This window comes from Eutrigla gurnardus (assembly GCF_963514095.1).
Source record: "Eutrigla gurnardus genome assembly, chromosome: 24".
Lineage (NCBI taxonomy): Eukaryota > Metazoa > Chordata > Actinopteri > Perciformes > Triglidae > Eutrigla > Eutrigla gurnardus.
The window spans coordinates 12,540,847-12,685,025 of record NC_139935.1 but is presented as its reverse complement, the minus strand read 5'-3'; the positions used below and the strand labels follow the sequence as shown (position 1 = coordinate 12,685,025).

The 144,179-nt window shown below is 43.0% G+C and overlaps 2 protein-coding genes and 1 long non-coding RNA gene across 3 annotated transcripts in view; 2 read left to right on the top strand and 1 right to left on the bottom strand.

Annotated features, from left to right (window-relative positions):
* Positions 1–5,266, top strand: part of LOC311010071 (uncharacterized protein) — a gene marked incomplete at both ends in the record, with an annotated part of 443,514 nt that extends 438,248 nt beyond the window's left edge. The window contains 3 exons of the mRNA XM_084004552.1: positions 2,586–2,820; positions 3,613–3,938; positions 5,201–5,266. Coding sequence (XP_083860678.1) covers positions 2,586–2,820; positions 3,613–3,938; positions 5,201–5,266 — 627 coding nt within the window. The remainder of the gene's footprint in view (positions 1–2,585; positions 2,821–3,612; positions 3,939–5,200) is intronic.
* An 11,706-nt stretch (positions 5,267–16,972) lies between these two features.
* LOC311009683 lies at positions 16,973–18,068 on the bottom strand. Its single transcript, XR_014596678.1, has 3 exons — positions 17,682–18,068; positions 17,376–17,467; positions 16,973–17,055 (listed from the first exon to the last, which is right to left on the bottom strand). It is a non-coding gene; the product is annotated as an uncharacterized lncRNA (long non-coding RNA).
* A 44,206-nt stretch (positions 18,069–62,274) lies between these two features.
* LOC311010070 (scavenger receptor cysteine-rich type 1 protein M130-like) lies at positions 62,275–134,005 on the top strand (the record flags this gene model as incomplete). Its single annotated transcript, XM_084004551.1, has 10 exons — positions 62,275–62,419; positions 68,689–69,003; positions 119,011–119,301; positions 120,599–120,913; positions 121,007–121,297; positions 126,124–126,438; positions 126,532–126,819; positions 131,055–131,369; positions 131,463–131,620; positions 133,940–134,005. 10 exons carry the CDS (start codon positions 62,275–62,277, stop codon positions 134,003–134,005), a joined length of 2,499 nt encoding a protein of 832 aa, XP_083860677.1.
* Between the last annotated feature and the right edge of the window lie 10,174 nt (positions 134,006–144,179).

Below are 144,179 nucleotides of genomic sequence, written 5' to 3'. Positions count from 1 at the left end.
TGGAAACAATGGTGGTCAGAATGTTGAGATGTTTTTCAGGACGGCAGTGGAGCCTGGAAATGTTCCTTATACAGTGTCTCCCCTAGAATTTTTTTCAGGCCCGGTGGTACCCACCGAAAAAACCCTACACGGACGAGACGCGTGGGATGGTGTATTGGTGCATTTGGATTAAGTGGTACAGCAAGCAGTCTGCAATTCTGCAATTATTATATTTGCATTCAAATTTATGTTCAACCCGAGTGTATTGAAGATCACAAGGAGAGAGTGACTTATTAAGGTGCATTTATTGCATACAGTACAAATGGAACATGCTACATGTGCACTTCAACCACACAGTGTGCATCGTTCTCTGCTGCACTTGATTTTTCTGGGTTTTGTGAAGAACTTCACCAAGGCCTTGTCATAGGGGAACTTGGCCACAAGTTTTTTATTCATTTTATTATAACAGAGTTACATACATTTGACAATGCCTGGGAAAACTAGCCTATTGTCTGTGTTATTTTCATCATTATTGCTTACCAAAAAAGAGAGAGAGAGAGAGAAGCTTGTTTGTTTTCATCTCTCTACTGTTTAGATACACAAATATGATCGCATTTGTCAATCGCTGTATTTTATTTTGAAAATTGCTTTTATTTTGCAAATTGACCGGATTGTCTCGTGTTTCTTTGTGTGACTTTCTGCCATAATTGACGCGATCACTCGCGGCTCGCGCACATAATACACCCGAAATAGACGGCGAAACGATCGCTACACGGCGCGTAGGATCGCGGCGTGTAGCGTCTGGTCTGAACTACACTATTGGTTAACAAGGGTGCCGAGAGGAAGCGGGCTCCGTTCCGTGGCTATTTGCGGTGCTTCGGCAGCCGGTGTGAACCCGGTGTGAACCGTGCAACGGTCCTCGACCAGCCCCCCTCTCCACTGCAATCTGCTCCCCTTTCTTCCGTCTCACCTGCACCTGTCTTTTTTTCTGGAGTTGCCTCCGGCGGCGCCAGTTGGTTAGCTAACAAACCCTAAACATCCCAGAATGTATGCCCGCGCTCTCAGCAGCGGTACTCGCATCGCTAGGCACGAAGCAGTTTGACTCGCGTCGCGATGCACAGAGGCGCTCCTAATGTAAATGATTATTGATTTATGAATTAATTGATAAGTGGCTTATTTTTTTATTTTTTTTGGCCTGGCGGCAGGTCTCCTTGGTACAATGGTAGGGGAAACACTGCTTATATCCACATTTCAGGTTTGTCCTATTTCTTTAGTTGACCCTGAATGTTTCCTCTACTAGAATGTTCTGTTTGTCCAGTGAACTGAACACTAAACTGAATACTATCCACATGCTGATTTCATCAGTACAAGTTTCTTTTACAGTATTACACACTGCACTCACGTTTCCATGGAAACGGTTACAGTTGCCCTGTTCATGATGTACCTGAGCAGGTTCCTCCATGTTCAGACATTGTGGTTATTCTGTTGTAGTCCAGCTCTATAAATATGTTTGGTAACAGCCGTACTCATGAATAGCACCTGTCAGCTGACTGGAGATGACGTGTGATTGGTTGATGTAAGATGGGACAAACTCCTCATTGGTTAGTGAAGTTCAAGTTTCTCCTGACAGACAATTTACCAGTTTAGTGGACGTTAGAAAATACTCCATAGTACATAATGATATTCATGGTATATATGCTGACACATTTAGACAGTTGAACGGACTATTGTACATGTGATGACTCACACCATGAAAGAATTCATACATGTTTTGAAGAGAACAACTATTCAACTGAGAAACAACATAATCAGTTTTGATCAGCAAGATATGTTCAATCATTAATTGTAGATAATTGTACTCATTTGCATATATGTGCTAAAATATTTGCAATTTGTCTAAAAGAATGAGAAATGATAATGTGTTGTGAAGCAGTGGCCAGTGGTTTGGAGGTTTACACATGTTGTTTAGAAAATATTCATTATGTTTTGAGAATTGTGGCAAAGCAATTGAGAAAAACTGTTCATGATGAACTGATGGTGGAATTGTTTTGAGTCCAGTTTGAATCACTGAATAGTTTCATGACATCTTTTTCTCTGGTGTCTGGTGTCTTTTCTCTCTCTCTATTTGATCTTCTATCATCTCTCCAGACTCTGTCAGGCTGCTGAATGGGACTAGTCTGTGCTCAGGCAGACTGGAGGTGAAGTCCAACCAGTCCAACCAGTGGTGGTCCTCAGTGTGTGAAGCTGACTTTGACCAGCAGGATGCAGAGGTGGTCTGTAGGGAGCTTGGCTGTGGGGCTCCTTCAGTCCTCCAGGGGGCGCTCTATGGAGACGTGGGGGCTCCAACGTGGACCAAAGAGTTCCAGTGTGGAGGCCATGAGTCTGCTCTCCTGGACTGTAGAAGCTCAGGCTCAGATAGAAACACCTGCTCACCTGGCAAAGCTGTTGGACTCACCTGCTCAGGTAGAAGAGGAGCTGCAGCTTTGATCTGGTTCATTTCTGTTCTCATCAAACTCACTTTGCTCTTTGACTGACGACTCTCTTCTTTCTGTTCAGAGCCTGTCAGGTTGGTGGGAGGAGCCAGTCGCTGTGCTGGAACACTGGAGGTGAGACATCAGGGAGACTGGAGACCAGTGGATGACTATGACTGGACCCTGAAGGAAGCAGCTGTTGCCTGCAGAGAGCTGGACTGTGGCTCTGCTGTTTCTGTAGGAGAGAGAGAGGAGTCCTCAAAAAGACCTGTGTGGAGGATCAGGTCTGACTGTGTTCATTCTGGATCCACTCTGAGGGAGTGTGCAAGATCAGATTCCTCTTCCTCCATCCAGAATCTCACCTGCTCAGGTAAGCCCCTCAGTGACATCATCTATGACATCATCTATGACAGCAGTGTTCCCAGTATGTTCCTTCCTCTGTCCCAGTGACAGTCAGTGGTTTCCACTGGACTGAACTGTAAAGTTCTCCAGGACAATGACGTCCTAGAATGTAGAGAAGTGGGCTGGTTTCTGGAAGCTTCAGACCCTCCATAGACTGCTGAGCTTCACCTGGCAGGACACACCTGTCTGTCTGTCTGTCTGTCTGTCTGTCTGTCAGACCTGTGACATCACTTCCTGTTTCCACAGTGTATCTTGATCTCATTCTAATATTTAACGCTAGATCGTGGGCTTTAAGTCTCATGTTGTGTCATAAAAGTTTTCAAACATATCTTTTTTGTTTGATAATAATAATAACCATAATTATAACGACAATAATAAAGGTTATTTATAGCACTTATCAAAACAAGTAGTTACATCATTCTTTACGAGGCAGACATCAAAAGAGGAAAGGAGAGAATAAAATGCAACATACACACATTTCCAGATATTTATGAACAAATATGAATAAATCCAAATGAATTCTTAAAAAATATATCAATCTGAACGTGTTCACAAACTACAGGTAGCATCTAACAGGATGGAACTGTTTCTATGACTTCCTGTGACGTCTATGAAGGCTGCTGGAAAGTGTTGGACTGGACGGCAGCTTTTAGGCTCCGCCTCCTGCTGCTGCCGCCTGATCTCGTCTACTTTCCAGGCGAGGAGCAGTTCCTCTCCAACGAGCCTCATGTGACCGTTCATCATCTCTCTGTCTTTACAGACCTGCTGCTGCAGCCAAACATCTCCGTGTCCTCCTCCATGGACGGGGTCTCCGAGGCCCAGCAGCAGGGGTTTCAGGCGTTCAGGGGCTCCAACTTCATCGTCTTCTGCTCCGTCCAGCCACAGTACCCAGGAGGCTCCTTCCAGCTCACCTTCACCTCCTCCAACTCAGCACACAACTACACCCAGCCAGCTGTCAATCACACTGCCCACTTCCTGTTTCCTGCTGCAGAGCCCGCCCACCAGGGACGCTACAGCTGTGTTTATCACGTCCATGTTCTTTCTCATAACCTCTCCTATGAGAGCCGTCTGCTCTCTGTCACTGTCGTAGGTAAGCTGACTGTTCAATTCCTGATTAGCATGACTGGAAGAAGTGAAATGTAATAATATTCTTTTAGATTTAGGTTTAATCCCACAGACACAAAAAGAATGTGGCTGCAGCTGAAAATGAAGCAGAAGAATATTGTGCAAACAGGCAGCCTAAGACATATGGTTTTAATCTGATGCCAGATTGCCAGTCTGCCCATGCTCGGCAATAAACTCCTTTCTGATTCTGATTCTGAACATCGTGTCCCGACGTCAGGCTGCTCCAATCAATGTGCTTCCATATCTATTAGGTGGAAGTTTAGGTTCACTGTCTTTGTGGAACAGAGGACCCAGAGTGTCCCTCTTCTCAGGCTTAACAAACTCAGAGTTTGAACTAAACCTGCTTTCTGGAATCCAGCCCTGATCTAGTGAACAAAGTGAAACCAGGTCTGTAAATGGTGACAGCAAACAATGGACTGGAGGACCGAATGCCAGGTCCCTAGTTTGTGTTGAATGGCAGCTGTTGGAGTCATGATGAGTCATGTGATGACTGTCCATGTGTTTGATCATCAGATCTGAGACCTGTCATCATCAGATTGGTCACCGTGCCGCTGATTCTGCTGTCGGCGCAGGTCGGCCTTTACTTCTACTGTAAGGTACTGACACATGTCTGTTGTTGAGAGCACTGACTCAGTCTGTGTTCATTGACCTGGAGAGAGGAGCCATGCAGGAAGTCACATGTCTGTGTGCTGTCACGTCTCTCCAGGCCAGCAGGGGGCAGAAGCCGGGCAGACGGGAGGACGTGGAGCCGGATTACTACAACCTGGGCGTTGGTGCAGCTGAAGGAGGGCCGACTGAACAGGAAGGAGCTCGGGGAGCAGAGTAGCACCTCCAAGGAGCTCCTCTCACATCCACATGGGTTTCTAACACACCGACACCAGCTCATGTTCATACGCATGTTCCTCTGGAAATATGACTCATCACATTTCTACTATATTGTTATTACTCTGGACATGAAAAGATGTCCATGTTGAAGTGGGGGGTTTGGAGCTAGGTGCTATCTCTGAAGCGTGAGGATCTGCTGGTGATGCTTCTGTACCTCTTCCCTGATGGTAAAAGAGTGAACAGGTGATGTGCTGGGTGGGAGGGGTCAGTGGGGATGTTTCTAGCCTTCCTGATGATTCTGGTGTCATAGTGTGAGGCGATGGTAGGCAGACTGCAGCCAATGACCTTGGAGGCTCTGTGCACTACTTTCTCTCTGTTGCTAACCCAAATGTCCTCAGCTGATGGAGGAAGTGGAGTCTCTGCTGGGCTTTGCTGACAATGACACTGATGTTCAGGTCCCATGAGAGGGACTGGTGTATGGTGGGACCTAAGAAGCAGAAGGAGGAGACCCTCTCAACAAGATGGCCATAGATGGAGAGGGGGAGGTGTTGGGCTGCCTTCTTTCTGAGGTCAACCATCAGCTCTTTGCTTGTAGATGTATTGAGGATGAGGTTGTTGTCTTGGCACCACCTCACCAGCTGTTCTACTTCACCCTGGTAAGCACCCTGCCGCTTTCCTGATGTTTTGATGGTGGAGCAGCCTTCTGACATCATGCTCTGAGATTGAAAAGGGGGGGGACCAGCCAACCTAGGGTGGGGAGACTGAGAGAGCTGGTCTGAGCTTCACTGGACTCCAATCTACAGTAGAAATGACACAATTATAATCCCATCTCCACATTAATAACCTGTTTGAGCCCCTCCAGTCTGGTGTTCGCCCCCTCCACAGCACTGAAACAGCCCTCGTCAAAGTACTCAATGACCTCCTCACCTCTGCTGACACAGGTTCCCTCAATATCCTCACCCTCCTCGATCTGAGCGCAGCCGTCGATACCGTGAGCCCTAACATTCTGCTCTCCAGGCTCCAAGACCTCGGTATGGAAGGTACCGCACTCAGCTGGCTCCAGTCATACCTCTCCAACAGATCCCACTTTATTTCCCTCCATAACCACACCTCTTCCTCAGCCACAGTCACACAGGGTGTTCCCCAGGGATCTGTACTCGGCCCCCTCCTCTTCATCATCTCCATCCTCATTCATGCCTTCATTTCCTCCCGTCTGGATGACTGTAACTCATTCCTCCACGGCATCAACTCCAGCTCCACAAACCGACTCCAACTGGTCCAGAACGCAGCCGCCCGTCTCATCAGCCCAGTCCTAAAGAATATCCACTGGCTTCCCATCTCCCACCGCATCACCTCCAAAATCCTGGTCTCACCTAGAAGGCACTCCACCATCTGGCCCCCCCTCATCTCCCTGACCTCATCCCCCCCTACCAACCCTCGCGGGCCCTCAGATCCACATCAGCCGGGCTCCTCTCCATCCACAAATCCAACCTCCACATCTTCGGGGCCAGAGCCTCCTCCAGGGCAGCTCCCAGGCTCTGGGACTCCCTTCCCCAAACCATCGGTGATTCTGAGTCCCTCACCATATTCCAGTCCCTCCTCCAAACCCATCTTCTTTCTTTCATTGTTTTGTCTGATGGTCTGTTTATCTCTTGTCTGTAAAGCGTCTTTGGGTTCAGAAAAGCGTGATATAAATTGAATGTGTTATTATTATTATTAGAAATCCTTCAGCCTCTCAGGAAGGGGGGCTCACATGATGCTTGGTCTTGTAGTTAGTGATTGTGTGCCGGCCCTGCCAAACCCCTTAAAGTCATGGACTTGGAGCTTGTTTTCAGGTGTGACTCTAGAAGTGGCTTCAGCTGTTTGAGCTGCCTTTTGAAGTTGCCATTTAAGGAGTTTGTATTGGTCTTTGTCGCCACATTGAAATGCAGCATTTGTCTCACTGCATAGGCGCCTTACTTCCTTGTTGAAGCGAGGCTTGTTGTTGCTATGGTAACAGGTTTCTTCATAGAGACGTGGTTGAAATCTCCCAGCACCAGGACTGCAGAGTCCTGTTGGAGGTCCCAGAGACTGTTTTCACACCGACTTCATTTGTTGGTCACATGTCATGACTTCACGTCAGCGCCCCCTTGTGGTTCACATGGCTCATTGTTGTTGTAGGTCAATTTGGGAAGCAGGACACATTTAGCTGAAGAGAATCACAATGAACAGCTTATTTTTGTGATGAACCAATTTTCATATTTCATAAGAATTCTGCTTCATTTTGTACATAAAGTGTTGACTTAATGTTGTACTTTATAAACAAGTATTTGATTTTGTATTTCAGGATTTTACTCTTATTAATCATTTTGCTCATTTCATAACAATTGTACTTGATTTTGCTATTTTTCATAAGTTTTGAGGTCATTTGACTTAGTTTAAGGAATGTTGTTGTTTATCGTGACTTTTTATCAATTTAATTTAGTCAATCAGTCAGTCTCTCTGTCTGTCTGTCTGTCTGTCTGTCTGTCTGTCTGTGTGTATGTGCGTGTGCGCGCGCGTGCATGTGTGTGTGCGTGCGTGCGTGCATAGCGGTTTAAATGAACGACAACAATAAACAAATGCTGAGAGATGATCAAGACTTTAGAGCAATTTAAGGTCGTGATTCTTGTCCCAAATATGGCAGGCTTCATTCAGTGATTGAAACAAATATTAACATTATCCATCCATCCATCCATTTTCTACCGCTTATCCTGTATTTTAGGGTCACGGTGGGGCTGGAGCCAATCCCAGCTGTCATTGGGTGAAGGCAGGGTACACCCTGGACAGGTTGCCAGTCTATCGCAGGGCCGACATGTAGAGACAGACAACCATTCACACTCACATTCACACCTACGGGCAATTTAGAGTCACCAATTATCCCCATCCTGCATGTCTTTGGACTGTGGGAGGAAGCCGGAGAACCCGGAGAGAACCCACGCTTAGACGGGGAGAACATGCAAACTCCACACAGAAGGAACCCAGGCCGACCCGGGAATCGAACCCAGGACCCTCTTGCTGTGAGGCGAGAGTGCTACCCACTACACCACCGTGCAGCCCAATATTAACATTAATTGAATTTTTTTTTTGTTTTTTTTGTTTTTTTACATATGATTCGAATATTAATTTTCACATTCAAAATTCTGTTTTTAACAACTATTTGAATATATATTCGAATTTAGAATATTTGTTGACAGCCCTGTTGTCTGCAGGCCCTGCCAAACCCCCTTAAAGTCATGGACTTGGAGCTTGTTTTCAGGTGTGACTCTAGAAGTGACTTCAGCTGTTTGAGCTGCCTTTTGAAGTTGCTATTTAAGGAGTTTGTATTGGTCTATGTCGCCACATTGAAATGCAGCATTTGTCTCACTGCATAGGCGCCTTACTTCCTTGTTGAAGCGAGGCTTGTTGTTGCTATGGTAACAGGTTTGGTGGGATACACACAGACTCACACACATTGATAGAGGACATTGCAGTGTCAGTGAAAATGTGGATATCATCATGTTGATCAGGTTTATAAACACCATCTTTGTCCTTGGTTTAGATGTTTGGAGTCTCTGAAGGTAATTAGGAAGGAGGAATACAGTGTTGTGATCAGACTCACTGATCAGTTGTATCTGGGAAGAGCTTTCTTCATGGAGACGTGGTTGAAATCTCCCAGCACCAGGACTGCAGAGTCCTGTTGGAGGTCTCAGAGACCGTTTTCACACCGACATCATCTGTTAGTCACATATGTCATGACTTCACGTCAGCGCCCCCTTGTGGTTCACATGGCTCATTGTTGTTCTGATGTTGATTTGGGCAGCAGGACACATTTAGCTGAAGAGAATCACAATGAACAGCTTAATTTGTGATGAACCAATGTTTATATTTCATAAGAATTCTGCTTCTTTTTATACATAAGTGTTGACTTAATGTTGTTCTTTATAAAAAAGTATATGATTTTGTATTTCAGGATTTTACTCTTATTAATCATTTTGCTCATATCATCAACAGTTGTATTTGATTTTGCTATTTTTTATAAGTTTTAAGCTCATTTGACTTAGTTTAAGGAATGTTGTTGTTTATCGTGACTTTTTATTCATGACAATGTTTTATATGATGAGAAGAGAAAGCAAAAAGCAAAATGAAACAAAAATACCAAAAACTAACAAATATGAGGCCATGGGATGATCAGTAAATCAAAGCAAATTTCAAAATAAAAGTCTGTATATAGAATAATGATTAAGCATCTGTCTCAATGAGTTTGCTCATTTTTGTACTGAACAGATTTTGATGAGAAATATGGTCATAACTAAGCAAACAATCTGAATAAACATAAGAAACATATGCAGCAGGTCGATGCAGTTGAAGTAGAACACTGAAATCTTGACTTTGTATATTTGTTTTGGAATTACAATCGACCACAAATCTCTCAGTTCATGTTTTATGTTACATTTTATGCCTATATTTGATTCCTAGACTATTTCATGTCGTACGTTGTCATTTTGAACTGCTGTGATTTTGTTTTGGACACATTTAATGAGCTTTGTTGGAGGAGCCTGAGATCCAACGACTGCTCCTCTGGAATCCTTGTGCAAAAGAAAATAAATACATATATAATACATAATTTGATGTATCGCTCTGTTTTTTCACATGACACACTTTCACATGTCAAATGAACGACTACATTTTGCCACATTTAGCTCTTAACGTTTAAAAAAGTGGTGTGAATATTTTAAAGTCACTTTTTGCCACATTTACAGCAATATTTGTGAACTTTGTCATATTTACTTTTCTTGTAAAAATATATTCAATCTAAATGTTTGATATGAAATATAAATCCGTTTGTTAAAGGTCCCATATTATGAAAAACAGGTTTTCTCTGGTCTCTCCACCTATAAACTGGTCCTCCCTGAGCCTGTCAACTCCCAGGATGAGGAAAACAAGTGACTCCTGCATGGTCTCTGCAGCCCCCCCACTGGTACAACAGGGCTCCAGTGTTGTTGGACCTCCGACGGCTGTGTGGAATTGATGAAAAACATTATAATATGGGACCTTTAAAATCCCTGACCTGTTAAGGGCCAACCTTCAATTTTGTAAATTCCAGGTTTATTCCCATTAATTCCCGTTAATTACCATAGACATTTTGCAACTCTGAAAATTCCCGGAATTTTGCAACCCTATTGAAAAAATATCTAATTTATTAGGCAAGGCAAGGCAACTTTATTTGTATAGCACATTTCATACACAAGGCAGACTCAAAGTGCTTCACATCATACAACAAAGTGAAAAAAAATAGAAGAATTAAAAGAAAATAAAGGCAAAAAATTAAAAATGCATTACAGAAAGAAAAGGAGAATAAAAACATATTTGCAATAATTAAAAACAGTGCAGACATTAAAAGATTTAGCAGAAAGCTATGGTGAACATAAAAGTTTTCAGTCTAGTTTTAAAAGTGGTCAGAGTTGGGGCAAGTCTTACATCTTCAGGAAGTTTATTCCAGCTATTTGTTGCATAGTGACTAAATGATGCTTTCCCGTGATTGTTGTTTACTCTGGGAATCTCTAACAGATTGGTCTCAGAAGATCTTAGTGGTCTAGAAGGATTATGTAGTGGGAGCATATCAGTGATATACTTCGGTCCTAGACCATGTAGTGATTTATATGTGAGCAGGAGGATTTTGAAATCAATCCTCTGACATACAGGGAGCCAATGTAAGGATTTAAGAATTGGTGTAATGTGCTCACATTTTTTGGTCTTTGTAAGAACTCTAGCAGCAGCGTTCTGAACAAGACAGTTTTTTTCGGACGACCTGCAAGGAGACCATTACAGTAGTCTAGCCTACTAGTAATAAAGGCATGTACAAGTTTTTCTAAGTCTTGAGCTGACATGAGCCCTCTAAGTCTTGCTACATTTTTTAGGTGATAGTAGGCTGATTTTGTTACTGATTTAATGTGACTGTCGAAATGTAAATCAGAATCCATAATAACCCCAAGATTTCTGGCTTTGTTTGAGGTTTTCAGGGACAGAGAGTGAAGGTGTTGAATTACTTTAAACCTTTCTTTTTTAGCACCAAAAACAATTATCTCAGTTTTGTCCTCATTTAGTTGTAGGAAGTTTTGGCACATCCAGTCTTTGACTTGCTCAATGCACTGGCACAGAAGATCTATGGGGCGATAGTCGTTTGGTGATAGTGCTACATAGATTTGGGTGTCATCGGCATAGCAATGGTGGTCAATGTTATTATTTTGCATGATTTGTCCTAGTGGGAGCATGTAGATGTTGAATAAAGTTGGCCCCAAGATTGAACCTTGGGGGACTCCACACGTTACATTGGTAGGTTCTGATACAAAGTCGCCAATGGAAACAAAATAGTTCCTATCTTGTAGATATGACTTGAACCAGTTTAAGACTGTGACTGAGAGCCCCACCCAGTTTTCCAACCTGTCCAAGAGTATTGAGTGGTCGACAGTGTCAAATGCAGCACCGAGGTCTAATAGCATTAATATTGAAGTTTTGCCAGAGTCTGTGTTAAGACGGATGTCATTTACAACTTTAATAAGGGCCGTCTCAGTGCTATGAAAAGGTCGAAATCCTGACTGGAAGTTGTTGTGGTAGCCAGTTGAAGCCAGGAAGTGATTTAAATGTTGGAGGACAACTTTCTCAATTATTTTACTTATGAAGGGTAGATTTGAAATTGGTCTGTAGTTGTTGATAATAGAGGCATCTAGGCTCCGCTTTTTTAGAAGAGGTTTAATGACTGCAGTTTTGAAGGCCTTTGGGAAATTGCCTGATTGAATGGAGTTATTAACTATTTGCAATACGTCTATTGATAGGCAGTCAAAAACATTCTTAAAAAAGTTGGTAGGTAAAGCATCAAGGCAGCAGGTGGATGATTTTAGATTTGTCACCGTTTCCACTAGAGTTTTAGAGTCTATGGCATTAAAGCTTGCCATGATTGCTGTGTTACTTTTGCCTGAACAGGGTGGTGATCCAACTTTTTTGTTTGAGATATTGATGGCGCGTCTGATGCCTTCAATTTTATTAGTATAAAAGAATGCAAACTCATTGCATTTCTGCGTGGAGTGGAGTTTAGCTGGTATTTGTGTTGGGGGGTTGGTCAGTCTGTCAACAGTTGCAAATAGGGTTTTCGCCTTATTAGTGTTGTTGTTTATGATATTGGAGAAGTATGTTTCTCTCGCACTTTTTAAGACTAAATTGTAGGCCCGGAGGCTCTCTTTATAGATGTCATGGTGAATATGAAGTTTAGTACTCCGCCAGATTCGTTCAGCCTTCCTGCACTCTCTTCTCTGGGCTGTCACAACAAACATTTCCCAATGTTTACTCTCTTAGTAGTCACAACAGGAATGCAGAAGGTGCCATGTTTTGATGTAGGCGACCTTGGGTCCAGCTGATAATGCGGTCTACTACTGAACCCTTTTCTGTCTCAGTAATATTCAGGGCTGCTGTCAGGGTGGGGAGGGGGTGGCCAAAAGGGAAGAGGTGGCCATAAGGGAAGGGTCTTGGAGGAGGGGTCTTGGATTTTAGTGACTTAGTTGCAGCTTTGGAAGAGGGGGTCTTGGGTTTTAGTGACTTAGTTGCAGCTTTGGAAGAGGGGGTCTTGGATTTTGGTGACTTCGTTGCAGCCTTGGAAGAGGGGGTCTTGAGTTTTGGTGACTTAGTTGCAGCCTTGGGAGAGGGGGTCTGAGTAGGGCGGGGGGTAGGTGGGGGTAGCTCCTGGAATTCCAAGGGGGAGGAGGGGAGAGAAAGGTTTATTGGAGGGAGGGAGAATGACGAAGACCTGGATTGGGATTTGGGAGGGGTGGGGGAGGGATCCACAATCAGTCCTCCTTCGACGTTGTTGATAATCTGAGAAGGGCGGGGGGTAGGTGGGGGTAGCTCTTGGAACTCCAAGGGGGAGGAGGGGAGAGAAAGGTTTATTGGAGGGAGGGAGAATGACGAAGACCTGGATTGGGATTTGGGAGGGGTGGGGGAGGGATCCACATTCAGTCCTCCTTCGACGTTGTTGATAATCTGAGAAGGGCGGGGGGTAGGTGGGGGTAGCTCTTGGAACTCCAAGGGGGAGGAGGGGAGAGAAAGGTTTATTGGAGGGAGGGAGAATGACGAAGACCTGGATGGAGATTTGGGGGGGGGGTGGGGGAGGGATCCACTGATCCAGCAGTGGGGTTGAGGAGGCGCTGTGCCTGGATGGAGATGGTAACGCAGGCCAGCCGGTCAGATCACAGATATCGGGGCGCTGGGTCCTGCCAGATATCCGTTCTCCCATGTCACGGGGAAATGGTCTTCTCTTTGGCTTCGCACCAAGTGTGTTCCAGGGAGGATTATCGCTGGTAGATTTATTACCGTGTACAGGATCCTCCCGTTTCTTCATAGCTTCATTATTGCTACTTAGCTGGGTTCTAGCATGCTCCTGTCCACTGTTTTGAGTCAGTGCTAGAGTGGTGTTGTTCCCACAAAGTCCATTCACTTCTACATTTACTTCTAACCGATTCATTTTTGTTTCCAGCAGTAAAATCTTCTGTAGGAGTTTATGGTAATCTTCCGTAGAGAAGGGAGGCATCTTCTGCTAATTACCTTTAGCAGGCTCAGGCTTATCTTGTTTGGTAGGCCTCCTCGCGTAGCGTTGAGGAAGTCGTAAAAATATTGAAAAATGCCCGTTTTATCTCAAAGAAAATATAATCCCACTGGTTTTGTAAATATCCAGGAGCTGCTGCTCTTTGTTTCTTATTGAGGAGAAGCAGATAGCAAAAAAATAGCAGAAAATCGCAGGCAGGGGTGAGAGCAAAGAGAAAAAGCGTCTGCACTGTAGCAAAGCCGGAAGTAAGGGGTAAGACATTAATGTGACTATTCTCACTCTCCTCCTCCTGTCGTTTTTGTAGTTGCCAGGTAAAGGCGTTTGTGGCAGGTCTCAGCTGAACGCAGCAAAGGAGACAACAAGCAAGAGGGCTCGTTCCAGCCTTGATGAGCAAGTATGTTGTCTAGAGCTTGCCCTTTTCACAATATTAACTTTTGTGGTAGTGCATTGTATTCCACCCTTTGCTTACACTCTAACCCCTGTGAATTTCCCCGTTGTGGGACTAATAAAGGAATATCTTATCTTATCTATAATGATAGGAAAATAGTTAATGGGAAATTCTTTATTTGCCAAATACAACATTTTAAGATAAGATAAGATAATATTTCCTTTATTGTCCCACAATGAGGGAAATTCACATTAACCCATCCTTACTATTTAGAAGCAGTGGGCAGCCATGGTCCAGGGACCAAATGCCTTTGTCCTCATCAAGGGAAATGGCAGTTGCAACTGTTAACGAGCATGCATAGTTGGACGAGCTGGTAGACTTGTGCAATTAATAGTTAATATGATGTGATGTAACTGTTTTGGGCTGCGTCCACACTGGAGGTTTTCCAAACAAAATGATTTGCTTTTTCATATGGAGAAAAGTAGCAGTAATAACATTTAAATACGCATACAGAATTGAAGCAAAGGCCGAATTATTGTTAAATTAAAATAAATTTAATTTAATTTAATTTTTAATTCTTCCCCAGGGTCTAGAAGTAGCAGTGTGCCATCACGGCAATATCCTTCGGGCCCTGAATATGTACAGGCAAGTATAAAAACATTCTTCGTATTTTCACGACAGTTCCATTTATTTCAAATGCTCATGAAGTGACACTTAATTAATGCAATGCTGTCATACAATCCCACAGGGGTGAGATCTTTGCATATCAAATGTTCCTGCAGAAGGAAATCCCAGCCAGTCCACCAGCCTTCTTCTGCATGGACGTAATATGCAAGTACTGGCCTTACATCCAGAGAATTGCTGAAGCCTGCCCAGAGTACAGTCCCCTCACCACCATGAAGCCTCTGTTGTCTGTGCTCCATGCGAAAGCACATGGCATCAAGTGTGAGGTAGTTTTTACTCATCCCTTGTGTTTCGATGCCAGTCATTTTTCCATGTCAAATCCAATCTGCTTGATTACAGAGCCAAAACAACAATCCATGTTTCCCTGAACTCAGATTAATAGATGGCACTGTATATTCCTAAAATGTCCGATAAAATGGGGAGGAGGCAATCAGGATGGAGCGGGTTCTACCCTGGGAGAGGAGGTGGAAATGGTTAACTCCTTCCTGTCCAGGACCGCCATAATCACAAAGTTCATGGGCAAAGGAGTTTGGTTATAGGGTTTGATATTTAATGAAATATCAAATATTTTTCATATTTGATATTTTATGTCCAGAATCATCATATAGATAGCATGACTTGACAGCATAGAGTTCCACTAGTGGAGCCTTTTAACAGCATTGTTGTTGACTGGAGCTGCTAGGCAAACATCATTTTTGTCTTCTTTTTTGGTCGGTAACAGCACGCACAGACATGCTAACTGTCCAGATTATGGACCGGAATAAGAGAAAGATGGAGAACATGTGTAAAACCTTGTGCACAAGATTTCGTAAGGTAACCTTCTCTTTGCAGAAAAGCGGCCACATTGCAATATGAGTGACAAATGTCACTCTTAAAGTTTCATTTCCTCCATCCCTCCTTTTCCTACAGACACAGCAGAATCTTGAGTGGGAGAGGCAGAGCCTAGAGACCCTCAAGGGAGAGATGTCTGCACATGATGGGACTGTGGAACAGTGGGTCAGAGATGTCCGGGACTGGGCTGAACATGGTAGGTATCATTAATCAACTTGTATAATATCGAACATTTCCGCATTACAATTGAAACAAGCATTTTTGCCGTTTCTGCAGAAAGCCAAATGTTCGGTCAATGTTTTTATCTGTTATGAACCATGGCAATGTCAATTATGAGCATGTTCTTTCTTTGAGTTGGTGTTGTCTGTTATGTGATTTCCTTGTATAATTTGTTGATTTGCAGTACACTGTAACTTCAGGGTGTCCATGTAAAAGAGAGCAGTCTATTAAGGGCCTTCTCTGATTAAATAAGTCAGTACAATGTTCTTGCATAACTCAACATTGCTTTGTGTTGTAAAGAACCCCCTGCAGCCAGTAATGATTCTCTGCTACAAGTGAGATCCAGAGTTGAGGAGACTGGGCCTAAGGCAGCGTAGGGCACGGCTTTATAGCCAAACAGGTACAAAGTTTGTGAAAGACATCAGATGTTTTCAGAAAGTTTTTCACATTTGATTATTAGGGTTTTTTCATGGATCGGAATGTGTCTTCTCTGATGTCTCCCAGACAGCAACTCAGGATGCTCTGTGATCCGCAACCGCATGTGGAGGGAGCAGAAACAGCTTGAGATCTATGTGGCTCAACATGATGCAATGGTCCAACCCCAAGAGCAAATCGGCCCTGTCAGTAACACTGTACAAGCTGGCTACATATTTCCTTGGCAGTTACCCCCCAATGGTATGTTACACATTGCATTTTTTGAACCTTCTAATTGGTATCACCGAATAGCCTCAACTTTTTATGAATGAGTTTAGAGAAGGGTCTGGATGACAAAAGAGGTCATGGCCTAATTAATTATTCTTGGCAACATTATTTCTTCTCATGTAAAAAATGTATTGAATTGGGAGACTGGTCGCCAACTGTTATACATTAATTTATGTTTTAGCTTATTAGTCTTTTTGTTCTGGCTTAATTTTTCTTTTCTTCTTTTTTTTACATTTCCAGATGGTGTGGATTTCCTTGCCAAAAAAAAGATTTTTGACAAGGTAATGCACATAAGAAGACTTGAGGAGGAGGTGATGATACTTGCTTTGGAAGTAAGGCAACACTGGGAGTTCCTCAAGAGAAGGGAGCAGACATTGAGTGGTCTATCCATCAGCACTGAGGGTAAGCCATTACCTATGAGAGGCCGTTTAGGAAATAATTCATATTTGCTCTCACATGTTATATCATACTGTCTTACAAACACTACTATAGTCACGCACATATACTACTATAGTTACACACACTTACTATCATACTCTCTCACAAACACTACTATAGTTACACACACTTACTATCATACTCTCTCACACACACTACTATAGTCACACACACATACTATCATACTCTCTCACATACACTACTATAGTCACACACACATACTATCATACTCTCTCACACACACTACTATAGTCACACACACTTACTATCATACTCTCTCACACACTACTATAGTCACACACAGATACTACTATAGTCACACACACTTACTATCATACTCTCTCACAAACACTACTATAGTCACACACACTTACTGTCATACTCTCTCACAAACACTACTATAGTCACACACAGATACTACTATAGTCACACACACTTACTATCATACTCTCTCACACACTACTATAGTCACACACAGATACTACTATAGTCACACACACTTACTGTCATACTCTCTCACAAACACTACTATAGTCACACACAGATACTACTATAGTCACACACACTTACTATCATACTCTCTCACACACTACTATAGTCACACACAGATACTACTATAGTCACACACACTTACTATCATACTCTCTCACAAACACTACTATAGTCACACACAGATACTACTATAGTCACACACACTTACTATCATACTCTCTCACACACTACTATAGTCACACACACTTACTATCATACTCTCTCACAAACACTACTATAGTCACACACACTTACTGTCATACTCTCTCACAAACACTACTATAGTCACACACAGATACTACTATAGTCACACACACATACTATCATACTCTCTCACACACTACTATAGTCACACACAGATACTACTATAGTCACACACACTTACTATCATACTCTCTCACAAACACTACTATAGTCACAAACACATACTATCATACTCTCTCACAAACACTACTATAGTCACACACACTTACTATCATACTCTCTCACAAACACTACTATAGTCACACACACTTACTGTCATACTCTCTCACAAACACTACTATAGTCACACACACTTACTATCATACTCTCTCACAAACACTACTATAGTCACACACACTTACTATCATACTCTCTCACATACACTACTATAGTCACACACACTTACTATCATACTCTCTTACATACACTACTATAGTCACACACACTTACTATCATACTCTCTCACATACACTACTATAGTCACACACACTTACTATCATACTCTCTTACATACACTACTATAGTCACACACACTTACTACTATAGTCACACACACATACTATCATACTCTCTCACAAACAATACTATAGTCACACACACTTACTACTATAGTTACACACACTTACTATCATACTCTCTCACATACACTATTATACTCAAAATTACTAAAACAGGAAGTTAGTTTGTTTAAACAGGAAATAGTATAAAGCCTCATTCCTTGATTGGTGCACAGCTCTGGGAGCTTACTGCTTTGTTCTTTAGCCAGCAGTTTGAAGGAGGTGTCGATCAAGAGAGCTTTGTAACACTGGAGGCCCTACATTTATGTTTTTGTTCCATCATAAATTAATTTCAAAACTCAAGATCACTGCAAATGAGCCAAAGGGAAATGTTGACTTCAAGAGGCCCACCAACAGGGCTGGACTGGGACCAAAAATTGTCCTGGGCATTTTCAACCGAGACTGGCCCACCAGGTATCGATGGAAAGACAATGAAGCCTATGAACAAACTTTTTTGTGACAATGCTTGTACACTGTCGGGCATCGCCCCTCGGCTGTAATTGGTCCAGCCCAGAATCAATCATGACTAAGGGGCCGATCTACCAGTTTTGTGTACCAATAGCAGTGTTTCCCACAGGATTCTATCGTGGGGTGTCTTGCGATCTTCTAGGGGGTCCGGGGGCATGACCCCCCCCCCCCCCCGGGAGAAAATGGGGTTGAGGAGTTGAAGCATTCAAGAAAAGATGAAAACAAAAATGACTTAAACACAGTGCTGAGCCTTCCAGGGTTCCCTAATTAGTTTTCACTGAGGGCCAAATTATGTCCAGGTTGCCAAGTCGAGGGCCAAATTGTCTGTTATTTTTCATTGGATCACTAAACATTGTTTTATGTGCAAATGTTATTATTGTTGCTGCTATTATTTGAAGTATTATTATTGTAATGATTAGTACTACCAGTGGTAGTTGGTTGTAGTAGCAGATAGTAGTAGTAGTCATAGCCTGTGTTGAGGGACAGATAAAAATGTACACTTGAAAGAAAATAAGTCCAATATCAACGATTTATTTATTTGAATGCCCTGGAGAATATTTTGATCAACAACAAAAAACAACAGCACTACAGCAAGTGGGGCACAAGAGAAAAAAATATTGTATAACAGTGGAGTTAATATTTTTGTTTGCAGCGTTACTTTTGTCTTGTAATTTGCAGACGGTCCCTACGCACTCGCCCGGCTGCCGGCTGCGCAGTTCTCCGTCCAGACCGGACGGCTTATTTATATAAAAAATCTGTGTTTTGGTCCTTGTAGCTCGTAGTCTATGATATTACGGTGGGGAAGAGGCATCATTTGTGTTTGAAAACGTTTCTCTTCAGATTTATTGATCCCGAATCTGTGAATATATTTCCAACTTTACAGAACTCTTTATTTCAGCAGGTTATTGCATAGTGTCACTGGGTCCGCACGCGCCGGACACTTTGCTCTTTATTATTATTATTATTATTATTATTATTATTATTATTATTATTAATATAAGTGGGTGACTATTCCTCAGCCTTCCTTGGTGTTTTGGTTTTGACATACGCGCACGCACTGTCAAACTCGCGCAGCTAAGGGGGGTCGGCGCGGGGGACGCCTTGCCATGGCGACGGGGGAAAACAGAACGTTGATGAACCAAACCAGCCGCGAGGATTTCCCCTTATAATAAACGCTGCTGCCCTCCTGTTTAGGCCTATCATTAGAGCCGCTAGTTAAGTCCATTCAGTCCGCCGCATTTCCACATCGACCGCGCTACGTGAGGGCTGTTGATTACGGTTCGAAATTTCCGACATTGTGGTTATCACATCGGAACGGGTTAAAATGTTATTTAAAAGTCAAATTGCCTCATTGACACGGTCCCGGTCGACCATTTTCACATGTTAACATCATAGACTGTATACATCCATGCAAATTGGTCATCTTAGAGGAGGCGGGACATTGTCCTTGAGATCCCGCTGGAGAGACACACATTTACATTTACATTTAGGTCATTTAGCAGACGCTTTTGTCCAAAGCGACTTACAATAAGTACATTTGTCAAAAGAAGGAAACAAAGAAACCACGACGTATCATTGCAGATGCAGTAAGAGCTAAAAATAGAACAAGTGCTAGGTCCTCATCTGAGTAAAGTAGTACTTCAAGAGTAACAGTGCTACGATCCGAGTTTTTTTTTTTTTTTTTTTTTTGCGGGGGGGGGGGGGTCGAGGGAGGGTGTTAGTGGGTCATGCTATGTAGAGTCGAGGTGAAGTCTGAACAGGTGAGTCTTGAGCCTTTTTCGGAAGATGGCAAATGACTCTGCTGTCCTGACATTGGTCGGGAGTTCGTTCCACCACTGAGGCGCCAGAACAGAGAAGAGTCTGGACTTTGCTGAGCGACATTTGTTTGATTTCAGCGATGGTGGTACCAGCCGGCCAGCTGAAGTAGAGGAGCGGAGTGCTCGCTTCGGGGCATGAGGTTTGACCAGTGTTTGAAGGTAGGCAGGTGCCGTTCCATTGATGGCCCTGAAGGCCAGTGTCATCGTCTTGAATTGGATGCGTGCTGCAACAGGGAGCCAGTGGAGGTCACGGAGGAGGGGGGTCACGTGGGAGAATTTGGGTAGATTGAAGATAAGGCGTGCTGCAGCGTTCTGGATACGCTGCAATGGTTTAATCGCATAGGCCGGGAGTCCGGCCAGGAGAGAGTTGCAGTAGTCAAGGCGGGAGATGACCAGTGCTTGGACCAAGAGCTGCGTTGCATCCTTTGTGAGGAAGGTCCGAATCCTGCGGATATTGTAGAGGGCAAATCTGCAGGATCGGGCCACAGCAGTGATGTTGGGGGTGCAGGATAGTTGGTCATCGAGGATTACACCCAGGTTCCTCGCAGTTGAGGAAGGAAATACTGTGATGCCCTCAACAGTGACCGACAGGTCCATGTGAGGGCAGTCTTTCCCTGGGATGAAGAGGAGTTCGGTTTTATTCAGGTTAAGCTTGAGGTGATGTGCAGTTGTCCAGACAGAGATGTCAGCCAGACAGTCCGAGATGCGAGTTGCAATGTGAGCCTCAGAGGACGGGGGAAAAGAGAGGAACAGCTGGGTGTCATCAGCGTAGCAATGGTAGGAGAATCCATGCGATGTGATAACAGAACCTAGTGATCTGGTGTATAGTGAGAACAGAAGCGGTCCTAATACTGAGCCTTGAGGGACACCCGTGTCCAGAGAGCAGGGTTTGGACATAGAGCCATTCCATGTGACCTGAAAGGTGCGGTTTGTCAGGTATGATGTAAACCAGGTGAGAGCAGAGTCGGTTATGCCAAGTTCAGCCAGAGTGGAGAGGAGAATTTGGTGGTTGACTGTGTCGAATGCAGCAGATAGGTCAAGGAGAATGAGAACAGAGGAGTTGGATGATGTTTTGGCGTCTCGCAGGGACTCGGTCACAGTGAGGAGGGCCGTCTCAGTGGAGTGGGCAGTCCTGAATCCTGATTGGTTACGGTCTAGGAGGTTCTTCCGCAAGAGATAGGATGACAGTTGGTTGTAGGCAGCACGTTCCAAGGTTTTAGAGAGGAATGAAAGAAGAGATACAGGTCTGTAGCTTTGGATGTCAGTAGCGTCAAGGGTGGGTTTTTTCAGGAGAGGCTTCACGATAGCGGTCTTAAAATCCGCTGGAATGACACCTGAGGTGAGGGAGGAGTTGATCAGGGTGGTGAGGAATGGCAAGATGTCGTGTGAGATGTCCTGGAGAAGAGAGGAGGGAATCGGGTCAAGGGAGCAGGTGGTGGCACGGTTAGATGTAACAAGTGCGTGAACGTCTTCAGAGGTGAGGGGGCTAAAGCTGGTAAGACCATCCGAGTTGAGAGTTGGGGGAGATGTCTTCTGGGAGGGAATAGGCGTGAATGATGAGCTGATGTCATTTACTTTCTTGGTAAAGTAAGTTGCAAAGTCATCGGCAGTAAGGAAGGAAGGGGGCGGAGGGGTAGGAGGGGTGAGGAGGGAAGAGAACATGGAGAAGAGTTTCCTGGGGTTGGAGGCAGAAGAGTTGATCTTTGCCAGGTAGAAGGCAGATTTAGCTGCCGAAACAGTTGAGGTGAAGTCAGAGAGGAGGAGGTGGTAGTGAGCAAGGTCCTCGTGCTGTCCCGATTTCTTCCATTTTCTCTCTGACGCTCGCAACAATGATCTGTTGGTTCGCAGAGGTTCAGACAGCCAGGGAGGGGGGGGAGACGATCGCGCCGGTCGTGCGATTGGGGGACAGAGAGTGTCCAAAGAAGAGGCGAGTGAGGACATCAGGATAGAGGAGGCTTCCTCAGTAGGCATTAAGGAGAACTGTTCCGAGGATGGGAGCGAGGAGATAACAGTTGAGGAGAGAGCGGAGGGAGTGAGGGATTTCAGGTTGCGGCGGCTGGTGACCATTCGAGGCGTAGAGGGGAGGGATGTGGTGGGCTTCATGGGGAGGGAGAAAGTCACAAAGTGGTGGTCGGACACGGTGAGCGGGGTAACAGAGATTGCCGAGATGCCACAGGATCTTGTGAAGACAAGGTCAAGTTGGTTCCCGGCCCGGTGAGTTGGTGGAGAGGGGGAGAGCGTAAGGTCAAATGCGGAAAAGAAGTCGATGAATTCAGATGAGTGTAGCTTTCCCGAGTGGATGTTGAAGTCACCGAGGACGACGAGCGGTGTGCCATCATCAGGGGAGCAGCTCAGGAGGGCATCCATCTCATCCAAAAAGTCACCAAGAGGACCGGGTGGGCGATAGATCACTATGATGTTGAGTTTGAAAGGAATGGTGACAGCGACGGCGTGAAATTCAAGCGTAGATTGGGGTAGGTGGTCGAGAGGAAGGACCTGGTAGGACCATGTGGGTGAGATGAGGAGCCCAGTTCCTCCTCCTCGCCCTGTTAGTCTTGGGGAGTGTGAAAATGAGTAGGCAGTTGAAAGGGCAGCTGGAGTGGCAGTGTTTTCTGGGGTGATCCAGGTCTCTGTGAGGGCCAGGAAGTGGAGAGACTGCAGGGAGGCATAGGCTGAGATGGTGTCCGCCTTCTTGACTGCAGACTGGCAGTTCCACAGCCCCCCTAGTACTTCAAGTTCCTTACCGGTGGAGATTGGTGGGTAGCAGAGATTGGATGGGTTACAGCCTCGAATGAAGGGACTTCGGTAAAATCTTCTCCAGTGCGATGTCCTGACTGGGATAAGACACATGGCTGCGAGGGGGGGGGGGGGGGGGGGGTTGAGATGTTATACCTACCTCAATGGGCTTCCTCGATGGACTCCCACAGATAGACTCCCTGTGTCTTTGTTCAGCTGTCTTCGTTCTGATGGCCCGACGCTGCAGCTGACGCTGTAGTGACAGCCTTTTAAGTGCTCAATTTACCGCAAGTACTGACTGTGGCTCCTCCTTCCCTCTAATCAAGTCTATTCACTACAGGTGAGCTGGCTCAAACAAGCTGATTGCTCACTTACCATAGACAGCTTCACAAGAAGTTCAACAACAAGCTATCAATACTAGACTAAATGTTACCACTAGCTTTACACACACAATGCCTAAACCCAAATCTACAATTAGTTTCTGACTTACCAACAAGAGACAAAGCAGCTTCCTTCCTTTCTCCAGACCAAATGTGGTTTGAAGAGAACTACTGCTGTCCTTTAAGTTCTGACTGGGGCTCCTCCTTCCCTCTAATCAAGTCTATTCACTACAGGTGAGCTGGCTCAAACAAGCTGATTGCTCACTTACCATAGACAGCTTCACAAGAAGTTCAACAACAAGCTATCAATACTAGACTAAATGTTACCACTAGCTTTACACACACAATGCCTAAACCCAAATCTACAATTAGTTTCTGACTTACCAACAAGAGACAAAGCAGCTTCCTTCCTTTCTCCAGACCAAATATGCAGACACATCCGGTACCTCGTGATGAGCCAATCAGATAACTGGAAATTCAAGTTGACTTCCGTTTCAGTCAAACTCTCTCACACATACTACTATACTCACACACATCACATATTATTCTCTCATACATTCACTATTATGTTGTTCCATCCATAATAGCGTGTAAGAGAGTATGATAGTAAGTGTGTGTGACTATAGTAGTGTATGTGAGAGAGTATGATAGTAAGTGTGTGTGACTATAGTAGTGTATGTGAGAGAGTATGATAGTATGTGTGTGTGACTATAGTAGTATATGTGCGTGACTATAGTAGTGTTTGTAAGAGAGAATGATGTAACATATGAGAGCAAATATGAATTATTTCCTAAACGGCCTCTCATAATTACCCATTACAATAAAAACATCAACAGATCACACTCATCTACCCATAGCTGTATTTTTCTTCCATACAAAGATTTAAGTGTCTGTTTTGCTGATTTTTTTAATGGCGTTTTCAGGACTCAAACACATCTCACATGCATCTCACTGGAAGATGGTATGTGATTTATGTATGTGTGTAACATACAGGAAACTTACCAGTATTTCAAAGAAGAAAAATATAAATGTCATTTTGACTTTTTGAATATTTTGTTAATCACTATGAAGGTAGCCACTGCAGCCTCTCTGAAGAAGGACTCCGAGGTCTTCAGGCAGAGTTCAAGAGAAGAAGGTCTCAGCTGCAGTCTCACCTTATCACTGTGAAAAATAAATACTTGCAAGTGGTAAAGGCAGGACTTGATGGGTCTGCACTGGACCTTGAAGAGGGAGAAGAGCAGTTTGAGGAGCAAGATGTAGCAAGTGATGTGGAGAGCTACTCAGATGAGGAGGACATGGACATGCAGGTAATTAAGGACATGATATTGTAAATTACTATATGTCGTAGATACTGTCATGGGTTGACAATTGTTTGATTATTCTGTGACAAATGCAGTGCTCTATGTTTGTGTTGAACTCATTCCTGTTTCTCTTCTGTTTTTCTCCCAAATAAAAAAGGGACTGGACAGTGCAGTTGGGGAATAGAATCCAGAGACAACATCGCCTATTGAAACTGAGTCTGGCACTTTGAGATTTGTTTTTATGAAAAGTGCATTACAAATGTATTATTATTATTATTATTATTACTATTAATTATTATTGTTATTGTTGTGATTATTATTATTATTGGTATTGTTATTATATTTATTATTAATATTATTATACTCAAATAGATCATAGATAGTTGTGATCTCAAGTGGACAGGTCTAAGTACAGACGGCTGTGAATACACCCAATGTGTCTTTAATGCATCTTGAGATCAAATCACTCCAAAAAAATCACATTTCCAATATTTACAGCAAATGTTTGATATTCTGCATAATGCTGTAGTGTCACTGCCTGTGATCTTGTTGAATGTTTATTGTTTATTTGTTTCGGTTTGCTGGTTCAATCCCAACACCCTGTCTATCCCAGTCAAGGATGGACCATAACTCTGTATATTGACTTGAATACTTACTGTAGACCCTGAATGTACTTTTGACTCCATGACATGTCTATGTAGGTTCATGGTACTTTGAGCCTGTTTGGAAATCAGTGGATGAATTTTCTTTTCTTTTCTAAGAATAGGCAATAAACTGTTTGTCACAAGAAAATGACCGATCATGTTAACTACGTCTACACTGGCAGTCAAGTTTAAATGCTTGCTGCATTTTTTTGGGAAAAGTTTGATTGGAACTTGGATGAAGATTCCTCACTAAAGCATGTCTGTATGGCTTTATCTCTTCACAGCTGAGATTTCTGAAATGAAGAAAGATTCATATTGTTTGAAATGTTTGCTCTGTTTACGGCACACACACTTTGTAGCATATGCTACAAAGTCCTCAGTTTTATTGTTAGGTTCTACAAGGAAGTCAGTGCATTCAATGGATCGTCTGAGTCATTAGGTTTTGCAAATGCATTGTAGCAACAACACATTAAAGAATGCTTGAATACTTACAAACAAGCACTTGGAACACAAATACATGTTGACCAGATGTACAGTATGTAGTATGTATCTATGCTTTGACTCAATTAAATGGAGTTGTGTACTTTGTCCACCTCTTTTTATTTTAATGTTTATTTATTGTCTCTTCATGGGTTACATTAAATATAAATAACTAATATTAATAGTCATTCATGCCTCATCATTCCTGCCATGAGGACACTTAATTTAGAAAGATAGAAATATTGTTTGATTTAAAAACATCTAAAGTTTGAGTTTATTTGCACATTAAAAAGGAAAATGAAGCTCACAGGCTACATGAGAAATGGGGACACATGCCCTATTAATTTCTATTGTCTCATTGCTCTCTACCGTCAGCGCCATATTCATACTATTCTATGGTGCTGTCCACCGCTCTTGGGGTATGTTCACTAGCTGCAACGTTTAGCTAACAAACGTTTGTTATTAATCGATCTGATGAATTGAGCTGTGTGGTGCATCCTCTCGTTAGGAAGCCACATTATATTTAAACAAACTTTAAACCACATTATCACTCCACAGCAACAAAAATAGATCCAAGTCACGAGCCCCGAAAGTTCTGATTTCAAACGTTGCTGAATCAGTTTTGCCTTTGAACATACCCCCTGTAGTCGGCGAAACGGAGCGAAACGGACTGGAATAAGTGTTAAATAGCACTATTAAATGTTTGTATTAATGTTTTATCTCATAAAATTTCACAAAATATAAACATTTATGATATGGTTTGACTTTTTCTGTTGAAAAACTGCCCGATAGATGTTTTCTTAACCCTAATGTCACAAACCTAACCCTAACCCGGAAGAATGCTTGAAGAACTACAATTTGTACAGAGTTGCAATATGCTGACGTTTGTTGCGACACATGTTTTGTAGTTCTATTGTCTTTTCCCTATTATGTGACAAGATTACAAGGATGCGTGGAGGCTCTCCAGAGCTTTTTGAAGGTGGAAGACACATATTTCTGTTCAGATTTGATCTTTCTTTTTATTTAGAGGGCGAAATTGTGTTTTTTTCCTGGTTTTGGCCCCACACAGTGGCCCCCCCTGTTGGATTACCCTCGATTATGGTAGTAGAGGTCAAGTTCTTTCCAAAATGGTTGACCCCATGTTTGTAGCACATTGTGTTGCTTTCCTGTAAGCCTTCATAAGTGTCTCAATTTCAAGGTTCAAAGGTCACTCCTGAGGAGCAGGAACCTCACACAGTTCTCATACTGATATATGTTACTCTCCAGGCCAAGACCTTTCCAATGATGTCTTCACTGTTTTCCTACGACAAAGTTTAATGTTCATATTGCTCCGAGCCAGCCCCTTTCAGGTGGAGTTTCTCACACCCTTTTCAGGGCCAACTTGGATACAATCAGAAAAACATGTTTTTAGGGGTATTGAGTGGCCAAATATGTTTAATATAATGATGACTGGCCTATGCACAATCATGCTTCTCATTTTGGACCAGTTTAAACCCATTTCCCCCCCATTAACAACATCATTTTTGATATGAATGTTTTCCCATTAACTCGGTATGGACGTTTAGAGCCACTGTATTCCCTTCCCCCGACTGACAGGATGATATGAGATGATCGAGATTAAGGCAATCTTTTTCAGTAGGTAAATAAGTGTTGTGTCACCTACATTGTTTTAAACCATGTTCTTCACTTACTAAGGTAAGAACTCAAGCAGAGAGATGAGCCTGCAGCAACATAACTTTAATGACAAAAACAAACCAGAACATTACAAAATAAAGAACACATTAAAGGAAGGTCTTTGACATCTAAGTGAGGTCATCTTGTGTCACCCATGAATCGGCCCATCTCAGGTTGCTACAAGAAAGAAAAGATGGAAAATAGGGAAATTCTTTTGAGTACGATTTGATTCAGTGTCAAGATATCATAAATGACTTCCATGTATTGACATATGCACAGAAACATGAGTGGCATTCATTGGGTTATTTGGATGTCCTGTTTTCACTCAGTAATCAGAGAATGAACTGGTAATCAAGCAGAAAAAGCAAAGTATCTTTGGCAGGACACCCTAAACTGTGTTTGTGTGTGTATGTGGATGGTTATCAGTCTAGTGGCACCTTGCATGGTATCCTCTGCCACCAGTGTATGATTATATGAGGAAATGGGTGAATGCCGCTTTGAGTCATTGCAAAGACTAAAAAAGAGCTACATAAATGCAGTGCATTTAACCATCCATCCATCAGATTGTAAGAGGAATGTCATTCTTTAAAAAAAAAATGGCTATAGGTCTGGTGTCCAGTGTTTATGAACTTTGCACTGAACTATACTTGGATCCTGTATACGTTCACAGCTACCCTGCATAGAACAGGTCAGTACAAAATGATGTGTATGATGAAGCTACAGACATACCATTGAGGGCATGGCACCCACTTCACTTTCACTTCCCTTATTCCCTGAAAAATAGCCAATAGCCAAAATGCATCAGACAAAGAAATCATAAGCAATTATAACAGGTATTATAACAATCATAACAGCTGACATTATAGACTGCATTCACTGTATTTCCAGTCTGGTTCAGGAATGTCAACATGAATCAATTGAATTAAACATCAAAGAGTAACTTTTTTCAGGTTAAGTCAAACCAATCTTGACATTTTAGTACAAAATATTCTGCCATTCTCTATTCTTTCAGCACAGTGGTTGTTGCACTGTAAGCATGGAGTCCACAGATGTACCCAGTTCAATGTTTTCCCATATTTACTGGAACATACTGTATTCATAATACATCTTGCTCCTCCCTGTACTGCTAGACAGAAATGTACAGTATTCAATTCAAAACAAAAACAACTTACATTTCCAGTCCTTCGTGACACGATTCTGGAATATGGGAAGTTATCCATGGTGGAATGGAATTCACAGTCTGAAAATGAAAGGAAGCCCATTTAAGTTAGACAGAAAAGAGTATTAGGAGAGTTTGCATGAGGATTTACATACTGGGTGTGGCTGTGAAATGAATTTCATGTCACTGTGCAAAGACATGGGGGGTGAGGTACCACTGTGATGATTTGTGTTTATCACAACAGAGTCTTTCTACATGACCTCTCTCAGCTTGTATCTGCACTTATACAAGTTGGAATAGTCAGGATTTTTCAAAGACACATATAATAACAAACCTTATCAATAATGGAAAATGTTGCCAGCATATCATTAACTGAATCACATTAAGGCAAAATACCACATCTAGATTTGGCTTATCTTGAGTGAAAAAGTGATGGATATCAGAAAAAAATAAAATATACGTAATACAGATGCAATATTACCTGCTGGGTTGACTGGCGTGGGTCTTTTTCTACGACCTGGGGAGGTGAGGGGCAAATAAAGAAAATGGTTAGGACACAACACATAAAAGGAGGTTATTAAATGTTTATTCAAGGTTATACTATTTAACTCTCAAGGCTGCTTTACATCAATTGGTGTAAAATGGTTTAATTCAGAAGTCAAATGATGACTTTTGTTGTAGTTTTTGATCTATTGAATGTGTTTCCCCTAGGTCAGTGGCAAACTATACTTTCAAATATAGCTGACCAATTAATCAGAACGAAACAAAATTAGAACATGGACTAGTGCAAGATCCAAATAGCAGGAGGAGCAATATTTGTTAAAGGCAACATATGTGTGAAAATAGCACTCTGAATTAAGTTGTGTGATTGTAGTAAGTTAGACACTCCCCCACAGACAGAGACACACACCTTGGAGACCTCTCAGCCTCTTGATGGGAACTAGAGACTCTGCTAAAGCTCCAGCAGACTCTCTGTGTTTCCAGTGCCGTCTGACAGCAGCTGTTTATTGCTGCTCAGTTCTGACTACCTGCTCTATTTGCCTACAATGAGCACTGATCAGTGGGTCACACTGTCTGGTCAGTGTCTCCTTTCCTCCCACATCACACAGGACTAAGCCCGCTACTGTGGATGTCCAATGTCTAGTGCAATCCCCCCTCAGCACCTTGCCATCTTTTTGAGTATTTCTGGGATTATGCAGTGTGTAGAGGAAGGCTCAGACCTGGGGGTTAAGTTACACTGCAGGCGCATCGTCTACAAATGTACCTGTTTCAGTTAGAGGTGTTTAGAGGTGTGTTTGTACTTTAATATAGTTTTCAATGGAAATGATAATGAAAAGAATTTAGCAATCAATCACATCAACTCATCACATTCCCTTTAAGAACAGTGCATGCCAAATTGCAAAGAGTCCACAATGAGGCTCCATTACACTAACTTCAACAAGGGACTAACAGGGGGGATCCAGCCACACTAATAACAGCTAACAAAAACAGCTTTTGCATTTAGACGTGGTCTGAGTGGGAGGTGTAGGCATGATTTTATGCCAAAACTGCAACGCCAGAAGAGTTGTTTCACACAATCCCTGGAAAGTCCCTCGTCTCTTGCAGGTATTTTTCATGAAGTCTTACCTGTTTGCTTGAGTGCAGAGCACAGCTTAGGGGGAGGGGGCGAAGCAGAGGGTAGGGGAGTTGGTTCAGGAGGGGTTTGGGACACGACATTGGGTGCAGGCACAGGCTCTAGTGTACGGTGGGGATAGAGAAAATAAACAATACATAAAACAGTTAAGACATTTTACTGTATCATGTAAGGGTGACAAAAACTTAAGTCTCAAGTTGTTATGGCTCAAATATTCACAAAAACAAGATCCAAAATAATTATAATGCCCTCTTTATTACGAACTCAAACTTCCGTTAATCATGTATGAAACCTGGTAAAACCGGCTCTGGATTATTCTTTGTCGTATCATCAGGTGCACCATCCATATATAGGAAAAGAAAATACTGGGCACACATTCTAGTCCACAAAGTATCTTGTGTCTTGCAGGTTTTTTTCATGAAGTCTTACCCGTTTGCTTTCGTGTAGAGCACAGCTTAGGGGGAGGGGGCTTGGTTATGGGGGGTGGGGATGAAGTAGAGGGTCGTGGAGGTCCAAGTGAGAAGGAGGTAGAGGGTGCAGGCGCAGGGTCTAGTGTACAGTGGGGCAAAAGAGAATAATCAACTGATACTGAGGCATTCAACATTTTTTGCATCATTGCCTATTCATAAGTGCCAAAACAGACATGGCAGGGACTAGTGTAGTGACCCTATCAAGTTTCTTCACAATTGTATAATATTGAGTATCTGCCAATACAGATGCTAGATCAGCTCTCATACCGATCTTTGAGATTGGTTAAGGACTTCCCTACAGCATATAGTATATATTTCTTAGAAAACATTTTGACACAAAATATTTCTTCCTTGGGTTTGGGAAAAATAGAATAAACAAAGACGGAAAGAGTAAAGAAAATGAACTGGATTACAGGATGTTATGTGAAAGTTAGTGGAGATTAAACTTGTAAACATACAGGAAAATCATCTAAAGAATGAGTGATTATTCAGTGGTCCACAGGCTTAACCTTTTATCGCTGGGTACCTAAGTGGCCAGTTTGCATGAGCATTCAAACCTACCTCCAAAGAGAGACTTAGGCCAGTCAGAGACTATGCAATGTCATACATCTTTAGGCATCTTTACACCATTCATTCTGGTAAATTGATGCAATGGTCTCGGTCACTTTGGCCCAAATGGTCTTTTCCTTTGCATTGTCAGTGTGGAGAGATTTCGTACCATAAAGACTAAGGACACCCTTCAGCTGTTGAAATAAGCATTTTAGCCCATTTCTCTATTTTTTCAGTCTGTCATTAGAGTGATTATCTGCTGCGTATATCTGACATCTAGCAAAACATCTGCTAGTATTTTACTCTCATTTAGTATTCCTAAATCATTATTTGTCTCCTATACTAATGAATTCCACCATAGTGTCTTATGAGCATGTTCCATGAGAAACATGCTATTGCCCACTGTTAAAGAATGACCAGCACTGAGGCGAGTGGCTGGTATTGTTTTCACTTCATTAGTCTTTACCAGGTGTTTCTTTATCTATGGACACATTTTGTCACAGCGATAACTTAACAACCTTGAAAGATGCAGTGTATAGTTGAAGGTTTTAGTTCCAAGATGGGTGTCATCCAACCAATAACTACTGAGTACTCATGTAATAATGTACTAATAGATCTTTATGTTGTAAAGTTCAAATGTTGTTTTCAAAAGGATAATGTTGTCCTGTTGTTGCAAGTCGTATAAATGTAGGTCACGTTTCATTGCAAGCTTGTATTACATCCAGTGCTTTTTACTTCCAGGCCTAAGAGAAGCGGAACATAATCACAATCCTAGAATTTGTGCTTCCAACCCTCTTCCCTGTGTTTAAGCTGTGAGGCAGTCAGGATATAAGACAAGACACGCTAAAAGCCCGGCAGAGCGTCAGCACCATACGGGTCTTCTCTCCATGCAGCATGAAGAAGAGAATTAGAAACTCTCAACATTCAAGAAGAATTCCTTCCACAGTCCTCTGAAGTGGACTCAAAGTGTTTTACAGTAACACATTTGTCATGCAGTCCTTCTTACCACAAGGTGTTCAAGTTCAAATAACAGTCCCATCCTCCTCTGTGGTGAAGGCCCCATCCACAGCCTGAGGATGCAGAGAGGGCTCAGCAGGGTCCCTTTGTCCCTCTGGGTCCCCCGGGGACAAGGCTGCAACCCCTGTCTCCCTTTTAACGATCACTGTTTGGAAAAGAGTTACCTTCATTGTCCTTCATTCTGTATTATTATCATCATACATTAGAGATGTGTGGACTGCAATATCATCAGCAGGCAAGCAGTTATAACAAATATTCTTTAAATTGTTACTATTATACATACAGTATCTTGCTTGTGTTTTATAAAATATATACACTAATTTATAGCAGTTACAACTATTCAAGTGCACTCAGTTGAAAACTATTTGCAGTGATAGGCTTTCTCAGGTACCATTTGGAAGCAGAGTTGAACATCTTCACCTACACCTCATTGTTTGAGCATTCGCCTTTATCTTGCTCCTTTATGCTGCAGGAAACAACTGATACTGAGTCATTTGACAACATTTTTTGCATCATTGCCTATTCATAAGTGCCAGAAACAGACATTACATACCTACAAACAGATTATGCCCTTTTTACACATGCAACAGGACAAACACATACGGACTTCCTATTTTCATATTCTTCATACACCTGCAGGGTGCTAAAATGTAGAACTACTGTGTGATATATCAAAATAGAAAGCCAATGTGTTAATGCATCGGAGCCCAACATTTGAGTCAGTCTGTTGTCATGGAACAAGTTGTAGATCTGATTGTTGTGATTGTTCTTCATTTTACCATTTGTCCTTGACTCAAATAACGAGTCTGACCATAATTTACCCAGGTCCTCTCATTTTAAGTTCACCATACAAAGACACTTGTCAGCTCAATAAGGATGTCATTGAAACATGACAGATTGATAACTGAGATTGTGAACCAATGCATCAACAAATCTAAGCTAATGGTTCCGACAAACAATTCCTAGATATTTTGCTTTCTTTTGCATCCATTGTGTGTTCAGGTGACTGTGAAGTCCTAACATAACCTATATGAGTGAGTGGAGATGAACATCATCACAATTCTAAATATTTCTAACCCTGTAACTAAGAACGAGGGAGCGTAGAAGAAGAAAATGTTACAAGAGGAAAGAAAAGCAGGAACAATAGCAGTATACAGTGTTGGCATGATATTTCCATCACTCCAGAAGGTACTGAGCAGGTCTTCTTTGGTTCCTTGAAGATGATATAAATCAGGGGATTCATGTATAAATGCTACAAATGCACAAAACAGGGCTCAGACAATACATGCACGACTCATGCAAGTTTAACCCCTCTGTACGGGTGGTCTGAAATATCTTGTGATGAATCAGTGATGCAGACGGTAAAATGATATGGAATATGAATAAAAAAGCACCAATAAAGCATTCTATGGACTAACCTTTCAAGATTCTCTCATACAGAGTGTGGATAGACTGAATGCTCCCCTCTTCTGTCTCCGTGACTAAATATGACAAGCTTTCATTGTCGATCCTGGCATTGTGCTGAAAAGGTAAACAAACAACATTAGCCTATATCACTAGACCATGCATACAGGGTCAGGTTATTACACTATTATTCATGTAGACCATAGTATCTCAAGAAAAAACGAGTTTACTGTTTCAATTCATATGATTTAAAGATAGACAGAAAGAAAATATGCGAAAAATAAGGTTGATATTAATCACTGATTGCAATTATAGGATCATATTAGCCTCATAGTGGGCTTAACAAAGACATGTCAGGTTCCTATAGATATTGTATTTCATCCAAAATATCAAATTATTTCCTGACATTAGCGTTGGCAACATTACTGTATTTTTGATATCCAGGATGTTTTATGTTATATAAATGTGTGAGAAACAACTACTATAAATAAAAACATAATAAGATATCAAAGAAAATGTAGGAGTTTCTTGTAATGTCATAATAAAATATGATTTGCCTACGGTAAAGATTATGGTTGATGGTTGAACCTAACTTGCTGAGAGCCACAATTCATCATACATTGGCAGACTTTAACCATGTGTTCACTTTATGTTGCTTCATAGCTAATGCTAGTTAAACGTAACTTTGTCTGTGCTGTTAGCTTAAGCTCTTAGCTTTAGCCGAGTCCGAACAGTCAGTGCTGTGCTGCTAATGTTGGTTTTCGTACTACTGGTGCAGGCAGAAACAATCCAATTCACACAAACTTCCCCACGAGTCAAGACTGGTTAATACCAGAGTTTAGTTTGAACTGTACTTAATGTTAAAAGATGAAGGTGTACTTACCTCTAAAGATGGATGACGTTCAAGGCGAATGACGCGTTTTCAGTCGGCAGCGTAGATCCAGCGCATCATGAACTCAGCAGCTCCACCTTGTGACTTTTTGACGAAACAACCATGAAACTAACCAAACGAGTTTCCGCACACATCTGTGTTCCACTTTTGTTGAGCTTAATAAATAGTGATTATGATTACTGTGAGTATAACATAAGACATTAAAGTAGAGGTAATGTTTCCCCCTGTGACGCAGCACCACAAACCTAATAATAATCAATAATGATCGACGGAGAAATCTTGAAAATTAAACGCATATACACGCTGATATCATAATATCGTCATACTGAGGCTTACAATATTATATATATCCATCCATCCATCCATCCATCCATTGTCTACCGCTTATCCTGTATTCAGGGTCGCGGGGGGGCTGGAGCCGATCCCAGCTGTCATTGGGCGAAGGCAGGGTACACCCTGGACAGGTCACCAGTCTATCACAGGGCCAATATTATATATTATAAATAATAATATAATAATATTATTTTATATATATATAATAAGGATATTATAAGGATTCAAGCGCTTGGGTTGAGTTGTCTGCATTTTCAAAATGTTTCTACCTTAATTGCTTATAAATCTTTACCTTAACCCAGCTTTGGTAATCGTTTTTCGAAGTCATAATGCATGCAATGTAGACGACATTCTGATGCTCTCTAATAACCAGCATAAAGCGCATCGGTCACGTGACCACGGCTCTGTGGCATACGCAGTGGCGGCGCCAGAGTATTTGTTCTGGTTCAACTACGGTGGGGCTAACTCATACGGCGGTGGGGCATAAAATCAATGCCAGAATTTCAATGTGAATATATAACAACACCCAGTGGCGCCGCAGCCGGAATCCTGTACGCACTGTGAGGACTTTTTTTGAAGGTGAAAAAAAAATTGATGGTGCTGAACCGGGGCCGGATTGGAAGATTCAGCGGGCTGGATATTTAAATTATGCAAATCAGCGGGTGACACCAAACAACGTCTGCCCAAGCAAGTCAGAGCTTTTCTTTTCTCTCACACAGTGACCTGGAGAGACGCAGCCGCATTTGAGAGGATGATCGCGCGTGTGTGCGCAATTACGCATAGCGTGTGTTGGCCCCTCTCCACTACACAATACAGCTCGGCTCTAGTCTCGTCACCTCTCTGCTGCTGAGCACTGTGGGCCGAGCCGATGCATGTCTCTCTCCCCGGGCCGGGAGAGTTATCATACCGTACTGTGCGTGTCCAAGCGTGTGTGTGCGTGCGTGGAGTGCTCACAAGGGTGCGCTTGTGATTAGGGCGGGGATGGAGGGCACAAAAAAAATATTTGCACCGGGGCCTATCACCATGATATACACTACTGATTTCACTGATACTGAAAACATTAGATTTTGTCTTAAAAAAGTATTTTTCCATTTGTTGTTGTATTTGCTGTTTTTGTGCGTACATTGAAATTGAATCCTGGCGGCAGCGTTGACAACACCCTCCCACAGCTATAAACACGCACACAGTGAGAGAGAGACAGAGACAGCGAAACGTGAATAGTTATGTTAACAGCCGGGACCCGAGTGGTCATCTTCCCCTGCAGGTGTCAACGGTGCGTCCGTAGTTTTATCCAACACGCCCGCCACCGCCATCTGTTGTTCCGTCCGACGACGTTTAAAAACAAATGTATCCATGCTTACTAACGTTAACTTAACGTGAGTGACTATAAGCTGCTAACGCTAACTGCTAGAGCCAGGTAGCTTACAAACTAGTAGCCTACTGTCTCTGTGTCGAGCATACACTAAAAGCGGCTCACATGAGTGACGTTGACGTACGGACAGTACAGTCTGTTAATGAACCCAGATCAGTGACAGTTGTCATCGCAGCTGCCTGAATGCCGTTACGACGTGACGTGGTGGTGCTGTTGAACTCCGCACTTTTCTTGGTTATTTTGTTGTTGTTTTTTTCTTGGTGGTTTTATAGTAGGGCTAATAGTAGGGCTAACACAATTCTTGATGAGGCTATAGCCCAACCAAGCCCCACCCTGGCGCCGCCGCTGCCACTTTCCCCAACCATCCATGATGTAGCCGGACATAAAGGTCCCGTCGGGGCACGTAGGTTCACCAGAACCTGCACGCCGTGTTGAGAACACTCTGTCGATAGCATTCAGTGACCAGTTCAGCAACTCCATCGTGGACTGTTGGATTTAACAGTCACGATTGGTATTCGTACCTAATTTATCTCCACATTGTTGATACTCCCTGCTACGTACAACTGACATCGGACCATACAAGTTTCTCAGGTTCAACTTATTGTTTGGGTACAGAATGTTCATTAGTTATGCTCCCATCCCGTCACAACACCATGTCTGCTGATTCGTGCCTCAGACCTTTATCAACCCTCATGCAATAATCTGTACCGGTCAACAGTTGAATTTACATACTTCTTCTTAAAGCCACTTAGTGTTGCTGATTTTTTGACTTCTTCTTCTAACACATTCCATTGTCTAACACCTGTGACCGATAAGGAAAAGGATTTTAACGTAGTTCGTACCTTCCTTTGCCTGAAAATCATGTTCCCTCTAAGATTGTGTCTCTCTCTGTGTATGAAGAGTTTTTGCAGGTTCTGAGGGAGAGTTCTGTTAGATTCTTGGTACAACATTTGTGCTGTGCGATAGTTTATTAAGTCATGATAGCTTGCCTGATAGCTTCTATCCTCGGCTGCTAACGCTAAACTAACGCTACCGCAGCGTAGACGCCACTTCCGTGTTTACCAAGCTGTTTCTGTGATGCAAGTTTCATGCCAGAGTATGAAAAATGTTTGCTGAATTTTTATAAATGCTTGTATTATCAGGTCAACAAGTGTTGACAAGTGTTGACCTGATAATACAAGCATTTAATACAAGCAGCTTCACTTGTATCTGGATTGAGAGCTGAGCCGTTAATAGCAGACTGCTCACACTGTTGAGTTGGGAACACAGATATAATGATCTGTCTCATCTCACCTGAGCTGTCAGATGAGCAGGTGTACGATGAACCAGAACTGCCACTTGATGAAGGCCCACTAAATGTGAGGCTGCAGCCCTCGGAGGGACGTGGACTTGTCCTGCTCCTCTTGCTGGCCCTTTCAAGAATCTCCTCTCTAACTGCATTGGTGATGGGCTCAGTGTGGCGTCCTGCAACAACAGACACATGGCTTAGTTTGCTATCTACTATCTACTATATGATCGCCTTTGTGAGAGACTAATGGAAGAACCAGCATCAGTTAGTCAACATGCTGCAAGTGAAGACCAACCATGATGCAAAATGACACATTTAAAGCCTAAAAATACATGAACATTTGGAATGAGTGATCACAGATAAAGTTAGAGACCACAGAAGTTTGTCTTTTATTAAAGTTCCAGTCGGCAAGTCCGGCTGATCGAGGGCACTCTGTCAGATTTTGGATGTTTACAACTCTCAGGCTCCTCCCCCACGACCACCGAGCTCCTCCCCCTCGACTTCGTGCCCTTTGAAATCCCTTAGATCACGCCACCTTTGAAACGCGGGTCCGATGTTGACTCTGGTTTTATCACGGGCACCGTCGCAATCTCTCTTTTTTTCCTCCTTTTCCACCGGTGTTTTCTTTTCCTTGGTTGTTTTGGACCTCCTCGTTACGTTTTTTAATCGAGGAATTGGAAGATTGTTGCTACTTCCCTCCGCCTCCCCCCTGTGATAGTGGTACGACCCGAGGGAAGAGGGGCTCTGTGTGTGCTTCAGTCTGCAGTTTGAAAAATAACAATTATAATAATGGAATTTCTTGTAGTGTACTTTTCATTCATTCAAAGTCAAGACTTTTTAAAAGTTTTTTTTAAAGTACACTACGACTGGGACTTTAAAAAAGTCCTTTGACTGCTAAATTGCACCCTCTTTCTGATGTACTATGCTTAATTTTTATTAATTGAAATGAAAAGTACACTCCAAAGAAAATCTATTATTATTATTGTTGTTATTTTTTAAACTGTAGACTGAAGCACCTTCCAGTTAGTCTACGTGCTGCAAGTGAAGACCAACCATGATGCAAAATGACACATTAAAAGCTTAAAATGTCCAGCTATTTGTACGCCTTCCCGTGAAATAAGGTTGAGATTTTCAAGTAAGAGTCTACAGTTTTCCCAGGACTTTGTCCTCACTACTTGTTACTCCCCTCAAGTTGAAATCACGAAACCAAGTCGTTCCTTTATATTTACTGGCATTCATTCACACGAATGTGCAAAGGTGTGCCGTGAGAACTAGACATACAGAAACAGAAATACATAAACAAACTTTCTTATCGACACCATATACGTAGCGTAAACAGTATCCTTAAGGCTACATGACGTCACGTTAGCTTTAACGTCTATCAACATTTAGTAGCAAGATAGCAACTGTCTCCGCTTTACGCTTTACTTGAGAGAAATAAAAAACAGGTCTTCAGTTCTTCCTTAAACATAAATCCTTGCTTCAATGTACTTCACAAAATACACTTGAGGAATACAATCTTCTTGCAATAGCGCTCTCTGCGCACTGAGTACCGCGAACGTGGTCCAAACAACAATAGTCCCTTCAGTAAACCCGCCCCCGTCTGTCACTTCAGAACTTCAAAGAAAACAAATAAAACAAAATAAAGGCAGTTTGACATTAAATTGTTCTTATGTCTTACTATTCATGTGTATTAACTTGTGTATGTATTACTATGTATGTGTATTAACTTATGTATTTATTGATTGATTCAAATATGTATTAACTTATTTATTTACTTAACCTATTTATTCAACTGTCGTTGATGGCAGCTACACTACTCACTCAGTTGTCTCCTGGAGGACGGACACTGAACAGCGCTGGTTGTCTTCCACAATGTAGAAGTCATGACTCTCGAACAGTAGTGGTTGAACGTAGTAATAGCAGATATGTGATGTGTCCAGGTATCTGATCTGTGTCCAGGTATCTGATCTGTGTCCAAATGTCTGCTTTAATCTCTTCTCAAGATGTGGAACTCTGAGTGTTGTGACCTCACTAAGTGACTGTGGCCAGTCAAGTTGTACTCATTGGAATTCGGAATGTCGAGTTCAAACCAAAACACATTTGAACACAAAAATATATTTTTAATTTTAATTTGATTTGAAACAAACTGTATTTCACAGTGTACAAAAGTCTTTCAACATCCTTACATAAAACTCTTTCCCACTTTTTCTATGCATGAAAAGTCCCAGAATATGTTCTTTTATGTACAAGGTGTTACCATGTTTATCCTAGAAGAGACTGTTGTGCCTTCTACAGGTGGACTTATTTGTTATTGAACCGAAGGCAGATTTTTAGGATTTTCTAAACCTCACATTCTGCTGTTAAGTCTGCTGGTCTGGTTGAAATGATGACGTACCTGGAGGGATCTGAAAAAGTCCCTTTGCTGCCAGCCATGTTTGTCTGCGGAAATAATAAGACCACACTGACAGCATTAATCTGATAGGAACATCTAAGTAGTTTCCTGGTTGTCATAGTAACAGTCATGTAAATGTCATCAGTAGGTAGATTCTTGTAAAAGTTTTTTGGTTTCCCAGAAATGCAGTTCTGAAAAATGTTTCTAAGTAAAGAGTAAAGCTCCACCTCTTCCTGTACGCAGATCTAGGACAGCACAGGTCTGGAATGAGACATGATGTCCCAGATGTGCTCAATAGGATTCAGGTCTGGGGAACAGGCAGGCCAGTCCATAACATCAATGCCTTCATCATGCAGGAACTGCTGACACACTCCAGCCACATGAGGCCTAGCATTGTCATGCATTAGAAGGAACCTAGGGCCCACTGCACCAGCATATGGTCTCACAATGGGTCTGAGGATCTCATCCCGGTACCTAATGGCAGTCAGGGTACCTCCAGCAAGCACATGGAGGGCTGTGTGACCTTCCAAAGAAATGCCTCCCCAGACCATCACTAGGCCACCGCGAAACCGGTCATGCTGGAGGATGTTACAGCAGCAGAACGTTCTCCGCGGCGTCGCCAGACCCTGTCATGTCGGTCACATGTGCTCAGGGTGAACCTGCTCTCATCCATGAAGAGCACAGGGCGCCAATGGCGAATCTGCCAATCTCTGTGATCTCTAGCAAATGCCAATGGCATTGCACAGTGTTGGGTTTTAAGCACAGGGCCTATTTGTGGACGTCGTGCCCTCAAACCATCCTCATGGAGTCGATTTGGGACCGTTTGAGTTGAAACTTGAACATCAGTGGCCTGCTGAGGTCATTTTGTAGGGCTCTGGCAGTGCTCCTCCTGTTCCTCCGTGCACAAAGGAGCAGATATCGGTCCTGCTGTTGGGTTGTTGTCCTTCTTCGGCCCCCTCCACATCTCCTGGTGTACTGGCCTGTCTCCTGGAATCTCCTCCATGTTCTTGACACTGTGCTGGGGGGCACAGCAAACCTTCTTGCCACAGTGTGCATTGATGTGCCATCATGGATGAGTTGCACTAACTGGGCAACTTCTGTGGGTTGGAGAAACCGCCTCATGCTACCTCTAGTGGTTTGTGGAAGAGTCTCTACGAAGGAGTGCGTTATTGTCTACTGCTGCATTTTGCATAAAGGGAGGCCGGTCAACATGTTAATTGGACATGTCGGGTGGAGCATGGACACGCACAGTGTTTGAAGGCCCACATTACAGCATGAGAGATCATGAATAGGAAATTGTATAGTAGCCTATTCCTAATATTATTAAAAATGAATAGCCTAAGTAAAAATATCAGTAGGCTAGGCTAAGATCACATAAACAGTTTTCCATTTGCAATCTATAGGCTAGTGACCTGTATGATCTTTTTATTCTTGAGGAATTTATGCTGCCACAAAGCAAGCATTTGCTGCGTTTGGGCATCAGTGTGCAGATTGGCTGGAGAAAACGGGTGCTCTGGGTGCTGATGGTGCTGCAGTTAACCTAGGCCATAAGGGGGCGTCATTATGTAAAAGGAGAGCGATGAAAAGGTGACCTTTTGGCGTTAAAGGCGACGCAATGAAAAATGTGGGTGCACCTGCATTTTGTGCTGGTGCACCTAAAAAAAAAAGTTAGGTGCACCAGTGCAACCAATGCATAAAGTTAGTCTGGAGCCCTGCAGTGTCCGGGCCGCTCCGTCTGGGACTGGAGGGGGACAGAGGAGAGGTGGGGGAGCCGGTGGGGGAGTAGAGGGAGGGTGCTGTGGAGGGTGGGGGACCCTGAGGAGACCCAGAGTCTCCGGGTTTGGACAGGAGGCAGAACGTGTGGGTGCTAATATGGGAACCTCCTCTATCCCCCTTTCACTGGGGCTCCTGGTGAAAAGGGAGATGAACTTTTGTTACAGCAGCAAATGAGGGCTGTAACTAACCACTGTTTTCATTGGAGATTCATTTAAACTCTTGGATTATTTTCTCCATTAATTGATCAGTTGTTTGGTCAAAAACATGGAAATGGTGAAGAATGTTGATCATTGTTTCCCAAAAGATGATGTCGTTGAAATATCTTGTTTTGGCCACAACTCAGGGATATTCAGTTTACTTTATCCAGAGGATATTCATATACTATATGTTATATGAGAAGAGAGGAAGATTACACCAAGCGACCCTGAACCCTGAGGTTAAAAGTCTGATGAAGGTCAATTTCTACAGTTTCACATCAAAATAAGATGAAAACCTCAACAATCCACAGAACTACCACTCTTTCATTTAAATTCATATATATTGTAGATTATTTATTATACATTATTTTTTGTTAATATTTATATTATAATGTTATTCTATATTTGTGTTTATTGATTTTTGCATTGCTTTACTTCATTTTTAATTCCATTTTCTCTTATTCTCATGTCATGCACCAAAACACCAAAGCAAATTCATTGTATGCCTCAAAAAAACCTACAATATTAATTGCAAAATTCCCTAATGCCATAATACCATACGTTTAACTTGTTAAATGGCTGGTTTAGAATATTAAAAAACAATAATCTGCAAACAAACAATGAAAATAATCGCCGGTTGCAGCCCTACATTTATTCTGTGTTGTTCAGAGCCTTTAAGTCCATTTCTGGAGCAAATAAACAATAAACATTTGGATCTCGGTCAGAAGGTCAATCGTGGTACCTCTTCAAATTCCCCATTGAAGAAGAACAATGAGAGCAGGTAAACTAAGCTCTCTTTATGAAGTCATGAGCTACCTGAGACTGTGGAGAGGATCTCTACAGAGCGAGGCAGAGTGAAGGAGCTTTCACTTCATGCATTATTCACTTGTTTTCCAAACAAAACCAGCAGGGAACTTTTTGTGAACTGTTTGGCGTTTTAGTGAGAACGCTGCCTTCTAGATTCTAGAGATCGCCACACATACCATGTACACACACACACACACACACACACATATACATGCAGGCAGGGCCGGCCCGTGGCATAGGCCGTATAGGCAAATGCTAAGGGCGCCGTCCATCGGGGGGCGCCAGGCCAGTGCCACAAATGGTTAAAAAAAATAAAATAAATAAAAATAAAAAATTGGTACAAGAAATAATCCCACGTTAATTAAAATGCAAAGCAAAGCCTATTTAATAGAAATAATAGTTGTAACAACATTACAACTCCTCCCCCCCCCCCCCATGCACGGTGCGCCCCCTCCCTTCCCGTAGCCTATCATGATTCTTTTTGGACGTCACCACATCAAAAAATCAACACAAGATGTCAAAACGGCCAAAACTGTCCGGTGCCCAGGGAAGAAAAAAAAGAAAAGAAGAGGAGGAGAAACGAGAAAAAGACAGAGGTAACGTTACATGAAATTATTTGTCTGTTACAGATAGTAACCTGGCTTTTTAGCATTAGGATAACGTTACATGATTCGCTAATTGCTAATCAATAAATAGCTAACGTTAGTTGACTGTTTTAACGTCAGTTAATATTGTGGAGGGGGATAGTTGTTATGGAAAGTAATAATGTAACGTTAGGTAATTACAGTACTCCCACCTTACATTCCTCAGGGACATTTGTATTAGATCTTTTAAGCAGGTGTTTACATTTGTTTACATTTTTATTGCCTTCTGGTTAGCTCACGTTTGCCCTGCTGGTAATAGTGACTTTTCCACCCCTTTATATATTATAGTTGTAAGCCTAGTTGTTAAAGTGCACATAATTAATGTTAATTAAGCAATATCACATGAGAGAGAATGCTTTATATTATATCATTTCATTTTATTCCTGGAATCATGTTTTTATTATTAGACTGTAATACTCAATGGAGTCACATACTCCTCTCTTCAGATGCACTGTTGAAGTTTCTAAATCCCACCCCTGGGCCATCTACCACATCTACCACTGCTGCCTCCACCTCAGCAGCACAACCCAGCCATGATGCAGCAGCATCAAGCTGTCTTCCTGTTGCCCCCACCTTTAATATCTTGTTTTGTGCAGTGCCTTATTTATATTGTATTTTTAATTTATTTTATGCAACTTGTTGACACATTTTATTTTGTGTTTAGTTAGATCTTATACTTAAGACTATTTATGAATGTATGTAAAAATGGTTGTATTTCATATATTCATTTTATTTTTTGTATTCATTTATTTATTCATATATTTTTTTTATCTTGTTAACTATTCTGATTGTGAATTAGCTTTCTTTAAGCAAAAAAAAGGTCAAAGACAAAGCTATTCGGTTTCTTGTGAGTATATACACTACACTGCCGATGCAAGGGGGGCGCCACCTAAAATCTTGCCTAGGGCTCCAGATTGGTTAGGGCCGGGCCTGCATGCAGGTATTTAACCCCCTCAAGTTGAACCCTCCTCCTCACTTGTAGCCCTGCAGACAAACACAGCTGTAAAGGTTTTAGAGCTCAAAAGGTTTGTCTGTCTCCCTGACGCCCAGACAGAATCTATGCAGCACACTTTGCAGGGGAAAATGCAAAACTAGACACATAAAGCAACACCAAGCAGGGCAGCTCAGAGTCTGAAGTGTCAAATCATTCCTTTAGTTGTGAATACAAATAGTGATCGATGGGGGGAAATCCATTTGTTTCAAAGTAGAATTAAATTACATTTAAGAAGCTTTTTGGACCAATTTTATAGACCGTTTGGTACTAAAAAGTAAGAGCAACCAGTGTGTGTGTGTGTGTGTGTGTGTGTGTGTGTGTGTGTGTGTGTGTGTGTGTGTGTGTGTGTGTGTGTGTGATTCTTACCTCTGTGCAGGATATCCTGTCAGGGAAAAAAGACACAGGAGCGTTAAAGTTGCATTTTAAGGGAAAGAAACCAAGACATAAAATATATACACCATCTTCACTGCTGTGACAGATTTTCACCAAATACCCAGAGTAGATGAACACATATTTTAACCAAAGACTGTAGAGTAGAAGCGGGCGTAGTCATGGTGATGTCACCCATTGGTTCGTGGACTACGGTTTTAGAGTCTCGAGTTCAGCTCTTTGGCCGTCGCCAATCTTGGATTTTGGGCTTCTGTTGTGAAGCTGTTTCCAACGTTAGCTTCCATTATTGAAGGTGAACTTTACAGCTAAGTGCTAAAGTCCTCTGATTGCATTGGTAGCGTGGTTGCAACGGTGCCTTGCAGGTCGTAGTTTCATCCATCTCTCACACCACTGGTGGCAAAAACAGCCATGCAAGGCGCTGGCCTGGATATCAGGAGCTATTTGGGATCTTTCTCAAGGACACGAGCTGGAAACACTAACTGGGTGATGAGTGTGAGACCTGCTCTTCCTCCTGAGTCACAGCCGCTCTTATAAACCTTGGCCTGTAAGTGATCTAAGCTGCAACCTTGGCATTAATAGTCTCAATGAATTAATGAATTAGCAAATCCAACGTGCTGGTCTGCAAAGCCAAAACACCAGTTAATGTGCCACTGACCTTATTCTTAAGACTTTGTTGGACAATGACACTTGTTTGTAAAAAGTTTTGTTTTTTACCCTCTGAGGTGCGTGGTGTTGGGCAGTGGCTGGGTCTGCGAGAGGGCGGGGATGCAGGAGGAAGTCCCACCCTCCTGTCTCTCCTCATCCAATCACGGCCCCTCACAGCAGGCTTGTGGGACGTAGGTGATTCGGATGTGCTGGCAGAGTTCCCGGTCCTTCCCGTGGAGGAAATCTGGGAGGTCATTGACCTGAAGAGATGAGAGGGAGAGAAAATTCTGTTAAAAATGTCCATATTAATTCATTCCCCGTACTTATGAATTGTGTTTTTTATGATTTATTTAGTTGTTATGTGGAGGGACTGTATTTCCTGACTGGACTGGACAGCGATGTCTGAAGGTGCAGAGGTCACAGTGAGTTCAACACAGGCGATAATGTGACAGTTTAATGCAGACAGGATTAACTCTGAGGAGGAATTTAAACCTTTCACCTCTGACCTACGTGGAGTAACAAGGTGCTAATTAGAGGTATTCAGCTCCACAGACTCGGCTTCTCTTTCAGATACAAGAGCAAAATCTCATGTAGTCCTGACAAAGCCTCACTTTAGGTATTCAACAGGCAAAATACGACATTACTGAAAGGAAGGTCAGCTCATTATGTACAGTAAATAGTACAATAAGTAAATATAAAGGAACATAATCACATAGGACTAGGGTTGGGCATCGTTTTACCGATCCCGATCCCGATCCTCTGTTTCGATTCCTGTTCTAAACGATTCTCGATTCTGATTCTTTGAGGTGCAGGTCAACAGGTCCAGTGTTGCCACAGTTACCTTGAAAGAGTAATCTGACTACTGACTACTCCTTTAAAAAGTAACTTAGTTAAGTTACTGACTACTTGATTTTAAAAGTAACTAAGTTAGATTACAAGTTACTTTATTAGTTACATTCAACAGCTGCCAACTACCGATTTTGCCAATACTCACTTTATTGATGTGCTTTTTTAACAGTAACATCAACAATGTATCCATTTTAAGTTGCACTTGAAAACTATGTCCTGATAGAAAATACATGTTTTATATAAAACAAATAAAGACAGTCTTTCTTGACTTCACTTAACTTAAATAATTGTTTGCATATTGTAATGGCAGTAACATCATGAATGAACATTTTATGAATATTGAACCAGCATTAGAGCAGCAAGGATTGGTTTTATGAAACAAATGAGCACAGTCCTCAAGTATGAGCGGCGTGATGACGAAGGGAGGGGGCGGGGCCAGCAAGCAGCGAGACATTTCTCCACTAAACACTCAAGAGAGACTCCGCTCGCATTTCAGCACAGACTGAGTTAGCAGGAGCTCCGTGAAATCGAGAACTCGTCTTGTTTATTCACACGCTGCGCCTTTTCACCGTCACCGGGCGGGACCTGCTCTTTTAATGTGGTTCAGCCATGCTGTGACTCTAAATGTTTTTTCAAGTTTGACGTTGTATTCTTGAAAGTAGACAACACTTTGTTGTTAACACAGAGTGTACAACAAACCTTTATGTTGCCATCTTTTGCTGAGATGAAGTCGAAATAATGCTTGTATTTCCAGCTGGAAAATGCGTATCTCTCCCCCTCCATTGTTTACGTTTCTGCCGGTATAGCGACTACACGCGACCGTCCGTGAAGGTGTCGGCTAACATACGTCACCCCCGAGACGCAAGAAGAAAGCAGATCTTCTTTTTTTACTGACAAAAATAGTAACACACCGTGTATTTGGATAAGTAACTTTAATCTGACTACTGGTTTGGCAATAGTAGTGCGTTAGACTACTCGTTACTGAAAATAGTAGTCCGACTACAGAAACGCGTTACTAAGTAGCGCGTAGTTTTCCACATATGTTGCACTGTGCTAATCCATCTTTGTTCAAATTAAAATGAAGCCAGCCTTTCGAGCGGCGTCTTCTTCTGCCATCCATGTTGAGTGAGTGACGCTCTTCGTTCTATCGCGGAGTCTCCGTACGCCGGGCGGAGTAATACAAACAAAGTAGTGCAGACGTTTAAGAACCGAAAAAAAAAGGATCGCAATTCCAACAGCTTCTTAACGGTTCCGGAACCGGAGATTAGGAAACGGTTCCTATTTGGAACCGGATCTCGATGCCCAACCCTATAGTATACATACTCAGAGTAGGTCCAGAGTCCGGGATCAGGTTCAGAGTCCGGGGTCAGATCCAGAGTCCGGGGTTAGGTCCAGAGTCCAGACGTCCAGGTCCTGGCTGAAGTTAGCCTTGATCCAGTTGCATGAAAGTATGTCTCATGTTATGTCATCGGTCACCATGGAGATGTATCCTGTGGAGCTAGCCTGCTCCAGACCGGGCTAAGATCCAGGATCTATCAGTCTTATCTGTATCTCAGTCACTTTGTTGGGAAACTAATGTGTTCATTCCGGTTATCCCACTGCTCATTCCAAGTTTCCATCCAGTGAAGTAGCCTACTGTCATTATTTAAACAGTGTGACCATATTTTTACATTCATTCATATCAGAGGTCTTCAACGTTTTCCAGGCCAAGGGCCCCTTGGCTGATACTGACACGGTGGAGGGCCCCCTGTTACATATCATATTAATCATGTTCCTTATTAAGCTGGGCCAATAATAATGTGTAGTGCAGCCTATAGTGCCATGTATACAGGTACTTTGTAATGATGTATGTATGCAATGCTTAGCCATTAAAATAATAATTGTTGACAGAAATATATATTTACAGAACATATTGTAAATCTATATTGGCATTTCTACATCACAATTTCACATTTACACAACAATTAACATTTATATTTGCTTATTAGATGTTGTATTAATGTTAATGTGTATTTTTGAACATATTTTACATTTTGTAAGAAAAAAAGGTTGGGGATCAAATAATGTTGGGGACCCCCTGCTGGAAATCTGTGGACCCCCTATGGGTCCAGGACCCCATGTTGAAGATCTCTGGCCTATATTCATGGATGTTATTGATTTGTGTTCATGAAGCTGTTCATGTTGTTCAGCAAAGGTTCACCGTGCATCAGTTTATGACCGGCTGGTCCCATAACCAGACTGTGAGCCCCCCTCACTCCCTCTCTTTGATTCTGGTTGTAATGTATTGATAAAGCGCTGGATCACTATTGTAAAGTTCACCCTGTATGTTCCTCCTCAGCCACCGTACCTCTCAAAGTTGTTTTCTAGAGTATTTGAGCGCCAGATTAAAGCGGCGCAGGAGGCCGTGACAAAGGTGGAACCCCTCTGGAGGCCGAATGCAGCTAAAACAACACAAACAGATTTACAGGTTCAGAATAAAATGAGCCTCCAGAGCAATAAAATATGAGGTGTTCTGAATAAAGAAAGCAGCAGAGCTGAAAACATCCTGCTGCTTTATGAAGGACGAATGAAAGTCAAAGTCAGAGTGAAACATGATGTCAGTGAACTGACTGAGACACAGTCAGTTACAGCAGCAGTTACACACAGACTGCAGTCAACAAGGAGACGACACACTGAAACACTCAAATATCATCCTGCACCGTTTCTCATCATCATTTTCCTGCTACGAGTTTGAGGGACGATGTTTGAATTCAGAAGTTAGAAGGAATCCAACAGGAATGGACAGCTCGGAGCTTCCTGCAGAGATCCACATCCACTGAATCTCTTTGGCTTTTGGACTGTTGGTCGGACAAAACAAGACATTTAAAGACTTCACCTCGGATTCTGACAGACTGGGCTGCACATTTTATACCGTTTACTGGTGTTTTATAGACTCAATGATTGATTACTAAAACATTCAATAGATCCATCAACAGTTAATATAAGCTGTCATCCAGTCTCCTCTGAAAGACTTGGTGTTGAAACATTGATCAAAGTGATAAGACGACACTGACAGCATTTATCTCATAGGAACATCTCCTGGTTTCAGATCACAGATCTACATTGAGGACAGCGCAGGTCTTTATCAGAGCAGAGACAGACAGGCGGGCAGACAGACGGTCTACCTGCACATCATGGACCCCCTGTTGGTGCTGGTTCTGTTGCTGTGGATCTCAGGTAGGACTCTGCTTTAAAGATGATGTGATATTATTTGTGTTGGATCTTTAAATGAGAACAAACTGCTCACATACATCAACACCGCCAGGCTCCACTCCACGGGGTTTTCATCCAATCAGAGGTTTTCATTCCATTTCAGTCATTTATTATTTCTTTTTTAGTATGTATTACATACATCAATCATGTTTTCCTTGCTTTTGATCACAGGGAAGTAGGGCTGTCGACAAATATTCTAAATTCCAATATATATTTGAATAGTTGTTAAAAACAGAATTTCGAATGTGAAATTATTTTGAATCATACGTTAAAAAAACAAAACAGTGGCAACTTCAATTAATGTTAATAATATTTGTTTCAACCACTGAATGAAGCCTGACATATTTGGGACAAGAATCACGACCTTAAATTGCTCTAAACTCTTGATCAGCATTTGTTTCTTGTTGTTCATTTAAACCGATATGTGGAGGGAGGGAGAGAGAGGGAGGGAGGGGGAGAGAGAGTGAGCGTGAGAGGGAGAGAGAGGGAGGGGGTGAGAGAGTGAGGGAGGGAGGGAGGGAGGGAGAGAGAGAGGGAGAGTGTGAGAGGGAGAGAGAGGGAGGGGGTGAGAGAGTGAGGGAGGGAGGGAGAGAGAGAGAGAGAGAGAGGAAGAGAGAGAAAGAGAACGTGAGAGAGAGAGAGGAAGAGAGAGAGAGAGAGCGTGAGAGGGAGAGAGAGGGAGGGGGTGAGAGAGGAAGAGAGAGAAAGAGAACGTGAGAGAGAGAGGAAGAGAGAGAGAGAGAGAGAGAGAGAGAGAGAGAGAGAGAGAGAGAGAGGGCTGCTTGTCCATCAGTTCATTTCCTTATTTTTGTAGGTAATATGTTGTTAAATATGTTTAAACTTAAATAAATTACCAATACAAGTAGTTATGTCTCATTGTATTAATTTGTCCTTTTATTGATGTGCCTAATGCACAACCAGAAATATGAATATGTTTGAATATATGTGTTTTTTTAAAGGGAATATTTGAACGTCATTTTAGAGTAATTTTGACAGCCCTACAGGGAAGTAAACTGCTCACATACATCAACACCGCCAGGCTCCACTCCACGGGATTTTCATCCAATCAGAGGTTTTCATTCTATTCCAGTCATTTATTATTTCTTGTTTGTTTGTTTTTTCAGAGTATTTCATACATCAATCATGTTTTCCTTGCTTTTGATCACAGGGAAGTAAAAAGCAGTTCATCCAGAACAGGGAGGGCAGCTTTGATGAAAGGGAGGGACACACAAATGTTCACCTCACGACCCGAGGGCCAGATATATCACCATACACTTCCACCATTATAACCTTGTCACTTCATTGGCCTACTATAGCTCACTCATTTAATAAATACAACAACATATATACTAGCAATCAAAGTTTATTATACCAATTTAAAAAAAATACAGATGATTTGGCTCTCAAGAACACATGACCCAGACAAGGCTCCCTAGTGGGCCAACATTTTTAACATTTCTAATTTTCGTGAGAAAAATCAACATTTTACTATTTACATATCTATTTTTCAGAAAAATCCATATTTCAACAACTACTTTTCTATTTTCATAAGAAAAATGTTGTGAACTTCACACAGAAACAAACATTACTGAGTCATATATTATTTCAGTGCAAACATATCTCTTTGTATTTTCTTCTCTGCCCTTACATTCCATAACATTTTTAAATTATATTTCTCAAACATGTTATCCTCTGTAAAGTTCTCTGCTGCTCTTAAACTGCAGTTTTTAGATTTCAGCTTTGTACTTCAGGAGCATCTTTGTGCATCTCTTCACATGAGAGATGTACTTCCGTGTATTCGGACGGTCGGATTGATGGCCCTCTCGCTCCCTCTAGCGGTTGACAGACTGAATTACAGCTGGGGTTCAAATGACATGCTATTTTCCAACGACTGTGAAACCAATAATATATTCATTTTTATAAATGGACACAGGTTGTTTACACATGTACATGGATAATTATATAAAACTATAAAAATAAAACATTGGAGAGGAGGCGATAAGAATCAGGTTTTTCCCAACATTAGAACAAGTGAAATAGAGCAGGGGTGTGTGGGAAAATAATACATGAAAAGAGGAAACACCTTTGTAGGGAGATTGTCTATCAGCTTTTAAAATGACCGTTCAATTAGCTGAGGACACTTTCATATTTAATCCGTTACTTCCCTTAGATCCGTCTGTGTCTTTTCATGAAGGAGACCCATTTTGACCATATTTTTGTGAATTTATCTATTTGTCTATGAAGTGAAAAGGTGATTTTCTTCCCATTCAGTATCTATCATTAATCATATCTGTCCATTCTTCTACTGTGGGAGGGTTGGGCTGCAGCCAGTGTCTACTTATGTTTTTCTAAGCTGCAGTTATCATTGTTGTAAATAAGTATTTGTGAAATGAATGTTTTGAAGTGGTTACATGTATTATTTCTACAATCACTGTATGTATATTCAGTAAGCATCTCTCTGTGCAGCGGTTGGTGTTGTTAGTCCGCCATATATTCAGACTTGTGACAAACGATGCAGCATGTGATCAGTGTTACTGTGTGTAAGTCCATCTGATTGATCATCCTCACTGTTTCCTGTTCACTCTGTGTCAGAGCTGCATTTAAATGCTGCTGCTTCACATTAAAACACCTCAACTAGATCAACTTTTATTGTGGAGGGGTCACAGGAAACACAATAGTTGTGTCTAAATTCAGCGGCTGCATCCTTCAGAGAACACAGCTGACGTAGAACGTGAAGGCCAAGACGGTCTGATCTACAGAGGACTTCCTGTTTGAGTCACCAGCTGTTCCCGCCCTCACACTTTGCCGCTCCCGTTGCTTAGCAACCAGCTGCTGTTGACCCTAAAGCACAAAGAAGACGTAACTAACTGATCTGATTAAAGTGGAGCCAGAGATCATAATTTGTATCCTTTTTATTTGATATTATGATGGTTCAGGCTGAGAGAGGAACATTGTCAGGTAAATTAAATAACATTAACATTGGTTAAGCTGTGCACTTTAAATTGAATCCCATCGGTCACTATAGTGACCATGAAAACATTTTCAGTTAACAGGTCCTACAAACATTACTGAATATTGTATCGATCCATTTCCAGAAAGTATTGAAGTAATAAAACCTCTCAATGACATATGTGCAGTGTTGCATGTTTAGTGTAAATGTCACATGACCAGAGCTGATTACTTCCTGGTTGCACCTGTAGAGGAGGATGGCTGCATGAAAGCTCCGACAAAACAAGCTTAGTAAAGTATGTTAATATGAAGATAAGACTAATATTTCTGGTTCACATAATCTTTAAGATGTTTAGTATTGATATATGTATTTACAATCACTCAACTCTGTTCACTGAAGTCACAGAATGAAGAAACATGTTGTGACCAGTGGGATAACACAATGTACAGTATCTAGATGTACATGTACTTGTTTGGAGTTCTTTATTAGGAATAAGCCCTTGGGATGTACCATCTCGTTTTCCAGGGGGTCCCGAACAACATGAATACAATGAAAACACAATTTAGACAAAACATTGAACAGAAACACACGGACACAAACAGAAACATGTCATTAATTAAATAAGAAAAAAAAGATGGGAAGATACGACTCATAGAGAAGTATAACAGACGATCAAAGAAACTAGATGATTAATAAGTGACATTAGTGATCAGACATGATTGTGTTAAGGACATGAACAAGTAATCCTATCATGAGAAGACAGGGCATTCTTCAACTTGTACACATACAGAGTTGTTGTTCTACCTAACTTTCTCTTCTGTCTTCTAGTTGAACTTACACACACTAACATGCTGCATATGTTGGACCGAGGGGCCCGCCCACACAAGGCATGCAATATTACAGCTAGCCCTCTCTCTCTCTCTCTCTCTCTTAGGGTTGCACATCTCTTTGTGATAAACGGTTCGATATGCATCTAGATACACAGGTTACAATTCGATTCTATGGTTAATATTTGTTGTAGATATTTTATAAAATGAAGAAGCCAATTCTATGAAAAGTGACAGTACAATAGTTTCTTTTCATCCATCCATCCATCCATTGTCTTCCGCTTATCCGGGACCGGGTCGTGGGGGCAGCTGCCTGAGCAGGGACGCCCAGACTTCCCTCTCCCCGGACACTTCCCCTAGCTCCTTCCGGGAGGACCCCAAGGCATCCAGTCACCCCAGTGACATAGTCACTCCAGCGTGTCCTGGGTCTTCCTCGGGGTCTCCTCCCGGTGGGGCATGCCTGGAACACCTCCTGAGATAGGCGTCCAAGGGGCATCCGATACAGATATAGATATAGATTTTACAAAAGTCACAATGTTACAATAAAGGAGATGTTTTGAGTTTGCTTTCTGTATTCATATCGGTGATGTATGAGGACTTTTGATATGTAAAATAGTCACACTAGCATGTGATGAAGTATTTTAGTGGCGATGATGGAGATGCTGCCAGAAACAGAGTTTTACATTTTAGAAGTATTTTATAAGACTGTGAAGGAGAAATATGCTAACATAGACATTATCCCACCGGTCACCTTTGTGACCATAAAACACACTTTTCACCTAATTTTCCATGAAGATTTTCAAAAGTAATGATTGATTATTGAAAAGGGTTAGTAGTGACATATGATTTGGATATTTCCATGTCTGTCTCTCTCCTGTCTCCCTCCATCATCTGCTGTCTGTCTCTCTCCTGTCTCCCTCCCTCATCTGCTGTCTGTCTCTCTCTTGTCTCCCTCCATCATCTGCTGTCTGTCTCTCTCTTGTCTCCCTCCATCATCTGCTGTCTCTCTTCTGTCTCCCTCCCTCATCTGCTGTCTGTCTCTCTCCTGTCTCCCCCCATCATCGTCTGTCTCTCTCCTGTCTCCCTCCATCATCTGCTGTCTGTCTCTCTCTGGTCTCCCTCCATCATCTGCTGTCTGTCTCTCTCTTGTCTCCCTCCATCATCTGCTGTCTCTCTTCTGTCTCCCTCCCTCATCTGCTGTCTGTCTCTCTCCTGTCTCCCCCCATCATCTGCTGTCTGTCTCTCTCCTGTCTCCCTCCATCATCTGCTGTCTGTCCCTCTCCTGTCTCCCTCCATCATCTGCTGTCTGTCTCTCTCCTGTCTCCCTCCATCGTCTGCTGTCTGTCTCTCTCCTGTCTCCCTCCATCACCTGCTGTCTGTCTCTCTCCTGTCTCCCTCCATCATCTGCTGTCTGTCTCTCCTGTCTCCCTCCATCATCTGCTGTCTGTCTCTCTCTTGTCTCCCTCCATCATCTCCTGTCTGTCTCTCTCTTGTCTCCCTCCATCATCTGCTGTCTGTCTCTCTCCTGTCTCCCTCCATCATCTGCTGTCTGTCTCTCCTGTCTCCCTCCATCATCTGCTTGTCCTCAGAAGGATGGATGCAGGAGTGGACACAAACAGGATTTTCAAAGAGCAGTGGTCACATCGACCAGATATTCGCTCTCTTCAACATCATTTGAAAACATGTTTGTTGATTTTATTTCATTGAATGAAAACAATATATATGTTTGTGTTTCTCCAGGACTCCAGGTTGAAGGAAATCACAACTCAACAGGTAAATAGAGAAATTAACAAGAGAGAAAGAAAGCAGAATCTTCACTTCTTTCACTGACGACTCTCTTCTTTCTGTTCAGAGCCTGATGATGTCAGGTTGGTGGGAGGAGCCAGTCGCTGTGCTGGAACACTGGAGGTGAGACAGGGAGACTGGAGACCAGTGGATGGCTATGACTGGACCCTGAAGGAAGCAGCTGTTGTCTGTAGAGAGCTGGACTGTGGCTCTGCTGGTTCTGTAGGACGGAGAAAGGAGTCCTCATACAGACCTGTGTGGAGGATCAGGTCTGACTGTGTTCATTCTGGATCCACTCTGAGGGAGTGTGCAACATCATTCTCCTCTTTTCTCCTCTCCTCTTCCTCCATCCTGAATCTCACCTGCTCATGTAAGCCCCTCAGTGACATCATCTATGACATCATCAGTAATGTTGCTGTGTGTCACTGCTGCAGGCTGTGGTGTTCTAAACATGTTCTGGTGTTACAGTTTATTATCAATTTCTTTGTCTCATCTCTTGAAACTTTGTTAATATTCTCAGAACCTGATTTGTCTAAATAGCTTCCATGTTCCAACACAACACCATAACTCACCTGCAAAAGGTCAGAACTCACTCAAAACATTGAAGTCGTGCTTCAAAACAAAGTTAGTGTCTCATATAAAAAGTCTCTGCCCTCCAAATGAAAAGTTCCTTTGACCTCATGGAAACAATGGTGGTCAGAATGTTTAGATGTTATTCAGGACGGCAGTGGAGCCTGGAAATGTTCCTTATATCCACATTTCAGGTTTGTCCTATTTCTTTAGTTGACCCTGAATGTTTCCTCTACTAGAATGTTCTGTTTGTCCAGTGAACTGAACACTAAACTGAATACTATCCACATGCTGATTTCATCAGTACAAGTTTCTTTTACAGTATTACACACTGCACTCACATTTCCATGGAAACAGTTGCAGTTGCCCTGTTCATGATGTACCTGAGCAGGTTCCTCCATGTTCAGACATTGTGGTTATTCTGTTGTAGTCCAGCTCTATAAATATGTTTGGTAACAGCCGTACTCATGAATAGCACCTGTCAGCTGACTGGAGATGACGTGTGATTGGTTGATGTAAGATGGGACAAACTCCTCATTGGTTAGTGAAGTTCAAGTTTCTCCTGACAGATAATTTACCAGTTTAGTGGACGTTAGAAAATACTCCATAGTACATAATGATATTCATGGTATATATGCTGACACATTTAGACAGTTTAACGGACTATTGTACATGTGATGACTCACACCATGAAAGAATTCATACATGTTTTGAAGAGAACAACTATTCAACTGAGAAGCAACATAATCAGTTTTGATCAGCAAGATATGTTCAATCATTAAATGATGAACTGATGGTGGAATTGTTTTGAGTCCAGTTTGAATCACTGAATAGTTTCATGACATCTTTTTCTCTGGTGTCTGGTGTCTTTTCTCTCTCTCTATTTGATCTTCTATCATCTCTCCAGACTCTGTCAGGCTGCTGAATGGGACTAGTCTGTGCTCAGGCAGACTGGAGGTGAAGTCCAACCAGTCCAACCACTGGTGGTCCTCAGTGTGTGAAGCTGACTTTGACCAGCAGGATGCAGAGGTGGTCTGTAGGGAGCTTGGCTGTGGGGCTCCTTCAGTCCTCCAGGGGGCGCTCTATGGAGACGTGGGGGCTCCAACGTGGACCAAAGAGTTCCAGTGTGGAGGCCATGAGTCTGCTCTCCTGGACTGTAGAAGCTCAGGCTCAGATAGAAACACCTGCTCACCTGGCAAAGCTGTTGGACTCACCTGCTCAGGTAGAAGAGGAGCTGCAGCTTTGATCTGGTTCATTTCTGTTCTCATCAAACTCACTTTGCTCTTTGACTGACGACTCTCTTCTTTCTGTTCAGAGCCTGTCAGGTTGGTGGGAGGAGCCAGTCGCTGTGCTGGAACACTGGAGGTGAGACAGGGAGACTGGAGACCAGTGGATGGAGGTGGCTGGACCCTGAAGGAAGCAGCTGTTGTCTGTAGAGAGCTGGACTGTGGCTCTGCTGTTTCTGTAGGAGAGAGAGAGGAGTCCTCAAGAAGACCTGTGTGGAGGATCAGGTCTGACTGTGTTCATTCTGGATCCACTCTGAGGGAGTGTGCAGCATCAGTCTCCTCTTCCTCCATCCTGAATCTCACCTGCTCAGGTAAGCCCCTCAGTGACATCATCTATGACAGCAAGGTTCCCAGTATGTTCCTTCCTCTGTCCCAGTGACAGTCAGTGGTTTCCACTGGACTGAACTGTAAAGTTCTCCAGGACAATGACGTCCTAGAATGTAGAGAAGTGGGCTGGTTTCTGGAAGCTTCAGGCCCTCCATATTAGGGGTGGGAATCTCCTGGCACCTCACGATTCGATTATAAAACGATTCTCGATGCATCTTGATTGGGGTTGGGCACCGGGATCCGGTTCCAAATAGAAACCGGTTCCTAACGTACTGTTCCGGAACAGTTACGAAAATGTTTGAATTTCATTTTTTTATTTTCGGTTCCTAAATGCCCACACTAGTTTGTTTTTGCGGTTTGTATTACTCCGCCTTCCTCTGGGTCCGGGTCCGGCTCCGACCCCCAGCGTGGCACCGCAGTGACTTCACTGCAGTCCGAATCCAGAAATTTAAACAATAAATAATGTCTTGCGCCAACATTGAGGCAGCTAACAAATTAGCCCACGTATTTTTTCATAGACAATTTACGACCTGGGTCATTCCGGGGGCCCCTTTCACAAAGCAGGTTCAACAAACTCTGAACCTAACCCTGAACTCTGAGTTGAACAACTCTGAGTTTGCCGTTTCAGAACAGCGGTTTTGAATTAGTTCAGTCAACTCTGAGTATGTAAACTCTGAGTTATGCACGTGCCTGCCGACTCTATAAAGCCATCATCAATGGAGCCCCGATACTACGATTCACCATGGCAACCGGGAGAGAGTTATGAGATATTACTGAGTGTTTATGTAGAAAACGAGCTCATCCTGAGAAAGTGGAGCAACGTAACTGCAGCAAAGTCGTGATAGTTGGCGTGGCTGACATTTACTGCCCGATCTAATGTGTATAACTGAATGAAACAGTCTATTGATCTAAAGGTAATAAGTCTTTATTTTCAAACTTGCAGAGTGACACTGTGGTGTAATGGTTAGCAACGCTGTCCCGGGTGCAGGCGACAGGGGTCAACTCCTGTAGTTCACAAAGTAGCGCATCAAATAAATTATCTTTTTCATTGGGTGTAATCACCCCAGGCACAGAAAGAATGTGGCGTCAGTTGAAAATTAAGCATAAGAATATTGCGCAAATACGTTGACTAAGGCATATGATTTTAATCATATTTCACATATTAAACAGTAAATATAACCAGGTATTTCAACACAGGAATGTACTTAAACATTTCATAAATCTCCCGTTCGCAAAAACACTACCTCCGCAAAAAATCTGGTTGCGGAATATGTCCGCGATATGAAATGTTGAAAATGTCGGAGAATATTGTTTAGATGATCTAATTTGATTGGAAGGAAAGGTAATCAAAATCCTCTCCCGACGCAAAGCTGCTAGAATCGCTTTTATTTCCATATCGATTAGGTTGACGATGAAAGGACGGCACATTTTTTCAGAGTTGGTTCAGATTCCGGAAAAAGGCAGAGACATGTAGGGAGAAACTCAGGGTTTGTTGAAGCAAACCTGCTAGCGAGCAGGTTAGGTTCACGGAGTATGTTACCCGGGTAACTGACTCAGATTTATGCTGAATGGCTTTGTGAAACCGAAAAACCAGAGTTTCCCTCATCTCAGGGTTAACTAACTCAAGGTTTTCACTAAACCTGCTTTGTGAAACGGACCCCGTGTCATTTCATCAAATGCCTCCAACCTGACCATCTCAGAATGTCCTGAAAAAATTCAAGTACAAAGACACACTTGTTAGTAGGACAAATCCAAAATATTAGGTCTCTACTGTCAATAGTTTTCTCATGAAACATCATTGAATGAAGGGTAGTTTAGATGGTTTTTGGCATCATGCTCTGAAAAGCCATTTTTAAACAGCAATATCTGGAAAACTATCGCACCTGTGGCCTTCAAAATTTCTACAGTGTATATCTGTTACTAAACGCCTCCAGACATGGAATATTAGGGGTGTAGCTCAATGATAACCTAGTACAGTAGGTACTTAAAATGAGGCTTGTTGAAATAAAGTAGTACATTTGAAGAGTGGCTGAGCTCCCATCTTTGCAGATAAAAGACTTCTATCACTTCTGCCTCTATCTCTGGTGTTAGCTTAAACATTCTACAAAATATGGTTTCTCTCAGATGATTAGTTTCACAGATATCAAGGCTCAAAAATGGAAGTAAACACATCTTTGCCCAACTTCAGAGTCATATTCCAAAAAACTGACAACACATATCAGGTCCAAACTTACTTTTTTTGAAAGATCATATTCTTGTTAAAAATCATATTAAAAAATCGGGAGGGTGTTTGCCTCATTTTGTCGCAGTGATTTTTTAATATCCTGATATTGGTGGGGTTTTTGTGGCCGGTTTTGGCCAATTGTGTTTTTTACCATTTACCAAAGACTTACATGTGACTTAATGCTACTGATAAATTTAGCCTTATGAAAACATTAAAATGGATCACAGTTGTAGTTACAGAGGCAATAAGTCCTTGAATGTGAGTTAAACATGGTGAAAGCAGCTTTTAATGTCTTAAACCATGAACAAATATAGCATAATATTGAAGACTGTACATTTTGTCATACTTTAAGTGTATAAATTACACAACCAAATCAAATAATCTTAATTTTAGCATAAAGATTTTACATTACAGTAGAAAAGTCTCCAAAGTTTGATATTGAATAACAGTTTGTCTCTATGCTCACTATGAGGGATCACACATTTTTCATATTTTAGATCCAATTCCTTCGTCACATTCATTAATTTGGCAGTCACTTTACAAATTGTGTAATGTACATCTCTGCTCTGTCGTGCTCATCGTCTTTGATGGCATACATGCACCCAGTTTCTGGAGAGGGAACGTCAAATCTTGCAATTCTATGCTGCAGTGGGACATTGCATGTCTTCTCTTCTTGGCCAGTAGAAACTCTTGGCAGGGCCATGTGGGTGCATGAACTGAACGAGTACATCTTCATCTTGCTGTGAAACATCTCTGATACTTCCTATACACCATTTCTGATCATACACATAACTCACATATTGTCTCATAGTGAGCTTCAATATTATGCTGTTTGTTCATGGTTTAAGACATTAAAAGCTGCTTTCACCATGTTTAACTCACATTTAAGGACTTATTGCCTCTACAACTGTGCTATATTTTAATGTTTTAATAAGGCTAAATTTATCAGTAGCATTTAATCACATGTAAGTCTTTGGTAAATGGTAAAAAACACAATTGAATTGCCCTCCTGTGATGTTTACTATTAGGCTGTTAGGACATGCAGTACCAAAACCGGCCACAAAAACCCCACCAATATCAGGATTTTAAAAAATCACTGCGACAAGATAAGGCAAAACACCCTCCCGATTTCTTTAATATGATTTTAACAAGAATATGATCTTTCAAAAAAAGTAAGTTTGGACCTGATACTCGTTGTCAGTTTTTTGGAATATGACTCTGAAGTTGGGCAAAGATGTGTTTACTTCCATTTTTGAGCCTTAATATCTGTGAAACTAATAATCAAAGAGAAACCATATTTTGTAGAATGTTTAAGCTAACACCAGAGATAGAAGCAGAAGTGATAGAAGTCTTTTATCTGCAAAAATGGGAGCTCAGCCACTCTTCAAATGTACTACTTTATTTCAACAAGCCACATTTTAAGTACCTACCATACTAGGTTATCATTGAGCTACACCCCTAATATTCCATGTCTGGAGGCGTTTAGTAACAGATATACACTGTAGAAATTTTGAAGGCCACAAGTGAGATAGTTTTCCAGATATTGCTGTTTAAAAATGGCTTTTCAGAGCATGATGCCATAAACCGTCTAAACTACCCTTCATTCAATGATGTTTCATGAGAAAACTATTGACAGTAGAGACTTAATATTTTGGATTTGTCCTAGGAACAAGTGTATCTTTGTACTCAAATTTTTTCAGGACATTCTGAGATGGTCAGGTGGGAAGATTTTCAGAAATTTGATGAAATGACACGGAATGACCCACCTGAGATTGCTAACGTTAGCCAGGCTGGTGACTCCACGACTCCGTGATGTGCTGAGCCTACTCCGTTCACCTTAGCGGCAAAGGGGAAGATGTCGGTGCAACAAAAGGAAGGTTTTACAAGTTGTTTCTTATTGTTTATTTGCTACTCTGCACAAGGTTAGCCCATCAGTGGGAGCACGGTAGCCTGTGAAAATGTGTAAATAATTTATAATATTTCAAGTTCATAGATTTGATATTTATATTGTAGGTGAAAACAGAAATGCATAGTAAAGTTCATAAAAAGTAAAAAGTTAATAGAATTAAAATTGATGGAGAATGTCAGACTATTTCATTCAGAAAGACCGTTTGTTAGCTAGCTCATTTATAATATTCTAAACTTTTTTGACCCTGCCTCTTAAAAGAATCGGAATCAAGAATCGTTTGGAACCAGAATCGAAACAAGGAATCGGAATCGGAATCAGAATCATTCAAATTCAAACTGTGACAACCTGGATCTGTGAATGGATCTGTCGCATCACACACACACACACACACACACACACACACACACAGAGTGGCGGTTTCTCATTTGGGCAGTATGGGCAGCCGCCCAGGGCGGCATGAACGCCCGCACAAAAAAAAGGTGCGTCTGCTGATGCTGAGAGAGACTGGTTCACAGCCGTGGAAACGGCGCAAATAGGCGCAGCCGCCCCGCGCGGTGAAGCGATCATTTCGGCGTCTGCTCTATTTTTTGCGCGTGCCGCGAGCGATCGTATCAATTCTGGCAGGAAATCACACAAAGAAACACGAGACAATCCGGTCAATTTTGAAATTAAAGCGGTTTGCCCAGGGCGTCATGAAACCTAGGACCGCCACTGCACACCCCTGGAAGACTGTTATTGCACTCACCCATTCACTCCGCTCACCCCGGCATTTTTTAAAAATACGCCCACAGCGTCCGAGAAAGTACGGCAGTATAATCCCGTTTTCACGTCTGATCACCCGCATGCAGCCGCTCCGGTCCACACACCATCTCAATCCATTTTCGTTCTCCCGCCGGTCCATTCATTTCACCATTGCACTGCTCATCTGTTACGAGAAGCCGGTCATCATCTCACGCCAGACATCCAGCAGCCAAACCCGGAAGACAAGTGAGTCGACTGGACTGGACTGACGTCAGACTGACGGACTGACAGGACAGTAACAGCGAATGAGAGTGTGAGTGAGTACAACTTTTATTTTATTTTGAAGGCTTTTGGAACAAATGTGCTGGTTGTTTTGAGGAATCGTTTTTTTTTTCTTTTTCCCTCTTTTTGTTCTTTGTTTTTTCACAAAAGACTGTTGGAAAAAAACCCTGAGTGGAATTTTGAGGTGGATTTTTTTTTCCCTTTGGTGTGGAATTTCTGAGTTTGGACTTTGGGGGGAGAATCTGGGAGTTTTTGCATTTGTGGTTATATTATACGATTGCATTAAAACTGATATGAGTGTGTGTTTTTTTCCCCTTGTGTGTCATTTAATGTGCAGGGTGTTTGTATTAATTTATATCATCCTATGTGTGGGTTTGAGGTAAAACAAACAAATTAACAAATCAAATAACTAAAACAAACAAACAAAATCAAATAAATACAGAAAATAGAACCAAGACTAACTGACTGATGCCAGGAGAGAGACCTGTCAGACCTGTGACATCATGATGAACTGATGGTGGAATTGTTTTGAGTCCAGTTTGAATCACTGAATAGTTTCATGACATCTTTTTCTCTGGTGTCTGGTGTCTTTTCTCTCTCTCTATTTGATCTTCTATCATCTCTCCAGACTCTGTCAGGCTGCTGAATGGGACTAGTCTGTGCTCAGGCAGACTGGAGGTGAAGTCCAACAAGTGGTGGTCCTCAGTGTGTGAAGCTGACTTTGACCAGCAGGATGCAGAGGTGGTCTGTAGGGAGCTTGGCTGTGGGGCTCCTTCAGTCCTCCAGGGGGCGCTCTATGGAGACGTGGGGGCTCCAACGTGGACCAAAGAGTTCCAGTGTGGAGGCCATGAGTCTGCTCTCCTGGACTGTAGAAGCTCAGGCTCAGATAGAAACACCTGCTCACCTGGCAAAGCTGTTGGACTCACCTGCTCAGGTAGAAGAGGAGCTGCAGCTTTGATCTGGTTCATTTCTGTTCTCATCAAACTCACTTTGCTCTTTGACTGACGACTCTCTTCTTCCTGTTCAGAGCCTGATGATGTCAGGTTGGTGGGAGGAGCCAGTCGCTGTGCTGGAACACTGGAGGTGAGACAGGGAGACTGGAGACCAGTGGATGACGATGACTGGACCCTGAAGGAAGCAGCTGTTGTCTGTAGAGAGCTGGACTGTGGCTCTGCTGTTTCTGTAGGACGGAGAGAGGAGTCCTCAAGAAGACCTGTGTGGAGGATCAGTTCTGACTGTGTTCATTCTGGATCCACTCTGAGGGAGTGTGCAAGATTATTCTCCTCTTCCTCCATCCTGAATCTCACCTGCTCAGGTAAGCCCCTCAGTGACATCATCTATGACATCATCTATGACTGTGGTTTTCAAACTGGGGCGTGCCGAGTAGGGCCCAATGATGGAATCACATATTTTGACAATGAAAATGTAATCACCTGTAAAATGCGGAATTTCATTGAATTAATAAAAGTTTTTGTTTTCTCTGATATATATATATATATATATATATATATATATATATATATATATATATATATATATATATATATTATTATTATTATTATCATTATAAGCATTGGTCGAAAGAAAAGAGAAAAAACACGTTGAGAGTCTCTCCTGTGTTTAAGTGTAATTAACGGACACCTCTTCATCCAGCGTCTCTCCTCTCTGTCTTTAACAGAGGGGCGGGGCTGACGCACACACACACACACACACACACACACATATACACACACACACACACACACTGATTGATAGTCATGTCGAAGATGTTTATGATAAGTTTTTTCTGAGTTTTGTCATCAAATGACCCACAAGAATCCATGTGATGAGCAGCTCCAAACACAATCTGACGTTAGAAACATTGAGAAATGAACTGATTCACAACTGATAGTGAAACTTAAATAGCGGCGAGTGGATCGACAGACGCGCTGACTTCAGACGCGGTGAAAGTCCATAAATGATTGCACACACATTTGCATATTTATGCACATGTTCATGGTCTCTGAATAACAAGGAATTATAATAAAACTACTAGAATGTTTTAGGGCTGTTGGAACGAACTTCTGGAACCGAATATAATTAGAATAGTAAACAAATCAGTACTATTGGAATGTATACATGTATGTAATGAAATTAGTATATGGTTTTTTAGAAATGTGTTTTTAACACTAGGAAATCTCGTCCTCCTCGTCTTGGCCTGCCCACATAAACGGATGCTTTTGACACATGAAGTCTGATGAACAGTTAAGTTTTCTGAATCACAATCTCACCACAGAAACAGCGACAGCAGCGCACGCAGAAATAACGGCGCGGCAGCGCTCCGTGAAATGAAACAAAGATATGGACGGAGCTCTAGAAGCGATGACGTCATGACAAAGATGCATGCAATGTGGTTGTTTTACTTTCTTCATTCTTACTTATCTAGAAAGCTGTCAGCTGTTGGTAATTCAACATATTCAACATATCTGCTGAATGCACCAAGATATCTGTATGAGAGAAACCTCCACGTGTGCTGCTTCAGGAGTCCTCTGGGCCGACCACCAAGCAGCCTGAAAGGACTCCTTCTTCAGCTCCACAGCTTTCTGAGCCGCTGGTTTCCACCAGCAGGTTCTTTGGTTGCCACCATAGCAGGCACCAAAAGTGGCCACAACTCTGAGCAGCTCAGTCGTGGGCTCGTCAGTATCTCCACCCCCACGTGGAGTCCTTCACCCTGAACACCTCCTTACAGGGCTCCAGACTAACTTTTTTTTTTAGGTGCACCAGCACAAAATTCAGGTGCACCCACATTTTTCATCGCGTCGCCTTTAACACCAAAAGGTCACCTTTTCATCGCTCTCCTTTTACATAATGACGCCCCCTTATGGCCTAGGTTAACTGCAGCACCATCAGCACCCAGAGCACCCGTTTTCTCCAGCCAATCTGCACACTGATGCCCAAACCCAGCAAATGCTTGCTTTGTGGCAGCATAAATTCCTCAAGAATAAAAAGATCATACAGGTCACTAGCCTATAGATTGCAAATGGAAAACTGTTTATGTGATCTTAGCCTAGCCTACTTATATTTTTACTTAGGCTATTCATTTTTAATAATATTAGGAATAGGCTACTATACAATGTCCTATTCATGATCTCTCATGCTGTAATGTGGGCCTTCAAACACTGTGCGTGTCCATGCTCCACCCGACATGTCCAATTAACATGTTGACCGGCCTCCCTTTATGCAAAATGCTGCAGTAGACAATAACGCACTCCTTCGTAGAGACTCTTCCACAAACGCACTATTACCGGCCATATTCTGACCGCACTCCCGACAATAAATGCAGTGCATTGAGTCCCTTTCTTCATCGTACATCAGCCAGGGGAATTGCTTCAACCAGTCCTGTCTGAAGGCATATTTTTGGGCTTTTTAATTAATTAATTAATTGTCTTGGGGCCAGGCTTTCTGCCTCTCTTCATTTTCAAAGAAAAGTACCTGCTCAGCTCGCTCACATTTTTCTAACTGACACAATTTACAGCAGTGAAAAGGACCACAGCCAATCAGAGGCAAGGACCCGCCCGAGCTCTGTCTCTTATTGGTTTAGACCACGTTTCTAAACACAGCTTTATTCTCAGGAAGATAAGAGAGAATCCAAAGCTGTAACTTCTCTGTGTGGAGAGCAACGTTTGTGGAGTCTCTGAGCAGAAGGAACAGAATAGAGGATCTGCAGATGATGATGTGTTTCTGCTTGAAAACATATTGAAAGTGTTGAACAATGGATAACAGTTGTTAGAGTGTATTCATGTAAATGTGATGTAACACTGCTGCAGGCTGTGGTGTTCTAAACATGTGTTCTGGTGTTACAGTTTATTTCAATTTCTTTGGCTCATCTCTTGAAACTTTGTTAATATTCTCAGAACCTGATTTGTCTAAATAGCTTCCATGTTCCAACACAACACCATAACTCACCTGCAAAAGGTCAGAACTCACTCAAAACATTGAAGTCGTGCTTCAAAACAAAGTTAGTGTCTCATATAAAAAGTCTCTGCCCTCCAAATGAAAAGTTCCTTTGACCTCATGGAAACAATGGTGGTCAGAATGTTTAGATGTTTTTCAGGACGGCAGTGGAGCCTGGAAATGTTCCTTATACAGTGTCTCCCCTAGAATTTTTTTCAGGCCCGGTGGTACCCACCGAAAAAACCCTACACGGACGAGACGCGTGGGATGGTGTATTGGTGCATTTGGATTAAGTGGTACAGCAAGCAGTCTGCAATTCTGCAATTATTATATTTGCATTCAAATTTATGTTCAACCCGAGTGTATTGAAGATCACAAGGAGAGAGTGACTTATTAAGGTGCATTTATTGCATACAGTACAAATGGAACATGCTACATGTGCACTTCAACCACACAGTGTGCATCGTTCTCTGCTGCACTTGATTTTTCTGGGTTTTGTGAAGAACTTCACCAAGGCCTTGTCATAGGGGAACTTGGCCACAAGTTTTTTATTCATTTTATTATAACAGAGTTACATACATTTGACAATGCCTGGGAAAACTAGCCTATTGTCTGTGTTATTTTCATCATTATTGCTTACCAAAAAGAGAGAGAGAGAGAGAGAGAGAGAGAGAGAGAGAGAGAGAGAGAGAGAGAGAGAGAGAGAAGCTTGTTTGTTTTCATCTCTCTACTGTTTAGATACACAAATATGATCGCATTTGTCAATCGCTGTATTTTATTTTGAAAATTGCTTTTATTTTGCAAATTGACCGGATTGTCTCGTGTTTCTTTGTGTGACTTTCTGCCAGAATTGACGCGATCACTCGCGGCTCGCGCACATAATACACCCGAAATAGACGGCGAAACGATCGCTACACGGCGCGTAGGATCGCGGCGCTCCGCGTCTGGTCTAAACTACACTATTGGTTAACAAGGGTGCCGAGAGGAAGCGGGCTCCGTTCCGTGGCTATTTGCGGTGCTTCGGCAGCCGGTGTGAACCCGGTGTGAACCGTGCAACGGTCCTCGACCAGCCCCCCTCTCCACTGCAATCTGCTCCCCTTTCTTCCGTCTCACCTGCACCTGTCTTTTTTTCTGGAGTTGCCTCCGGCGGCGCCAGTTGGTTAGCTAACAAACCCTAAACATCCCAGAATGTATGCCCGCGCTCTCAGCAGCGGTACTCGCATCGCTAGGCACGAAGCAGTTTGACTCGCGTCGCGATGCACAGAGGCGCTCCTAATGTAAATGATTATTGATTTATTAATTAATTGATAAGTGGCTTATTTTTTATTTTTTTTGGGCCTGGCGGCAGGTCTCCTTGGTACAATGGTAGGGGAAACACTGCTTATATCCACATTTCAGGTTTGTCCTATTTCTTTAGTTGACCCTGAATGTTTCCTCTACTAGAATGTTCTGTTTGTCCAGTGAACTGAACACTAAACTGAATACTATCCACATGCTGATTTCATCAGTACAAGTTTATTTTACAGTATTACACACTGCACTCACGTTTCCATGGAAACGGTTACAGTTGCCCTGTTCATGATGTACCTGAGCAGGTTCCTCCATGTTCAGACATTGTGGTTATTCTGTTGTAGTCCAGCTCTATAAATATGTTTGGTAACAGCCGTACTCATGAATAGCACCTGTCAGCTGACTGGAGATGACGTGTGATTGGTTGATGTAAGATGGGACAAACTCCTCATTGGTTAGTGAAGTTCAAGTTTCTCCTGACAGACAATTTACCAGTTTAGTGGACGTTAGAAAATACTCCATAGTACATAATGATATTCATGGTATATATGCTGACACATTTAGACAGTTGAATGGACTATTGTACATGTGATGACTCACACCATGAAAGAATTCATACATGTTTTGAAAAGAACAACTATTCAACTGAGAAGCAACATAATCAGTTTTGATCAGCAAGATATGTTCAATCATTAATTGTGCAAATTGTAGATAATTGTACTCATTTGCATATATGTGCTAAAATATTTGCAATTTGTCTAAAAGAATGAGAAATGATAATGTGTTGTGAAGCAGTGGCCAGTGGTTTGGAGGTTTACACATGTTGTTTAGAAAATATTCATTATCTTTTGAGAATTGTGGCAAAGCAATTGAGAAAAACTGTAAATGATGAACTGATGGTGGAATTGTTTTGAGTCCAGTTTGAATCACTGAATAGTTTCATGACATCTTTTTCTCTGGTGTCTGGTGTCTTTTCTCTCTCTCTATTTGATCTTCTATCATCTCTCCAGACTCTGTCAGGCTGCTGAATGGGACTAGTCTGTGCTCAGGCAGACTGGAGGTGAAGTCCAACCAGTCCAACCAGTGGTGGTCCTCAGTGTGTGAAGCTGACTTTGACCAGCAGGATGCAGAGGTGGTCTGTAGGGAGCTTGGCTGTGGGGCTCCTTCAGTCCTCCAGGGGGCGCTCTATGGAGACGTGGGGGCTCCAACGTGGACCAAAGAGTTCCAGTGTGGAGGCCATGAGTCTGCTCTCCTGGACTGTAGAAGCTCAGGCTCAGATAGAAACACCTGCTCACCTGGCAAAGCTGTTGGACTCACCTGCTCAGGTAGAAGAGGAGCTGCAGCTTTGATCTGGTTCATTTCTGTTCTCATCAAACTCACTTTGCTCTTTGACTGACGACTCTCTTCTTTCTGTTCAGAGCCTGTCAGGTTGGTGGGAGGAGCCAGTCGCTGTGCTGGAACACTGGAGGTGAGACATCAGGGAGACTGGAGACCAGTGGATGACTATGACTGGACCCTGAAGGAAGCAGCTGTTGCCTGCAGAGAGCTGGACTGTGGCTCTGCTGTTTCTGTAGGATGGAGAGAGGAGTCCTCATTCAGACCTGTGTGGTGGATCAGGTCTGACTGTGTTCATTCTGGATCCACTCTGAGGGAGTGTGCAAGATCAGATTCCTCTTCCTCCATCCTGGATCTCACCTGCTCAGGTAAGCCCCTCAGTGACATCATCTATGACATCATCTATGACAGCAGTGTTCCCAGTATGTTCCTTCCTCTGTCCCAGTGACAGTCAGTGGTTTCCACTGGACTGAACTGTAAAGTTCTCCAGGACAATGACGTCCTAGAATGTAGAGAAGTGGGCTGGTTTCTGGAAGCTTCAGACCCTCCATAGACTGCTGAGCTTCACCTGGCAGGACACACCTGTCTGTCTGTCTGTCTGTCTGTCTGTCAGACCTGTGACATCACTTCCTGTTTCCACAGTGTATCTTGATCTCATTCTAATATTTAACGCTAGATTGTGGGCTTTAAGTCTCATGTTGTGTCATAAAAGTTTTCAAACATATCTTTTTTGTTTGATAATAATAATAACCATAATTATAACGACAATAATGAAGGTTATTTATAGCACTTATCAAAACAAGTAGTTACATCATGCTTTACGAGGCAGACATCAAAAGAGGAAAGGAGAGAATAAAATGCAACATACACACATTTCCAGATATTTATGAACAAATATGAATAAATCCAAATTAATTCTTAAAAAATATATCAATCTGAACTTGTTCACAAACTACAGGTAGCATCTAACAGGATGGAACTGTTTCTATGACTTCCTGTGACGTCTATGAAGGCTGCTGGAAAGTGTTGGACTGGACGGCAGCTTTTAGGCTCCGCCTCCTGCTGCTGCCGCCTGATCTCGTCTACTTTCCAGGCGAGGAGCAGTTCATCTCCAACGAGCCTCATGTGACCGTTCATCATCTCTCTGTCTTTACAGACCTGCTGCTGCAGCCAAACATCTCCGTGTCCTCCTCCATGGACGGGGTCTCCGAGGCCCAGCAGCAGGGGTTTCAGGCGTTCAGGCGCTCCACCTTCATCGTCTTCTGCTCCGTCCAGCCACAGTACCCAGGAGGCTCCTTCCAGCTCACTTTCACCTCCTCCAACTCAGCACACAACTACACCCAGCCAGCTGTCAATCACACTGCCCACTTCCTGTTTCCTGCTGCAGAGCCCGCCCACCAGGGACGCTACAGCTGTGTTTATCACGTCCATGTTCTTTCTCATAACTTCTCCTCTGAGAGCCGTCTGCTCTCTGTCACTGTCGTAGGTAAGCTGACTGTTCAATTCCTGATTAGCATGACTGGAAGAAGTGAAATGTAATAATATTCTTTTAGATTTAGGTTTAATCCCACAGACACAAAAAGAATGTGGCTGCAGCTGAAAATGAAGCAGAAGAATATTGTGCAAACAGGCAGCCTAAGACATATGGTTTTAATCTGATGCCAGATTGCCAGTCTGCCCATGCTCGGCAATAAACTCCTTTCTGATTCTGATTCTGAACATCGTGTCCCGACGTCAGGCTGCTCCAATCAATGTGCTTCCATATCTATTAGGTGGAAGTTTAGGTTCACTGTCTTTGTGGAACAGAGGACCCAGAGTGTCCCTCTTCTCAGGCTTAACAAACTCAGAGTTTGAACTAAACCTGCTTTCTGGAATCCAGCCCTGATCTAGTGAACAAAGTGAAACCAGGTCTGTAAATGGTGATAGCAAACAATGGACTGGATTTGTGTTGAATGGCAGCTGTTGGAGTCATGATGAGTCATGTGATGACTGTCCATGTGTTTGATCATCAGATCTGAGACCTGTCATCATCAGATTGGTCACCGTGCCGCTGCTTCTGCTGTTGGTGAACGTTGGCCTTTACTTCTACTGTAAGGTACTGACACATGTCTGTTGTTGAGAGCACTGACTCAGTCTGTGTTCATTGACCTGGAGAGAGGAGCCATGCAGGAAGTCACATGTCTGTGTGCTGTCACGTCTCTCCAGGCCAGCAGGGGGCAGAAGCCGGGCAGACGGGAGGACGTGGAGCCGGATTACTACAACCTGGGCGTTGGTGCAGCGGAAGGAGGGCCGACTGAACAGGAAGGAGCTCGGGGAGCAGAGTAGCACCTCCAAGGAGCTCCTCTCACATCCACATGGGTTTCTAACACACCGACACCAGCTCATGTTCATACGCATGTTCCTCTGGAAATATGACTGATCACATTTCCCCTATATTGTTATTACTCTGGACATGAAAAGATGTCCATATTGAAGTGGGGGGTTTGGAGCTAGGTGCTATCTCTGAAGCGTGAGGATCTGCTGGTGATGCTTCTGTACCTCTTCCCTGATGGTAAAAGAGTGAACAGGTGATGTGCTGGGTGGGAGGGGTCAGTGGGGATGTTTCTAGCCTTCCTGATGATTCTGGTGTCATAGTGTGAGGCGATGGTAGGCAGACTGCAGCCAATGACCTTGGAGGCTCTGTGCACTACTTTCTCTCTGTTGCTAACCCCAAATGTCCTCAGCTGATGGAGGAAGTGGAGTCTCTGCTGGGCTTTGCTGACAATGACACTGATGTTCAGGTCCCATGAGAGGGACTGGTGTATGGTGGGACCTAAAAGCAGAAGGAGGAGACCCTCTCAACAAGCTGGCCATAGATGGAGAGGGGGAGGTGTTGGGCTGCCTTCTTTCTGAGGTCAACCATCAGCTCTTTGCTTGTAGATGTATTGATGATGAGGTTGTTCTCTTGGCACCACCTCACCAGCTGTTCTACTTCACCCTGGTAAGCACCCTGCCGCTTTCCTGATGTTTTGATGGTGGAGCAGCCTTCTGACATCATGCTCTGAGATTGAAAAGGGTGGACCAGCCAACCTAGGGTGGGGAGACTGAGAGAGCTGGTCTGAGCGTCACTGGACTCCAATCTACAGTAGAAATGACACAATTACAATCCCATCTCCATATTAATAACCTGTTTGAGCCCCTCCAGTCTGGTGTTCGCCCCCTCCACAGCACTGAAACAGCCCTCGTCAAAGTCCTCAATGACCTCCACCTCTGTTGACACAGGTTCCCTCAATATCCTCACCCTCCTCGATCTGAGCGCAGCCTTCGATACCGTGAGCCCTAACATTCTGCTCTCCAGGCTCCAAGACGTCAGTATGGAAGGTACCGCACTCAGCTGGCTCCAACAGATCCCACTTTATTTCCCTCCATAACCACACCTCTTCCTCAGCCACAGTCACACAGGGTGTTCCCCATGGACCTGTACTCGGCCCCCTCCTCTTCATCATCTCCATCCTCATTCATGCCTTCATTTTCTCCCGTCTGGATGACTGTAACTCATTGCTCCACGGCATCAACTCCAGCTCCACAAACCATCTCCAACTGGTCCAGAACGCAGCCGCACGTCTCATCAGCCCAGTCCTAAAGAACCTCCACTGGCTTCCCATCTCCCACCGCATCCCCTCCAAAATCCTGGTCCTCACCTAGAAGGCACTCCACCATCTGACCCCCCCTCATCTCCCTGACCTCACCCCCCCCCCCCCCTACCAACCCTTCGCGGGCCCTCAGATCCACATCAGCCGGTCTCCTCTCCATCCACAAATCCAACCTCCACATCTTCGGGGACAGAGCGTTCTCCAGGGCAGCTCCCAGGCTCTGGGACTCCCTTCCCCAAACCATCGGTGATTCTGAGTCCCTCACCATATTCCAGTCCCGCCTCCAAACCCATCTTCTTTCTTTCATTGTTTTGTCTGATGGTCTGTTTATCTCTTGTCTGTAAAGCGTCTTTGGGTTCAGAAAAGCGTGATATAAATTGAATGTGTTATTATTATTATTAGAAATCCTTCAGCCTCTCAGGAAGGGGGGCTCACATGATGCTTGGTCTTGTAGTTAGTGATTGTGTGCCGGCCCTGCCAAACCCCCTTAAAGTCATGGACTTGGAGCTTGTTTTCAGGTGTGACTCTAGAAGTGGCTTCAGCTGTTTGAGCTGCCTTTTGAAGTTGCTATTTAAGGAGTTTGTATTGGTCTTTGTCGCCACATTGAAATGCAGCATTTGTCTCACTGCATAGGCGCCTTACTTCCTTGTTGAAGCGAGGCTTGTTGTTGCTATGGTAACAGGTTTCTTCATGGAGACGTGGTTGAAATCTCCCAGCACCAGGACTGCAGAGTCCTGTTGGAGGTCCCAGAGACTGTTTTCACACCGACTTCATCTGTTAGTCACATGTCATGACTTCACGTCAGCGCCCCCTTGTGGTTCACATGGCGTTGTTGTTGTGAAGTCGATTTGGGCAGCAGGACACATTTAGCTGAAGAGAATCCCAATGAACAGCTTATTTTTGTGATGAACCAATTTTCATATTTCATAAGAATTCTGCTTCATTTTGTACATAAAGTGTTGACTTAATGTTGTACTTTATAATCAAGTATTTGATTTTGTATTTCAGGATTTTACTCTTATTAATCATTTTGCTAATTTCATAACAATTGTACTTGATTTTGCTATTTTTCACAAGTTTTGAGGTCATTTGACTTAGTTTAAGGAATGTTGTTGTTTATCGTGACTTTTTATCAATTTCATTTAGTCAATAAGTCAGTCTCTCTGTCTGTCTGTCTGTCTGTCTGTGTGTATGTGCGTGTGCGCGCGCGTGCATGTGTGTGTGCGTGCGTGCGTGCATAGCGGTTTAAATGAACGACAACAATAAACAAATGCTGAGAGATGATCAAGACTTTAGAGCAATTTAAGGTCGTGATTCTTGTCCCAAATATGGCAGGCTTCATTCAGTGATTGAAACAAATATTAACATTATCCATCCATCCATCCATTGTCTACCGCTTATCCTGTATTTTAGGGTCACGGGGGGGCTGGAGCCGATCCCAGCTGTCATTGGGTGAAGGCAGGGTACACCCTGGACAGGTTGCCAGTCTATCGCAGGGCTGACATGTAGAGACAAACAACCATTCACACTCACATTCACACCTACGGGCAATTTAGAGTCACCAATTATCCCCATCCTGCATGTCTTTGGACTGTGGGAGGAAGCCGGAGAACCCGGAGAGAACCCACGCTTACACGGGGAGAACATGCAAACTCCACACAGAAGGAACCCGGGCCGACCCGGGAATCGAACCCAGGACCCTCTTGCTGTGAGGCGAGAGTGCTACCCACTACACCACCGTGCAGCCGAATATTAACATTAATTGAAGTTTTTTTTTGTTTTTTTGTTTTTTTACATATGATTCGAATATTAATTTTCACATTCAAAATTCTGTTTTTAACAACTATTTGAATATATATTCGAATTTAGAATATTTGTTGACAGCCCTGTTGTCTGCAGGCCCTGCCAAACCCCCTTAAAGTCATGGACTTGGAGCTTGTTTTCAGGTGTGACTCTAGAAGTGGCTTCAGCTGTTTGAGCTGCCTTTTGAAGTTGCTATTTAAGGAGTTTGTATTGGTCTTTGTCGCCACATTGAAATGCAGCATTTGTCTCACTGCATAGGTGCCTTACTTCCTTGTTGAAGCGAGGCTTGTTGTTGCTATGGTAACAGGTTTGGTGGGATACACACAGACTCACACACATTGATAGAGGACATTGCAGTGTCAGTGAAAATGTGGATATCATCATGTTGATCAGGTTTATAAACACCATCTTTGTCCTTGGTTTAGATGTTTGGAGTCTCTGAAGGTAATTAGGAAGGAGGAATACAGTGTTGTGATCAGACTCACTGATCAGTTGTATCTGGGAAGAGCTTTCTTCATGGAGACGTGGTTGAAATCTCCCAGCACCAGGACTGCAGAGTCCTGTTGGAGGTCTCAGAGACCGTTTTCACACCGACATCATCTGTTAGTCACATATGTCATGACTTCACGTCAGCGCCCCCTTGTGGTTCACATGGCTCATTGTTGTTCTGATGTTGATTTGGGCAGCAGGACACATTTAGCTGAAGAGAATCACAATGAACAGCTTAATTTGTGATGAACCAATGTTTATATTTCATAAGAATTCTGCTTCTTTTTATACATAAGTGTTGACTTAATGTTGTTCTTTATAAAAAAGTATATGATTTTGTATTTCAGGATTTTACTCTTATTAATCATTTTGCTCATATCATCAACAGTTGTATTTGATTTTGCTATTTTTTATAAGTTTTAAGCTCATTTGACTTAGTTTAAGGAATGTTGTTGTTTATCGTGACTTTTTATTCATGACAATGTTTTATATGATGAGAAGAGAAAGCAAAAAGCAAAATGAAACAAAAATACCAAAAACTAACAAATATGAGGCCATGGGATGATCAGTAAATCAAAGCAAATTTCAAAATAAAAGTCTGTATATAGAATAATGATGAAGCATCTGTCTCAGGGAGTTTGCTCATTTTTGTACTGAACAGATTTTGATGAGAAATATGGTCATAACTAAGCAAACAATCTGAATAAACATAAGAAACATATGCAGCAGGTCGATGCAGTTGAAGTAGAACACTGAAATCTTGACTTTGTATATTTGTTTTGGAATTACAATCGACCACAAATCTCTCAGTTCATGTTTTATGTTACATTTTATGCCTATATTTGATTCCTAGACTATTTCATGTCGTACGTTGTCATTTTGAACTGCTGTGATTTTGTTTTGGACACATTTAATGAGCTTTGTTGGAGGAGCCTGAGATCCAACGACTGCTCCTCTGGAATCCTTGTGCAAAAGAAAATAAATACATATATAATACATAATTTGATGTATCGCTCTGTTTTTTCACATGACACACTTTCACATGTCAAATGAACGACTACATTTTGCCACATTTAGCTCTTAACGTTTAAAAAAGTGGTGTGAATATTTTAAAGTCACTTTTTGCCACATTTACAGCAATATTTGTGAACTTTGTCATATTTACTTTTCTTGTAAAAATATATTAAATCTAAATGTTTGATATGAAATATAAATCCGTTTGTTAAAGGTCCCATATTATGAAAAACAGGTTTTCTCTGGTCTCTCCACCTATAAACTGGTCCTCCCTGAGCCTGTCAACTCCCAGGATGAGGAAAACAAGTGACTCCTGCATGGTCTCTGCAGCCCCCCCACTGGTACAACAGGGCTCCTCCAGTGTTGTTGGACCTCCGACGGCTGTGTGGAATTGATGAAAAACAGTATAATATGGGACCTTTAAAATCCCTGACCTGTTAAGGGCCAACCTTCAATTTTGTAAATTCCAGGTTTATTCCCATTAATTCCCGTTAATTACCATAGACATTTTGCAACTCTGAAAATTCCCGGAATTTTGCAACCCTATTGAAAAATATCTAATTTATTAGGCAAGGCAAGGCAACTTTATTTGTATAGCACATTTCATACACAAGGCAGACTCAAAGTGCTTCACATCATACAACAAAGTGAAAAAAATAGAAGAATTAAAAGAAAATAAAGGCAAAAAATTAAAAATGCATTACAGAAAGAAAAGGAGAATAAAAACATATTTGCAATAATTAAAAACAGTGCAGACATTAAAGGATTTAGCAGAAAGCTATGGTGAACATAAAAGTTTTCAGTCTAGTTTTAAAAGTGGTCAGAGTTGGGGCAAGTCTTACATCTTCAGGAAGTTTATTCCAGCCATTTGTTGCATAGTGACTAAATGATGCTCTCCCATGATTGTTGTTTACTCTGGGAATCTCTAACAGATTGGTCTCAGAAGATCTTAGTGGTCTAGAAGGCTTATGTAGTGGGAGCATATCAGTGATATACTTCGGTCCTAGACCATGTAGTGATTTATATGTGAGCAGGAGGATTTTGAAATCCATCCTCTGACATACAGGGAGCCAATGTAAGGATTTAAGAATTGGTGTAATGTGCTCACATTTTTTGGTCTTTGTAAGAACTCTAGCAGCAGCGTTCTGAACAAGCTGTAGCTGCCTGACAGTTTTTTTTTCGGAAGACCTGCAAGGAGACCATTACAGTAGTCTAGCCTACTAGTAATAAAGGCATGTACAAGTTTTTCTAAGTCTTGAGCTGACATGAGCCCTCTAAGTCTTGCTACATTTTTTAGGTGATAGTAGGCTGATTTTGTTACTGATTTAATGTGACTGTCGAAATGTAAATCAGAATCCATAATAACCCCAAGATTTCTGGCTTTGTTTGAGGTTTTCAGGGACAGAGAGTGAAGGTGTTGAATTACTTTAAACCTTTCTTTTTTAGCACCAAAAACAATTATCTCAGTTTTGTCCTCATTTAGTTGTAGGAAGTTTTGGCACATCCAGTCTTTGACTTGCTCAATGCACTGGCACAGAAGATCTATGGGGCGATAGTCGTTTGGTGATAGTGCTACATAGATTTGGGTGTCATCGGCATAGCAATGGTGGTCAATGTTATTATTTTGCATGATTTGTCCTAGTGGGAGCATGTAGATGTTGAATAAAGTTGGCCCCAAGATTGAACCTTGGGGGACTCCACACGTTACATTGGTAGGTTCTGATTCCAATTCTTTTTCAACCACCACATTGGTTTAAAGAAATTAATAAATTGCTTACAGGTTTATTGTGGAAGGATAAGCCACCAAGAATTAGTCACAAAAAAATGTCGAGACCTAGGACAAGTGGGGGATTGGGTGTCCCGGATGTTTATACATACTACTTGGCCTATAATGCTAGATTTCCCCTGTCATGGGCCTATATGAACAAGAATGAAACGGGCAGTTGGAAGTGGACTGAAGAGAAGGTCCTGGCAGGATATAGTAAATCTGCGTCGTTAACAGCTTTATTTTTTCATCCTAAAATTAATTTTAAATTGGATAACCCTATAATAAAATTCTCATGTGAGGTAGTTAAATCTTTACACAAATGCTTACTTTTTTCGGGGTCCTCACTACCATCATGCCCTATATGGAATAACCCGCTATTTACAGCAGGGGGCAGACCATTGTCCAACAATGTTTGGAAATATAAGGGTATTAATGAACTGGGCCAGATTATCAAAGATGGGGACATGATATCCTTTAATGAATTAAAAATTGAATTTGGGGTTAGCGACACGGAATTTCTATCATATGTACAATTGAAATCTGTTTTGAGTGCACTTATACTAAAAAATGTCAACATTGGTTGCAACTGTGATTTAGACAATAAGTTCAGGAAAATTGCCACAGGGAGGAGAGTGGTTTCAGTTTTGTATAAGTTGTTATCCCTGGCCTCTCCTGACAGCCTATGCCACATAAAACATCAATGGGAGAAGGACTTAGGTGTCACTATCACAAATGCTCAGTGGGAATCCATTTTGAGAAATACAACTGCATCTTCTAAATGTGTGAGATATAAAACCATTCAATTTAAAGTGTTGCATAGATCTTACATTACACCACACACACTGAACAAAATGGACCCCTCCCTTTCCCACTTGTGTTGGCATGGCTGCGGAGAGGCAGGGACGTTAATCCACCTACTGTGGTATTGCCCCCCAGTGAGGAATTTTTGGAAAAATGTTATTGCTCAATTGAGGTCCATTCTTGACCTACAGATACCTGAATGTATCTCAGTGCTAGAGTGGTGTTGTTCCCACAAAGTCCATTCACTTCTACATTTACTTCTAACCGATTCATTTTTGTTTCCAGCAGTAAAATCTTCTGTAGGAGTTTATGGTAATCTTCCGTAGAGAAGGGAGGCATCTTCTGCTAATTACCTTTAGCAGGCTCAGGCTTATCTTGTTTGGTAGGCCTCCTCGCGTAGCGTTGAGGAAGTCGTAAAAATATTGAAAAATGCCCGTTTTATCTCAAAGAAAATATAATCCCACTGGTTTTGTAAATATCCAGGAGCTGCTGCTCTTTGTTTCTTATTGAGGAGAAGCAGATAGCAAAAAAATAGCAGAAAATCGCAGGCAGGGGTGAGAGCAAAGAGGAAAAGCGTCTGCACTGTAGCAAAGCCGGAAGTAAGGGGTAAGACATTAATGTGACTATTCTCACTCTCCTCCTCCTGTCCTTTTTGTAGTTGCCAGGTAAAGGCGTTTGTGGCAGGTCTCAGCTGAACGCAGCAAAGGAGACAACAAGCAAGAGGGCTCGTTCCAGCCTTGATGAGCAAGTATGTTGTCTAGAGCTTGCCCTTTTCACAATATTAACTTTTGTGGTAGTGCATTGTATTCCACCCTTTGCTTACACTCTAACCCCTGTGAATTTCCCCGTTGTGGGACTAATAAAGGAATATCTTATCTTATCTATAATGATAGGAAAATAGTTAATGGGAAATTCTTTATTTGCCAAATACAAAATTTTAAGATAAGATAAGATAATATTTCCTTTATTGTCCCACAATGAGGGAAATTCACATTAACCCATCCTTACTATTTAGAAGCAGTGGGCAGCCATGCTCCAGGGACCAAATGCCTTTGTCCTCATCAAGGGAAATGGCCGTTGCAACTGTTAACGAGCATGCATAGTTGGACGAGCTGGTAGACTTGTGCAATTAATAGTTAATATGATGTGATGTAACTGTTTTGGGCTGCGTCCACACTGGAGGTTTTCCAAACAAAATGATTTGCTTTTTCATATGGAGAAAAGTAGCAGTAATAACATTTAAATACGCATACAGAATTGAAGCAAAGGCCGAATTATTGTTAAATTAAAATAAATTTAATTTCATTTGATTTTTAATTCTTCCCCAGTGTCTAGAAGTAGCAGTGTGCCGTCACGGCATTATCCTTCGGGCCCTGAATATGTACAGGCAAGTATAAAAACATTCTTCGTATTTTCACGACAGTTCCATTTATTTCAAATGCTCATGAAGTGACACTTAATTAATGCAATGCTGTCATACAATCCCACAGGGGTGAGATCTTTGCATATCCAATGTTCCTGCAGAAGGAAATCCCAGCCAGTCCACCAGCCTTCTTCTGCATGGACGTAATATGCAAGTACTGGCCTTACATCCAGAGAATTGCTGAAGCCTGCCCAGAGTACAGTCCCCTCACCACCATGAAGCCTCTGTTGTCTGTGCTCCATGCGAAAGCACATGGCATCAAGTGTGAGGTAGTTTTTACTCCTCCCTTGTGTTTCGATGCCAGTCATTTTTCCATGTCAAATCCAATCTGCTTGATTACAGAGCCAAAACAACAATCCATGTTTCCCTGAACTCAGATTAATAGACGGCACTGTATATTCCTAAAATGTCCGATAAAATGGGGAGGAGGCAATCAGGATGGAGCGGGTTCTACCCTGGGAGAGGAGGTGGAAATGGTTAACTCCTTCCTGTGCTGGACCGCCATAATCACAAAGTTTATGGGCAAAGGAGGTTGGTTATAGGCTTTGATATTTAATGAAATATCAAATATTTTTCATATTTGATATTTTATGTCCAGAATCATCATATAGATAGCATGACTTGACAGCATAGAGTTCCACTAGTGGAGCCTTTTAGCAGCATTGTTGTTAACTGGAGCTGCTAGGCAAACATCATGTTTGTCTTCTTTTTTGGTCGGTAACAGCACGCACAGACATGCTAACTGTCCAGATTATGGACCGGAATAAGAGAAAGATGGAGAACATGTGTAAAACCTTGTGCACAAGATTTCGGAAGGTAACCTTCTCTTTGCAGAAAAGCGGCCACATTGCAATATGAGTGACAAATGTCACTCTTAAAGTTTCATTTCCCCCATCCCTCCTTTTCCTACAGACACAGCAGAATCTTGAGTGGGAGAGGCAGAGCCTAGAGACCCTCAAGGGAGAGATGTCTGCACATGATGGGACTGTGGAACAGTGGGTCAGAGATGTCCGGGACTGGGCTGAACATGGTAGGTATCATTAATCAACTTGTATAATATGGAACATTTCCGCATTACAATTGAAACAAGCATTTTTGCCGTTTCTGCAGAAAGCCAAATGTTCGGTCAATGTTTTTATCTGTTATGAACCATGGCAATGTCAAGTATGAGCATGTTCTTTCTTTGAGTTGGTGTTGTCTGTTATGTGATTTCCTTGTATAACTTGTTGATTTGCAGTACACTGTAACTTCAGGGTGTCCATGTAAAAGAGAGCAGTCTCTTAAGGGCCTTCTCTGATTAAATAAGTCAGTACAATGTTCTTGCATAACTCAACATTGCTTTGTGTTGTAAAGAACCCCCTGCAGCCAGTAATGATTCTCTGCTACAAGTGAGATCAAGAGTTGAGGAGACTTCTCTGGGCCTAAGGCAGCGTAGGGCACGGCTTTATAGCCAAACAGGTACAACGTTTGTGAAAGACATCAGATGTTTTCAGAATGTTTTTCACATTTGATTATTAGGGTTTTTTCATGGATCGGAATGTGTCTTCTCTGATGTCTCCCAGACAGCAACTCAGGACGCTCTGTGATCCGCAACCGCATGTGGAGGGAGCAGAAACAGCTTGAGATCTATGTGGCTCAACATGATGCAATGGTCCAACCCCAAGAGCAAATCGGCCCTGTCAGTAACACTGTACAAGCTGGCTACATATTTCCTTGGCAGTTACCCCCCAATGGTATGTTACACATTGCATTTTTTGAACCTTCTAATTGGTATCACCGAATAGCCTCAACTTTTTATGAATGAGTTTAGAGAAGGGTCTGGATGACAAAAGAGGTCATGGCCTAATTAATTATTCTTGGCAACATTATTTCTTCTCGTGTAAAAAATGTATTGAATTGGGAGACTGGTCGCCAACTGTTATACATTAATTTATGTTTTAGCTTATTAGTCTTTTTGTTCTGGCTTCATTATTCTTTTCTTCTTTTTTTTACATTTCCAGATGGTGTGGATTTCCTTGCCAAAAAAAAGATTTTTGACAAGGTAATGCACATAAGAAGACTTGAGGAGGAGGTGATGATACTTGCTTCGGAAGTAAGGCAACACTGGGAGTTCCTCAAGAGAAGGGAGCAGACAGTGGTCTATCCATCAGCACTGAGGGTAAGCCATTAGCCATTACAATAAAAACATCAACAGATCACACTCATCTACCCATAGCTGTATTTTTCTTCCATACAAAGCTTTAAGTGTCTGTTTTGCTGATTTTTTTAATGGCGTTTTCAGGACTCAAACACATCTCACATGCATCCCACTGGAAGATGGTATGTGATTTATGTATGTGTGTAACATACAGGAAACTTACCAGTATTTCAAAGAAGAAAAATATAAATGTCATTTTGACTTTTTGAATATTTTGTTAATTACTATGAAGGTAGCCACTGCAGCCTCTCTGAAGAAGGACTCCGAGGTCTTCAGGCAGAGTTCAAGAGAAGAAGGTCTCAGCTGCAGTCTCACCTCATCACTGTGAAAAATAAATACTTGCAAGTGGTAAAGGCAGGACTTGATGGGTCTGCACTGGACCTTGAAGAAGGAGAAGAGCAGTTTGAGGAGCAAGATGTAGCAAGTGATGTGGAGAGCTACTCAGATGAGGAGGACATGGACATGCAGGTAATTAAGGACATGATATTGTAAATTACTGTATGTCGTAGATACTGTCATGGGTTGACAATTGTCTGATTATTCTGTGAAAAATGCAGTGCTCTATGTTTGTGTTGAACTCATTCCTGTTTCTCTTCTGTTTTTCTCCCAAATAAAAAAGGGACTGGACAGTGCAGTTGGGGAATAGAATCCAGAGACAACATCGCCTATTGAAACTGAGTCTGGCACTTTGAGATTTGTTTTTATGAAAAATGCATTACAAATGTATTATTATTATTATTACTATTAATTATTATTGTTATTGTTGTGATTATTATTATTATTGATATTGTTATTATATTTATTATGAATATTATTATACTCAAATAGATCATAGATAGTTGTGATCTCAAGTGGACAGGTCTAAGTACAGACGGCTGTGAATACACCCAATGTGTCTTTAATGCATCTTGAGATCAAATCACTCCAAAAAAATCACATTTCCAATATTTACAGCAAATATTTGATATTCTGCATAATGCTGTAGTGTCACTGCCTGTGATCTTGTTGAATGTTTATTGTTTATTTGTTTTGGTTTGCTGGTTCAATCCCAACACCCTGTCTATCCCAGTCAAGGATGGACCATAACTCTGTATATTGACTTGAATACTTACTGTAGACCCTGAATGTACTTCTGACTCCATGACATGTCTATGTAGGTTCATGGTACTTTGAGCCTGTTTGGAAATCAGTGGATGAATTTTCTTTTCTTTTCTAAGAATAGGCAATAAACTGTTTGTCACAAGAAAATGACCGATCATGTTAACTACGTCTACACTGGCAGTCAAGTTTAAATGCTTGCTGCATTTTTTTTTTTAATTTATTTGGAAAAGTTTGATTTGAACTTGGATGAAGATTCCTCACTAAAGCATGTCTGTATGGCTTTATCTCTTCACAGCTGAGATTTCTGAAATGAAGAAAGATTCATATTGTTTGAAATGTTTGCTCTGTTTACGGCACACACACTTTGTAGCATATGCTACAAAGTCCTCAGCTTTATTGTTAGGTTCTACAAGGAAGTCAGTGCATTCAATGGATTGTCTGAGTCATTAGGTTTTGCAAATGCATTGTGGCAACAACACATTAAAGAATGCTTGAATACTTACAAACAAGCACTTGGAACACAAATACATGTTGACCAGATGTACAGTATGTAGTATGTATCTATGCTTTGACTCAATTAAATGGAGTTGTGTACTTTGTCCACCTCTTTTTTTTATGTTTATTTATTGTCTCTTCATGGGTTACATTAAATATAAATAACTAATATTAATAGTCATTCATGCCTCATCATTCCTGCCATGAGGACACTTCATTTAGAAAGATAGAAATATTGTTTGATTTAAAAACATCTAAAGTTTGAGTTTATTTGCACATTAAAAAGGAAAATGAAGCTCACAGGCTACATGAGAAATGGGGACACATGCCCTATTAATTTCTATTGTCTCATTGCTCTCTACCGTCAGCGCCATATTCATACTATTCTATGGTGCTGTCCACCGCTCTTGGGGTATGTTCACTAGCTGCAACGTTTAGCTAACAAACGTTTGTTATTAATCGATCTGATAAATTGAGCTGTGTGGTGCATCGTCTCGTTAGGAAGCCACATTATATTTACACAAACTTTAAACCACATTATCACTCCACAGCAACAAAAATAGATCCAAGTCACGAGCCCCGAAAGTTCTGATTTCAAACGTTGCTGAATCAGTTTTGCCTTTGAACATACCCCCTGTAGTCGGCGAAACGGAGCCAAACGGACTGGAGTAAGTGTTAAATAGCACTATTAAATGTTTGTATTAATGTTTTTATCTCATAAAATTTCACAAAATATAAACATTTATGATATCGTTTGACTTTTTCTGTTGAAAAACGGCCCGATAGATGTTTTCTTAACCCTAATGTCACAAACCTAACCCTAACCCGGAAGAATGCTTGAAGAACTACAATTTGTACAGAGTTGCAATATGCTGACGTTTGTTGCGACACATGTTTTGTAGTTCTATTGTCTTTTCCCTATTATGTGACAAGATTACAAGGATGCGTGGAGGCTCTCCAGAGCTTTTTGAAGGTGGAAAACACATATTTCTGTTCAGATTTGATCTTTCTTTTTATTTAGAGGGCGAAATTGTGTTTTTTCCTGGTTTTGGCCCCACACAGTGGCCCCCCCTGTTGGATTACCCTCGATTATGGTAGTAGAGGTCAAGATCTTTCCAAAATGTTTGACCCCATGTTTGTAGCACATTTTGTTGCTTTCCTGTAAGCCTTCATAAGTGTCTCAATTTCAAGGTTCAAAGGTCACTCCTGAGGAGCAGGAACCTCACACAGTTCTCATACTGATATATGTTACTCTCCAGGCCAAGACCTTTCCAATGATGTCTTCACTGTTTTCCTACGACAAAGTTTAATGTTCATATTGCTCCGAGCCAGCCCCTTTCAGGTGGAGTTTCTCACACCCTTTTCAGGGCCAACTTGGATACAATCAGAAAAACATGTTTTTAGGGGTATTGAGTGGCCAAATATGTTTAATATAATGATGACTGGCCTATGCACAATCATACTTCTCATTTTGGACCAGTTTAAACCCATTTCCCCCCCATTAACAACATCATTTTTGATATGAATGTTTTCCCATTAACTCGGTATGGACGTTTAGAGCCACTGTATTCCCTTCCCCCGACTGACAGGATGATATGAGATGATCGAGATTAAGGCAATCTTTTTCAGTAGGTAAATAAGTGTTGTGTCACCTACATTTTTTTAAACCAGGTTCTTCACTTACTAAGGTAAGAACTCAAGCAGAGAGATGAGCCTGCAGCAACATAACTTTAATGACAAAAACAAACCAGAACATTACAAAATAAAGAACACATTAAAGGAAGGTCTTTGACATCTAAGTGAGGTCATCTTGTGTCACCCATGAATCGGCCCATCTCAGGTTGCTACAAGAAAGAAAAGATGGAAAATAGGGAAATTCTTTTTAGTACGAGTTGATTCAGTGTCAAGATATCATAAATGACTTCCATGTATTGACATATGCACAGAAACATGAGTGGCATTCATTGGGTTATTTGGATGTCCTGTTTTCACTCAGTAATCAGAGAATGAACTGGTAATCAAGCAGAAAAAGCAAAGTATCTTTGGCAGGACACCCTAAACTGTGTTTGTGTGTGTATGTGGATGGTTATCAGTCTAGTGGCACCTTGCATGGTATCCTCTGCCACCAGTGTATGATTATATGAGGAAATGGGTGAATGCCGCTTTGAGTCATTGCAAAGACTAAAAAAGAGCTACATAAATGCAGTGCATTTAACCATCCATCCATCAGATTGTAAGAGGAATGTCATTCTTTAAAAAAAAAATGGCTATAGGTCTGGTGTCCAGTGTTTATGAACGTTGCACTGAACTATACTTGGATCCTGTATACGTTCACAGCTACCCTGCATAGAACAGCTCAGTACAAAATGATGTGTATGATGAAGCTACATACATACCATTGAGGGCATGGCACCCACTTCACTTTCACTTCCCTTATTCCCTGAAAAATAGCCAATAGCCAAAATGCATCAGACAAAGAAATCATAAGCAATTATAACAGGTATTATAACAATCATAACAGCTGACATTATAGACTGCATTCACTGTATTTCCAGTCTGGTTCAGGAATGTCAACATGAATCAATTGAATTAAACATCAAAGAGTAACTTTTTTCAGGTTAAGTCAAACCAATCTTGACATTTTAGTACAAAATATTCTGCCATTCTCTATTCTTTCAGCACAGTGGTTGTTGCACTGTAAGCATGGAGTCCACAGATGTACCCAGTTCAATGTTTTCCCATATTTACTGTAACATACTGTATTCATAATACATCTTGCTCCTCCCTGTACTGCTAGACAGAAATGTACAGTATTCAATTCAAAACAAAAACAACTTACATGTCCAGTCCTTCGTGACACGATTCTGGAATATGGGAAGTTATCCATGGTGGAATGGAATTCACAGTCTGAAAATGAAAGGAAGCCATTTAAGTTATACAGAAAAGAGTATTAGGAGAGTTTGCATGAGGATTTACATACTGGGTGTGCCTGTGAAATGAATTTCATGTCACTGTGCAAAGACATGGGGGGTGAGGTACCACTGTGATGATTTGTGTTTATCACAACAGAGTCTTTCTACATGACCTCTCTCAGCTTGTATCTGCACTTATACAAGTTGGAATAGTCAGGATTTTTCAAAGACACATATAATAACAAACCTTATCAATAATGGAAAATGTTGCCAGCATATCATTAACTGAATCACATTAAGGCAAAATACCACATCTAGATTTGGCTTATCTTGAGTGAAAAAGTGATGGATATCAGAAAAAAATAAAATATACGTAATACAGATGCAATATTACCTGCTGGGTTGACTGGCTTGGGTCTTTTTCTAAGACCTGGGGAGGTGAGGGGCAAATAAAGAAAATGGTTAGGACACAACACATAAAAGGAGGTTATTAAATGTTTATTCAAGGTTATACTATTTAACTCTCAAGGCTGCTTTACATCAATTGGTGTAAAATGGTTTAATTCAGAAGTCAAATGATGACTTTTGTTGTAGTTTTTGATCTATTGAATGTGTTTCCCCTAGGTCAGTGGCAAACTATACTTTCAAATATAGCTGACCAATTAATCAGAACGAAACAAAATTAGAACATGGACTAGTGCAAGATCCAAATAGCAGGAGGAGCAATATTTGTTAAAGGCAACATATGTGTGAAAATAGCACTCTGAATTAAGTTGTGTGATTGTAGTAAGTTAGACACTCCCCCACAGACAGAGACACACACCTTGGAGACCTCTCAGCCTCTTGATGGGAACTAGAGACTCTGCTAAAGCTCCAGCAGACTCTCTGTGTTTCCAGTGCCGTCTGACAGCAGCTGTTTATTGCTGCTCAGTTCTGACTACCTGCTCTATTTGCCTACAATGAGCACTGATCAGTGGGTCACACTGTCTGGTCAGTGTCTCCTTTCCTCCCACATCACACAGGACTAAGCCCGCTACTGTGGATGTCCAATGTCTAGTGCAATCCCCCCTCAGCACCTCGCCATCTTTTTGAGTATTTCTGGGAATTATGCAGTGTGTAGAGGAAGGCTCAGACCTGGGGGTTAAGTTACACTGCAGGCGCATCGTCTACAAATGTACCAATTTCAGTTAGAGGTGTTTAGAGGTGTGTTTGTACTTTAATATAGTTTTCAATGGAAATGATAATGAAAAGAATTTAGCAATCAATCACATCAACTCATCACATTCCCTTTAAGAACAGTGCATGCCAAATTGCAAAGAGTCCACAATGAGGCTCCATTACACTAACTTCACCAAGGGACTAACAGGGGGGATCCAGCCACACTAATAACAGCTAACAAAAACAGCTTTTGCATTTAGACGTGGTCTGAGTGGGAGGTGTAGGCATGATTTTATGCCAAAACTGCACCGCCAGAAGAGTTGTTTCACACAATCCCTGGAACGTCCCTTGTCTCTTGCAGGTTTTTTTCATGAAGTCTTACCTGTTTGCTTGAGTGCAGAGCACAGCTTAGGGGTAGGGGGCTTGGTTATGGGGGGTGGGGATGAAGTAGAGGGTCGTGGAGGTCCAAGTGAGAAGGAGGTAGAGGGTGCAGGCGCAGGGTCTAGTGTACAGTGGGGCAAAAGAGAATAATCAACTGATACTGAGGCATTCAACATTTTTTGCATCATTGCCTATTCATAAGTGCCAAAACAGACATGGCAGGGACTAGTGTAGTGACCCTATCAAGTTTCTTCACAATTGTATAATATTGAGTATCTGCCAATACAGATGCTAGATCAGCTCTCATACCGATCTTTGAGATTGGTTAAGGACTTCCCTACAGCATATAGTATATATTTCTTAGAAAACATTTTGACACAAAATATTTCTTCCTTGGGTTTGGGAAAAATAGAATAAACAAAGACGGAAAGAGTAAAGAAAATGAACTGGATTACAGGATGTTATGTGAAAGTTAGTGGAGATTAAACTTGTAAACATACAGGAAAATCATCTAAAGAATGAGTGATTATTCAGTGGTCCACAGGCTTAACCTTTTATCGCTGGGTGCCTAAGTGGCCAGTTTGCATGAGCATTCAAACCTACCTCCAAAGAGAGACTTAGGCCAGTCAGAGACTATGCAATGTCATACATCTTTAGGCTTTACACCATTCATTCTGTTAAATTGATGCAATGGTCTCTGTCACTTGCCCAAATTGTCTTTTCCTTTGCATTGTCAGTGTGGAGAGATTTCGTACCATAAAGACTAAGGACACCCTTCAGCTGTTGAAATAAGCATTTCAGCCCATTTCTCTATTTTTTCAGTCTGTCATTAGAGTGATTATCTGCTGCGTATATCTGACATCTAGCAAAACATCTGCTAGTATTTTACTCTCATTTAGTATTCCTAAATCATTATTTGTCTCCTATACTAATGAATTCCACCATAGTGTCTTATGAGCATGTTCCATGAGAAACATGCTATTGCCCACTGTTAAAGAATGACCAGCACTGAGGCGAGTGGCTGGTATTGTTTTAGATAGATCTTTATGTTGTAAAGTTGTTGCAAGTCGTATAAATGTAGGTAACGTTTCATTGCAAGCTTGTATTACATCCAGTGCTTTTTACTTCCAGGCCTAAGAGAAGCGGAACATAATCACAATCCTAGAATTTGTGCTTCCAACCCTCTTCCCTGTGTTTAAGCTGTGAGGCAGTCAGGATATAAGACAAGACACGCTAAAAGCCCGGCAGAGCGTCAGCACCATACGGGTCTTCTCTCCATGCAGCATGAAGAAGAGAATTAGAAACTCTCAACATTCAAGAAGAATTCCTTCCACAGTCCTCTGAAGTGGACTCAAAGTGTTTTACAGTAACACATTTGTCATGCAGTCCTTCTTACCACAAGGTGTTCAAGTTCAAATAACAGTCCCATCCTCCTCTGTGGTGAAGGCCCCATCCACAGCCTTAGGATGCAGAGAGGGCTCAGCAGGGTCCCTTTGTCCCTCTGGGTCCCCCGGGGACAAGGCTGCAACCCCTGTCTCCCTTTTAACGATCACTGTTTGGAAAAGAGTTATCTTCATTGTCCTTCATTCTGTATTATTATCATCATACATTAGAGATGTGTGGACTGCAATATCATCAGCAGGCAAGCAGTTATAACAAATATTCTTTAAATTGTTACTATTATACATACAGTATCTTGCTTGTGTTTTATAAAATATATACACTAATTTATAGCAGTTACAACTATTCAAGTGCACTCAGTTGAAAACTATTTGCAGTGATAGGCTTTCTCAGGTACCATTTGGAAGCAGAGTTGAACATCTTCACCTACACCTCATTGTTTGAGCATTCGCCTTTATCTTGCTCCTTTATGCTGCAGGAAACAACTGATACTGAGTCATTTGACAACATTTTTTGCATCATTGCCTATTCATAAGTGCCAAAAACAGACATTACATACCTACAAACAGATTATGCCCTTTTACACATGCAACAGGACAAACACATACGGACTTCCTATTTTCATATTCTTCATACACCTGCAGGGTGCTCAAATGTAGAACTACTGTGTGATATATCAAAATAGAAAGCCAATGTGTTTATGCATCGGAGCCCAACATTTGAGTCAGTCTGTTGTCATGGAACAAGTTGTAGATCTGATTGTTGTGATTGTTCTTCATTTTACCATTTGTCCTTGACTCAAATAACGAGTCTGACCATAATTTACCCAGGTCCTCTCATTTTAAGTTCACCATACAAAGACACTTGTCAGCTCAATAAGGATGTCATTGAAACATGACAGATTGATAACTGAGATTGTGAACCAATGCATCAACAAATCTAAGCTAATGGTTCCGACAAACAATTCCTAGATATTTTGCTTTCTTTTGCATCCATTGTGTGTTCAGGTGACTGTGAAGTCCTAACATAACCTATATGAGTGAGTGGAGATGAACATCATCACAATTCTAAATATTTCTAACCCTGTAACTAAGAACGAGGGAGCGTAGAAGAAAAAACTGTTACAAGAGGAAAGAAAAGCAGGAACAATAGCAGTATACAGTGTTGGCATGATATTTCCATCACTCCAGAAGGTACTGAGCAGGTCTTCTTTGGTTCCTTGAAGATGATATAAATCAGGGGATTCATGTTTAAATGCTACATATGCACAAAACAGGGCTCAGACAATACATGCACGACTCATGCAAGTTTAACCCCTCTGTACGGGTGGTCTGAAATATCTTGTGATGAATCAGTGATGCAGACGGTAAAATGATATGGAATATGAATAAAAAAGCACCAATAAAGCATTCTATGGACTAACCTTTCAAGATTCTCTCATACAGAGTGTGGATAGACTGAATGCTCCCCTCTTCTGTCTCCGTGACTAAATATGACAAGCTTTCATTGTCGATCCTGGCATTGTGCTGAAAAGGTAAACAAACAACATTAGCCTATATCACTAGACCATGCATACAGGGTCAGGTTATTACACTATTATTCATGTAGACCATAGTATCTCAAGAAAAAACGAGTTTACTGTTTCAATTAATACGATTTAAAGATAGACAGAAAGAAAATATGCGAAAAATAAGGTTGATATTAATCACTGATTGCAAATATAGGATCATATTAGCCTCATAGTGGGCTTAACAAAGACATGTCAGGTTCCTATAGATATTGTATTTCATCCAAAATATCAAATTATTTCCTGACATTAGCGTTGGCAACATTACTGTCTTTTTGATATCCAGGATGTTTTATGTTATATAAATGTGTGAGAAACAACTACTATAAATAAAAACATAATAAGATATCAAAGAAAATGTAGGAGTTTCTTGTAATGTCATAATAAAATATGATTTGCCTACGGTAAAGATTATGGTTGATGGTTGAACCTAACTTGCTGAGAGCCACAATTCATCATACATTGGCAGACTTTAACCATGTGTTCACTTTATTTTGCTTCATAGCTAATGCTAGTTAAACGTAACTTTGTCTGTGCTGTTAGCTTAAGCTCTTAGCTTTAGCCGAGTCCGAACAGTCAGTGCTGTGCTGCTAATGTTGGTTTTCGTACTACTGGTGCAGGCAGAAACAATCCAATTCACACAAACTTCCCCACGAGTCAAGACTGGTTAATACCAGAGTTTAGTTTGAACTGTACTTAATGTTAAAAGATGAAGGTGTACTTACCTCTAAAGATGGATGACGTTCAAGGCGAATGACGCGTTTTCAGTCGGCAGCGTAGATCCAGCGCATCATGAACTCAGCAGCTCCACCTTGTGACTTTTTGACGAAACAACCATGAAACTAACCAAACGAGTTTCCGCACACATCTGTGTTCCACTTTTGTTGAGCTTAATAAATAGTGATTATGATTACTGTTAGTAAAACATAAGACATTAAAATAGAGGTAATGTTTCCCCCTGTGACGCAGCACCACAAACCTAATAATAATCAATAATGATCGACGGAGAAATCTTGAAAATGAAACGCATATACACGCTGATATCATAATATCGTCATACTGAGGCTTACAATATTATATATATCCATCCATCCATCCATCCATCGTCTACCGCTTATCCTGTATTCAGGGTCGCGGGGGGGCTGGAGCCGATCCCAGCTGTCATTGGGCGAAGGCAGGGTACACCCTGGACAGGTCGCCAGTCCATCGCAGGGCCAATATTATATATTATAAATAATAATATAATAATATAATTAAATATATATATAATAAGGATATTATAAGGATTCAAGCGCTTGGGTTGAGTCTGCATTTTCAAAATGTTTCTACCTTAATTGCTTATAAATCTTTACCGTAACCCAGCTTTGGTAATCGTTTTTCGAAGTCATAATGCATGCAATGTAGACGACATTCTGATGCTCTCTAATAACCAGCATAAAGCGCATCGGTCACGTGACCACGGCTCTGTGGCATACGCAGTGGCGGCGCCAGAGTATTTGTTCTGGTTCAACTACGGTGGGGCTAACTCATATGGCGGTGGGGCATAAAATCAATGCCAGAATTTCAATGTGAATATATAACAACACCCAGTGGCGCCGCCAGCCGGAATCCAGTACGCACTGTCAGGACTTTTTTTGAAGGTGAAAAAAAAATTGATGGTGTTGAACCGGGCCGGATTGGAAGATTCAGCGGGCTGGATATTTAAATTATGCAAATCAGCGGGTGACACCAAACAACGTCTGCCCAAGCAAGTCAGAGCTTTTCTTTCTCTCTTTTGTGAAAAAAATAGTAAGCTTGAATATACGAGGAGAGTCTATGGGTTATATCAATAACAGCGCTTTATTAGCACAAATATCAGGAAAACATATTCCGGCAGTTATACGTGCACGGACCTAAAAGTGAACTCAACATAGGGTTGAATTTACTCAAAAGGCGCTTTACAACAGAGTGCGCAGTGTATTTCAAGAGACTCCGCATGAGTCTGATTGGCTCATTCTATAGATGCAGGCGGAGCGTAATTTTAGCATGCCGCGGCCTGGTTGGAGCGCTGGGTATCTCCACCCACACTGGCTCATACGGTCCATCCCTCCGGGTGCTGTCTTCTATGTATGTGTATGTATGTTGTCGAGATGCACATATATCATATACTCCCCCCCTGTGCGGATTCCGCTAAGGAATGTGTCCTATGTATATTGTTTGGCCCCTACCCCCGCTGCTCTCTCGCCTGTGCCTGTGGGTGTGTATGTGTGTGTAGTAATTTAAAACATGTGTGATTAGCTTATGTATTTACATTTTTCTCCACAAATCCCCCTTTTCACACCAACTAGGTGTGAACATTTTGTTTAAAGGTACTCTTCTCCTTCCTCGTCTTCCATGTTCAGGCTCCCATCCTCAAGTTCCTCATTAGCTAGTAGGGGCATCATATATTTTGGTGGGTCTTTTTCTTTAGTCAGTGCAGTTTGCACTATCCTGGAAACCATGGTTCTCAGACATGGAATGCAGCAGCACCCACAGGTGACTAGTATGGCCAGGAAGATGGCTATTGAGGCTGCTAAAGATATTATTACCGCTTTCCATTTTCCAAACACTACTTCCATCCATTTGGTGAACGGGTCATCGACCCCTGATGCTTCGTGCAAATCTTTGGAGAGTGCTCTTAGGTTTTCTAATGCTCGAGTGACTGAGCCATCTGGGGCCGTGTTATTGAGGATTATGGTACAGCAAAGTTTTCCGAACATGGCACAGACACCCCCTTTTTCAGCTAGGAGCATGTCTAGCGCCATTCTATTTTGCATAGTGATGATCGATGTGGGTGCGAGCTGCTCCGCCAGCCCTTCTACTGCATCCCTAGTGGCATTAGCGAGGCGCAAAAGATTATAGTGGATATAGTTAATGCGGTCTACGTTTTTATTGGGGAGTATCCAGAGAAAGATCGATTCGAACCCTGCCCCTACTTGATTAGCCAATTTATACTCGTCTGGCACGCCTCGAGGGATACCTATAGCGTCCACGTATGTGGTCCCTCCAAATGGGTCTTGCAAGCTTGTGTCCCTTTTAGCAAGTATATGTCTTCTTCTTCGCTGGACGAGGGCGTTAGATCCTGAGGGGTTTTTTATCACTCGACTGCCTATTAACGTAAGGGGCATCCCTAGTCTGACCATGGCGCAGGTGCCTATGGTGGTGTCGGCCTCTACTCGAGAATAGAGACGCAACCCTCCACAATAGTAAAACAGTCCCGCTCGGGCCCATGGTCCTATCACATCCCCAGATGTTGTCCTATTACACCAATCTGAGGGTATGTTTCCCACATTAACTTTTGGTTTGCTGCTGGCGAAGTTGAAACACTGATACCTGGGATCTTTTCCTTTTATGGCGGTAAAATAGCCGGCCCTAGTTTTATTATCAATGGGTGGGAAGACTGATGCCAGGGATTGGCATCCTGAGGGTGTGGCTTTTCTGGTTAAGTTCATCATACATTCATAACCTACTTTGTCTTTGTCTGGATATAAGGGGGCAGGTTCGACGAACATGGCAGGACGCGCAGCCGCGCATGCTACACATCCCGTCATGTTCTGGCGCTTAGCATTATCCGTAATCCACCTTAACCAAATGTTACTTTCTCCGAAGCCTGTAGCCATTTTTACGACGTCTAAAGGAGTTAATTCTGTGTAATCCTGGGTCATCACTATTGGACTGGTAGTGGGCGGCTTTAGGGCAGTGGAATTAGCTGTGGTCGTATTCGTTGCACTACCTTTACTAGTGGGGGCGTATTTGGGCGGGTATATGTTTACTTGTATTCCTCGTATCTGGTCTTTTCCGGTGACGTCTACTCCTAATGCGATCCATATGCGATTTTTTCCCGTGGAGCTTGCCTTAATGTTATTGATAGAGAGAGTGAGCGGATTGCCGGTTGGACTGAAATCTCTTTGGAACGAAATGTGGTCCCAAAACTCGCTGTGTGTGTGTCTGGTAAAACCGGACCAGGTCCCAGTGTACTTTGTTACTAAATACCACGCGGCACAAAATGGCTGTGAATCCACCGAGAACCCAAACCCACGTTGGTAAGCATTCCCAGTGGCCTCGCAGCTCTCCACTATTTGTGGACTATGACACAGATAGACATCGTAGCCCCGCCAACTTGCTTGGGATTCCCCGCAGTCTATCACGGAGCACAGGTCGAATGTGAACATTGTGGTATCCCCGGCAGTATAATTTAAAACTATTTTAGCACCGCACGCGACTTCGGGGATCTGGAAAGTTTTCGTTTGTTCCCTTTTGGGACGGGTTAGGTCAATGTTGGTGGAATTGTCTCGCTCTTTGTTTATTAGTTCGAGTCCTAGTAGAAGGAGTATTACCGCCACCCCGGTTACACCCATGATCACGGTGCACATCGTTTTCCCCCTTGGGAGATAGTCTGCATATCTCCACCTCCGTCTTTCCTCCGGTGCAACAGACGGATCTCCGGAGAGTCTCCTAAAACTCCTCGGAGTCGTCATTTTGGGCCAAATCTGTTCTCACTTCCTGGAGTGAGCGAGTAGGTGGTGATGCTGGGGCACAATGTGTCAGGTGGTGCCAGGGAGCTCCTGCTTTTCCCTTGACCTGGACCGAGTGTGAAGTAACCTCCTTCACTTCGTACGGACCAGTCCACCTGGGGTCTGTCCACTTTCTTTTGTGAACCTTGACCCTGACCCATTCTCCTACTTTGACTATCGTCCCCTGCTCTTCGGGATCCTTCTCCTGTGCCTTCTGCACCTGTATTGAGAGGGCTGAGACAAGAGATATTAGTTCTCTCATGTAGTCGGATTTTTCTATCTGACACACATCTAAAGGAGGTATATGTCCTCCATCACGTGGCGGGCCAGGCATTGGCCTTCCCGTCAACAACTCATGGGGCGACAGGTGCGTGCCTCCCCCTTTTGAGGTTCTCATGGCCATGAGAGCCAAAGGGAGGGCCTCCAACCATGTCATCTTACTGCCCGCACATACCTTGGCTATTTTAGCCTTCAACGTTTGATTTGCGCGTTCCACCAGTCCCTGGGACTGTGGATGGTAGACCGAACCAAAACTGTGTGCAATCCCCAGGAATGCCTCCACTTCACTCAGCATCTGATTATTAAAATGTGTCCCGTTGTCTGATCTGATACGTTTCGGTACCCCATATCTGGGTATTAGCTCTGTTTGCAACCACTTTATTACTGTCTTCCCGTCTTCTCTATTTGTGGGGATTGCTTCTACCCATCTTGAAAATCTGTCTACCATTACCAAGATGTACCTCTTTCCCTGTACTACGTTCTCCTGTCCCATATCTGTATAATCTATACTAATATCTTGGAATGGTGCGAGAGGTACGGGGTAGGATCCCATGGGCGTTTTGAATGGTTTTCTTGGGTTGTGGTTTCCACAGACGACGCATTCTTCGCAGTATAGTTTTGCCATGCTGTCTAGGTGTGGGTGCCACCAGAGTGCTGAAATGTTCAACAGTGTCTGTCTTTGTCCTTCATGGGTTGGTCCATGGGCTTCTTTTAGTAGGGTCGCTACTAGTTTTGCTGGTGCCACTATCCTTCCATCATGTGATCTCCAGAGACCTTCTTTCTTTGTGGCCCCCTTTTGTGTCCATGTCGACCATTCGTACGGGCCTGCTTGTTCTTGTATCTTTTTTAGGTCCTCTTCGGTGAGTTTAGGTTGGGGGGGCGTCAGCCTGAGTACCATTTGCTTTGGCTGATATCCTCCTGCCTTTTTGGCCGCCTGATCTGCAGCCTCGTTTCCTTGACTGATCCTGGTGCCTGTTTTCTCATGTCCTTTGCACTTCATTATGGATACTCCTCTTGGTAGGGTGATTGCTTCCACCAGCTCTTGTATTTCTCTTTGGTGTTTGATTGGGGCGTTGCTGGATGTTACGAATCCCCTCCGTTGCCACATGGGTGCATCTACTTGTGCCGCCCCATGTGCGTAAGCAGAATCTGTAAAGATGTTCACCGTCTTTCCTTTGGCCAGTTTCAAGGCTTCGGTGAGCGCCTTGACTTCTGCCATTTGCGCTGAAGCGGGTTGTGGTATTACTTCTGCTTTGAGCGTCTCATGTCTTCCATTGGAGTGTTGCTGAACCACTGCATATGATGCCTGGTTCAGTCCGTTTTCTCCTCGGTAGCAGCATCCGTCAGTGTAGAGCCAGAGTTCTGCTTTGGGATCTATGTCATTTTTCAGGTCTTGTCTGAGCTTACTTTCTTTGACCGCAAGTTCTTCACATGAATGTGGGGTTCCTTTCCCAAAGTTTCCAGCCATGTTCCTTTCGGCTGCGACAAAGGTTATATGTGGCCTGGTGCATTCTCTTTGAATCTTGGTTTTTCTGGCCATGCTGAAAGTAAACTCCTTACTTGCCAAAAACGCTGCAACTCCATGTTCAGTGTGGACCTGTAATGGGTGACACATCACTACATGTGCTGTTTTTTGGAGAGCTTTTGCTACCGCTGCAACATATCTGGCGCACATTGACTGTCCGGTTTCCACTGCGTCGAGTTTTGAAGAGTAGTATATCAACACATTCCTCTCTCCCCCTTTTTTCTGATACAAAACAGCATTTAAAAATGCATTTTGTTCAGAAACATCCAAATGGAACACTTCTGTGTAGTCCGGTGAGGTGAGTGCAGCAGCTTGGGAGAGTACTTGTTTCATGTCAGTGAATGCTTGTTCAGCTTCAAAAGTCCAGGGTAGTCGTTCTGTGAGGTTTCGAGCCCCTACCTCGTTGATCATTGTCCGCAAAGGTTGTGTCCGATTGGAGTAATCAGGTATGTGGGATCGGCTGTAGCCCGTTAGTCCCAGAAATGACAGCATGTCTGCCACCGTGGTGGGCTTTGGATGGTGTAGGATTGATTCCCTGTGGGCCGTAGATACTCCCAATCCTGATGCCGAGATTTGTCGGCCTAGGAATAGGACTTCTTCTCTGCATAGCTGCACTTTTTCTCTCTTGACTTTGTAGCCCTTTTTGTGCAGAACTGAGAACAGTAGGGCAGTGGCCTCCAGGCAGAGGGTAGATGTTTCTGCTGCCAAGAGAAGATCATCTACATATTGGATGAGCACAACCCCTGGTAGCCATTGGAGTTCTAGTAGGTGTGCTTTTAGTACCTGATTAAAGAGACCTGGCGAGTCCCTGAACCCCTGTGGCAACCGATTGTAGGTGTACTGTTTGCCCCCAAACGTGAAAGCAAACATGGCTTGTGATGTTTGTGCCAGTGGAACACTGAAGAAAGCGTTTGCCAAATCTATGACAGTGAAGTATCGAAATGCTGGGCTTAAACTCGTGAGTGCTACGTGTGGGTCTGGTACTGGATGAACATCTGGAGTCGTTACATCATTTATAGGGCGGAAGTCTTGTACCATTCTCCAGCCCTTTCCCCCTGCTTTCTGTACCGGTAATATGGGAGTATTCCATGGGGAGTGGCACTCGTATATTACCCCGACGTCCAGAAGGCCCTGTATCGTGGGGGCAATTCCCTTCATTTGATCTTGGGTTAGAGGATACTGCCGTCGATAAATAGGAGGTGCATCTGGGTCTTTCAGGGTGACAATAACTGGTTGTGTTTCCAGGGCTCCTACGTCATGGGGGGTTATAGTCCAAAATCGTGAGTTCACCGCATTCAAAACCGCTGCGGCTCCTGGGTGGTCCGTACATGGGAGTCCATGTTGTCTTGGCAGCGGCAGGTGACTTTGCTCTGGTTGACCCCTTCTTCCTTGGGTCGGTATGGTTCCTGCCACTAGGTGGCTTCGAGGGATTTTTTGTGAGGGGTCCTTCTGGTTCACTTTCTGACCAGGTTTTTTCTGAGCCGCCTTGACTCCTTGATCCTCCAGGGGGCTCCAGTGCCGTTATTCGCTGTTGCAGTCTTTCCACTTCTCTCTTCATTTCCTCTCTGTCTTGGTCTTGTACGAGGACTTCCACGCCGGCCAATGTTAGTACTGGTGCTTGAACTGCTGTGTCTGTGGTCTGTGCAGGCATAAATCTTTGGTGGGTGTAGGGAGGTGGGGCTGTTGGGGGAGATGTCGTTTCTGGAGGCCCAGTTGTTAACTTCTCTGGCAGGACTGGATATATGCCCCCTCCCCCTCCCTGTGTCTCTTCATGTTTGTCTCCCCTCTCCATTCTTCTCTGCTGAAACAGGTCTTTTAGCATTAGATTTGTTACTCTTGTCTCTTCTTCCTGTTCTTCAAACATCTTTTTGAGTGGTTTGAAAAATGATCGCTTGTCCTTTTCAGCCTCCATGTTCTGTCGAGCTCTCTCTAATCTTTGTTTGACATCATTCACCATTATATTCATAGCTTCTCTTGATGGCAGCCCGTCCTTGGTGATCCATCCCTTTATCTCCCACCTTTTCGCTACTGATTTAACTATCTTCCTATCTCCCTTTTTACTTCTATCCTCAGCCATAACTCTAGCCTTCAAGGTCTCTACGAAGTCTTCCATTTCCCCCTCATTCAATCCCTCAATATAATCAAAAGAATCGCTCCTAACGTTACCCAGACCAGCCCCAATCCCACTAGGTTTATTTAACAGACTCGTCTTAATAAGTTTTTCTAGTTCTAGTATCTGTCTACTCACTACCGTTATCGTTGGTATGTGTATCTCTGCTGTTGCTGCTGAGTGGAGAGTGTCACTTCCTAGAGCGTGCAACAGGGTGTCGGCTGCTTCCTCTTCTTCTTTGTTATCTATCTCTCTGAACTCTTCTATGTCTATGTCATAAAACTCCATGCCATGTCTAAATTTTCTTGTATTACAACCACTGCCTACGCTTCTCTGCTCGACAGCGCGGTTCCGGAGAAATTGTATCGTTTCCAAATTACTATAAGTTTTCCTGTATTACAACCACTGCCTACGCTTCTCTGCTCGACAGCGAGGTCCCGGAGGAGTTGTATCGTTTCCAAATTACTATAAGTTTTCCTGTATTACAACCACTGCCTACGCTTCTCTGCTCGACAGCGAGGTCCCGGAGGAGTTGTATCGTTTCCAAATTACTATAAGTTTTCCTGTATTACAACCACTGCCTACGCTTCTCTACTCGACAGCGAGGTCCCGGAGGAGTTGTATCGGTTTCCAAATTACAAAGTACTATTTATGCAGTCTGTTGGTTAACCCAAAACACGCTATGTTCGTTAATAGAGTGACTTAATTATGTGCAAGAATTCTCATGTTTCACGGAGTGTGGTGGGTCCGCTACTTCACGATACTGTACACATAAAAGCCCTTCTATTCGTCCTTCATCTCGTGTTTTCTGTTAGGTTCAGTCACACATGTGTACACACTATGGCAGGTTTATTTTATCACTTTTGCAGAATATGTTTTCCTTCTATTTTTTAACATTTTATCCTTTAGTTAAATTTTGTCTAAAGTATTCATACTCACACTCGGTAGTTGTTGATCACCTAATTTATATTTTTCAATATACAGAATTCAATTAAATAGGTTTCTGCTTACCTTTTCGGTTGAGCGCTCATGTGATCAACTTTCCCGAGAGTGGATGAATCCTTCTGGCCTCCACTTTCTTTCAGGAAGCCCCCCTCCTTCTGCAAGACAGGAGGTAGTCGTTAAAATTCTTTCCTCCTCAAGCTTTTCTCCCAACCATCCTCTGCTACCAGATTTGTTGTGAAAAAAATAGTAAGCTTGAATATACGAGGAGAGTCTATGGGTTATATCAATAACAGCGCTTTATTAGCACAAATATCAGGAAAACATATTCCGGCAGTTATACGTGCACGGACCTAAAAGTGAACTCAACATAGGGTTGAATTTACTCAAAAGGCGCTTTACAACAGAGTGCGCAGTGTATTTCAAGAGACTCCGCATGAGTCTGATTGGCTCATTCTATAGATGCAGGCGGAGCGTAATTTTAGCATGCCGCGGCCTGGTTGGAGCGCTGGGTATCTCCACCCACACTGGCTCATACGGTCCATCCCTCCGGGTGCTGTCTTCTATGTATGTGTATGTATGTTGTCGAGATGCACATATATCATATACTCCCCCCCTGTGCGGATTCCGCTAAGGAATGTGTCCTATGTATATTGTTTGGCCCCTACCCCCGCTGCTCTCTCGCCTGTGCCTGTGGGTGTGTATGTGTGTGTAGTAATTTAAAACATGTGTGATTAGCTTATGTATTTACATTTTTCTCCACATCTCACACAGTGACCTGGAGAGACGCAGCCGCAGTTGAGAGGACGATCGAGCGTGTGTGCGCAATTACGCATAGCATGTGTTGGCCCCTCTCCACTACACAATACAGCTCGGCTCTATCTCGTCAGCTCTCTGCTGCTGAGCACTGCGGGCCGAGCCGATGCATGTCTCTCTCCCCGGGCCGGGAGAGTTATCATACCGTACTGTGCGTGTCCAAGCGTGTGTGTGCGTGCGTGGAGTGCTCACAAGCGTGCGCTTGTGTTTAGGGCGGGGATGGAGGGCACAAAAAACTATTTGCACCGGGGCCTATCACCATGATATACGCTACTGATTTCACTGATACTGAAAACATTAGGTTTTGTCTTAAAAAAGTATTTTTCCATTTGTTGTTGTATTTGACGTTTCTGTGCGTACATTGAAATTGAATCCTGGCGGCGCCGCTGACAACACCCTCCCACAGCTATAAACACGCACACAGTGAGAGAGAGAGACAGAGACAGCGAAACGTGAATAGTTACGTTAACAGCCGGGACCCGAGTGGTCATCTTCCCCTGCAGGTGTCAACGGTGCGTCCGTAGTTTTATCCAACACGCCCGCCACCGCCATCTGTTGTTCCGTCCGACGACGTTTAAAAACAAATGTATCCATGCTTACTAACGTTAACTTAACGTGAGTGACTATAAGCTGCTAACGCTAACTGCTAGAGCCAGGTAGCTTACAAACTAGTAGCCTGCTGTCTCTGTGTCGAGCATACACTAAAAGCGGCTCACATGAGTGACGTTGACGTACGGACAGTACAGTCTGTTAATGAACCCAGATCAGTGACAGTTGTCATCGCAGCTGCCTGAATGCCGTTACGACGTGACGTGGTGGTGCTGTTGAACTCCGCACTTTTCTTGGTTATTTTGTTGTTGTTTTTTTCTTGGTGGTTTTATAGTAGGGCTAATAGTAGGGCTAACACAATTCTCGATGAGGCTATAGCCCAACCAAGCCCCACCCTGGCGCCGCCGCTGCCACTTTCCCCAACCATCCATGATGTAGCGGACATAAAGGTCCCGTCGGGGCACGTAGGTTCACCAGAACCCGCACGCCGTGTTGAGAACACTCTGTCGATAGCATTCAGTGACCAGTTCAGCAACTCCATCGTGGACTGTTGGATTTAACAGTCACGATTGGTATTCGTACCTAATTTATCTCCACATTGTTGATACTCCCTGCTACGTACAACTGACATCGGACCATACAAGTTTCTCAGGTTCAACTTATTGTTTGGGTACAGAATGTTCATTAGTTATGCTCCCATCCCGTCACAACACCATGTCTGCTGATTCGTGCCTCAGACCTTTATCAACCCTCATGCAATAATCTGTACCGGTCAACAGTTGAATTTACATACTTCTTCTTAAAGCCACTTAGTGTTGCTGATTTTTTGACTTCTTCTTCTAACACATTCCATTGTCTAACACCTGTGACCGATAAGGAAAAGGATTTTAACGTAGTTCCTTCCTTTCCTTTGCCTGAAAATCATGTTCCCTCTAAGATTGTGTCTCTCTCTGTGTATGAAGAGTTTTTACAGGTTCTGAGGGAGAGTTCTGTTAGATTCTTGGTACAACATTTGTGCTGTGCGATAGTTTATTAAGTCATGATAGCTTGCCTGATAGCTTCTATCCTCGGCTGCTAACGCTAAACTAACGCTACCGCAGCGTAGATGCCACTTCCGTGTTTACCAAGCTGTTTCTGTGACGCAAGTTTCACGCCAGAGTATGAAAAATGTTTGCTGAATTTTTATAAATGCTTGTATTATCAGTTCAACAAGTGTTGACAAGTGTTGACCTGATAATACAAGCATTTAATACAAGCAGCTTCACTTGTATCTGGATTGAGAGCTGAGCCGTTAATAGCAGACTGCTCACACTGTTGAGTTGGGAACACAGATATAATGATCTGTCTCATCTCACCTGAGCTGTCAGATGAGCAGGTGTACGATGAACCAGAACTGCCACTTGATGAAGGCCCACTAAATGTGAGGCTGCAGCCCTCGGAGGGACGTGGACTTGTCCTGCTCCTCTTGCTGGCCCTTTCAAGAATCTCCTCTCTAACTGCATTGGTGATGGGCTCAGTGTGGCGTCCTGCAACAACAAACACATGGCTTAGTTTGCAATCTACTATCTACTATATGATCGCCTGTGTGAGAGACTAATGGAAGAACCAGCATCAGTTAGTCAACATGCTGCAAGTGAAGACCAACCATGATGCAAAATGACACATTAAAAGCCTAAAAATACATGAACATTTGGAATGAGTGATCACAGATAAAGTTAGAGACCACAGAAGTTTGTCTTTTATTAAAGTTCCAGTCGGCAAGTCCGGTGGATCGAGGGCACTCTGTCAGATTTTGGATGTTTACAACTCTCAGGCTCCTCCCCCACGACCACCGAGCTGCTCCCCCTCGACTCAGTGCACTTTGAAATCCCTTAGATCACGCCACCTTTGAAACGCGGGTCCGATGTTGACTCTGGTTTTATCACGGGCACCGTCGCAATCTCTCTTTTTTTCCTCCTTTTCCACCGGTGTTTTCTTTTCCTTGGTTGTTTTGGACCTCCTCGTTACGTTTTTTAATCGAGGAATTGGAAGATTGTTGCTACTTCCCTCCACCTCCCCCCTGTGATAGTGGTACGACCCGAGGGAAGAGGGGCTCTGTGTGTGTGCTTCAGTCTGCAGTTTAAAAAATAACAATTATAATAATGGAATTTCTTGTAGTGTACTTTTCATTCATTCAAAGTCGGGACTTTTTTAAAGTTTTTTTTAAAGTAGACTACGACTGGGACTTTAAAAAAGTCCTTTGACTGCTAAATTGCACCCCCTTTCTGACGTACTATGCTTTTTATTCATTGAATGGAAAGTACACTACAAAGAAAATCTATTATTATTATTGTTGTTATTTTTTAAACTGCAGACTGAAGCACCTTCCATTTAGTCTACATGCTGCAAGTGAAGACCAACCATGATGCAAAATGACACATTAAAAGCTTAAAATGTGTTTTCATGAGTGTCCTTAAAACGTCCAGCTATTTGTACGCCTTCCCGTGAGATCAGGTTGAGATTATCGAGTAAGAGACTACAGTTTTCCCAGGACTTTGTCCTCACTACTCACTCAGTTGTCTCCTGGAGGACGGACACTGAACAGCGCTGGTTGTCTTCCACAATGTAGAAGTCATGACTCTCGAACAGTAGTGGTTGAACGTAGTAATAGCAGATATGTGATGTGTCCAGGTATCTGATCTGTGTCCAGGTATCTGATCTGTGTCCAGGTATCTGATCTGTGTCCAAATGTCTGCTTTAATCTCTTCTCAAGATGTGGAACTCTGAGTGTTGTGACCTCACTAAGTGACTGTGGCCAGTCAAGTTGTACTCATTGGAATTCGGAATGTCGAGTTCAAACCAAAACAAATTTGAACACAAAAATATATTTTTTAATTATAATTTGATTTGAAACAAACTGTATTTCACAGTGTACAAAAGTCTTTCAACATCCTTACATAAAACTCTTTCCCACTTTTTCTATGCATGAAAAGTCCCAGAATATGTTCTTTTATGTACAAGGTGTTACCATGTTTATCCTAGAAGAGACTGTTGTGCCTTCTACAGGTGGACTTATTTGTTATTGAACCGAAGGCAGATTTTTAGGATTTTCTAAACCTCAGATTCTGCTGTTAAGTCTGCTGGTCTGGTTGAAATGATGACGTACCTGGAGGGATCTGAAAAAGTCCCTTTGCTGCCGGCCATGTTTGTCTGCGGAAATAATAAGACCACACTGACAGCATTAATCTGATAGGAACATCTAAGTGGTTTCCTGGTTGTCATAGTAACAGTCATGTAAATGTCATCAGTAGGTAGATTCTTGTCCGATTAAAAGTTTTTTGGTTTCCCAGAAATGCAGTTCTGAGAAATGTTTCTAAGTAAAGAGTAAACCTCCACCTCTTCCTGTACGCAGATCTAGGACAGCACAGGTCTGGAATGAGACATGATGTCCCAGATGTGCTCAATAGGATTCAGGTCTGGGGAACAGGCAGGCCAGTCCATAACATCAATGCCTTCATCATGCAGGAACTGCTGACACACTCCAGCCACATGAGGCCTAGCATTGTCATGCATTAGAAGGAACCTAGGGCCCACTGGACCAGCATATGGTCTCACAATGGGTCTGAGGATCTCATCCCGGTACCTAATGGCAGTCAGGGTACCTCCAGCAAGCACATGGAGGGCTGTGTGACCTTCCAAAGAAATGCCTCCCCAGACCATCACTAGGCCACCGCGAAACCGGTCATGCTGGAGGATGTTACAGAAGCAGAACGTTCTCCGCGGCGTCGCCAGACCCTGTCATGACGGTCACATGTGCTCAAGGTGAACCTGCTCTCATCCATGAAGAGCACAGGGCGCCAATGGCGAATCTGCCAATCTCTGTGATCTCTAGCAAATGCCAATGGCATTGCACGGTGTTGGGTTTTAAGCACAGGGCCTATTTGTGGACGTCGGGCCCTCAAACCACCCTCATGGAGTCGATTTGGGACCGTTTGAGTTGAAACTTGAACATCAGTGGCCTGCTGAGGTCATTTTGTAGGGCTCTGGCAGTGTTCCTCCTGTTCCTCCGTGCACAAAGGAGCAGATATCGGTCCTGCTGTTAGGTTGTTGTCCTTCTTCGGCCCCCTCCACGTCTCCTGGTGTACTGGCCTGTCTCCTGGTGTACTGGCCTGTCTCCTGGAATCTCCTCCATGCTCTTGACAATGTGCTGGGGGACACAGCAAACCTTCTTATAGTGTGCATTGATGTGCCATCATGGATGAGTTGCACTAACTGGGTAACTTCTGTGGGTTGGAGAAACCGCCTCATGCTACCTCTAGTGGTGCAAACACTGGCAAAATTCAAAAAAGAAAAAAATCTGCCCGAAAGGCCGAGAACAGAGAAATGGTCTGTGGTCACCACCTGCAGAACCATTCCTTTATAGGGATGTCTTGCTAATTGCCACTCGTTTCCACCTGTGGGCTGTTCCATTTACACAACAGCAGGTGAAATTGATTCCCAATCAGTGCTGCTTCCTAATTGGACAGGCTGATATCTCAGAAATATGATTGACTTGCAGTTACATTATGTTGTTTTAGTGTTCCCTTTATTTTTGAGCAGTGTATATTTACAGAATGATTGTAAATCTATATTAGCATTTCTACATCACAATTTCACATTTACACAACAATTAACATTTATATTTGCTTATTAGATGTTGTATTAATGTTCATGTGTATTTTTGAACATATTTTACATTTTGTAAGAAAAAAGGTTTGGGATCAAATAATGTTGGGGACCCCCTGCTGGAAATCTGTGGACCCCCTATGGGTCCCGGACCCCATGTTGAAGATCTCTGGCCTATATTCATGAATGTTATTGAATTGTGTTCATGAAGCTGTTCATGTTGCTGACATTTAAAGACTTCACCTCGGATTCTGACAGACTGGGCTGCACATTTTATACCGTTTACTGGTGTTTTATAGACTGAATGATTGATTACTAAAACATTCAATAGATCCATCAACAGTTAATATAAGCTGTCATCCAGTCTCCTCTGAAAGACTTGGTGTTGAAACATCGAGCGGAAATAATAAGACCACACTGACCGCATTAATCTCACAGGAACATCTAAGTGGTTTCCTGTTTGTCATAGTAACAGTCATATAATATGTCCTCAGTAGGTAGATTCTTGTCTGATAAAAGTTTTTTGGTTTCCCAGAAATGCAGTTCTGAGAAATGTTTCTAAGTAAAGAGTAAAGCTCCACCTCTTCCAGATCTACATTGAGGACAGCACAGGTCTTTATCAGAGCAGAGACAGACAGGCGGGCAGACAGACGGTCTACCTGCACATCATGGACCCCCTGTTGGTGCTGGTTCTGTTGCTGTGGATCTCAGGTAGGACTCTGCTTTAAAGATGATGTGATATTATTTGTGTTGGATCTTTACATGAGAACAAACTGCTCACATACATCAACACCGCCAGGCTCCACTCCACGGGGTTTTCATCCAATCAGAGGTTTTCATTCCATTTCAGTCATTTATTATTTCTTTTTTAGTATGTATTACATACATCAATCATGTTTTCCTTGCTTTTGATCACAGGGAAGTAGGGTTAAATTTGAATATATATTCGAATAGTTGTTAAAAACAGAATTTTGAATGTGAAAATTATATTATATATATAAATATTCGAATCATATGTAAAAAAAACAACAGTGGTCTGACTGTCTGCTTTGTGGGTGGGCGTGCGCCTGAGGTCAGGGAATGTCTGTTCTTTACTGTAAAACTTCAATTAATGTTAATAATATTTGTTTCAACCACTGAATGAAGCCTGACATATTTAGGACAAGAATCACAACCTTAAATTGTTCTAAACTCTTGATCAACATTTGTTTATTGTTGTCGTTCGTTTAAACCGATATGTGGAGGGAGGGAGGGGGAGAGAGAGGGAGGGAGAGGGAGAGAGAGAGAGAGAGAGAGGTCTGCTTGTCCATCAGTTAATTTCCTTATTTTTGTAGGTAATATGTTGTTGAATATGTTTAAAGTTAAATAAATTACCAATACAAGTAGTTATGTCTCGTTGTATTAATTTGTCCTGTTATTGACGTGCCTAATGCACAACCAGAAATTTGAATATGTTTGAATATATGTGTTTTTTTAAAGGGAATATTTGAACGTCATTTTAGAGTAATTTTGACAGCCCTACAGGGAAGTAAACTGCTCACATACATCAACACCGCCAGGCTCCACTCCACGGGATTTTCATCCAATCAGAGGTTTTCAATCTATTTCAGTCATTTATTATTTCTTGTTTGTTTGTTTTTTCAGAGTATTTCATACATCAATCATGTTTTCCTTGCTTTTGATCACAGGGAAGTAAAAAGCAGTTCATCCAGAACAGGGAGGGCAGCTTTGATGAAAGGGAGGGACACACAAATGTTCACCTCACGACCCGAGGGCCAGATATATCACCATACACTTCCACCATTATAACCTTGTCACTTCATTGGCCTACTATAGCTAACTAATTTAATAAATACAACAAAATAAACTCCTAAAAAAGAGAGGGTCCAGGGTTCGATTCCTGGCTCGGGTTTGGGTTCCTTCTGTGTGGAGTTTGCATGTTCTCTGCGGGTTCTCTGGCTTTCTCCCACAGTCCAAAGACATGCAGGATAGGTTAGTTGTAGGGGTGAGTATTGGCAAGAACCTCACGATATGATGCGTATCACAATATTGCGATATAAATAAAGATGAAAACACAAGTACCTGTATGTACATCAGATGATATTGATCAGAGGACAAAATGGTGAAAACTATTTCATTCAAAACAGCCTCCATTTTATTAATTCCCATGAAATTCACTGGAATAAATATTGAAAATATAATGAAAAAGGACAAAGTACCCCGAGTGACAATGCATCAAATAATAAGTAATAAAATAATAATAATCGTTTATCCTTTTGTGTCACTGTTTGAACACTGAACTCAAGAGGTCATATAAAAAATTATGTAAAGGTAAATGTGTAAACAAAATATACAAAAGGGAAAATAAAGTGTACATAGTCCTCTTGTAAACAAAATAAATAGCATACCTAAACATTTGGACACATGGATAGGCCTAAAACTTGTTCCTCACTTCATTTGTTTTTTAGGTTTTTGTTTACATTTTTGATCATATTCACTGAAGCCGACACAACGCACCTCTACGTGCACTTAGAGCCTGTTGTTTGTTTTGCAAGGTACAATTCGTGGAATGAGCAACACAGCTCACCGTGTGGGTAGTAGAAATGTGCCAAAGCCCCCTGCAATATTTTTCTGTTGCGGTTTGCTTGAAAGAACAGGTGTGCCTGTAGTTGGCACAGTTGAAGCTGCAGCTCAGGGGGCTGCTCGCCGACGGCAGCAGGGAGCGGCTCAATGAACAACGCCATGCGTGGCTGCATGGCGTACAAATCTTGGAAGGCTCTTAAACTCTTTGCACATCTCACATGAGGGGAAGTGTGCCAAATTCAGACGGTCGGATTGATGGCCCTCTAGCTCCCTCTAGCGGCTGACAGAATGCATTAAAGCTGGGGGGGTCTGGTTCAAATGACATGCTTTTTTCGAACGACTGTGAAACCAATAATATATACATATACATTTGACATAACATTTTCTTTTACTTATGGCATTTTGACATAACATGTTACAGCAGTAGGTAGTATACAGAGCTGAAGTCTAGCTCTAGACAGTACATACAGATTAGGTGTGTATTAGACAAGTCTCCAATCGAGTGACCTTAGTGTGTCGATTTGCTCAGTTGAGTTCTTCACATCCTGCTACGTACCACTGACATTGGCCTTGGACCATACAAGTTTCTGGTTCAACTTATTGTTTGGGTACAGAATGTTTTTTTGTTATGCTCCCATGCCGTCTCAACACAGTGTCTGCTGATTCGTGCCTCTGACCCTTACATTCGTTGAAGTCTTCTATTTTTGAGTCCGGTGCTCTGTAAACACAGCTTACAACTATATTTTTACCTTTCGTTACACAGATTTCAATTGTCACACATTCCAATAAGTGATCCACAGCTTCAGACATATTTTGTACTGTCTCATACTTGATGTTACTGTCAATGAATAGGGCCACTCCTCCTACGCCTTTGTTTCTCCTGTTAACACATACAAGATTATATAAAAAATCGGTGCATTTGTCATGTTAAAAGAAAGTGGTTGTCCGGATCAATTCCTTCATTCGGGTCAGATAAGGTATGATTCACATGTTGATTTGTAATGAGCTCCACACTTCCTTGCTCAGCAATCCTTTCAGATATTCCCATCATACTTTCAGTCCGTGTAAGAACCGTTGACCTCTGCTGTGCTGTAGTTATGGAGTGTTCGTGATCCATACCTTAGTTATTGTATTTCTCCAACTCATCCTTACTCCTGATCTGGATTATTTTAACTTCTTCTGGTGTTGCATTTGACCAATCTGTTAGTGATTCCCAGAGTAAACAACAATCACGGGAGAGCATCATTTAGTCACTATGCAACAAATGGCTGGAATAAACTTCCTGAAGATGTAAGACTTGCCCCAACTCTGACCACTTTTAAAACTAGACTGAAAACTTTTATGTTCACCGTAGCTTTCTGCTAAATCTTATAATGTCTGCACTGTTTTTAATTATTGCAAATATGTTTTTATTCTCCTTTCTTTCTGTAATGCATTTTTAAATTTGCCTTTATTTTCTTTTAATTCTTCTATTTTTTTCACTTTGTTGTATGATGTGAAGCACTTTGAGTCTGCCTTGTGTATGAAATGTGCTATACAAATAAAGTTGCCTTGCCTTGCCTTGTTTTGATGTAGATCCTGCAGTTTGCCCTCCAGGTGTGTTGTATCTTGCCATCCTTCTTCAGTTGACTAGCTTTTCTGGCGATGTCTGCGTTCTTTTTGGTGAGGTTTGGTGATAGTTTAATTTTTATAAATGGACTAGCGTGCCACACAGATTATATACACATATACATGGATAATTATATACAACAATATAAAAATAAAAAATAAAACATTGGAGAGGAGGGGATCAGAATCAGGTTTTTTCCAACATTAGAACAAGTGAAATAGAGCAGGGGTGTGTGGGAAAATAATACATGAAAAGAGAAAACACCTTTGTAGGGAGATTGTCTATCAGCTTTTAAAATGACCGTTCAATTAGCTGAGGACACTTTCATATTTAATCCGTTACTTCCCTTAGATCCGTCTGTGTCTTTTCATGAAGGAGACCCATTTTGACCATATTTTTGTGAATTTATCCATTTGTATATGAAGTGAAAAGGTGATTTTCTTCCCATTCAGTATCTATCATAATCATATCTGTCCATTCTTCTACTGTGGGAGGGTTGGGCTGCAGCCAGTGTCTACTTATGTTTTTCTAAGCTGCAGTTATCATTGTTGTAAATAAGTATTTGTGAAATGAATGTTTTGAAGTGGTTACATGTATTATTTCTACAATCACTGTATGTATATTCAGTAAGCATCTCTCTGTGCAGCGGTTGGTGTTGTTAGTCCGCCATATATTCAGACTTGTGACAAACGATGCAGCATGTGATCAGTGTTACTGTGTGTAAGTCCATCTGATTGATCATCCTCACTGTTTCCTGTTCACTCTGTGTCAGAGCTGCATTTAAATGCTGCTGCTTCACATTAAAACTCCTCAACTAGATAAACTTTTATTGTGGAGGGGTCACAGGAAACACAATAGTTGTGTCTAAATTCAGCGACTCATCCTTCAGAGAACACAGCTGACGTAGAACGTGAAGGCCAAGACGGTCTGATCTACAGAGGACTTCCTGTTTGAGTCACCTGCTGTTCCCGCCCTCACACTTTGCCACTCCCGTTGCTTAGCAACCAGCTGCTGTTGACCCTAAAGCACAAAGAAGACATAACTAACTTACCTGATTAAAATGGAGCCTGAGATCATAATTTGTATCCTTTTTATTTGATATTATGATGGTTCAGGCTGAGAGAGGAACATTGTCAGGTAAATTAAATAACATTAACATTGGTTAAGCTGTGCACTTTAAATTTAATCCCATCGGTCACTATAGTGACCATGAAAACATTTTCAGTTAACAGGTCCTAAAAACATTACTGAATATTGTATCGATCCATTTCCAGAAAGTATTGAAGTAATAAAACCTCTCAATGACATATGTGCAGTGTTGCATGTTTAGTGTAAATGTCACATGACCAGAGCTGATTACTTCCTGGTTGCACCTGTAGAGGAGGATGGCTGCATGAAAGCTCCAACAAAACAAGCTTAGTAAAGTATGTTAATATGAAGATAAGACTAATATTTCTGGTTCACATCATCTTTAAGATGTTTAGTATTGATATATGTATTTACAATCACTCAACTCTGTTCACTGAAGTCACAGAATGAAGAAACATGTTGTGACCAGTGGGATAACACAATGTACAGTATCTAGATGTACATGTACTTGTTACATGAGAAAGATGCTGTCCTCAGTGATGGTGATAGTGATGGATCAGATATGGACTATGTTGGGAGACACACACACACACACACACACACACACACATAAATATATACATGTATATATCAAAGTTTAGTTTGATGCTTTCCTCTTCTTGAATGCAGAATACCTCTATCCTGAATAACCCCTATATTGTAAATGAATCATGTGACTGGTCTACAGATTAAATATTACAATGTTACAATGAATGCACTAAAGTAATATTGAACTAAAGTACAAGATAAAATGTTATAACAAAGTTAGAACATGAAGGTTTCAATACATTTTCCAAAAGTCACAATGTTACAATAAAGGAGATGTTTTGAGTTTGCTTTCTGTATTCATATCGGTGATGTATGAGGACTTTTGATATGTAAAATAGTCACACTAGCATGTGATGAAGTATTTTAGTGGCGATGATGGAGATGCTGCCAGAAACAGAGTTTTACATTTTAGAAGTATTTTATAAGACTGTGAAGGAGAAATATGCTAACATAGACATTATCCCACCGGTCACCTTTGTGACCATAAAACACACTTTTCACCTAATTTTCCATGAAGATTTTCAAAAGTAATGATTGATTATTGAAAAGAGTTAGTAATGACATATGATTTGGATATTTCCATGTCTGGGAAAAATTTGGGATTAAATGGGTTAAGCTAACATTAATGTTAACTTTAGCTAGTTAATGTAGTTTATATGGCTGCAGGCCCATTTTCTCTAAATCACAACTTAAAAAGAAGCTAAGCTGTCTGTCTCTCTCTACATCATCTGCTGTCTGTCTCTCTCCTGTCTCCCTCCATCATCTGCTGTCTGTCTCTCTCCTGTCTCCCTCCATCATCTGCTGTCTGTCTCTCTCCTGTCTCCCTCCATCATCTGCTGTCTGTCTCTCTCCTGTCTCCCTCCATCATCTGCTGTCTGTCTCTCTCCTGTCTCCCTCCATCATCTGCTGTCTGTCTCTCTCTCCATCATCTGCTGTCTGTCTCTCTCCTGTCTCCCTCCATCATCTGCTGTCTGTCTCTCTCTTGTCTCCCTCCATCATCTGCTGTCTGTCTCTCTCCTGTCTCCCTCCATCATCTGCTGTCTGTCTCTCTCTCCATCATCTGCTGTCTGTCTCTCTCTTGTCTCCCTCCATCATCTGCTGTCTGTCTCTCTCCTGTCTCCCTCCATCATCTGCTATCTGTCTCTCTCTCCTGTCTCTCTCCATCATCTGCTGTCTGTCTCTCTCCTGTCTCCCTCCATCATCTGCTGTCTGTCTCTCTCCTGTCTCCCTCCATCATCTGCTGTCTGTCTCTCTCCTGTCTCCCTCCATCATCTGCTGTCTGTCTCTCTCCTGTCTCCCTCCATCATCTGCTGTCTGTCTCTCTCTCCATCATCTGCTGTCTGTCTCTCTCCTGTCTCCCTCCATCACCTGCTGTCTGTCTCTCTTGTCTCCCTCCATCATCTGCTGTCTGTCTCTCTTGTCTCCCTCCATCATCTGCTATCTGTCTCTCTTGTCTCCCTCCATCATCTGCTGTCTGTCTCTCTTGTCTCCCTCCATCATCTGCTGTCTGTCTCTCTCCTGTCTCCCTCCATCATCTGCTGTCTGTCTCTCTCCTGTCTCCCTCTATCATCTGCTGTCTGTCTCTCTCCTGTCTCCCTTTATCATCTGCTGTCTGTCTCTCTCCTGTCTCCCTCCATCATCTGCTGTCTGTCTCTCTCTTGTCTCCCTCCATCATCTGCTGTCTGTCTCTCTTGTCTCCCTCCATCATCTGCTGTCTGTCTCTCTTGTCTCCCTCCATCATCTGCTGTCTGTCTCTTTCCTGTCTCCCTCCATCACCTGCTGTCTGTCTCTCTTGTCTCCCTCCATCATCTGCTGTCTGTCTCTCTCCTGTCTCCCTCTATCATCTGCTGTCTGTCTCTCTCCTGTCTCCCTCTATCATCTGCTGTCTGTCTCTCTCCTGTCTCCCTCCATCATCTGCTGTCTGTCTCTCTCCTGTCTCCCTCCATCATCTGCTGTCTGTCTCTCTCCTGTCTCCCTCCATCATCTGCTGTCTGTCTCTCTCTTGTCTCCCTCCATCATCTGCTGTCTGTCTCTCTTGTCTCCCTCCATCATCTGCTGTCTGTCTCTCTTGTCTCCCTCCATCATCTGCTGTCTGTCTCTTTCCTGTCTCCCTCCATCACCTGCTGTCTGTCTCTCTTGTCTCCCTCCATCATCTGCTGTCTGTCTCTCTCCTGTCTCCCTCTATCATCTGCTGTCTGTCTCTCTCCTGTCTCCCTCTATCATCTGCTGTCTGTCTCTCTCCTGTCTCCCTCCATCACCTGCTGTCTGTCTCTCTTGTCTCCCTCCATCATCTGCTGTCTGTCTCTCTTGTCTCCCTCCATCATCTGCTATCTGTCTCTCTTGTCTCCCTCCATCATCTGCTGTCTGTCTCTCTTGTCTCCCTCCATCATCTGCTGTCTGTCTCTCTCTCCATCATCTGCTGTATGTCTCTCTCCTGTCTCCCTCCATCACCTGCTGTCTGTCTCTCTTGTCTCCCTCCATCATCTGCTGTCTGTCTCTCTTGTCTCCCTCCATCATCTGCTATCTGTCTCTCTTGTCTCCCTCCATCACCTGCTGTCTGTCTCTCTTGTCTCCCTCCATCATCTGCTGTCTGTCTCTTTCCTGTCTCCCTCCATCATCTGCTATCTGTCTCTCTTGTCTCCCTCCATCATCTGCTGTCTGTCTCTCTTGTCTCCCTCCATCATCTGCTGTCTGTCTCTCTTGTCTCCCTCCATCATCTGCTGTCTGTCTCTTTCCTGTCTCCCTCCATCACCTGCTGTCTGTCTCTCTTGTCTCCCTCCATCATCTGCTGTCTGTCTCTCTCTCCATCATCTGCTGTCTGTCTCTCTCCTGTCTCCCTCCATCATCTGCTGTCTGTCTCTCTCTTGTCTCCCTCCATCATCTGCTGTCTGTCTCTCTCCTGTCTCCCTCCATCATCTGCTGTCTGTCTCTCTCTCCATCATCTGCTGTCTGTCTCTCTCTTGTCTCCCTCCATCATCTGCTGTCTGTCTCTCTCCTGTCTCCCTCCATCATCTGCTATCTGTCTCTCTCTCCTGTCTCTCTCCATCATCTGCTGTCTGTCTCTCTCCTGTCTCCCTCCATCATCTGCTGTCTGTCTCTCTCCTGTCTCCCTCCATCATCTGCTGTCTGTCTCTCTCCTGTCTCCCTCCATCATCTGCTGTCTGTCTCTCTCCTGTCTCCCTCCATCATCTGCTGTCTGTCTCTCTCTCCATCATCTGCTGTCTGTCTCTCTCCTGTCTCCCTCCATCACCTGCTGTCTGTCTCTCTTGTCTCCCTCCATCATCTGCTGTCTGTCTCTCTTGTCTCCCTCCATCATCTGCTATCTGTCTCTCTTGTCTCCCTCCATCATCTGCTGTCTGTCTCTCTTGTCTCCCTCCATCATCTGCTGTCTGTCTCTCTCCTGTCTCCCTCCATCATCTGCTGTCTGTCTCTCTCCTGTCTCCCTCTATCATCTGCTGTCTGTCTCTCTCCTGTCTCCCTTTATCATCTGCTGTCTGTCTCTCTCCTGTCTCCCTCCATCATCTGCTGTCTGTCTCTCTCTTGTCTCCCTCCATCATCTGCTGTCTGTCTCTCTTGTCTCCCTCCATCATCTGCTGTCTGTCTCTCTTGTCTCCCTCCATCATCTGCTGTCTGTCTCTTTCCTGTCTCCCTCCATCACCTGCTGTCTGTCTCTCTTGTCTCCCTCCATCATCTGCTGTCTGTCTCTCTCCTGTCTCCCTCTATCATCTGCTGTCTGTCTCTCTCCTGTCTCCCTCTATCATCTGCTGTCTGTCTCTCTCCTGTCTCCCTCCATCATCTGCTGTCTGTCTCTCTCCTGTCTCCCTCCATCATCTGCTGTCTGTCTCTCTCCTGTCTCCCTCCATCATCTGCTGTCTGTCTCTCTCTTGTCTCCCTCCATCATCTGCTGTCTGTCTCTCTTGTCTCCCTCCATCATCTGCTGTCTGTCTCTCTTGTCTCCCTCCATCATCTGCTGTCTGTCTCTTTCCTGTCTCCCTCCATCACCTGCTGTCTGTCTCTCTTGTCTCCCTCCATCATCTGCTGTCTGTCTCTCTCCTGTCTCCCTCTATCATCTGCTGTCTGTCTCTCTCCTGTCTCCCTCTATCATCTGCTGTCTGTCTCTCTCCTGTCTCCCTCCATCACCTGCTGTCTGTCTCTCTTGTCTCCCTCCATCATCTGCTGTCTGTCTCTCTTGTCTCCCTCCATCATCTGCTATCTGTCTCTCTTGTCTCCCTCCATCATCTGCTGTCTGTCTCTCTTGTCTCCCTCCATCATCTGCTGTCTGTCTCTCTCTCCATCATCTGCTGTATGTCTCTCTCCTGTCTCCCTCCATCACCTGCTGTCTGTCTCTCTTGTCTCCCTCCATCATCTGCTGTCTGTCTCTCTTGTCTCCCTCCATCATCTGCTATCTGTCTCTCTTGTCTCCCTCCATCACCTGCTGTCTGTCTCTCTTGTCTCCCTCCATCATCTGCTGTCTGTCTCTTTCCTGTCTCCCTCCATCATCTGCTATCTGTCTCTCTTGTCTCCCTCCATCATCTGCTGTCTGTCTCTCTTGTCTCCCTCCATCATCTGCTGTCTGTCTCTCTTGTCTCCCTCCATCATCTGCTGTCTGTCTCTTTCCTGTCTCCCTCCATCACCTGCTGTCTGTCTCTCTTGTCTCCCTCCATCATCTGCTGTCTGTCTCTCTCCTGTCTCCCTCTATCATCTGCTGTCTGTCTCTCTCCTGTCTCCCTCTATCATCTGCTGTCTGTCTCTCTCCTGTCTCCCTCCATCATCTGCTGTCTGTCTCTCTTGTCTCCCTCCATCATCTGCTGTCTGTCTCTCTCCTGTCTCCCTCCATCATCTGCTGTCTGTCTCTCTCTCCATCATCTGCTGTCTGTCTCTCTCCTGTCTCCCTCCATCACCTGCTGTCTGTCTCTCTTGTCTCCCTCCATCATCTGCTGTCTGTCTCTCTTGTCTCCCTCCATCATCTGCTATCTGTCTCTCTTGTCTCCCTCCATCATCTGCTGTCTGTCTCTCTTGTCTCCCTCCATCATCTGCTGTCTGTCTCTCTCCTGTCTCCGTCCATCATCTGCTGTCTGTCTCTCTCCTGTCTCCCTCTATCATCTGCTGTCTGTCTCTCTCCTGTCTCCCTTTATCATCTGATGTCTGTCTCTCTCCTGTCTCCCTCCATCATCTGCTGTCTGTCTCTCTCTTGTCTCCCTCCATCATCTGCTGTCTGTCTCTCTTGTCTCCCTCCATCATCTGCTGTCTGTCTCTCTTGTCTCCCTCCATCATCTGCTGTCTGTCTCTTTCCTGTCTCCCTCCATCACCTGCTGTCTGTCTCTCTTGTCTCCCTCCATCATCTGCTGTCTGTCTCTCTCCTGTCTCCCTATATCATCTGCTGTCTGTCTCTCTCCTGTCTCCCTCTATCATCTGCTGTCTGTCTCTCTCCTGTCTCCCTCCATCATCTGCTGTCTGTCTCTCTTGTCTCCCTCCATCATCTGCTGTCTGTCTCTCTCCTGTCTCCCTCCATCATCTGCTGTCTGTCTCTCTCCTGTCTCCCTCTATCATCTGCTGTCTGTCTCTCTCTTGTCTCCCTCCATCATCTGCTGTCTGTCTCTCTCTTGTCTCCCTCCATCATCTGCTGTCTGTCTCTCTTGTCTCCCTCCATCATCTGCTGTCTGTCTCTTTCCTGTCTCCCTCCATCACCTGCTGTCTGTCTCTCTTGTCTCCCTCCATCATCTGCTGTCTGTCTCTCTCTTGTCTCCCTCCATCATCTGCTATCTGTCTCTCTTTTGTCTCCCTCCATCATCTGCTGTCTTTCTCTCTCCTGTCTCCCTCTATCATCTGCTGTCTGTCTCTCTCCTGTCTCCCTCCATCATCTGCTGTCTGTCTTTCTCTTGTCTCCCTCCATCATCTGCTGTCTGTCTCTCTTGTCTCCCTCCATCATCTGCTGTCTGTCTCTCTCCTGTCTCCCTCCATCATCTGCTGTCTGTCTCTTTCCTGTCTCCCTCCATCACCTGCTGTCTGTCTCTCTTGTCTCCCTCCATCATCTGCTGTCTGTCTCTCTCTTGTCTCCCTCCATCATCTGCTATCTGTCTCTCTTTTGTCTCACTCCATCATCTCCTGTCTGTCTCTCTCCTGTCTCCCTCCATCATCTCCTGTCTGTCTCTCTCCTGTCTCCCTCCATCGTCTGCTCTCTGTCTCTCTCCTGTCTCCCTCCATCATCTGCTGTCTGTCTCTCTCCTGTCTCCCTCCATCGTCTGCTGTCTGTCTCTCTCCTGTCTCCCTCCATCATCTGCTGTCTGTCTCTCTCCTGTCTCCCTCCATCATCTGCTTGTCCTCAGAAGGATGGATGCAGGAGTGGACACAAACAGGATTTTCAAAGAGCAGTGGTCACATCGACCAGATATTCGCTCTCTTCAACATCATTTGAAAACATGTTTGTTGATTTTATTTCATTGAATGAAAACAATATATATGTTTGTGTTTCTCCAGGACTCCAGGTTGAAGGAAATCACAACTCAACAGGTAAATAGAGAAATTAACACGAGAGAAAGAAAGCAGAATCTTCACTTCTTTCACTGACGACTCTCTTCTTTCTGTTCAGAGCCTGATGATGTCAGGTTGGTGGGAGGAGCCAGTCGCTGTGCTGGAACACTGGAGATGAGACGTCAGGGAGACTGGAGACCAGTGTATGGCTATGACTGGACCCTGAAGGAAGCAGCTGTTGCCTGTAGAGAGCTGGACTGTGGCTCTGCTGTTTCTGTAGGATGGAGAGAGGAGTCCTCATACAGACCTGTGTGGGGGATCAGGTCTGACTGTGTTCATTCTAGATCCACTCTGAGGGAGTGTGCAGCATCAGATTCCTCTTCCTCCATCCTGAAACTCACCTGCTCAGGTAAGCCCCTCAGTGACATCATCTATGACATCATCAGTGATGTTGCTGTGTGTCACTGCTGCAGGCTGTGGTGTTCTAAACATGTGTTCTGGTGTTACAGTTTATTTCAATTTCTTTGGCTCATCTCTTGAAACTTTGTTAATATTCTCAGAACCTGATTTGTCTAAATAGCTTCCATGTTCCAACACAACACCATAACTCACCTGCAAAAGGTCAGAACTCACTCAAAACATTGAAGTCGTGCTTCAAAACAAAGTTAGTGTCTCATATAAAAAGTCTCTGCCCTCCAAATGAAAAGTTCCTTTGACCTCATGGAAACAATGGTGGTCAGAATGTTTAGATGTTTTTCAGGACGGCAGTGGAGCCTGGAAATGTTCCTTATATCCACATTTCAGGTTTGTCCTATTTCTTTAGTTGACCCTGAATGTTTCCTCTACTAGAATGTTCTGTTTGTCCAGTGAACTGAACACTAAACTGAATACTATCCACATGCTGATTTCATCAGTACAAGTTTCTTTTACAGTATTACACACTGCACTCACGTTTCCATGGAAACGGTTACAGTTGCCCTGTTCATGATGTACCTGAGCAGGTTCCTCCATGTTCAGACATTGTGGTTATTCTGTTGTAGTCCAGCTCTATAAATATGTTTGGTAACAGCCGTACTCATGAATAGCACCTGTCAGCTGACTGGAGATGACGTGTGATTGGTTGATGTAAGATGGGACAAACTCCTCATTGGTTAGTGAAGTTCAAGTTTCTCTTGACAGACAATTTACCAGTTTAGTGGATGTTAGAAAATACTCCATAGTACATAATGATATTCATGGTATATATGCTGACACATTTAGACAGTTGAACGGACTATTGTACATGTGATGACTCACACCATGAAAGAATTCATACATGTTTTGAAGAGAACAACTATTCAACTGAGAAGCAACATAATCAGTTTTGATCAGCAAGATATGTTCAATCATTAATTGTGCAAATTGTAGATAATTGTACTCATTTGCATATATGTGCTAAAATATTTGCAATTTGTCTAAAAGAATGAGAAATGATAATCTGTTGTGAAGCAGTGGCCAGTGGTTTGGAGGTTTACACATGTTGTTTAGAAAATATTCATTATCTTTTGAGAATTGTGGCAAAGCAATTAAGAAAAACTGTAAATGATGAACTGATGGTGGAATTGTTTTGAGTCCAGTTTGAATCACTGAATAGTTTCATGACATCTTTTTCTCTGGTGTCTGGTGTCTTTTCTCTCTCTCTATTTGATCTTCTATCATCTCTCCAGACTCTGTCAGGCTGCTGAATGGGACTAGTCTGTGCTCAGGCAGACTGGAGGTGAAGTCCAACCAGTCCAACCAGTGGTGGTCCTCAGTGTGTGAAGCTGACTTTGACCAGCAGGATGCAGAGGTGGTCTGTAAGGAGCTTGGCTGTGGGGCTCCTTCAGTCCTCCAGGGGGCGCTCTATGGAGACGTGGGGGCTCCAACGTGGACCAAAGAGTTCCAGTGTGGAGGCCATGAGTCTGCTCTCCTGGACTGTAGAAGCTCAGGCTCAGATAGAAACACCTGCTCACCTGGCAAAGCTGTTGGACTCACCTGCTCAGGTAGAAGAGGAGCTGCAGCTTTGATCTGGTTCATTTCTGTTCTCATCAAACTCACTTTGCTCTTTGACTGACGACTCTCTTCTTTCTGTTCAGAGCCTGATGATGTCAGGTTGGTGGGAGGAGCCAGTCGCTGTGCTGGAACACTGGAGATGAGACAGCAGGGAGACTGGAGACCAGTGGATGGCTATGGCTGGACCCTGAAGGAAGCAGCTGTTGCCTGTAGAGAGCTGGACTGTGGCTCTGCTGTTTCTGTAGGATGGAGAGAGGAATCCTCATTCAGACCTGTGTGGAGGATCAGGTCTGACTGTGTTCATTCTGGATCCACTCTGAGGGAGTGTGCAACATCAGTCTCCTCTTCCTCCATCCTGAATCTCACCTGCTCAGGTAAGCCCCTCAGTGACATCATCTATGACATCATCAGTAATGTTGCTGTGTGTCACTGCTGCAGGCTGTGGTGTTCTAAACATGTGTTCTGGTGTTACAGTTTATTTAAATATCTTTGGCTCATCTCTTGAAACTTTGTTAATATTCTCAGAACCTGATTTGTCTAAATAGCTTCCATGTTCCAACACAACACCATAACTCACCTGCAAAAGGTCAGAACTCACTCAAAACATTGAAGTCGTGCTTCAAAACAAAGTTAGTGTCTCATATAAAAAGTCTCTGCCCTCCAAATGAAAAGTTCCTTTGACCTCATGGAAACAATGGTGGTCAGAATGTTTAGATGTTTTTCAGGACGGCAGTGGAGCCTGGAAATGTTCCTTATATCCACATTTCAGGTTTGTCCTATTTCTTTAGTTGACCCTGAATGTTTCCTCTACTAGAATGTTCTGTTTGTCCAGTGAACTGAACACTAAACTGAATACTATCCACATGCTGATTTCATCAGTACAAGTTTCTTTTACAGTATTACACACTGCACTCACGTTTCCATGGAAACGGTTACAGTTGCCCTGTTCATGATGTACCTGAGCAGGTTCCTCCATGTTCAGACGTTGTGGTTATTCTGTTGTAGTCCAGCTCTATAAATATGTTTGGTAACAGCCGTACTCATGAATAGCACCTGTCAGCTGACTGGAGATGACGTGTGATTGGTTGATGTAAGATGGGACAAACTCCTCATTGGTTAGTTCAAGTTTCTCCTGACAGACAATTTACCAGTTTAGTGGACGTTAGAAAATACTCCATAGTACATAATGATATTCAGAGATGGACAGAGTACACGACCCCAGTACTTGAGTAAGAGTACAAATACTACTGGTCAAAATTTACTCCGTTACAAGTAAAAGTAGCTCAGTCGACATGGTACTCGAGTAAGAGTAAAAAAGTACTTGCTTTTAAAAGGTACTTAAGTATCCAAAAGTACATGCTATTAAATTTACTTTAAATAAAAGTAAGAGTAAGAGTACATTTCAAATAAAATGAATGGGATCACAGGACTACAGCAGATGTTGCAGATGCAGATGTTTATTAACAATCATTGAAATTGTAACCAAATGAACCTGCACCGTCCAACGAACTCTCTATCATTGGGAACTGGAACCCCCTCAAAGACCAATGTTGTCCCCACACCACTGGTTGAGAATCACTGTTTTACAAGAAACGACATCTCTGCTTTCAATAACTCAATGTTGAGGTCACTTGTCTTTACAGGAAGGACAATATAGGAGCACAACAAACTCTGTCTCCCCATGTCTGTCTTGTCTGTCTCCGTTTCAAACCACAACACACACACACACACACACACACACACACACACACACACACAGTGCCACTTCCTACAAAATGTAGTTTTTGTGATCAACACACACTCACATTCTCACAACACGATGACATTGACCGAGACAAATAGGAAAAACACACGGTGAAAGTCTGGTTAACTTACGTCAACGTGTTTCTTTAAGTTGGACGTGGAGTTGTTGAAAGCAGAGATGTAGTTTTCCTTCGGCAAACACAATACACATTGGAAAATATATGACTGTTTGTCTGTGTCCATGTTTTTTACTCTGTAAAACTCAAACATGGAGTCCAGATAAGGCCAAGGATGTTCTGAAAGTTCCTCCGGATCATTATCACACTCAGTCTGAGACTCAGCCATTGTCGCGGTTTTGTGTTGACAAACACAGTGGAGAGCGTGGCTACTTTGGCGGTATCCTTATGGGGAGGGATTACGTATTTCTGCTTTTACGTAGATCCCAGTGGAGAGCGTGCACTGTGATAGGTTTCCTTCTTTGACAAACACAGCTTGTGTTCAATAGTATTTAAAACAAAAAGAAAGAAAAAAAAGAGCAGACCTGAAAGTAACGAGTACTTTTCAGCCTTTCTAGAAATTAACTCGAGCAATCATAATTTCACGTCATGAAGATGTTATAGGTTAAAGCAACTAATGAAAGACAAGTAGGCAACTTCAAAGAGTTCTCATCTTTACTCTTTAGTGCAGGGCTTCAGGGCTGTAGTGCTACTGTGCATCATACTGTCAATTAACATAGCCTACTGTCCATCAACAACATTGGAAATACATAAATACAATACAACATTGTAAATAAATATAAATGAAATGTAAATGTGTTTGTCACTAATACTTAAATACAAGCAGATTAGTGTCCACTGGTTGTTTCTATTTGAAAGAGCCAAACACATGCCCACGCCGGTCTGTAACAGAAATGAACTGCTGGCAGATTTCTGTCAGATCACTATTGTCAAGTCTCTTCCTCCATCTCATCCAGCTTCTCCTCCTCTATCTCCTCCAGCCTCTCCTTCTCTACCTCCTCCAGCTTCTCCTCCTCCATCTCCTACAGCCTCTCCTTCTCCTCCTCCTCCAGCTTCTCCTCCTCCTCCAGCCTCTCCTTCTCTACCTCCTCCAGCCTCTCTGCAGTCTGTCACCTTACACAATGTGTTGATGCATGACATGAACAGATACATTAGGGATACAATGATCATAGAGCTTGATGGTACAGTTATTGCCTGAGCAAAAAAGGCTTTTACTAAATATTAAGATTACTTAATATGAATTAATTATATTTGATAATTATAAAATCACATGATCATCTAGAATCTGAGGTTTTATTGTATTTCCACCACAAATGTTCTTTATTTGTGTTTTTAAACCGTTGCTCTCTTCTACACAAATACATGAAAATAAGAATGAAAAAATAACTTTAACAAAGTGTATCTCTTTGGCATTAAATATTCTCTTTTATTCAATATCTGTATTGTTGAGCCTCTACCTATACACCCTGAAATAACTTACACTTTGACTCCTAAAGAAGTCTCTTATACACTTTTCTTTTCTTTGACATCCTTCAAATCCTGGACAGCACACACTAACGCACGCACGTACACACACACACACACACACACACACGCACACACGTACACACACACACACACACACACACGCACACACGCACGCAAACAGACACAAACACAAATGTAAATGACACCACTGATATTAAAATCCATCTAGCTGACGTGACCCAGGAAGAACAAATGCCGAACATGTTGACAACCTGCAGATAACATGCACTGCCTCTCGTCCGGTCCAACTAGCAGGTTGCAGGTAGTTTTAACAAGCAGAAGGAGTGACAGTGGGGACAGCCAATCACATGTAAGTTAGCGAGAAACCTGCAGCCAATCAGGGAGCGGTATTTAGGTTAGAGGCGGGACTTCTAGCAGAGACCGACATAACCCTTTGTGTGCCATAATCATTGACTAAACACTACGGACAGCGGTTGTATTGATAGTGACTACACAGTAGCGGCTGAATATTGGTAGGGACGTGTCCCTAGCGTCCCTACCCAATTCTACGCCCTTGAAAAGTAAAAGTATTTGTCTTGGAAATGTATTCAAGTAAGAGTAATAAGTACCAAAGAAATCTAATACTCAAGTACAAAATCCTCTGGATATGTACTTAAGTACAGTACTTAAGTAAATATACTCCGTTACTGTCCACCACTGATGATATTCATGGTTTATATTAGGGGTGTCAACGATACAATAATAAATCGTAACCGTTTAGAAAAATCTATAACCGTTTACACGTCATTTTCCCTCCTCCTCGTTTATTTCTCACCAATATATACGGCTATAGTATCCGGCCCGCGAAGGAATATTTACTGGCCCGTTTAGTGAAAAAAAAAACATTAAAAATGCTGGCCGTATAGTGTCTGATATGAGCTGCCCTCTCTCATCTCCGCGCAGCACAGTGGAGACTTGCTCCTTGAGGCGCGCGGCCACAACAATCCTCACCGCGCGCCCCCGCTACGTTCTTCTTCGTGTACGTTCTTGATGTTGTTCTGATGACCGTCCGCCTCGTTGAACCACCACGATGTCGCTTTCTACTTTGAAAACTCGGAAAGTTGACACTGTATTTTGATAAGCTGTTGCACTCTTCAGACTCGTGGTGTGAGCGGAACCGGACCGGACCGGTACTTTATAATCAAAATGCGGCTGTGTGTCTCCGTCCAAAATCCGCTGCGCTCGCGCTGCCTGCTCGCACAGATCCGCTCGTATTCACATGCGCTGATGCAGGTCGAGTGTTGACTAGAAATATATGCAGACGGCGCTCCTTCAAAACAACATCAAGCCCTGTGTGTGTAGTATTATATGTACAACAGTTGAGTGTAATTCATGCCAGGCAAAGTTGGCTTATAGTAACAGCACGGGATCCATGCGCAACCACTTACAATGGCTTTGATTTCATGGGATTAGCATTAGCATTAGCATTAAACGTTGACACCCCTAGTATATATGCTGACACATTTAGACAGTTGAACGGACTATTGTACATGTGATGACTCACACCATGAAAGAATTCATACATGTTTTGAAGAGAACAACTATTCAACTGAGAAGCAACATAATCAGTTTTGATCAGCAAGATATGTTCAATCATTAATTGTGCAAATTGTAGATAATTGTTCTCATTTGCATATATGTGCTAAAATATTTGCAAATTATTTAAAAGAATGAGAAATGATAATCTGTTGTGAAGCAGTGGCCAGTGGTTTGGAGGTTTACATATGTTGTTTAGAAAATATTCATTATCTTTTGAGAATTGTGGCAAAGCAATTGAGAAAAACTGTAAATGATGAACTGATGGTGGAATTGTTTTGAGTCCAGTTTGAATCACTGAATAGTTTCATGACATCTTTTCTCTGGTGTCTGGTGTCTTTTCTCTCTCTCTATTTGATCTTCTATCATCTCTCCAGACTCTGTCAGGCTGCTGAATGGGACTAGTCTGTGCTCAGGCAGACTGGAGGTGAAGTCCAACCAGTCCAACCAGTGGTGGTCCTCAGTGTGTGAAGCTGACTTTGACCAGCAGGATGCAGAGGTGGTCTGTAGGGAGCTTGGCTGTGGGGATCCTTCAGTCCTCCAGGGGGCGCTCTATGGAGACGTGGGGGCTCCAACGTGGACCAAAGAGTTCCAGTGTGGAGGCCATGAGTCTGCTCTCCTGGACTGTAGAAGCTCAGGCTCAGATAGAAACACCTGCTCACCTGGCAAAGCTGTTGGACTCACCTGCTCAGGTAGAAGAGGAGCTGCAGCTTTGATCTGGTTCATTTCTGTTCTCATCAAACTCACTTTGCTCTTTGACTGACGACTCTCTTCTTTCTGTTCAGAGCCTGATGATGTCAGGTTGGTGGGAGGAGCCAGTCGCTGTGCTGGAACACTGGAGGTGAGACAGGGAGACTGGAGACCAGTGGAAGGTGATGACTGGACCCTGAAGGGAGCAGCTGTTGCCTGTAGAGAGCTGGACTGTGGCTCTGCTGTTCCTGTAGGACGGAGAGAGGAGTCCTCAGACAGACCTGTGTGGTGGATCAGGTCTGACTGTGTTCATTCTGGATCCACTCTGAGGGAGTGTGCAACATCAGTCTCCTCTTCCTCCATCCTGAATCTCACCTGCTCAGGTAAGCCCCTCAGTGACATCATCTATGACATCATCTATGACAGCAGTGTTCCCAGTATGTTCCTTCCTCGGTCCCAGTGACAGTCAGTGGGACTGTCTGTCTGTCTGTCAGACCTGTGACATCACTTCCTGTTTTGAGGGTCCATCTTGTTGAACGGAGGGTAAATGTGACCTTTCATCTCTCGTCCCTCATTTCCATCTAAAGTCTTACCAAACTCCTTTCAGTAGAGAACTACAAACAGGAAGTAGGACCATATAACAGCTGTGCTCAGGTCATTTCACTGGTTTCCGGTCCATTTTAGACTTGATTTGTTCATGTTAATGGTGTTTTTAAGACCCTACATGGTCTGGGACCCCAATATCTCTCTGACAGGCTTGTGAGGTACCAAGCAGCCAGACCTCTCAGGTGGTCTAGAACAGGCCGTCTGGTTATTCCCCGGCTCTCCAGGAAAACTGGTGAAAGTGCCTTTATCTTTTCATCATGGTGGGTGAGCCCCGATGCTGTTGTTCTTTAAAACTAAACTGGAAACATTCCTTTCTAGCGGCACCGTCCAGGGGCCCTTTCCAGAAAGCAGGCTCAACCAACTCTGAACCGAACCCTGAACTCTGAGTCGACCAACTCTGAGTTTTCTGTTCCAGAACAGCTGTTCTGAATTAGTTCAGTCAACTCTGAGGATGTAAACTCTGAGTTACGCGCGTGCCTGCCGACTCTATAAAGCCATCATCAATGGAGCTCCGATACTACGAATCACCATGGCAACCGGGAGAGAGTAAGAGATATTACTGAGTGTTTATGTAGAAAACGAGGTCATCCTTAGAAAGCGGAGCTACGTAACTGCATCAAAATAGAGACAGTTGGCGTGGCAGATAATCACTGCCTGAGTTAATGTGTATAACTGAATGAAACAGTCGATTGATCTAAAGGTGATAAGTCTTTACTTACAGTCCCACAGCGTGACACTGGTGTAACAGTTAGCAACGCTGCCTACGGTTCAGGCGACAGAGGTTCAACTCCCGTGGTTCACAAAGTAGCGCAGTGAGCAAATAATCATTTTCATATCGGTGTAATCCCCCCAGGCACAAAAAGAAAGTGGCTGCAGCTGAAAATTAAGCATAAGAATATTGCACAAATATGTAGACTAAGGCATATGATTTTAATCATATTTCACATATTAAACAGTAAATATAAGCGGCTATTTCAACAAAGAAATGTCCTTTTTCAGAAAACTCCCGTTCGCAAAAAATCTAGAGCTCAGCAAAGAATCTGGATTATGTCCACGATATGAAATGTTGAAAATGTCGGAGAATATTGTTTAGATATGTGATCGGTAGGAAAAACGGTAATTTCCTTCTAAGTAATCAAAATCCTCTCCCGACGTAAAGCTGCTAGAATCACTTTTATTTCCATAGCGATGGTTGACGAGGAAAGGACGGACATTGTTTTCAGTTGGTTCAGATTTCGGAAAAAGGCAGACATGTAGGAGAAACTCAGGGTTTGTTGAAGCAAACCTGCCAGCGAGCAGGTTAGGTTCACAGAGTTGGTTACTATGGTAACTGACCTAAAGGTTGAGTTCACTCTCTTTCTGGAACGGAAAACTCAGAGTTTCCCTCTTCTCAGGGTTAACAAACTCAGAGTTTCAGGAAAACCTGCTTTCTGGAACGAGCCCCAGGAGTCTGGTTGAAGGTCTGGATTATTACTTTTATTGTGTTCTTTCTTTTTATTGGTTTTAACCTACATGTCACCTGTTGCTTTTACTATTCTTTATTTATCCTTTATCTTTTTATTGACTTGTCTTATATATTCTAACTAGTTGGTTGCTTCTTTTCATGTATTTTTACTCCTACTTTGTAAAGAATTTGATTCACATGAATCATTTAACACATCTGGTGCTTTTATGCAAGGACCTACAGACACCCTGTGCTCAAAGAAAATATCCTCAGTAATAATGAGACATGGGATGGCTCTAATTAATTTCTTGACCTGAACCTTTAGCCAGGCCCAGCTCCATCTGCACCTCAGCCCTGACGCTAGCTGTGCTACATAGATAGCGTCTTCCTCTTTGAGCTCTCATTCTGGAAAAGAACTGTCCAGATTAAGGATCGACCGATATGGATTTTTTAGGGCCGATGCCGATACCGATTTTCTGATCATCAGTCTTGGCCGATGACCGATACGGCCTGCCAATTTTCTTGAGCCGATATTTGGAGCCAATATTACTTTTGCTCCCTCAATTTACATGTTAAAAATGACACTGATTACAAATATTACAAGTGTCAATTTAAGATGGAATATGTATTGAACTTAAAAAAGGTGAGGTAGAACAAGAACAAGTAGAACAATATTGAACAAATATTAACAGCAGGTGAGGTAGAACAAGTAAAGTGCTGAAAGAGTGTCAGCCAGTGCTGCAGGAGTCGTCTCGCTGAAATGCTGCCACACTGGATTGGTTTTCTGAGTCTCTGCCTTTTCTTTAAAAAGAATCAACAAAAGCACATATCAGTGTCAATCTCTTGTGCAATCATCTTACATTAATATCACCAACATTATGTTTGCATCATATGAAAGGTGGATATGGTTAACTTTACAAGGGGAAAGGCTTCCACATCTACAACACAGTCTTGATGCATTGCTTGCTGACATATTATGAAACAGATATAATCAGATCACTAAATGACTTTTGTCAACACATTTTAATAATTTACGAAAACAATAAACCTGAAAGCCATCAAAATAAAATGCTCTATTTGTAATTTAAGACTGCCATGTTTTTTTTCTACACAAAATAAAATGAGCATGTCTTCGGCTACTAGGCAACACCTAGTATGCAGAGACAACACACTAATAATAATAGGTCTGAACGAAAATGCAAAAAAAAAAAAAGCTGCCAGCAACCTCAGAACATTAAGTAGCAGAGGAAAGTAACTTGATGTCAGATGCACATTAAACAACAGACTGTTTCTGTTCTAAACTGCACAACGTTAACATGGATACATATTCAACAAAGTATATAAACATTCTCTCAAAGGTAACGCTCTCCTTCAGTCAGCTCATATATGGCTGCGAGACGTGTGTCCCACGCATGCGCACACAAACACACCATGCACCCAACCTTCCCAATCTTACTTTATTTTACGAAAATAGTTCACCGAAACGTGTTTCTGAAAACATTTTAGGCGAGAAATAAGCTATGCAGTTGCTGAATCTGTCTTTATTTTAGATCGACAATGCTCAGTTTAAAAAAAAAGCTTGCGGGAGGCGCCGTCTCTCGAAACTCGCCGCGATGGCATTACAGGGCTTCTTACATAGACAATGAATGGAAACGTCCCGCTCCGGGAAAAACGATCAGCCAAAACAGCATTTAACATTAAACAGCATATTATATCGTTGGCAGATAACGAGACTTACCTCAAAGCCAGTATCATTGAAAAGTGAAGAAGACGACGATGCCGTTATCTTGATGTTCCACCAAAGATATTTTATTGTGAAGGAGATCACACTCTGAAACGCCAATAGTCTCACTCCAGTCTATGTGAAATGATGCCAACGACCCCCCCCCCCCACCTTTGGATCAACACGAATGACATATTTGGACTGAAAACGGTGAATTTTGCCCAAAAATATTCTATTCAATGCATTATGTAAAATAACATTCTGTTATATTAAAACATCAAAATATTGGTTGGAACAAGTCTGTCTTTCCCAAACTTTGGTTGTGACTTGTCCTTATCGTCCCGATGCAAACTTCCGCCCTCGTGCACACATCAAACTGTGCAGCTCTAATGTGATCATCACAGGTTAGCGGCTGCATGAGGACCATGAGGGAGAACATGGACGTCCCCACTATTCTGCAACAGCAGTGCTGTGTGAAGAGAGTGCAACACATTTCTTTGTCACACGGCTGATATGGTGTTAACGTGGCACAGTTGGTGTCTCCCTGCCTTATTACGTGGAGCATCCACAGTTAGTGAAGTGTTGTGTTGTCTGCTTGTGGACCTCGGTGTCACAGTGGGACAGAGACCACATCAGCTTCACCCTTAAGCCACGAGGACACGGGAATGTGATGGAACATGGCTGCAGGCTGTGGTGTTGTAACCATTTGTTCTGGTGTTCATGATGAACTGATGGTGGAATTGTTTTGAGTCCAGTTTGAATCACTGAATAGTTTCATGACATCTTTTTCTCTGGTGTCTGGTGTCTTTTCTCTCTCTCTATTTGATCTTCTATCATCTCTCCAGACTCTGTCAGGCTGCTGAATGGGACTAGTCTGTGCTCAGGCAGACTGGAGGTGAAGTCCAACCAGTCCAACCAGTGGTGGTCCTCAGTGTGTGAAGCTGACTTTGACCAGCAGGATGCAGAGGTGGTCTGTAGGGAGCTTGGCTGTGGGGCTCCTTCAGTCCTCCAGGGGGCGCTCTATGGAGACGTGGGGGCTCCAACGTGGACCAAAGAGTTCCAGTGTGGAGGCCATGAGTCTGCTCTCCTGGACTGTAGAAGCTCAGGCTCAGATAGAAACACCTGCTCACCTGGCAAAGCTGTTGGACTCACCTGCTCAGGTAGAAGAGGAGCTGCAGCTTTGATCTGGTTCATTTCTGTTCTCATCAAACTCACTTTGCTCTTTGACTGACGACTCTCTTCTTTCTGTTCAGAGCCTGATGATGTCAGGTTGGTGGGAGGAGCCAGTCGCTGTGCTGGAACACTGGAGGTGAGACTTCAGGGAGACTGGAGACCAGTGGAAGACTATGGCTGGACCCTGAAGGAAGCAGCTGTTGCCTGTAGAGAGCTGGACTGTGGCTCTGCTGTTTCTGTAGGACGGAGAAAGGAGTCCTCAAGAAGACCTGTGTGGTGGATCAGGTCTGACTGTGTTCATTCTGGATCCACTCTGAGGGAGTGTGCAACATCAGATTCCTCTTACTCCATCCTGGATCTCACCTGCTCAGGTAAGCCCCTCAGTGACATCATCTATGACATCATCTATGACAGCAGTGTTCCCAGTATGTTCCTTCCTCTGTCCCAGTGACAGTCAGTGGTTTCCACTGGACTGAACTGTAAAGTTCTCCAGGACAATGACGTCCTAGAATGTAGAGAAGTGGGCTGGTTTCTGGAAGCTTCAGACCCTCCATAGACTGCTGAGCTTCACCTGGCAGACTTGTGACATCACTTCCTGTTTCCACAGCGTATCTTGATCTCATTCTAATGTTTAACGCTAGATTATGGGCTGTAAGTCTCATGTTGTGCAATAAAAGTTTTCAAACATATCTTTTGTGTTTGATAATAATAATAACCATAATTATAATGACAATAATAAAGGTTATTTATAGCACTTATCAAAACAAGTAGTTACATCATGCTTTACGAGGCAGACATCAAGAGAGGAAAGGAGAGAATAAAATGCAACATACACACATTTCCAGATATTTATGAACAAATATGAATAAATCCAAATGAATTCTTAAAAAATATATCAATCTGAACGTGTTCACAAACTACAGGTAGCATCTAACAGGATGTAACTGTTTCTATAACTTCCTGTGACGTCTATGAAGGCTGCTGGAAAGTGTTGGACTGGACGGCAGCTTTTAGGCTCCGCCTCCTGCTGCTGCCGCCTGATCTCGTCTACTTTCCAGGCGAGGAGCAGTTCATCTCCAACGAGCCTCATGTGACCGTTCATCATCTCTCTGTCTTTACAGACCTGCTGCTGCAGCCAAACATCTCCATGTCCTCCTCCATGGACGGGGTCTCCGAGGCCCAGCAGCAGGGGTTTCAGGCGTTCAGGCGCTCCACCTTCATCGTCTTCTGCTCCGTCCAGCCACAGTACCCAGGAGGCTCCTTCCAGCTCACCTTCACCTCCTCCAACTCAGCACACAACTACACCCAGCCAGCTGTCAATCACACTGCCCACTTCCTGTTTCCTGCTGCAGAGCCCGCCCACCAGGGACGCTACAGCTGTGTTTATCACGTCCATGTTCTTTCTCATAACTTCTCCTATGAGAGCCGTCTGCTCTCTGTCACTGTCGTAGGTAAGCTGACTGTTCAATTCCTGATTAGCATGACTGGAAGAAGTGAAATGTAAAATGTAAATGTTGATTGGAGCAGCCTGACATCGTGTCCCGACGTCAGGCTGCTCCAATCAATGTGCTTCCATATCTATTAGGTGGAAGTTTAGGTTCCCTGTCTTTGTGGAACAGAGGACCCAGAGTGTCCCTCTTCTCAGGCTTAACAAACTCAGAGTTTAACTAAACCTGCTTTCTGGAATCCAGCCCTGATCTAGTGAACAAAGTGAAACCAGGTCTGTAAATGGTGACAGCAAACAATGGACTGGAGGACAGAATGCCAGGTCCCTAGTTTGTGTTGAATGGCAGCTGTTGGAGTCATGATGAGTCATGTGATGACTGTCCATGTGTTTGATCATCAGATCTGAGACCTGTCATCATCAGATTGGTCACCGTGCCGCTGATTCTGCTGTCGGCGCAGGTCGGCCTTTACTTCTACTGTAAGGTACTGACACATGTCTGTTGTTGACAGCACTGACTCAGTCTGTGTTCATTGACCTGGAGAGAGGAGCCATGCAGGAAGTCACATGTCTGTGTGCTGTCACCTCTCTCCAGGCCAGCAGGGGGCAGAAGCCGGGCAGACGGGAGGACGTGGAGCCGGATTACTACAACCTGGGCGTTGGTGCAGCTGAAGGAGGGCCGACTGAACAGGAAGGAGCTCGGGGAGCAGAGTAGCACCTCCAAGGAGCTCCTCTCACATCCACATGGGTTTCTAACACACCGACACCAGCTCATGTTCATACGCATGTTCCTCTGGAAATATGACTCATCACATTTCTACTATATTGTTATTACTCTGGACATGAAAAGATGTCCATGTTGAAGTGGGGGGTTTGGAGCTAGGTGCTATCTCTGAAGCGTGAGGATCTGCTGGTGATGCTTCTGTACCTCTTCCCTGATGGTAAAAGAGTGAACAGGTGATGTGCTGGGTGGGAGGGGTCAGTGGGGATGTTTCTAGCCTTCCTGATGATTCTGGTGTCATAGTGTGAGGCGATGGTAAGCAGACTGCAGCCAATGACCTCGGAGGTTCTGTGCACTACTTTCTTTCTGTTGCTAACCCCAAATGTCCTCAGCTGATGGAGGAAGTGGAGTCTCTGCTGGGCTTTGCTGACAATGACACTGATGTTCAGGTCCCATGAGAGGGGCTGGTGTATGGTGGGACCTAAGAAGCAGAAGGAGAAGACCCTCTCAACAAGTTGGCCATAGATGGAGAGGGGGAGGTGTTGGGCTGCCTTCTTTCTGAGGTCAACCATCAGCTCTTTGCTTGTAGATGTATTGAGGATGATGTTGTTGTCTTGGCACCACCTCACCAGCTGTTCTATTTCACCCTGGTAAGCACCCTGCCGCTTTCCTGATGTTTTGATGGTGGAGCAGCCTTCTGACATTATGCTCTGAGATTGAAAAGGGTGGACCAGCCAACCTAGGGTGGGGAGACTGAGAGAGCTGGTCTGAGCTTCACTGGACTCCAATCTACAGTAGAAATGACACAATTACAATCCCATCTCCACATTAATAACCTGTTTGAGCCCCTCCAGTCTGGTGTTCTCCACTGGCTTCCCATCTAGAAGGCACTCCCCCATCTGGCCCCCCCTCATCTCCCTGACCTCATCCCCCCCTACCAACCCTCTTGGGCCCTCAGATCCACATCAGCCGGTCTCCTCTCCATCCACAAATCCAACCTCCACAGCTTCGGGGCCAGAGCCTTCTCCAGGGCAGCTCCCAGGCTCTGGGACTCCCTTCCCCAAACCATCGGTGATTCTGAGTCCCTCACCATATTCCCGTCCCGCCTCCAAACCCATCTTCTTTCTTTCATTGTTTTGTCTGATGGTCTGTTTATCTCTTGTCTGTAAAGCATCTTTGGGTTCAGAAAAGCGTGATATAAATTGAATGTGTTATTATTATTATTAGAAATCCTTCAGCCTCTCAGGAAGGGGGGCTCACATGATGCTTGGTCTTGTAGTTAGTGATTGTGTGCCGGCCCTGCCAAACCCCCTTAAAGTCATGGACTTGGAGCTTGTTTTCAGGTGTGACTCTAGAAGTGGCTTCAGCTGTTTGAGCTGCCTTTTGAAGTTGCTATTTAAGGAGTTTGTATTGGTCTTTGTCGCCACATTGAAATGCAGCATTTGTCTCACTGCATAGGAACCTTACTTCCTTGTTGAAGCGAGGCTTGTTGTTGCTATGGTAACAGGTTTCTTCATGGAGACGTGGTTGAAATCTCCCAGCACCAGGACTGCAGAGTCCTGTTGGAGGTCCCAGAGACTGTTTTCACACGACTTCATCTGTTAGTCACATGTCATGACTTCACGTCAGCGCCCCCTTGTGGTTCACATGGCTCATTGTTGTTGTGAAGTCGATTTGGGCAGCAGGACACATTTAGCTGAAGAGAATCACAATGAACAGCTTATTTTTGTGATGAACCAATTTTCATAATTCATAAGAATTCTGCTTCATTTTGTACATAAAGTGTTGACTTAATGTTGTACTTTATAAACAAGTATTTGATTTTGTATTTCAGGATTTTACTCTTATTAATCATTTTGCTCATTTCTTAACAATTGTACTTGATTTTGCTGTTTTTCATAAGTTTTGAGCTCATTTGACTTAGTTTAAGGAATGTTGTTGTTTATCGTGACTTTTTATTCAGGACGATGTTTTATATGATGAGAAGAGAAAGCAAAAAGCAAAATGAAACAAAAATACCAAAAACTAACAAATATGAGGCCATGGGATGATCAGTAAATCCAAGGTAAATTTCAAAATAAAAGTCTGTATATAGAATAATGATGAAGCATCTGTCTCAGGGAGTTTGCTCATTTTTGTACTGAACAGATTTTGATGAGAAATATGGTCATAACTAAGCAAACAATCTGAATAAACATAAGAAACATATGCAGCAGGTCGATGCAGTTGAAGTAGAACATTGAAATCTTGACTTTGTATATTTGTTTTGGAATTACAATCGACCACAAATCTCTCATTTCATGTTTCTATGTTCCATTTTCTGCCTATATTTGATTTCTAGACTATTTCATGTGGTACGTTGTGGTTTTGAAGTGCTGTGATTTAGTTTTGGACACATTTAAGTAGCTTTGTTGGAGGAGCCTGAGATCTATTCAGCGTGTTGGTTTGTTTGAGATTTGTGAAGACAGACTAAAGAGAAGACAGACTACAGACTTCACTATTTATTCACAATTCTATCATGAAGTCAAAGCAAGAGCTCAAGGACTGTTTGTGTTTGAAAAATGCTGGTGCATGGCAGTGATAGTAGTCCCAGTGTTTGGACTTAAAACCAGATGCATGAATCACCCAGGTGTTCATGCGGATGGTAATCTATGGTCCAGTGAACTAGCAGTGCTAGCAGGCTCAGTGTAACGGTAAGGCTCACATCATCAACAGTGTTCCAGTCAATAGAACGGAGCAAAGCTCCCCATAGTACAAGAATAACATGGAACAGGGCTCTTAGTGGTGAAGTCCAACATGGAGGAATCCTCACATCCAACGACTGCTCCTCTGGAATCTTTGTGCAAATGAAAATAAATACATATATATTACATCATGTGATGTATCTGTCTGTTTTTTCACGTGACACACTCTGAAATGAACGGCTACATGTTGACACATTTAGCTCCTAACGGTTAAAAAAGTGGTGAGTATTTAAAAGTCACTTTTTACCATATTTACAGCAATATTTGTGAACTTTGTCATATTGTTTGTTTTTGTGTTCCAGCCGAGAGCAAACAGCTGACGAGTTGGCAGAGAGCATTCTGGGATCAAACAGTTCCTCCAATCAAAAGTCCAAAGTCTGTCTCCGTTTCCGATTGGTCTCTTTAATGTTGTAAAGAAATGTTTGACTCCAACGTGTCAAATCATTGTTCTCAATCACTTTGCCAGTTTTTAAATTCAAGTAGTTTCACATCATCATGTGATCAGTCTTGGACCACTTTGAGTGGTATCTATCATTTATAAATATAATATTAAGGAATACATAATGGCAGTAATAAGATAAAAAAGACACTGGTGATGGTATTTTCAGTTTACTGAGATGGGGTCCGACTCCCTGTGGTCTCCTGCTTATTATTATTATAATTATTGTTATTATTGCTATATATACTGTCTGATATGTGTGCGATGGTCCATAGGACTGTAGTTGAAACAGTGATTGACTTTAGAATGATTCTGTATGGATCCGTCAGTCTGCACTTCATGTCAGCACAACGTATGAAAGCATCCCATAAAGGTCACATGTTGCCATGACAACAACGGAGAAATGACCAGACGGGCGACATCTTGGGCCAAATGCCAATGTCCCCCCTAAGGTCTAAGACCTGAACCCTCAGGGACCTAACGTGAACGCGCATCAAAGTGCGTGAGTCCGTGAGGGGGGATGTCGGGATTGGGCTTTTGTTTCGATGCTAGCTAGTAAGTAGCCGTTAAAGGAGTGGAACTGAACAACTCCACCCAAACACCAGATGACGACGTTGTACTTCTCTGCGGGGTTCTTTCCGTTAACTCGTCACGCGCTTCTATTAACGACGGTTCAACACGTAGTGACGGAGAAACCGAAGCTTTCTGAACCACTGAATCAATACGAAGCAATGTGTGGAAACGTTCAGTGTTTGGATCCAGTTAAATATGGCGACATCTGCTGGCCAATGTTTGACATTACATGGAACAAGTTAAAGATGCATAATAGTAAGGCCCTGTTCTGTATGTGTGACTGTTATGACCACATGGCTCAAGCATGGCATAACAAATTGGGAGACACGCAGTGACAAGTTCTTGGTATATTTATTTAACAATAAAAGGCACTAACAAGGAAATTAAGTATCAGTGTAGATGGCAGCTTAACTATGTGTAATGTGTAATGGACTGGTGTAATGAGAATGTACAACAAAACCAAAATGAAGACGATGAGGTTTGGCAGCAGCTTCAGTCACCCAGGCAGCGAGAGAGCGACAGGCTGGATGTCTTCCTCCTTTTATAGGCCAACCAGGCCAATCAGGTCAATCAGTTGCACCTGCTGCAGAAAGGGAAGAGCCAAATGGCCCAAGTAGTGAAGCAGCGCCTCCCCCCACCACACAGGGGAAGGACACCTTCCCTGACCGCCAGGGAAGGGGGACGTAACACCCTCCCCCTTAAAACAGAGGCCCAACATACGGCCTCTGTAAACAAGGCTGCGGCAACAAAGAAATTAAACAATATTTATGTCAAAGGGAGGAAAGGCAAAATGTTAAATGGGATCGGTCAGGGGAACTGGTTTACTTGAACCCTTCTGGCGCCCGCGACAGCGCATCGGCTATTACGTTGTCCACGCCACGAATGTGTCTGATGCTCAAGTTATAGGGCTGTAAAAAGAGTGTCCACCTCATTAACCGCTGGCTTGGACTCTGCAGAGAGTGGAGGAAGGTTAGAGGGTTATGGTCTGAATACACAACCACCGGATGGACCCCACCTCCCACGTACACATCAAAATGCTGCAGAGCCCACACCAACGCCAGCGCCTCCTTCTCTATTGTAGAGTAGTTCAGTTGATGACGGTTGAACTTCTTCAGAAGAAAAGAAGCTGACCGGTCTAACCACTCCCTGATCATCACTCTGCATCAGGACACCCCCAGCCCCAACCTGACTGGCGTCCACCTGCAACTGGAATGGCTGATCTAGGTGAGGCGCTGCCAGGACAGGAGCTGTACTCAACAGCATCTTCACTTGGCCAAAAGCCTGCCGACAGGCCAGAGACCATTCAAACTTGAAAAATTAGGGCAAAAACTTCTATAGTAGCCAACCATACCCAAAAATCGTCTAAGCTCAGTCTTGGAGACAGGCGGTGGAAACTTGTCGATAGCACGGACTTTGGCCCTTACTGGCTTGACCTGTCCTTGTCCCACAACCTTCCCCAGGTACGCAACAGTGGCCCTGGCAAATTCACATTTAGCCACGTTAACTGTGAGGTTAGCGTCTTGGAGACGAACAAACAATGCATGGACTCGATCCCTGTGCTGTTCCCAAGTGTCACTGTATACTACGACATCATCTAAATAAACAGCTACGCCCTCCAGCCCTGCCACTACTTGGTTCATCAGACGCTGAAAAGTGGCAGGCGCATTTCGGAGCCCAAAACTCATGACCCTGTAGGAATACAGCCCCGATGACGTAATGAAAGCAGCGATCTCTTGGGCACGTGGCGTCAGCGGGACCTGCCAGTATCCTTTTAATAGGTCAAATTTACTCACAAACCTGGCAGATCCTACCGCATCCACGCAATCCTCCATCCTCGGTAAGGGAAAAGAATCAGGTTTAGTCACTTCGTTTACCCTTCGGTAGTCTGTGCAAAACCTGTCTGTCATGTCTGATTTTCCCACCAGTAGGCATGGAGAGGCCCAACTGGAATTTGAAGGCACAGCCAGCTCATTATCTAGCAGATACTGAACCTCAGCGTCCATGCGGCGGCGCTTCTCCAGAGGAACTCTGTAGAACCTTTGCCGAATTGGCTTTGCATCCCCAACATCGATGTCATGCTGCACTAAGTGGGTACAGGAAGGAGTATCAGAAAACAGGGAAGGGAAAGCAGCCAACAGTCCCGACCGATCCCTGCCTTGTTCTTCTGACAAGTGGCAGAAAAGACCCCTTAAATCTGCAAGCGTTTCTGAGTTTTTGAGCCGAGGACGCAGCACGCCATCCCCAGGCCCTCTCACATCCGCCTCTTCCTCATCCCCCGTTTCCCCTACTGAAACAGATGCCGGGAGCATGTGAGCTATGGTAGTCAACATAGCAGGCTTAACCTCCTGAACCACATCCGCTCCTGGCACAGATATACGGGCATAGTAAGCTTTCAGCAAGTTCACATGACACAGTTGTGTCTGGAGTATCAACCAGATAGTTCTGTTCAGAGACCTGTCGGACCACGGTGTACGGTCCAGTGAACTTGGCCTGGAATGGCGAACCAAGGATAGGCAGCAATGCCAACACCTGGTCTCCAGGACAGAACACTCGAGGCTCTGTTCTGCGGTCATAGTACCGCTTCATCTTACTCTGGACGGCTGTCAGATGATCACCCGCCATCTTAACCGCCAGATGTAGTCTACGATGAAAACCGTTCACATAATCAATCAGGTTGACAGGCGGCTCTGCAACTTTTAGGCCATCCTGCAAAACTGAAAGGGGACCCCTCACTTTGTGTGCGAACACCAACTCACTGGGGCTAAACCCTGTGCTCTCCTGCACCACCTCCCTGGCTGACAACATAAGCCAAGGCAGCCCTTCCTCCCAATCCAACTTAAGCTCAGTACAGTATGAACGCATAAGCGACTTCAGGGTTTGGTGGAACCTTTCCAGTGCTCCCTGACTCTGAGCATGGTAAGCACTAGCTTTGTTGTGCTTGACCTTCAGCTGGCTCAAAACCTCTGCAAACATTCGTGACGTAAAGTTGGATCCTTGGTCACTCTGTATGACCCGAGGAATTCCAAAGTAGGATATGAACTGTGATAAAGCCTTAACAATCGATCGTGTGGTGATGGAGCGGAGAGGGTACACAGCGGGGTAACGTGTGGTCTGACACATTACCGTCAACAGATAGATGCACCCCGACTTGGATGGAGGGAGCGGCCCCACACAGTCGATGATGAGATGCTGGAATGGCTCACTTACTGCTGGAATGGGGTAAAGAGGTGCAGGTTTGATAGTCTGGGTAGGCTTGCCTGTGATCTGGCAGGTATGACAAGTCTTAATGAACCTGGTAACCTCTTTCTTTAACCTGGGCCAGAAGAAGTAACGCAGCAATCTGTTACAAGTCTTCCTAACCCCCATGTGTCCAGCCACCTCACCGTGGGCTGTCTCCAAAATTACTTCTCTAAACTTGGCAGGCACAACTACCTGAAGTACGGGATCACCTACCGAACAGTCATCATGAGGAAGCCACTTACGGACCAGCATGTCATCCAGTAGAAAGTACCCACAAGCTAAACTCTCCATCTCGTCTGTTGGCTTCACCTCACTGAACAGTCCCTTCAGCTCAGGATCCTCCTGCTGGGCTATAATCAGCTCACTCTTGGACAGGGCAAGAGGCAGATCAGGAAGTTGAGACACAGCATTTTTAAATCTTCCAGACTCTTTAATCCCCCTTTCCGGCCCTGTCCCACTCATCGAACGAGTTACTACGCAAGCAGTAAAAACCTCTGGAAACTCCTTCTCACTACTGTCTGGCACAGTGGAGATAGTCGGCCCAGAAGTCACCACAGGAGGCGGAACACCTCCCCAAACCCACCCTTTAGCTAAATCGTTTCCTAGAACGACAGACACTCCTTCTACAGGCATCTTTGATTTCAGTGCTATTGCCACTTCTCCTTTTACCAGCTCATGGTCAAGTTCGATTCTGTGTAAGGGAGCCGGCCAAGTATGCATCCCCATGTCTTGGATCAAAACACTCCTCCCCAGACTTGACTCCTCAGAAAAATCCAACACCGAGTCTAGGATGAATGATGCTGAACCCCCGGTGTCCCGCAAAATCTTTACAGGTACTTTCTGTGACCTACCCACCAATGAGACAAAACCTTCCCTGATGAACTCACTGTAATCAGGCGGAACCATATCTGCCCATAGCAAGCTAGAACCTTCCGAGATGCCAGGAAGGCTTGGCACAACAGACGCCACCATGGCCGGTTTCTCAGGACACATATTCTCTGCATCTAGGCCTAGTGCCCCCTGTCCTCCACCAACCGGAACTGCCAGGGCATGAGGTCTACTAGTACCCCCAGATAAACCCTTCCCATCATTTCTTTTACTTTTCAGCACAGGACAGTTCAATTTCCAATGTCCTTTCCCCAAGCAATAGTTGCATGTGGAGTTAAAATCACCCTTGCTGGGACGAACTTTTTCATATTGTGGGTTAGGAGCAGAGAATCCCAAGTTCCCACTAGGGAACTTTGCAGGGTACGGAGCTAAGAAACTAGAACCTCCCCCGCTATGACCACGTGACTCAGATGGAACTTTGGTAGTTAACACAAACTCATCTGCCCACCTGGCCGCTTCAAGGGCGGTTTTTGGTTTACGCTCATTGAGATGATTTACAATGCGCTCAGGTGTGACATTCTTGAACTGTTCTAGTAACAACACTTCACACAATTCATCGAGAGTAGTGACCCTTTCTGCCTCACGCCAACGTTTAAAGTGGCTTACCATCTCCCTCGTCACCTCCACATATGTCTGCGTCTCAGTTTTTCTCCAATTCCTGAAGCGCAAATCGATAGGCTTCTGCACACAGCTCATAAGACAGAAGTATGGCATCCTTTACCTTAGTATACACTTTCCTCTCTACAGGGTCAAGTGCTAAGTAGGCCTCTTGAGCCTTCGGCGGAAGCACACTCTGAATCAGTGCAGTGCGGTCTGTAACTGTCCAACTTCTCTCCTCTGCCAGACTTTCAAATAATGAGAAAAATACATCAGGATCCCTCTCATTAAATTTCGGCATCAGACGGACCATATCACCCAAGCTGTCCCTAGACCTTGCATCAACAGCATCAGGTCTTGCCTGGCGCAACCTCTCTAGCTCAAGACGCACCTCCCTTTCTTTCTGGCATTCTCGGGCCTGAAACTCCATCTGCATGGCTAACAGTTCTTTTTGCTCTGCAAAGGATAGACCCGTACCCACTGAGACAAATCCAGCCCCTGCCCCTTTAATGGGTGAACCACCTGGGCTAGATGTTTCGTCATCTTCTAACACGCCCTGGTCAATTAACCCCACATGTACTGCAGCAAACACCTCCTTTTTCTTAGACCGACCCTGCATAACATCGGGGGTAAGGCTATAATGTGTGACGACCCGCCACAATTCTTCAACTTTCAATCTTTCAAGCAACTCGACTGATGGACTGGCCACAAACTCCTTAAAAAGATCCATCCTACTGTAAGCCAATCAACGGTCCACAAATGCTTAATCAGTAGTACCAATAACCTGTTATCAGCTATAATGCCTCGACTCAGAACGGTGAGTAGCGTGATATATCACCAAAAGCACAGAAGGGATAATTATCAGAGCTGCCCCGTATCTAACTGGAAGTAGAAGTCCCTAACTAGCTACCAACTAGTCTTCGGTGTGCCCTCATGCAATTTGGTTGCTAGCAACCCCAGCTCGTTCGACACACCCAAAAACAACAAACAAAACCAAACAAAAAAAACAGCGATAAACGCTCTACTCCTACACGGGGGTTCACTTAGCTCATAACTAACCCACTGGCTTCAATGACATTTAAGGTGCAAACAATCCCATATTACTCACCGACCAGCTGAGGATCATAACCGGCAACCAGGTCACCAGAAAGGAAGGAAAACTGCCACTAATCCCTCTCACAAGCTCTCCCTTACTGCAAGCTGCAAGCCAAACAAATCAATTAAATCAATCAACAGGCCAACTCAATAACCCATATTCAAACAACAAAAGATCAAAACTACCAATTAACCAAATATGCAACCAAGCAAAACTAACAAATAACCAACTACTCAAACACTGCGAGTCTCCCAACAATAACACTCTCAAACTAACTATACAGGCCTTGGAAAGATATGAAAAAAAACCTTAGCAAAACCTATCCCGGACGAGCCCCCAATTTGTTATGACCACATGGCTCAAGCATGGCATAACAAATTGGGAGACACGCAGTGACAAGTTCTTGGTATATTTATTTAACAATAAAAGGCACTAACAAGGAAATTAAGTATCAGTGTAGATGGCAGCTTAACTATGTGTAATGTGTAATGGACTGGTGTAATGAGAATGTACAACAAAACCAAAATGAAGACGATGAGGTTTGGCAGCAGCTTCAGTCACCCAGGCAGCGAGAGAGCGACAGGCTGGATGTCTTCCTCCTTTTATAGGCCAACCAGGCCAATCAGGTCAATCAGTTGCACCTGCTGCAGAAAGGGAAGAGCCAAATGGCCCAAGTAGTGAAGCAGCGCCTCCCCCCACCACACAGGGGAAGGACACCTTCCCTGACCGCCAGGGAAGGGGGACGTAACAGTGACCTTGTTGATTTTGCTCTGCTGCTATGAACTTAGACGAGACCGGTTGGATGGACCACTGGACTTGTTTATTGCTGCAACTGAAACATGGGAACAACACACAACCAGCGTGTCAATGAAAGATGTCAGTCTGTTCCTCGAACCACAGCGTAACGTTACTCGCTTCTGCACAGTGATCGTATAGTGATAACATTTTTTAGCATACTTTAAAATAAAATATAAAACAAAAAAGATCATAATGGCCTGCATTTGTAACGGGTTGTAAATAGTCTGTTGAAATGCCTGCATAAATGGGGACAGTGC